Source organism: Amphiura filiformis, chromosome 5 (assembly GCF_039555335.1).
Source record: "Amphiura filiformis chromosome 5, Afil_fr2py, whole genome shotgun sequence".
Classification (NCBI taxonomy): domain Eukaryota; kingdom Metazoa; phylum Echinodermata; class Ophiuroidea; order Amphilepidida; family Amphiuridae; genus Amphiura; species Amphiura filiformis.
The window spans coordinates 30041666-30163561 of NC_092632.1; the positions used below are offsets into that span (position 1 = coordinate 30041666).

The following is a 121896-nucleotide window of genomic DNA, read 5'->3' on the forward strand; positions in this document are numbered from 1 at the left end:
ATATCATTGTCTAGCATGTAATTGATCTCATTTTTCAGATGTTCCATTTTCAATGGATTGACTCTGTAAGGATGCTGCTTAATTGGTTTAGTTTCACCAACATCTACATCATGAAATGCAGCATTTGTTCTACTTGGCGTATCAGGAAATATATTGTCAAATTTGTGAATCAAATTTGCAATTTGACTTTGTTGATCTTGAGAAAGATGACCTAACTTTGAGTCCAAATTAGTGAGCACATCAGAATTTTTCAATTTTACATTATACTCTTTGTGCTCCAGCTCTTTATCCTGGTCAAATGTGACATCAGAATTGTCATCTTTACTCTTGTCTACATTGGCGATTTTGTCTACATCGGCATGTTTGTCTACATTAGCATGTTTTACTGTACACACAGGTTTTGGAATGCCACTGTCACTTCTTTCAACATACTCTTTGAGCATATTTATGTGGCATAACTGCCTGCTCTTGCGTCTACCAGGAGTCTTGATAATATAATCCACTTCACCCACTTTTGACTCTACCTCACATGGGCCATGATATCTGGCTTGTAATGGGTGTCCTGGAATTGGAAACAATACTAGAACTTTGTCACCTGGTTTGAACACTCTTTCTCTGGCATGCTTATCATACCATTGTTTCATTTGGCCTGACCCTGTTTCAAGTGTTCCTTGGCGATATCAGTTGCTCTGTTAAGCCTATGCTTAAAATTGGAGACATAATCCAATAAATTGATATCTGATTTCTCATTGAGCCACTTTTCTTTCAACAACTTTAAGGGTCCGCGTACTGTGTGTCCAAACACTAACTCAAAAGGACTAAATCCTAAAGTTTCCTGAACAGCTTCCCTAGCAGCAAACAACAACAAGTGTACTCCCTCATCCCAGTCCCTCTGAAATTCCAAACAGTATGTCCTGATCATGTTTTTCAGTGTTTGGTGGAACCTTTCTAGTGCACCTTGTGATTCTGGATGGTAAGCACTTGAGGTATACTGTTCTATACCTAATTGATACATGACCTGCTGAAATACTCCAGAAGTAAAGTTTGATCCCTGGTCTGACTGTATGGACTTGGGGAGCCCCACAAATGTGAAGAACTTGGTTAAAGCTTTCACTATGGTCACTGCTTTAATATTTCTCAATGGTATGGCTTCAGGAAAGCATGTTGGCCTTTTACATAATTGTCAGAAGGTACTGATTACCTGACTTAGTCTTTGGTAAGGGGCCTACACAATCAATAATAACCCTACTAAATGGTTCATCAAAGGCTGGTATTGGCTTTAATGGAGCAGGAGGTATTTTCTGATTTGGCTTCCCTACTACTTGGCATATGTGACATGTTTTGCAATATTCAGAAACATCTTTTCTGAGAGTGGGCCACCAGAAATGTCTCAGAATTCTTTCATGAGTTTTCTTAACACCCAAATGCCCTGCCATGGGACTATCATGTGTTATGTTAATAACTTCAGTGTGGTAGACTTTTGGTACCACAATTTGGTGCACTACCTTCCACTCTTCATCGGCAGGTGCATCAGGGGCCGCCATTTTCTCATTAGCACATCATCTTGTTTGTAAAACAGACAGAATTTTGTTCTGCTTCTTCTAGGGTCAATGCCCTTTGATTGATCTCTTTGAGTTCTGGGTCATTTTGTTGCTCCAGAATTAGCTTGTCATGACTTAATGGGTCTCTTAATGTTTCCCCAATTGGTTCATGCTCAGAGGCTGTGTCATTTTGAGGGGTATTTTTATCCCCAGAAGAAGGAAGTTTATCTTCTTTCTCATTCACCTGTGACACAAATGTGTCTTCCAAATTGTAGCCTAAGTCATCAATTTGGTTGTCCTCAAGTGTTTCTACAGAGGCCTCTTACTCATTGCCCGTGTAACTGCACATGCAGGAAATATCTCCTTTTCCTCACTACTATCATCCTGCAAACAGGGCTTATCTGTAACTATTGGGTCAGGAAAAACCTTCCCCCTGCCAAATCATTTCCTAGCAACATGGACACTCCTTTGACTGGCAATTCGTGTCTAACTCCTATGGTTACAGGACCAGAAACCAAGTCAGATGTCAAGTTAATTTTGTGGAGAGGTACATTAAGTATTTCCATCCCAATACCCTGGATCAAAGCATTACCAGCTGAACTGTCCTCATTAAAGGGCAAAGTTCCTTCCAGAATCATAGACCGTGCACAACACGTATCTCGCACAATCTTAATGGGCTTTGGACTACCATTATCACCAAGTGATACTACTCCCTCTAACACAAATGGTTCAAATTCTTCACACACCTTGTCTGTCTCACCTCCCTTTTGTGGGAGTTCTTGGTTCTTGATTTGACTGACTTGTTTCTTTGACTCAAGTGACACTGCACATCCTACAGTATTACTAGCAGTTTGCTGCTGTTTTTGTGCATCTTGTTTGGCTTTTAAGCTCCGACACATGGTCACTGTATGTCCTGGTTTCTTACAGAAATTGCAAACTAATTGGGATTTAAATTCAGTCCCACCTGTTGGTCTGGTACCTGAACTCCATGGGGTCCCTCTACCACCAGCACTATGCTGTGAATTAGACCAGGATCTGTGATTAGACTGAGATCTCCCTTCTTGTGTACCACCCTGATTTGCTCTTGGTTGGTTATGGCTGAACCTGTTTGAATAACATCTGTTATGACTAAATCTACTCGCATTCAATTTGTGAGTTAAGCCATAGTCGTCCGCCATTATGTCGCCGCCTCATTTAGCGTCTTAATTTTGCTAGCGCTTTCATCCAAATGGGTTTTAATGTCAAGCGTGGACACATTTCTTGAACTCTTCTATAAGAACTAATTGCTTAAGTTGGCGAAATCATCTTTGACTTCTTTTGACCCAAGCCACCTGTCAAACATTTGTTCTTTTACTCTAGCAAATTCTACATGCGTTTGATCTGCTTGCTTTCTTGAATCTCTGAACTTTTGTCTGTATGCTTCAGGCACCAGTTCATAGGCCTTAAGGACTGCTTGTTTGACTTCTTCATAATTATTACATTTCTCTATTGGTAGAGCTGAGTAAGTTTCCCTGGCCTTCCCCACAAAACTACTTTGTACAGTAGGGTCCAATGCTCTGGAGGCCATTTCAAATTTGTAGCTACCTTTTCAAAATGTTGAAAATACTCGTCAACTTCTTTCTCTTTGAATTTAGGCACAAGCTTTACATACTTTGTAACATCAAAGCCTGACTTTGACTTTGAGGAGAAACTTGATGAGTATTTGTCACCTAAGCTTAGCCAACTTCTCTTGTTCAAACTCAATTTCTTTTTCTTTCAAATGTGCTTCCAGCGCCATCTTTTCATAAGCGCTTTGTCTTCCATTGCCATTTTCTGTTTCTCCATATCTAATCTTTCTTGCTTTTCTTTATTTTGCATATCTAGCTTTTGCATGTCCAACTGCAATTGCATTTTCATTTTTTCCATTTCCACCTGAACTTCTAGTTCTTTCAACTTTTTTCAATTTCAGTTTTGACCTCTTTTCTCTTGTCCAAAATGGATTCCTCAAAATACTCTTCATCAACCAAAACTTCAATCAAGGCATTTTTGATTTTTTGTTTTCTGTTGGCTTGCTTTACATCCAATTCATAGTATTTTGCAAATGCTAATAAATCAGGTTTCTTCAACTTATCAAACTTCTCCCAATCTATAGTTTCAAGAAACTCTTCTGCTTTGAACTCTGCCATACTGTACTTTCACTTTCAAGACTCAGTATATTAATGTTAACTTTTTTTTTTACAGTGTATTTCCCGGACGAGCCCCCAATTTTGTTACGAGTCGTACTTGACTCAAGGCCAAAATCACCTTTTACCCGAACTCACACGAATGCACAACACAAATACACTGTTTGTTTAAGCTAACAAAATCTAAGTCTTTAATTGAAAGCAAGTTTCGATTGGTACAATATAATGACTACAAATGCACATATACATTAATCAAATATAATCACTCTTTATCTATTTTGTACTTAGCCAGCATTCTTCTTCTTGGTGATCATAAAGTTCTTGTAATGTTCTGGACGACTGATGTAATATATCCCTATTCACTTGTCCTCGACAATCAGCGAAGTCCTTTGTACACTTGCATTGATAACTCCTTGCGTATAAAATCCTTACACGAAAATGGTGTTCTCCCAACACGTTTACAACTCCTTGCGCAATTCTCCTATACTAAACTCCTTGCGCCGTCCTCCTATGCTAAACTCCTTGCGCAGTTCTCCAAATTTAACTCCTTGCGCAGTTCTCCAAATTTAACTCCTTGCACTGCTTTCTCCAAACTTGGTGCTATTTCCACCTTTCACACAATATCTTCAGGAAGCAGGACTGCGATGCAGTTGTCCCCACTTATTTTGACAGTTGCGTTGAATCAAAATACCAGACTTCAGCAAGTCGACAGAAGAATATATTTCCTTTCTTGGAAGAAGTACGTTCTTTGACGTATTCTAGATCTTCTCCGACAACACCGGCAAATAGTAGTACTTTGACTACATAAAATATTTCTGGTTTGTAATTTCCTTTCTTTGAAGGAATTGGACTGTAAGCATAGCCCAGATCAACACTATCAACTGTGTCAATAACTGTGTTTACATTTCTTATATATCAAGCATGGGAAAAACCCCATTCTATTATGGGCCATTTACTACCTTCACATTATGCTCAATCTGGGAAATTCCAAAGTCTTAATTATAACATAAACCTTTCACATGACATCACTTCCTGAGGGGAAATCCCATTACATCACTTCCTGAGGGAATCCATATATGATGTCATCTCTTTACAATCTGAAGGGGGGTTTCCAAATATTCCAAATTAGATATGATTCAACTTGTTTTGCTCAATTTGAGAGGGGAATTCCCTAAAATGTCATCACTCATGTAACTTTGTAAACAAAGATAAATCATCAAATTAAATTACTCAGGGCACATCACAATATTTATATTTATAGTAAAAAATTATAATGAAACCATCACTAGATACAGTGCTCAACTATAAAATATAGGAAGCGAAATATATTATTATTATACAAATGAAATTACCACATCGCCAATACAAATTTGTTTACGTATGGATGGTTTGACCTCAGTTGCAATGTGTAAAATGACAAAGAATATGTCTTGAGTTTTGATGCTGGCAGCATAAGAGGAATTAACGCAACCCCAGCGTATCTTAAAGTTGCAGCCAATACAATCACGCGTCTTAAGTGCGTATCCATGTCTGGGCCTACTTATTGCTAAACATGCTAAAAAGCGACTTACTTATAGTTACACAGTAAATTCCTCTCTTGGCAGCATCAAAACTCAAGACATATTCTTTGTCATTTTACATTGCAAACAACGAGTGTGGATGGGTCAAACCATCCATCTGAAACAAATTTGTATTACTGATGTGGTAATTTCATTTGTATAATAATAATATATATTTATATTTATTTATGTATTTTTGTATTACGGTACACAATTCAGCCTTTGGCTGCCATGTATTCGTTTAATAAAACCTAAAACCATCTTCTTTTTTTTTATATTTTTTTTTCGACTAGTTAAAATCTGTTCTTTTTATTCTCGATCATTAACCTTTGGAACATTTCACATGCATGCTATTTGTCTCAATGCTTTCTCTTCAATCTCGGGCCAGTAATTTAAATCGTGAAACCGTAGCTTAGGCAATAGAACCAAATTAGTTTAATTTTTCGATCGAGCATTGATGCTTGGTCAATCCTTATTATTTATGAAATATCAATTAATTAGCTAATGTTAATTGTTATAACATTTTAATCTGTAAATAATGCATTGTTCAATACAATTTTACTATTAATTCTGATTAATTAGTTGATAATTCATTAATAACAAGCATCGATGAATTCGATCCAACAAATTTGGTCATAATGCCTTAATTTAGATGTTCTATGAGTTTCAAATTGAGTTTGAATAAAGTTTGCATATCAGCAGCGTGATTCTGTATGCCCCTGCTTAATTTGATTGAACATATTTTGGTTTCAACCATACACTAAATAGAATGTATGAATAGGATCTTAAATCTTGAGCCATTAAAATTAATTACACAAGTTGCGTAATTGAAAGTTATTATACTTAGTTCTCTGGGTTAATAGGATGAACAAATTTTAATCTTCCCCAGAGTAGCCAGTGCACATAAACATTGAAAAAAAAACAACCCAGTGCCTCCAGCCGGATTCGAACCAAGGACCTTCGTAATACTAGCATGTCGCTCTTCTCCAACGTGCCTCTTTAGCTCAGTTGGTTAGAGCATTGTTCTAGAATTACGAAGGTCGCAACAACAACTTTGGATGGAGTCTGAGGGAAAAAGAAAAGATGGAAACCAGAAGCGAGCCATGATGGAAGCGACTGAGCAAAAGTAAGGCAATGACTTTCCATCCTAGTGGAAAGGGGTCTAAGTTGCAAGTACTGAGAGCATGAACTTGTTATAACCTAATATAATCTTGCAGGCCCTCTTCTGGATCGTCCAATCATCAAGGATTGTTTAACAGTAAGAGAAGAATGCCAAATCACATCGGCATATTCAGGAGAGGGCGAACATAACAAGAATAAATGGTGATCAATTCAGTGGTGATGAAACCCAAACGTTTTAACTTACTAAGAATAAACAATCTATTGTTGGCATTTTGGCATATATGATTAACTTGAGTATCCCATTTAAGATCCGCCTGGATATAAATACCAAGAACTTTGGCATGTTGAACATACTTCAGAGAAGTGTTACCAAACTTTCATACGTATGTGACTTCAATATTCATTATATAGATCTTATGCCTTCCGCTAGGAATACGTGCCAACACCATTCAAACCTAATACCTATAGATTTCTATCTTCTGCTCTTCTCCAACGTGCCTTCTTTAGCTTAGTTGGTTAGAGCATCGTTCTAAAATTACAAAGGTCGCCGGTTCGAATCCCGCCGGATGCACTGTTTTTTGTTGGTTTTTTCCACCGTTTACATGTATGTGCACTGGCTATTCTGGGGAAAGATTAAAATTTGTTGTGTAATTGGGTGATCAGTTCAGAAAGTTGAATGCCACTTGAGAGATGAATTGCTACATTGAAAGTAACCTTTAACCCAATCATTCAATTCCGCGCGTAACATAATGACACTTATGTTAAATCAAACAAACAAGTTGCAAAATTGGCTGGGAATACTTGCAAATGATAAAGTATTTAAAATAAAATGGGCTTTTTTCTGGTGGTATAACTATTTACCTTGAGACTAAATGAAATGACAAAAACTACTGTAATATTTCTTATCAAATGCATTTTATTAAGACCTGTTTACATAATGCAGATCTTCATGATTCATGACTACAATAGATGAGAATGTCATTGAGTACATTATAACCTGAAGAGAGTATAGGAGAAATAATGTGTATCTGAGCAAAATATGCCTATCATAGCTAAATATACAGTGAAAAAGTGAGATTAACTGAAATAAAACACTTCTCTAGTACTTGAAAAGTCTCAGAATTTGTGTGAATTCAAAGTTTGAAGAGAATGGTCTAATTGTTAGCCTCAAGTGTGACTCAAGGTCAAATTACGGCAACTGACTTGGAGTGATGTTAGTTCATTGAGTTGACCCCATCAAATATGTGACCCCTCAGCACAACTGAGCCCTGAAGTCGCCAATCATCATTTTTGAGATATTCAACCAAAATATTCTGCTTGAAATTAGCTTTAAAATGATGTATATCATGTCTATAGTACTTGACATTTAAGTAGTGAAAAATCAATAAAACAGTCAATAAATCCTTTGTTTCCTATTGTTTGTTGTTAAGTTCGATGGAGCATATCTCAATAGTGGCACTGGCGACATCCGGGCTCAGTTGTGGAGGATGGTCACATATGTTCAGTGACTTGACTTGTCAAGAAGAAATAGACCTGAATTTTTTAATGACTGTTACAATCTCAATGGTGGTAGAGTGGAGGTCAAGGTTATTCAACTAGAGATAGAAACAGCACCCTGATAAAATCAGACCACTCTGTTTCTTCAAAGCAACTGACACAAAAGAGGGGAAGTGACCAATTTGTCTCTTACTTCCATGATTTAATAGTACAACTGGTAAAGTGAGAGAACGGGATATTCCACTTGAAATCCATAAACACCCTATTGAAGACATGACCTTAATCTTCCACACAGTGTGTGTAGATTTCAAATAGAGACAGCCATTCAGCAACTCCATCTCACTTTGTGTGGAAGATTAAGATCATGTCCACAGGAGTGTTTAGATTACAACTGGGATAGAAAAAAAGTTAATCAGATGACTATCAACTACTTTAATTATATGGACCTTTTTCTTTGTTTAAATAAATGAAAAGAAAATTACAAAAGAATAAATTGCAAAATAAACAAAACATTAAAACAATACATATGATTAAAAAAAAAAAAAAAAAAAGAATGAATTGCAAAATAAACCATGAAATCTTGATTAAATGAAAAATAAACTTGTCCGTTTATATGAAAAGAAACTTCAAAGTGGATTGCAAAATAAACATAATATTTCTGGATTACATATGAAAACAAAACTTAAATGAACTACAATGAAACAAAAACAACAGATATAGCATCAAAAGAGCTTTTCTTGATCGTAAATTGCCAGGGTTTTTGCACTGTTTTGTACTAAATCGTGTGATAAAACTGATTTCAAAAACTTGAAGCACTTGGCAGAGAAACTAATAGTGTTTGTAAACTTGTACACATATATAGAGAGAGATCAATATGGTTTCACTTACTTAATTTCACACTTTGTACTACGGTATAATATCAGAATATCAGTGGCATAGCCAGGGGGCTAGCTTCCCCATCTGAGAAAGTCTTGCCCTCCCCCTCTGTGGGATGTTGGGTGCCCTGATATTTAAGATTTTAGGCTTTTTTGTATCCTTGAAAACTGTCTTGCCCCATTTGCCTAACCTCCTCTGAAAAAGTCCTGGCTACACCATTGCAGTATATAATTCAAGAAAATCAAAAGGACTGATGATGGGTACGGTTTTACTCAACATAGACCCATGTTTTAGGATATACAGCTCTGTAACTAATCATTCAACTTATCAAAATCAGTAATATCACATCACACCTCTTTGTCAACTCCAAATGAATACAATATGCACCTATCAAACAATTACAACTTAATGGTACTCTAAATAATTATGATATATACTTTCTACAAATCAAACAAATAAAATAAATCATCTATTTGCAAATAAATACAGCACAGGGGTGGACTGGCTTATTGAATCGGCTGTGGGAAATTGAACTAAACCGGCTCAGTTTGTTCTTTTATGTGACTGGCTATTGCGGCCCAGGTGGGGGATCACAACACCAGCCAGTCCTATGACACAACAGAACAAGTACTATAGCAATAGCATGGCTGATGTGGATGTCAGGGGCTACCTCCATGTGCATCCAGATATCTTCCAACCTGGGTGCTGGGTATTTATACTGGGGACTGAGCAGCAAACAAAACTTGCATAAAACAGGCTGCTTTAGCAAGATTTTTTTTGGGGGGGGGGGGGGTGCCCAAAGACCCAAACCTGGACATGTGTCTAACCTCATATGTTAATAAGGTAACCATGCCCTTAACCCTCCTGCTGTACTGAATGTCCATTTTGTGCCTAATAACAAGACTCAAGTTGATATTATCCACATCAGTTGCAATTCGCTATCACTAACACACCATAACTTTGGCACATTGAAAAAGTACTTTCTCTATCAACAGTTTAAACAGATCACATAAAAATGCTGTATATCTGTGAATTAATGGCATAGCAAATACTGTTTTTTGTACATGTGAGATGGTGTTCTTTAAAGTGGTTTGCTCACAAAGTATAAATACAACATCTGCATGTAAATAATATACCAGACACTGTGTTTTTTTTTATGTGGGAGGCATTATATAAGTTTGCTCCCGAGTAAAACACATTAACTACTTCCATTTAACAGAAGCAAGTACTGTGTTTTATTAGAGAGGACATATGTGACACTTGGAATTCAATTGATGGTAGACTACACTATTTTACTTCCACATTATGTGGATTTGTTTTAGGAGTACTGGTGAAATAAGTATGTACATAATATAATGCTATTGTCTCTCATGTCAAAGGTCATTGGGTCATTATGCGCATAGATTGTTTGCCAATATAAAAATTTCTCATTGGTGTGCATGCTAGCCTATTACAGGCAACATAACTCAATTTTAAGTAACCATGGAAACATAGACCTGGTTTCCAGGTTTTGTAGATTGCGCATATAAAACCATATAGCATCATGACCCATCACACTGATTAAGGGCAAGTAACAAGGCTACAAAACTGACATATGGAAGCCTTTAAGCTTGGAAAAATCATGGATCAAAAATATTACCTTCATATACTTTAATGATCACACATCTTGGTCTTCAGCTCACTATTATGTGGCAGCAAAGATTTTTCATTTTTATCACTTTATAATAGACCAATATATATATATGGTTAATTCCTTTCTTTTCGGATTGAAAATTTTGTTTTCAGGGTATTTTGTATGCATCATTTTGTGATGATTGAGGGTGTGTCAAATTCAAAACCATTTTAGAAATGTAACTTCACTGAATGTTGGACCACTGCTGGCCCCAAATGAAAATTGTATGATCTTTATTCCAGGGTAGCCAGTCGTGTGACCCCACATAGGTCCCATTTTCAGCTAGTGCCCCATTCTGGGTCACAGACTTGTGGCACTGTAAAGGATTCTCTGGTGTACATACTCAAAGAGGCGTTATGCTGACATAGATCATACACACAAAGACATCAAATAATATGTGTATCGAGGCTGTGTCTATGCCTCAAGAAAGATATTGTCCTGTGATTTAAAACAATAGTCAGTGTTGATTTCTGCCTTGATGTTACAGCCTTTCATGTATGGGTCATTGATATCAAACTGTACAGGTGTTATCAAAATCTTACTGATTACAATGTATAAAAAACAAATAATAATTACCATTCATTTCTGCACATAACTGGACAATGCAATAGTTTTACATGCGCAACCATTTTTGTGCAATTTCCGTAATATGAGTAACATGTCGACAAACAAGTCACATGCACCAATAAGACAGTGTAATTGCTTCATATTAACCCAGATGACCTTTGACATGAGAGACAAGAATATTGCATTGTGGTTTATGTGCAAAAATGACTCACCGGTACTCCAAAGATACAGATTACAGATATCATTGTATAGGGTTTACAAACTCAATCAATCATTAACTAGCACCTTTTAAAAAGTATAAAACTTCTAAATGTACACCATGTAGATAAAATGTCACACATCTTGTAAAGATCAATTTTAACAAGCAATTGGTTGAAGTTTTCTCAAAACTATACATGTTAGCAATTATAGTAACTGAAGAGTGTAAATTGATCATAGAAGTGGATTATAATTTATCACAAGAGTGGAATTCATTAATTGATCACAGAAGCGGAATTCATTAATTGATCACAGAAGTGGAATTCATTAATTGTTCACAGAAGTGGAATTCAGTAATTGATCACAAGAGTGGAATTCAATAATTGATAACAAAAATTGAATTCATTAATTGATCACACAAGTGAAATTCATTAATTGATCACAAAAATTGAATTGATTAAGGGCTGGGGTATGAACGTTTGGACAGTATTTATTTTGGGACATTAGAGCACATCAGACATATCGAATTGCATTCTGAATATGAAGAATGTCATTCTGATATCAAATAATTTTGATTTTTTGAAATTCGCAATTTAATACACATTTTATGAAATCATTAAAATTGATATTTTGATATTTAACAGTACTTGAAGTAAACTTTATAAATCTGATGATTTATACTTAAAAGTGTATGTGGGTGGGATGAAAAGCCGACGATCAATTGAAAATTTTGATCTTTAAATTATTGAAGATATGGATTTTTCCCAAAACACCAAAAAATTAGGCCTTTTGGGAAAAAAATCCATATCTTCAATATGAAGGTCAAAATTTTCAATTGACTTTCCTCCCCTCAAGCTACATACACTTTAAGAATATATCATTAGATTTATATAATCGAGGACTGTTATATATCAAAAATATGAAAAATATCAAATATTTATAATTTGTCATAAAATTTGTATTATATTGTGATTTTCAAAAAATGAAAATTATTTGATATCAGAAAGACATGCTTCGTATTCAGAATGCAATTCGATAGGTCTGAGGTGCTCTCATCAAAAAAATACTGTCGAAGCATATAAACGCTCATTTAGATCCCTTAATCAATAACAAAAGTTATTAATTTATTGATCACAAAAAAGGAATTCATAAATTAATTGTGGAAGAGGAATTACTTTACTAATTAAGAAAAAAGAGGGATAGTTTACTGTCAAATTTCAATTTGTGTACATTTTCTGTTCACATATTTTTACTCTTCTCCCATCTTGACGATACATCATAATCTAATTTCACTCATCTGTTCTCTTCATTAAAACATTTATGCATATAATTATGATATTTATACTTTATACAAGATTACAGCAGCATATCACCTATATATACACTTTTACATACATGTAGAAAAAAACATAATGCACTTCTCACATATCATATACCACATAAATTTACAAGTCAATCGATTGCATATTTTATACATACTTGTTTAAACTGTGCCTCATTTTCATACAATGAAAAATGTGACTCCCAATACAAAGATCCACTTCTTTGCTGTACAAGTGGATAATATTTTTCTCTGGCATTCCAAATTTGGAAGTAATAAATTAAACATATTGTGCCCAACTTGGTAAAGTTGTGTATTTGAATGCAATTTGTGGAAACTGCACCTGTTGGCAGAATGCTATGATTAATTCTTGCATTCTTTGCTCCAAAATGGTGTCTCTGTATGCAAAAGGAAACAAACATTATAGACTATTCCTGTTCCATATACCCCTTATGGAAGACAGGATCTTAGTCTCCAACACAGGGGAGTGTAGATTTCAAATGGAGTCACCCATTCAGGTAAAACCATTTGAAATTTGCACTACCTGTGAGGGAAATTAAGGTCATGATTTCCATAGGGGTGTATGGATTTCAACTGGAAAAGCCCACTGTTACAACTTGTCTCAAGTCAGCTGAACTTGTCTCAAGTCAGCTGGACTTGTCTCAAGTCAGCTGAACTTGTCTCAAGTCAGCTGGACTTGTCTCAAGTCAGCTGGACTTGTCTCAAGTCAGCTTGACTTGTCTCAAGTCAGCTGGACTTGTCTCAAGTCAGCTTGACTTGTCTCAAGTCAACTTGACTTGTCTCAAGTCAGCTTGACTTGTCTCAAGTCAACTTGACTTGCACTTAATTCTCCAAATTCAAGAAAAATCCCAATGAACAGCCACTATTCTTCATGATAGGTATTAAAACACAACAGGTATATCAACCTTTTGTCAGCATTGTTTCATCTGCAGTGATTTAACATTGACATGTACCCCCTGGGAAGAGTACTATCTCAATAATCTTCTTTTTTTTTCTTCAATATGGCAATTTCCTTTTGAGGGCGGGTGAGTGCAGTGGTCTTCTCACTCGCTTCTCACCACTGTGGCCGGGTTCAATTCCCAGCGGTGCCACATGTGAGTTTAGTTGCCGACCCTTGCTCGTCCTCGCAGGTTTTTCTCCGGGTGCTCCGGTTTTCCTCCTGCTTCTAAAATCGGACCTCTTCCCATATCCCTGTCCCGTCATATCTGAAGGCATATAATTTAGTAGCCTCTGAGCACTATTGGGTTTAGCCTGGCTTCAGCCGAATGTTATAAATAAATAAATTTAAAAAAAGAAACATGCAGTCAGCTCAATCATTAGAGAACACACAGTAGGCTATCTATACTCTCTGTGTAAATGCCACAGTGAAATAATGTTGTAGAGCATTGCAACTGCATAATAAAACCACCTTCTTGCATGGACATAACAACCATTTTTGCCATTGATCTCGAAAAAGCACTCAATGTGACTTAACCCTTTTAGTACTAAGGTCTTCAATTACTCAAGAAGAGAAGATAAATACAACTATTTGGATTTTTTGAAATTAATTAAATACAAAACTACAATATTTAATAATAAATATTTGACAATCTTTTGGCATAACAATACTCAGTACAAATTATCACCACTTCACGGTTTTCTTTGGTACACTTTTTAAACAACTTTAAGATCAAGATAATTTTGACAAGGATTTGTGAGAATCTGTAAGGATATTCTGAAAGTTCTTAGACATACATGGGAGCCATATGAAATACTTGATAAATTTGTTCTTACATTTTCAAACAGTTTTCGTCCTTACTACCCAAGGGTTCAATGGGTTATTCCAGTTGAAATTTATACACCCACTACGGACGATATGACCTTAATCTCCTACACAAGGAGTGTGAATTTCAAATGGGGTTACCTGAATGGGTACGTCCTTTTGAAATCTACCCCCCAGTAATGGAGATTAAGGTCATGTCTTCCATAGGTGGTATATGGATTTCACATGGAATTGCTCAATTTGTCACATTTTTTAGTAATCAAAATTGATTCTCATCTGGCAGAGAATTAAAAGAGAATCAGCTGATTCTTTGGAACTTATTGTGTGAAAAATAAGCATGATTTTTACATAATTAGTTTTATTCTCACAATTCTCATCTGGAGAGAATCAATGAGGAATGTAGTGATTCATTTGTGTGCAAAATATATGATTTTTACAGAATCATTGTTGATTCTTACTTATCCATTTTAGACCAGAACTGCACCCAATTTGTAGCTGCTGCAAAGTTATGTTTGAATTTGTGAGATTAGCGATGTTGCATTCCCAGCGATTTGTTCTGAAAAGGGATTACATTATGATGCGTCATGGGAGCAAGTTGACACCCAAAACCTATGTAATACTATTATTACATGGGATCATACACCCATTGTTTGTTAAGTTTGGCAGTATTATAGTGTTACACACTAAAACAGCAATTTGCAGTTACACTAAAAACCCTTTTTTTTCTATACACCATACATGATTCTTCAATTGCCATTATCGTTTCATGTATCTCGCCATTAGCGTGTAAATTCAGTGGTGACTGGAAAAGGTACATCGACCCTGGCGGCTAACAAATAGACTGGCAAGAGCAAACACTGGTGGTGTATCGTATTGTGAATCACAAGAATTGATGCATCCGGTAAATATTTACGCACTAAACACTGTAGCATGAAGAATGGAAGAACTTCAGATCATCTCCATTTTAACAACATCCTATATTAACCGGTGGGCAGATTTTAGTTAGGCTTTATAAGCTATTACTGATAGAGAAATCCAAGTAACAGGAAGCCCTTATTGTACATAGGTTCCTGAAATTGTGTACACAAATCTTGTGTTGCTTCCTGAAATTACACTAGAGTATCCATTCCTGGGGTCTGTACAAAATGCATGGCAAGCAACTTGTCATGAAGTAACAATGACACGTTGGTTGCATAATTTAAAATCCATATTACTTATGATCAGGGTTCCCATACCTTGAAGCCTTTAAAATTCAAGGACTTTTCAAGGACTTTCAGGGGCCAAAAGCATGATTTTCAAGGACTTACCACAACACAAAAATCATGATGCGGCTCTCCCTGTGGCATATTAACAAAAGTGACAGCTTCTCTCCACTCCCCAACTTTTGTCAAAATTATACTTGAGGTAAAATTCCAATTTTCAAGGACTTTCAAGGACCGTGTGCAAATTTCCAGGACTTTCAAGTTCTTGAAAAGGTGTTTTCAAATTCAAGGACTTTCAAGGACTGTGGGAACCCTGTAAAATGCTTACCAAACACAGATCTCCCTTTGTGGAATAGAACTTACAATGGATTTCTAGACTTGCAATGCATCATAAAATCGAGTGAAATATACCCCTGGTATCTTTTTCTAAGGTAGTGTAACATAACCTATATACTAAATAGTGTTGGAATGCACTCCAAATTACTAAATTTGGGTGAAAATGTGATAAAAGCCTCAACCTGCAGTAGAAATTTCAAATGAATGAACAGAGTGCCATTTTAGATTTTAGAAACCACCATTCATGCATGAGTGACAGAAATGTGGGCATTCCACAAGCTGAATTCATACATTTGAAATTCTTACTGTAGCCCTTTTTCAGCCTGTTATACCAAAACAACATTTTTTACCTCAATGGCTGTATTTGATGAACAGCAAAGCCAAGCTGCTCAGCCCGTTTCTGCCACTATCCTTGATATTTACGTTTTTAACCTCAGACAAGAGTCTTGAAACATGATGGGGAAAAGTTAAAGAAATGCTTGCCTATTTTTGGTTTGGTGTGTTTTACGACAAAAATGATTATTTCAACTTCTTACAACTATGTGAGCTTTTTAAACAAGCAGAAATCAGGAATCAAGTGATTTAAAATATGCATCCTACTGACACATTGTTGTTACTTTACAGTTGGCAGTGAGTAAGCAAAATGAAATGAAACCTATTACATGTGGTGTTAATCTACAAACAAAAACGTCTATTATATGGTAACTACATCATCTGATAAATCATACAGACATGATTCAATACAGGCAGTGGATAAGCAAACTGAAAATGAAAATCATTGAAGCATCTACCCAATTTTTAAACAATAACCTACCCTTGATTAATGCAACTACTTTTTACATCAAATTTCAGTTTATAAAATGTAATTCTGAGAATTAGTCTTCCTGTACTTTCCACAGACTTTCCATTTTAGAATTCAATAATGTTTTCCAGAACTTTTTATACATGTCTTTTACACTAACTTTATACAAAGTTTGAATTCTGACTTTTTCTTTGGTAAAACATTTCCAAACCTTTACCACGACTTTTAACAATTAGCTCTGGAGTTTCCCGAATTTAAATTGAGCAAAATCAGAATTCCATGATTCTTTTTGCAGAGTCTGTGGGAACCACCATAATACAGTATTCTACCTTTACTGCATAACTTTGCATGATTAATCCTTACATGAGAAGTAATAAACCAAACCAAAAGAACGCAGCCCTTTTAGAAGAAAAAAAATGCATTGCAACTTAAACAATATTACAATAACTTTTGCATAAGTTCTTAAGATAGAGTTATAATCAGGAACTGAAAAATCAACATGCACAATAAAGTTTTCCTTAGTAGCATTATCATAATCAGCCAATCATGTGTGGCAGTTTAATTAATTCATCATTATTATATAATAGTTAGAGTTGTTATAATTTTTTACGTGATCAACTACCTTTTCAAAATTTTAAATTTTCATAAAAATAAAGGCACACTCTGCATTATATACAACATATGGGCAATTCTATCAGCATTAAACTATACAAGTACATTTAGACTATTCAAGTGCGTTTCTTAGAATGTACTGATTTAATTTTGTTAAACAAAATCAGGTATAATTACAGCTGTAATTAGTCAACACTTATCATTTAAGTACCAAAAAAGCTTACTTAAATTTTAGCATCATAATTAATACATAAAAAATATAGTATTTACAAAACTGTACAATGTACATACATATGACAAAAATCGAGGGCGCCACAAAAAGACGAGCTCTAACATTCGAAACATTACAAGATCAATAAATCTCATGAATTCCATGAATAAAATAAGTTTAAAAAAATCAGTTTAGATTCTGTGTTTTAATTCATGATGCATCAAAATTTATTTGAGCAAAATCAGAATCTATGCCGATTTTTTTTAAATATTCCTTTTGATATAGGTATAACAGAAAATCCATCTTCTTTTTCAGTCTTCATAGGTCATTACTTCTTCATAAATGAGCTATGAAGTCTTTGGACACATCAATGGTGAATAATGCAAATCCTGGCGATAGCTCCTTCTTCCTGCCCTAAGCAGTCACACTTGTATCTATTTGTGAGTGGGTGCGTGAATCAGCTGAGTCGATGTGCCACCTAGACTTGAACATGATAGGCCTGTAAACACCCGTCTTGAGTATGTTGGGAAGATTCTGCAAAGCCAAAAATGTTTAACCAAATAATTAGTCTTTGTTCATTTAAAAGCTTCACTGAAACTACATGATGTGTGAATCAATGAGATTTACAGTGCCCACCAGGGATTTGCAAACATATGTGTAGGGAACCTCATACCCTGGAAACAGCCAGGTCATGACATGCGATGATACGCAGCTTGCTCAGCAAATGAGGTACGATATTTCATGACATAATCAGCCAATCAGAATCCTCACTTCCATGCATACACTCATCTACAAACATTTTTTTAAAGCTTCCAAAAAAAGTGCCCAATACTGGATATTTGGGCGGATTGGCCCGAATTTAGAATGCAAATCAAGCCAAATGCAGGCAAACTTCCATCTGGGCGTGACATAAGCCCTACATATGTGTGGGGGCCAAAAACCATGAGGGAAAAAAAGCTGTGGTAAAACTGACAAAAACACACACACAATATCTAACTACATTACACTGACCATTATGCAACAAAGCAATTAAAGAAGGGAATAAAGAAAGAATTAAAGAAGAATTTAGTGCATTCTATGTTAGACTAGAAGAGTTAAGACTCAGCCATATTTGTGTGTTGCTCATGGAGAAGAACACTGTGCATCTCCAGATTATTTTGATAAGTACTTGACAAACCTTGACATAAAACATGTTTTTGTTTGGGATCTGTGGTGTAATATCGCAGCAAACATATGTTTAAATATAAACATATAAATACATGTCAGGTTATAGCGTTCAAAAACATTTTTGAAAATTTGTTAGCCAAGAAATATTTTACAATATAACATTTTGACAACATTTCTGAAATGTGGTTTTTTTTTTCAAATTAAATGTTTTCATGACTTTTTATACAACCCAACCTTATGTTATGAAAATGTTTTGACAAAACCAAAACACAATTATAACATGTTTATTACGTCTTCATGACCTTAATATTTTCATAACTAAAATTTAAATGGTATTAAACTGTTTTGACCAAAACATAATTATACCAACTTTATTACATTTGTGTTTGCTGGTAGGCATTGTGTTGATTACCCGTACTACACACATCCTTTGTAACACTCGTACTTCAAAATCTCAATAATTGTTCCCTTTTTGGACTTTGCAAAAGGTGAGATACACCGTTTTGGTTCAAATGTCTGACAATCCAATATGGTAAATGTCCCATGGCATTACACACACGGCTGTGAGTCTAGTCTCTTCTTGTCTAACCACTTAGACATGGCTTTCTATAATACTAACAATCTGGCATAATAGGAGCCAGAGATAAAGATTCTAGTTCGCGTCTGGCGTCACCTGTCAATCATACTCGGAAACGGTTTGTTTATGATCTGATGTGATAGTTGAAATTTCTGAATGCAGTAATACGTGTTTAGTTTTGCACATTCAAACATACGAGCTGTCTCAAAATTTAGGTCTTAAAAATAGAAAACTTTCTTTCCTGAAGTCTTTTTGCCTTGTAAAATATCCGATAGCATTTGCCATCCTTTTCTCCAATGAAGGCACAAGATGCTTTCCTTCAATCACGGGCTGTGGGGAGTTGATCGTCAGATGCTTACTAGTTTCTTAATCTCTTGACTTTTATTATAAACATGTACCATATCAGCATGCTATGATATCGCTGGACACTGCCAGAAGTGAATTGCACAGTCTCTCCCGAGGGTGTCACTTCTGTCTAGGTTATTTCCCGAGCATGAACATTTGAATTTGCCCTCGGCTGGCTGATTCAGAGATGTAGATGTCCCTCCTAACGTGGTGCAAGTCACAGCAGTCAAAACAAAGTTCTGCGGGTGCAAGGGTTAACAAACATGCGCATGCATAAATATCTATAGCAAGGTAAAGGTTTTATATAAGGAAGAATAGCTTTTAAAGGAGGCATTGCATCATTCCTAAAGGATTTACTTAAACAAAAGCACAAGCATTTAAGGGTGGTCTTAGCCCTGAAACTATGGACACTTTTGGGCCTCATAACTGCTAAATTGTTGGTCTAAAGTATATAAAAGTACATATTTTGAATGGCAAAGACTTGATAAATTCATCTGTGAGGTCAAATTTGGGCCAAAATTCTCATCTTTGGAGAAAATCTCCCCAAAAATGTTTTGGGTCAATGTAACAAAAAAATTCTTGGGCCAAAAAATGTTTTTTATTTATTTTTAAGAACTAGATAAAATTGTGACCAACTTCACCAAAAAATTTCTCGAAGTTGGTAAAGCTGAATTTACCAGTATGAAGACCATACTGGGACCATATAGGTTGCATTGGGAAGTTGGGACACACTAAAGCATTTTACAAGGTTGTTTATCTGCCAGAAACTGTTTTGACAACACTGCTACACCCGTGCTACACACACAAATATAAGCCAGAAACTGTCCCATTTTCAACAGAACCCAAAGCTGAAACACTAATAAACAAGCATGCAGACAAGACATATAGCAAGCAAAGCATAGTGGTTGAGTTACAACATACCACATCTGCACCAATCCATGGTGTTTCAGTCGGTGTAGACGTAAATCCACCTCCTTGCCTCTGAGAGCCGTACAAACATTGGGTAAGATTCCCTGCACCTGGTTCACCCATGGGTCCTTGGCTGCCGTTGTGGCCTTGTGGACCGGGCATCTTGCTGATCACATCCAGTTCACCGTATATCGTCCTGTTGAGGGCGTTAAGCTCAAACTTATATTCTTGTTCCACAAGTGTGAGTTGGGCTTCAATATCATTTATCTGAAAGAAACAGGTCCAGAAGTGTGCATATTACAAGAATATTTTGGATGTAATATTAAATTACAAGCCCATTTCGTATTGAACAATTACATTTGATATCCCTATGGAAGACATGACTTTGATATAAATATGAAATACATGACTTGAATCTCCCACACATGGGGTATAGATCTCAAATGGAGTAACCCAGTAAGGTAACCTCAAAGGAACTCTTCCTTGATTTGCACTACTCAAAATTACAACAATAACACATTGCATCACTGCATAATTTTTGAAGCCAATTATATTATATCCTTCCGGGTTTTTTTAACTTTAATTTTTTTTATCTGTGGGGCAAGCTTATTGATAAGAATAGACCATGTTTTCATCTGTCAAGGAGGTTTCACTATAGTCAAGATGAAGAATTTTATTGAGATTTATGATTTAGGCTATTAGGCTGGCGATGTTAGGCGTGATATTTTTGTGTGGTGCATAAAAAATAAAACAGCATAAAAAAGTGTTTCACAGTAATTACCTCGATATCTTGGTCTCCGTTCTTGTCTTTTATTAGTCTGATATCAGAAGTTTGTGTTTCCGATCGTGCAGTTAAGAGCTTCACCTGGGAGGAAAAATGAAAACAAAAATGTTATGATTAGCACGGCAATTTTTATTTTACATACAACTTGAAGAAATATTTTGTCATTGAGTGATTCTTTTATCACTGCTGTTTGCACTTGCAGACAATGATAATCACCACACCTCTCAAAAGTAACTGGATGGAGAAAGGCTCTACATCATGTATTTACAAAGCAAAGTGCACAACACAATAGAACCACCACGCTTCAGTAGCCAGGTAATCAGGGGGAAACAAGTTTCAGGGGGGATGAGATGGATGAGAATTGATATGCTAGTTTATCGCTACAAAAAGTTGACATGATCAGATTTTAAGAAAGTAAACAAAGTGGTTGCGTAGGTTTAGAAAATGGTTAAGAACTAGTCCAAGTTAAGTATTTGGTGTTAAACCATATAATTTTATTGCATATAAAATATATGCAGTTTGACACCAAATACTTAACTGAGATTATTTCCTTGATCAGATTTTAACATTTATTGGATTAGGTTTTGAATGGCAAACTCAGCTTCAAGCCAGAATGTGAATAGGGGTATTAAATTTAACGCTCAAGTTTACTTGAGTAAATGTACACCACACATAATCCTTAAAAGCAATCAATTTTGTTATGCTTGGTTAATTACTGCATAAAGGTTTGGGCCTCTATGTGATGTTATGCCACAACATTATAACTAAGTTTGCGAAATATACACAAAGGGTGTTATTTACATTTGGTTTCTTTTGCCAGGATATAAAGTAAATTATTAATATCCACATTAATTTAGTACACACTTTTCATGAAACATGCCAAATCAAAATAAAATTCATATTCAAACAAAATTACAAATTTGTCTGACTTTTGGTGAATTTAAAAGTTCTATTTTTCTTAATGTTTGACTGCAAGTTGTCCCTTACTAAAATTCACAATCAAATCAACTTAAACAATGACTTTATCATTTATACTAATGTACATATATTTTATACAAAAGTACTTGATGCATGTTACTGTACATGCAGTTTCTGTGACTTTTTAGCTAGCATAGTAATCTGGTAAGCAGCAAGCCAAGATCTACACAAGCATGTAAAAATGCAGTAACTGCCTTATTGCTTATGGGATGCATGTGTTCAGAGGAGAGTATCATCATGTATACATAATGTAACCAGGACTTCAAGTAAGCCCTTGCAAAAAATATGGGGATAATATAGGAACATTTTAATGAAAATATAGGGCAGCAGTTAAATACAGTGGGTAATAGAGACCAGTAACTAGAATTGTTAAGGGGGGAAAGTCCGAAAGATACAAAATTTTTGCATGCTGTGCGCATCATTTTGGACTGCTATGATGTCTATAAGTAACATACTAGGCAATAAAATAAAATAAATAGACTTGCAAAATGAAGAATCCTGCTAAAAAATTGAACTGCCATCATAGTGCATGGAATTTTTCAATTTCACATAAATTCACTTTAACAAACCCATGTTTATTGCTAAAATTTGTAAAAAATACAGGACATTTTGAAACAATATAGGAATATATAGGAAGAGTTCACAAATATAGAGCGCTTGAAGCCTAGCTGCATAGCAGATATTGCCTTTTTACTCGAACCAGGTGTTTTTATATCAGTTTGTTCAATATTCACTAAGATCATAAAAACAAGATAGCGGATACAGCCTTTTCAATGCAGGCAGATTTCTGTATCATATACTTCCAAAGTAATAGACAGTATCTGGAAGTATTCAACAAATCACACACTGTCTTCTTACTTGGGAGGGTACTGTAGTGACTTGCAAAGAAGTTTTGTCAAATACTGTTGAAATGTGACTCACAAATGGGTCAAATATATGCAAAATGTAGGTCCTGCATGCTTCACAATGAAATATAAGCCTTATCAAAACACTCATAAGTATACCAAGCAAAGCATTCACATGTCCCATAAATTGAACCATTATATTCCAGCGAGCATCTTTTGAAAAGTAAGGTTTGTGGGAATTCATTTACCCTATTTTCCAATGATCTGGTAGGTGCCAAATTGTAAGCTGCAATAATATACTTGAGCCAATTTATTTGCATTGGCAGTACAACATTGCTGAATTTCTTTCCATTTCATGTGTTTGACATATTTAATATTTAATTTTATAACTAAATAAGCACTTTTAAATTATATCACAACTTACTCATCAGGAAAGGGATGGAGGAAGGGAGTGGGAGGGGAGGGGAGGAGAGGGGTCCAGGGGAGGAGAGTGGAGAAGAGCTGCCCCATAACCATAATTCTGACCCTAAATACTAACACTAATGGTTTGGGATGGTGACAGTTTTATCTTTAAGTCTTGCTATACATGTATGCCTCAGCCCTTTACCTTGTTTACAAATCCTGTTTACAAATAATCTACAAAACAAGATAATACTCCACTGAGGTGTTATAACCCTCATAGAGCTGAATGACAAGCAGTCTATTTGAGCTATTCCATTTAAAATCCACACTACCTCTGTCGAAGATTTTGAAAACATCTTCCATAGGGGGAGTATGAATTTCAATTGGAATGAACATATTAGCAGTTCCATTTGAAACTTGCTCTCCCTCAGCAGAAGATTCAGATTGAATCTTTCTCAGATGGTGTATGACATTCAAATGGGAGTTGCCTAATGTGTTTGTTCCATTTGAAATTCATACTCACCCTGTGGAAGATATTTCTAAAATCTGATACAAATTTATTTAAATGTACAAATCTTTACTGTTACCGGTTAAAATAAACTGAAGAAGTCTTAAATTAGCATTGGAGATTTAGTTCCAGAGATATAAAAAATTTAGATGCAGCTGAAAATTTATTTAAACAAAAAGAACAGGATTTCCTTTGGCAAAATACCGACACCGGATTCATTTTGTTGGATCACATCGCATAATGTGTGATCTTGCCTAGCAGTTAAAATCACAGGTCAGTATATACCACAAATCCACCCTTCAAAAGGCACTAAGCTTACTTTTGACAAAGGAAATGCCACTTCTAAGCCAAAGCTACTACAGTTACAAGCACATCGTCTTACAGAAAGGTGTAATTTCTGCATTGGAATGACACAATTTTGTCCGTTTTCTTGTTAACCGATGGCTTACATGATGTCGCTACAAGTATTACTTCTAAGCCAATCTCTCTACAGTTACTCTATGGAATATTGTAATGATGTTACTTTAGATGTCTGCATAACATATATTGTTTTGGTTTACTTGTTTTCTACTTCAAATGCCAGTTAACTGTAAAAGTGGAAATTTCCGCCTGTGTAACTGTAAAAGTGGAGATTTCATGGCTGCAATGTGGGAGGGAATTTACTTTATTTTGATGAATTTTGAAGACCCATTTCATTTATTATTTTATTTATTTCTTTTCAATTGTATTTATTTTTCTTTTCTAGGTCATTTTTGCTTTATTTTTTTATTTTTTCTCAGAAATGCGTTTTCTGCTTTACCTCCAAATTCCGCGGAGAATTCTTGGCTTTACTCTAAGTTTCTTTACATTGACCTATAAACAAAAGGAATACATTTACACTTGGTAGCTGCTTGGAATGTTGAAAGCCTGAAAATAAAGATAGCGCAAAAGTTTCCACTTTTTCAGTAGTGTCATACAATTGTGTTGCAGCAGAGATGTTTTTAATTGTATACCACATTAAAGCTGAATTTACATTTTTATCGCATGTCAAAAAGAATGTATTTATAGCGATGCATGGCTTGTCACTTTTGCATTACTTGTGAGCGATCAAAATCGGATTGTTGTATGCCATTTCTTCTCAGAATCTGCCAAATGCAAAAATAAGCCATCAACACTAATTGTTTGAAATTAAAGAAATTAAAATGGACATATAATATATCTACCATTAGGCAAAAAAATTGTGGTGTTACCCTCGCGATTGGCCATTATTTTTTTTTCACTTAAAATTAATATTTCATTGAAAGACTAGTCTTTAATTGATTATCTAACAAGTATCCAGAAGTCAAAATTGACAAATGTCCCTAACGGAAGAAGCATTATTTCTGGGGATTTTTACAAACTGAAGGTAAAAAAAAATACCTGACCCAACCTTCCCATTTTCCTACTTGAGGGCAACACAACTTTTTTTGCCTTAGAGTGAAATTTCATCTGACAGGCAAATGAAAATTTGAGATAGTGGCAAATATAGATTTAATTTTTTATTCTTTCACATGGGTAACCTGAGTTCATAAAGGAGTAGTTTCAATGGACAATTTTACAATACTTAACCATGAAGAAAATCAATGTAAAGAGGTGCGATAGATTGACAGCCTCAATCTATCACATTATTCTAACAAAATGAAGATTTCAGCATCAGCAGACAGCTCAGATTTTCTCATATCATCCCGGTGACATTAATTTAAGCCTGAAATATGTGCCGTTTCCAAAATGTTATGAACAAAAAAGTGATAGCCTCATCCCCTACTGTGGTAACCACCCATGATACTGTTCTATGATCTGTTGTGAAACACGCTGTTGCTTTTAATATCAAAATCGCTAATGCAATTTATCACAAAACTTGGGAATCAGATTATTTTGGTACAATATTCTCAATGCAATGTGCGGTACAAAACATAATGTGAAATATGTGACCATGCCCTGTAAAAGTTGTCTGTTACTTAGTTATAGGAGTTAACAGCAGTGTAACAAATAACCTACTTTGTACATGTATGTACACTTTTTTTGTATTTCTATATCCAGCCTTCGTACATTGAATCTATTTTGTCAAAATAGCATCAATTAGATAAATTGTGATATTTGTGGACTCAAATTAATAAAATAGATTCAGCTTTAAGGGGCTATGCTCCTTATGTCCGCAAGCCCTCCCCCAATTCGTGGAAGAAATAAACACCTCTTGAAACTATGGAATGGAATTTCCATTGGAAAAAACAAACACTTGTGATAAAATATGCCCCTCTAGAATGATTAATATTAGCTTCTGTGCAGTCTATGATCTTTGTCATTTTATTTGTTTAAAGTGAGGAGTCTTCAAAATGTGTTAATAATTTCTAGAAAACTTATTTGCAACAAATGTCACTGAATTATTTACCACCTCGAGCACTACACTGCATGTTTAATATTCTTAACAGATACATCGTTTAATTACATACAAACCTCTTGATGTCTGCAAACACTTATTAATCTGTATAATATTTGATCACAGCAGCTGATAGGTGTATCCCATCATGCTTTGCAGTGCCATAATAGAATTGAATGTGGCATAGAAAGTTACACAAAATCCCTCACTTCAACATTCAATTACTAACGCTTAAATCAACCCTTAGACATTTGTTTAAAAATATCACCTCTTAAGTATATATTTTTATATATACTCTACAATGTATCCATAGCTCTCAATATCTAAATGACTATGGAATAAGCAGATAAACTGCAATGCATGATGGGATACTCCCTTCTGCTGCTGGTATCTCTGATGCAATTATAAGAAGCCATATTTACTGTTTTTACTCTGAAAGATTACAAGCCAGACTTCAAAATATCAGCACTTTTAATTTTAGTGTAATTTTTCAAAATAAAAATATCAGCGCTTTTCATTTCTGTGTGTATAAACAGTACTTTTAATTTCCACTTGTATTGCAGAGTTATTTTTACTACAACAACGGAGGCTGGAAGTGGTTAATTCCCCAGGGATATCATAAGAAGTCTCAAGACTGATGGATGAAAGTAAAGAGCACAGCACAGACTTAACTATCTTTTTTTCAGAATCACAGAAATATTGATAATTAAGGTGGTTGTGGAGGCATTATGAACGTGCTCTAAGCATGTTTTAAACAGATTAATTGAGTAGAGCAAAAGCACACTTATCAATATGCCTTTTGTTTGAAGCAGATCGGACATACGGTTTTCAAAATATATCAACTTATATTTTCTTTATATCTTATTGTTTTTATCAATAATCAATATAGTTAATGAGCTAAAATGACTGGAGAAGCTCATTAACATATAATTTTGCCAATATTTTGCTAAAATCCATGCATAAATGTTCAGGGTACTCTTATTTTGCATACTTTTGCCCTGAAACTTGGTCAACGTGTTTCTAATATGCTCTAATGTATTATATAATGAAGCCGCCCCCTAATTTGCATATTTGCATAATTAATTAGCATTTATGCAAATTAGCTCATTAATTATGCAAATGCAATGAAGACGAAAGATCTTATCGTCCATAGAGGGTATATGGATTTTAACTGGAACAGCACATTTCCTATAAATATATTACCTGGAAACCACTCCCAATCTGCTCTATGTGTTTGAAATCTCCCCACTGCAAGCTGTTTCCCATAAATGTTATGAAAAGATGAAATTGTGCTAATGTATGAATATCAAGTTGCACATCGGCTAGATTGGAAATGTCAAGTATTTCTGCAGGTGACCACACAACATATGAAATGTGCGATTCTAATCATATACATCGATCATGAATGTGTCTCATGGGTTTTACGAACAGCTAATACTAGGAGATGTGGCACTCATTTTTTTGGCCTAATGGTATACATGAATTCTGGTTAGAAAATTGTCCCAAATTTATGAATCTTGAGCCAAAATGTCCCAAAACATACAAAAGTTTTGGGAACAACTGTCAATTCTGTGACTACATTAAGAAAACATCCAAAATTACATGTTTTTGGCCCATTTTCTCTCAAAATGAATAAATATTAAAATTTTACTTTTATCGCCAGTTACAACTATCTAAAGGATTTAGCTATGCTTCATTTGTCAAAACTGGAAAATATTTTTTTTACTCCCAGATAATTAGTGCTGTATTTTTCTGGAATAGGGAGTAATGTGTGCATGAAGTCATACTTCAAATACTTCAATGACAGACAATCTATAATATGTCATAAAATTACCACTCTCTTCATTTTTAGTTGATTCTACATTTATAGTATATGTAACTTTACACAGACATACATGAAACTGTGCACTGCCTGAAAATGCATGAAATAATTTGTCTACAAACTTCTCATACATGCATTGAAAACTTACATCACAATCAACACACAGTGGCTTTTAATATCCACTTACGACTCTCTTGCGCGCACACACGCAACGTTGCGTCATGTCGGCTATCTATTCCACTTACCTGTGTATCAAGAGAAGTGGCATTACTCTCCAGGTTTGTGGTCTGAAATATAAAAAGAGAGACAAGAAAGAAATAGGAATTAAGTATGCTGTATTTCTGCTGCTGATTTCTTCATTTGGGATTCTGTGAGCGGTACACTGCCGTCAGGCAACGTGACTAAATTACATAATCTATATGTGTGTATTACTATAATAAACTGTGGTAGTTAGTATCTAAAGAAACAGCATGCAAGTTTGCCAACTGAAGCCCTGTGAATACTAATGATGACGTCAAAAAGCAAAATTACAACAGTTTACTTGTGCCCTCTTGACAAAGGAGTTGCAAGGAAAATGTGATATGTGTCTCAATGAATTTAGAAATATTAATAGTACTCGTAACCAAAGAGTGTTTTTGCTAGCTGTTTGTTTAAACATAAGGCATTCAATGTTAAAGCCTACAAACTTATACTCATAGGCAAATGATCTGCTCAAATGGAAGCCATGAAATGTTCTCAAAATTCTTGATTTTCATGATTGCAATGTACATTACTAAACTAAAATACTCTGTTGAAGAAGAAAGTGAATGCCTGAGGTGCTGTTGTTGTGACAAAATCCAAGATTTTGAATCAAATCAGGGTTGTGGAATCATGAAGAGTTATTTCCTTTCATTTGACCGTATTATTTGGGCTAAATATGCAAAGGGGATCATTCTGATATATTGAAAACTAATGATATTTTTATCACTTTGCGACAAGCAATTAAACTTACAAATCACAAAATCTTAACATCATAATTGCTTTAAAAACACTCAACATGCAAGCATCTGAACACTATCAAATAAATGGGCTCATCCAACATGTAAAACACATTTTCCCATTATACATCTTTTAGCACACATTTGTTTTAATGGGGCATTTCGTGATCAATGCATGTAGCCTCATTCCCCAATTTTCTCACAAAATGTCAGTTTTTATACAACCGGAAACTTCTTGCTACATAATGTCTGTGTGAAAACAAATTCTTGCAGATTCATTCGCTTAGCAAAAACAAAAATATCATTAAATTGTATTTATGTTAACAGAACAAAATTAAGCACAGTGGCCTTTTTAGTACACAAAATCAGGATTAACTGAAATTTTGGGAATACACTTTTTTCCTTGATATACCATAAAAAGAGGATTGTAAAATCACAATATATTCCTTTAAAGTATAGTACACCGCAAGCTGAGTAAAATGTGTTCATTAACACAGAATTAAACATTCCTGATTCAACAAGCACTGATGTATGGATTTAAACTTCATATCAAATTCAATTTCTGCAACGGAATTCAATCAACTAAGATCATTTCATATATATCACTTCACAATATTGATGATAATAAAAATGCCGCAAACACTTTAAAGAATTATGACGATGATGTTGGAAACCCTTTATATAGTACACTCTCCCTTGTGCGAGGCATTGATACTACACATGCATGTTCACGCAATGTAAAAAATTAGCACCCAGAGAGAATTTGCCTTAATCCTTACATTATAGCTATTCATGATTTGTTTTGAGCCGGTAATATCTGAACATTGCGTTTCTACCACGTTTCTGCCTATAGCAATTTAACAGAGGGAAGGAGAGGATGTGGACTGGAATAGCTGATTTGGTCTAATCAACAAAGCGTGGCCATGTGACATCCAATACAGTAACAAGATACGGGTTAATGATGCTCAAGTGTATCTCCTATCCTGATTGGTATCCACTCCATGAAGCATTAAATAGCTGCCTTATGTATGAGTGACTTCAAAGAACCAACATGCTTGGTCATAAATTGTGCCATCATAGGCTCCGGAAGATGTTAAATATTGGGGGCCCAATGGTGCCTGGCCCAAATTATGGGGGGGGGGGGGCAATGGTACTTTTCCATAGCCACCAAAATTATTGGGGGCCGGGCCCCCGGTTCCGAAGCCACTGTCATGATATAAATAGATGTACTACTAGGATTTGCAATCAAACAAGGTTCAACATACTTCAGGTCAATTTTTAGAAATGGCTGACAGGGTTCAAAACAAAAATAAGAAATGCAGGAAACTCTTTCAATTCCCAGGAAATGTTACAATTTGTAGCCAATCTAGTTATCTTACAGAGCAATGAACATTTTCCTCTCTTTCCCGAGCTAATGCCAAATGATGGATTGTTTCATATCTGATTCATGCCGGTGTCGATAGTATGAACCGGTATAAATTTCGTAAGGCAGCTATTTTCTATAGTCCTTGCTATACCTTTCAAGTTGATGCCACAACATGAAAGCTGTGTTATAGTACCAAAATGTGAAGTACATTAAACAACTCCTGACACTATGATGTCATACTGAAAAGGCACAGTTCTTTGACATATAATATACTTATATACTATTAATAGAATGCCTCTTGAATGCATTGGATACAAAAATCTCATCCCCGCACAACTTGAGGTCAACTTTTGAGCTATGAAGGTCATTGAACTATGCTACAGGAAATGATACCAATTAATGGCTAACAAGTCTTTGAATCTCATATGGGCTATTCAAATTGAAATCCAAACACCCCTTATGGAAGACATGACCTTTTAAAAAGAGCCACCCATTCAGGCAACCCCATTTAAAATTCACACTCCCTGATTGGGAGATTAAGGTTATGTCTCCTGTAAGGGGGTATGGATTTCAACTAGAATAGCCCAATCGGTACCTGAACACACTTACACACAGCTCATTTTCTTACGTATTTGTGCTATTAACATGGAATGCATTCCTGTTAATTGCAAGCCAAGATGACTTCTTTCTAAACTTAAATATGCAAGTCATGCGATATGATGGTTGTTTTGAGGGGAATATGCCACGGCTTAGTAGATTGATGCTTTGAAGTGGCTGTTGAATGTGATTTGACTGCTGCAAGCATATATACATCTCCCATATACACAAAACACACTAAAGCTGAGACAAAGTTATATTCGTCTCAGACTAAAGGAACCATACAATGTAAAATCTGTGAAGGGCAAGTACACACACACATACACCCATGTAAAGCATTCACTACTCAAGTTCCAAGCAATTTTCTCGACAAACTGCAGCTTATGTATACATGCAGAGGCTTAAAGAACATGATAAACGTTCACCATTATCTTTATCTTCCATATCTTGTGGCTTATGAGTCATAACTTGGTTGAATGCTAGCAAAAGAAACTAGAGAGTTGAGAATATTGCCTTCCAATATACACCTCAGAGCTGCCAACCTTCATAAACATTTTTCAGTATTCTCAAGCATTATTTTTTAGTATTTTGTGTCACTACTGAAAATCAGAACAATAATTGACAAGACTGGTACCCTCAGGCATTTTTATGTCTCCACCGGAGGCATTATAATTATTTCTGGTTGTCCGTCCGAGCTTGTGCGCATGATTTCTCTGAAACTGGCAAGGCATAATAGTAATATGACTTGGTGAAGGGGTAGCAAAATATTGAGAGAAATAATGCTGGCACACAAGAGGAATGTATGGTTCTAAAAAGGAGATCCCAAGGGGTTGATATAAGGGCAGTCTTCCACCAAACGTGCATGATTTTTCTCGGTTGGGGGAAAAACATTCAAAACTTTTCTTTTGATACATTATTGGCCTAACTCAAGAACTACAGGACCGATGGAAATATAATGCAATATTATTGACTTCCTTGACTCATTTCCTATAAGATGAAAAATTCCTCCTTCTATCCCACTCGCTTAATACCAAATCATAATCCAGGGATGAAATTCGTAGATTGTCATCCCTGCCAGAAATATGTGGTCCATGTACCTGGCCGCTTTTCTGATTTCCATTTTATCAAGTGCGTGTACAACTCAATTTTTGCCAGATATTCCAGATTACAATTGCAATTTCATCAACAAATTTGCGATCTCTAAATGTACATATCCTTTTTCACATCAGATGCCTTTTGAACAAAAATAATACTCAGTAGAGAGCGGATGGCTTAGATCCCGGTGGGGTCACTCCCTGGCAGGGGGGACACATAGGACCGTTACCACAAGTACAAAATACCCCCTTTTGCAGTCGATTTCAAGGACAAATCATGAAATTTTACCCCCTTTTTTACTCTAAAACAAGGACAAAATGGTACTCTGAAACACCCCTATTTTTTAGATTCCGAGGACACATTTGCTATTTTGACCTTTTTCAACATTTCAAGGACAAGGATTTTATGAATAGTTTTTTTCATCACAAAATTCAAGTACATGTAGTACCCCTCGCATATAAATTGGCTATTGCAAAATTTGGGGTGAGTACGAAGTAGGAAACCAAATTTATTCCTTATTTATCTGGCCAGCTATCCACGTGATCCGGAAAAAACAATAAGAACCCCCTTTTTTTCAATTTCGTGGACATTAATTTGTGCGATAAAACACCCCTATTTTCCAATTTCACAGACAATTTTGTCCGCGGACAAGCCCTAAAAATGACCCCTTTTTCCGCGATTTTGGTAACGATCGTGCGGTCAGTATTGCAAGTTGAGTGACCCCACCGGGGCTTAGATCATTTGAACATACGTGCTGTTTATGCAGCCAATAGCAATTTATAGACTGATTCATGCAATGCAGAGTTGTATCAGCTTCATTTTACAAGGAAAAAGGACATCACTGTTTGAAGTTTTAAGCACAGGGGATGAGGGGGACCATATAGCCCAAATGTTTTAACAGATTTACATTGATTTTAATAGGGTTAGATTTTGACCCCAAATACGCAGATTTCAGTGAATAATCTGAAAATCTCATCCCTGATAATCCACAACTTACCTGTGCTTTCAAGGTTGATATGTCACCAAAAATAGTGTTAATGTGTCTCTGATCAGTATGGACACTGCGTGTTAATTCCGCGATGCTGGTTTGTTGTCTATTTATATCTTCTTCTATCACCTCAATCTGTGGGAACAAAGCAACGCAAATAAATAAACACACAATAAAACAACCAAACAAATTAATCAATATTATGACAATTTTTTTGTCACAATTTTGGGCAGTATATTTTGACATATCTTTACAATGATTTCATGTCCATTTACCAGTGCTGTGTATGTTGTGAGGGTTTTATTTTTTGCGAATTTCGTGAATAGAGATTATATCGTAAATTTAACAATCATGAATATGAAATTTTGTCATGGATAACATTGGTAAGGCATGAATTTCATGAAAGTATCAATATGCACAAACAAAAGTCTTCTGTTTTGGAAAACGCAAAAATATTTGTACGCGAAAATAACCACTTGGTGTTTATTGAAAATATAAATATCACAGAATTATTGCATATTCTGCCTGACTGTCATTTGTCATTATTTTTATTATTGCACTATGTACATGAATGTAATTTTGCTCACATCATATCCATGCTTACGCACATATTCCACTGGAAATGCCAACAACCTCACTAGATGGCTATACAATGTTGTGATTTCAAAATATTCAAAGCCAAATCACTAAACAGAATTAATAAAAACCACAAATCGTATTCTTTACAAACATTATATGTTTGATTTCTCATATTAGCAAATATGACATTTTTGAGTTATAGGAATGAATACACTGGCGTGAATGTCAACAACCTCACTACTAAAGAAGCACACAATGATGGCATTTAAAAGGGCACTTTAAGCATCCAATGCAAACATTTATCTAACAATCTTCATTTGATAAAATGTTGAAATCATGAACATAAAAAAGTTTCCATATTATGAAAGACTTGATTAGAAAACACTTCATAATCTTGATAAATACACTTATTTTATCATAATATTCTGTTAAGTTTCTTTAGAAATTGACACTTTTCTCTCCTCCTTTGAAACGGCAAAACTAAAAATAAGACAAGCTTGAATCTTTTATAACTTTCAACATGTGTAAAATGTAATCAAAACATGTAGCCAAAAGTTGTCAGAAGACAAGGATTCAAAAGCCAGGCTTTCACAGTAGGCTAATCTATTTAATATCCACACACCCCATGTGGAAAATTTCACTGCCATCTTAATTCCACTTACAATTCCAACTGGAAATGTTTGCAAGTTTTATATGAAATTCCAGCTGAAAATTGTGGAAATTTATTAAAAGGCTGCGAAAATCTGCAAATTTAAGGGTAACTAAACTGCCATGCCTTTATACTTACGAAGCACTGCGACTTTTTCCAAGACACGGTAGACCATTTGATCCAACTAAACATCTCAAAAAAAGTAACTGACCCCCCTTAAATAATTACCATTATTCAAAAACGGATGATTGCATTACAAATCTGTAAAATTCGTTGGAAGCAGAATTTATTTCTGCACATTTTGACACCTCATTTGTAGCAATTGAATAAATATTGACGTCACAGCGTACATTTAAATCAATGTAGCCCAAGATCTGAAAGTTGCAGTAAATTCTATTGATTTTGCATTCAGTGTAATGGAAGGAAATCTGTGTAATGATATCTGAGTGTTTTTGTATTGTAAAAATTTGTATGTAAGTGCAACTTTCAAATCTGGATCTTGCTACATTAAATTGAATGGTGTTTTATTGTTTTCTGGGCTATCGTATCAAATGAGGTGTCAAAATACGTAGAAATAAATTCTGCTTCCAACGCATTTTTCAGATTTGCAATACAATAGCCCCTTTTTGAATAATGGCCATTGTTTAAGGGGGGTTAGTTACTTTTTTTGAGATGTTTATATATATATGATTAAGGCACCCTGTGGCAATCCTGTTCATAAGCCACCACTTAAAAACTATTACACTCAGCACAAAGGATCTACATAACAATCTCCAGGTGTGCTTTTTTTAAGAGCATATCTAATAGGGGGGGATTCAAGCAACTGAAGAAAGCGTTTCAGTGTTAATGGTGAAAATGTATAAGCTAGAAAAGGAAACTGCCTTACCGCCATTGCATTCTGCATTACTTTAGTGTTGAGTGATGCATTGAAGTTTTCGTCAGAACCTCCTAATATGTTTTGTAGCATATTCTGCAGCATACTGATCTGTAGCGGAAAATAAAAAAGATAATGAAAATTTGGTTAAAAGATGCAGCAGGATACATACAGTACACAATCCAGCTTGTTGTATAGAATATATTTACATTTTGTTGATATTATTCATGCCTTTTAAAGGTTGACATTATTCTAAAATTCCAATAGAATTGGGGTAAGAAAATGCCTGTAAAAAAAGAAAACACATTAAATAATTCTTTGAACAAGTTCATAGATCATAGATATTTCGGCATAGCTATAGAATACCCATCTCACCTCCCAACACACAGGGTTAGGGTTAGGTTCGGGTTAGGGTTAGGGTTAGGCACCCTGAGCGGGGTATTCTATAGTTATTCCGATAATTCTTATGATAATAAGAAACTGGTTAATAGCACTATCTATTATACTTTCATAATCCAAGGTACTGAAAAAACACTAGTATAAACAACTTCCATATTCTATCAATATATTGGTAAGTTGGTCTTACATTTTGGGTGTCAAAATTAAATGACTGTATGACTTTTAAGACTAGCACATATTTCATTAATCCTTAGGCCTACACTATATCCACGGTGCAAGCATGCATTCAACATGATGCAATAACACAATCACCTTTTAGTATATGCATGGTTTCATTGGCCTGGCCAGCGAAACATCTGTGGCTACCGGTCGCCGATCTACTGCTTGGCATGAGAGGGGTCTCAGGTTTGAATCCTGATCAAAACAAACAACTTCTTTTATTCCTTCCTTCTTTCTTTTCCATTTCCAAAAAAGCAAAGGGCGTTAGGGTTAAGCTACTAATGAAGATTTGCATTTTGCAGCCGTTGCGAGCATTGGAGAGGTAACTCTAAAATCAATCTTTCCCTGATATTTAAAACCCTTGCACTTAACTCAAACCTCCTTGCATAAACCTAACTTGTAATTTGTATTCAACAATTTGTTCACAATTCAACTGTTGATTCTGCATCTAGATAATTCTGACTTGTGTTATTTGAAGAAACAATTTCTACTCCCATCAATTCAAGCTCATCAATATTCTTTTGACATAATGATAAAATTATAAAAAATTGCTCTTTTTTGGCACAAATATGGCTAATTTTGTTCTTCGTCATATTGGCATGCCATTATGATTTTGAAATATCATATTTTAGAAGTATTATGAGAGAAAGTACTTATTTTATGCCACAAAATATTAGCTGATTCAACTCACACGTTCTACTTGAAGAACATGAGCAGCAACACCTACAAAATAATTTGGTTTGTTGCATGAGTGCCAAAACAAATATATATGCAGGATAAGTAATATTGCATTATTACAATGAACCAATTTCCTTTATAATAATGTCCAAGATTTCAAAACTTTTGGCATTTATTGAAAAGGGCAAATTCATGAACATTTTCATCCTCGCTTCTCCACCTAACCCTAACCGCCAGGTTAGCACATAGACTCTAGAAAGTAAAGAGTCTATGATAGCACAAAGCGACTACAAGCACAAGTATGCCATATGATTCGATTATGCAATCATTCAAACACACATAGGCCTATACACATCAAAACGCTGCGCGGGCAGTGTACATAATCATGGCTTACTATCTCTGGTCTTGTCCTCCACAATTTATGGGTCCATGATCCAAAACCAGACCCGAAAAAACAATTTTTCTCTTTGTTTTCTTTCTTCCTTCTTTTCTTCCCCTTTGCCAAAAAGGCCTCAAGGGCATTAGGGTTATTGCAATTATTTTTTGTGAAGGAAACCCACTAGTATGGATAATAAGTTTGTTTGAGTCAATCCAAATCATAATTTTCATAAATATGGAAGAGTATTTGAAGTACTGTTGACTGGCTGTCTATGTATTCAGTTCAATTATGCAGGCAGACGGGATTGTATAAACTAAATAGACCAAAAAAATAAGAAAAGCGTGCAATCTGTCTAAATAAAAAAAATTAATATAAAGATTGCTCAACTTGTATGAAATATTCATGTAAATATGAATACTAATATGAGTGAGTTGTGGCTCCACGTCTATGTAAATCATAGACGATACAGAGCTGCTTTGAGTAAACACATTATATCATCGTTGTCATAAACAGGTTTTCGCAGTTAACTCTGGCTTGCATTGAGAGTCATTATAATAATGATATCATTTTGAGTTAGATCACATTAAGTTATAAAAGCCTAAAAGGTGTTACTGTTATGAATCAAAAATATTCATGTTTGAAAAATGGGTTGATCCTTTATTTTGTGTAAGCTAATCCTACCCCTAATCCTGTAAAATTACATGAAGGAATAACCGAAAAATGGCTCCCTCTCAATGGATGGGAAAGTCCGGTGCAACACCTTGTAATGACAAGGATGTGGGGAAAGGACTCAAATCTACTTCAGCCACAAATTTGTTTGTAGATGATTACCATTAACACAAAACAGTCAATGAGTGTTTACACTGTCATCTCATGGGAAATTTGAGACAAGAGTTTTCATATTTTATTCGGCCAACACACATGAAAAACACAAATTAATTAGACTGGTTGTTTAAACGAGGTTCTACTCCCAAAGTGTGTGTGCGTACACCTTTCATACGCATGCGTAATTACCGCCTTCTGACACGTTTTTGCGAAAGTGCAACAACAAAAAACATTTTATGCATGCATTTGCAAGGAGAACCACGTTTTGGGAGCAAGATGGCGGATCTATGCAAAGGGTCTATAGTAGTAAAAGATACAATATGACAGGAAATTTTGAATTTAATCCAAACTAAATGATGCCCCAAGTGACATTTAATGCACAGCCGTATATAGCGACTCTACTGTACTGAATGTGACCGAAGTCAATAGCGAATTGGTCAAAACTGAATTACCACTTTTTTTAGCACAAATTGGCTCTATGATTCCAAGATGTATAATATGTGGTATAATACAAGAAAGTGAATGGACTAAAAAACAAACAAACAAACAAACCAACAACAACAACCCCAACAAGAAAACAACAACAAAACAAACAAGGCGGTTCTCGAACCACGAGTCTCGCCTGCTTTCGTGACCGCCTGCTTTTGCAATTACTTTTGGTAGAGGTAAATGAATTTGGCGGTTATCGGCTGGGCACAATTATCTGGCTGATGGTGACTGTACCCACCAAGTTTCATGCCCATGCAACAGTTTTACTAATTTGACTTCAGATTACCCTGGTGGACTCGAAATGACCTTCCCAAAATTTGGCTTTAAATGTTGACTGTACCCACCAAGTGTCATGCCCATATGACAGTATTTACTCAGATGACCCCTGGTGACCCAGAAATGACCTTCCAAAAATTTGGCTTTAAATGCTGACTGTACCCACCAAGTTTCATGCCCATATGACAGTTTTTACTAATTTGACCTCAGATGACCCCTGGTGACCTCAAAATGACCTTCCAAAAATTTGGCTTTAAATGTTGACTGCACCCACCAAATTTCATGCCCATATGACAGTTTTACTAATTTGACCTCAGATGACCCCTGGTGACCCCGAAATGACCTTCCAAAAATTTGGCTTTAAATGTTGACTGTACCCACCAAGTTTCATGCCCATCCGACAGTTTTACTAATTTGACCTCAGATGACCCCTGGTGACCTCGAAATGACCTTCCAAAAATTTGGCTTTAAATGTTGACTGTACCCACCAAGTTTCATGCCCATACGACAGTTTTACTAATTTGACCTCAGATGACCCCTGGTGACCTTGAAATGACCTTCCACAAATTTGGCTTTAAATGTTGACTGCACCCACCAAGTTTCATGCCCATACGACAGTTTTTACTAATTTGACCTCAGATGACCCCTAGATGACCTCAGTGACCTTGACCCACTAACCAATACAAACCGGTTCTGTCTCGGGTCAAGATGCACCCACCCACCAAGTTTGAGGAACGTGCAACCCCTAGTCTCCAAGAAAATAGGCGGAAGGCAAACTTTAACCAAAACTTTAACCAAATTTGTCACATCCACACACACACACACACGCCCCTACACACATACGGAAAAGTGATTATATAGTCTCCTGCCTTATCAGGCGAGACAATAAAAAACAACAATGTATTCCAGAAACCAAAACACTGGAAAAGGACTCGATGCATTCTATTTGGGAGCTTTTAATGCAACTTCATAATTATTTAATGCACGCAACTAAAGGTCACTCACTGCTTGTATGGTCACTTCAGATACGTCCAACATGTCGAGGGTTTGAGTATTACAATCAGGCAAACAAGCGTGACCAGGTTTTTTTTTGCGAGTTTGCGATGTCCCAATTTCTAAAGTCCTAATGGCCTCATCAGTACGTTGTGTGGTTTACTTTATCACACAATTAAGCTAACACGATGTTGACTGACCATGTTTAATGCCCATCAAAAGTCAATGTTGTCAAGTCTTATAAGACTACTGAACGTGGTTTGAATATACTTTGCAGATTAGAGCCCGGCTTTGTATCCTTACTCATGGGGAAAAAAGTTGAGCTTTTTACTACTGTTGGAAATTTATAGGTTTACTGCAGGTTGTCTATAGTATCATTTTTTATTCTAAAAAACAAAAGTGCAAAATGACTTGAAATATGTACAAAAACATGACAAAGGAAGTTTCTCGGTTATGACAAAGGAACATTATATCAATACTCATAAACAAATTGAGAAAAGCAACAAACATAGAGCGAAATACACTTGAAAGGTTAAATTCTAAGCAAGTATTGCAAGTTGAAATTCTATAGTTTAATAATGCATTAACACTGACGATGCAATGGTCTCAAATTTCATTACTACCGAGCCACATCCTTGATTTTTCACAATTTTTTCTGATATGTGGCATGTCTTACTGATAAGATGCAATATTTGAAATCACAGTGCATGCATGTAAAACCTTTTGCAGACTATAGTATTTAATAGGATTGGGAATAAAACAAGAAGCTGCTGCCAATATTCTTTTCATTGGTTTCTATATATTAAAAGAGCGTCACATGACTCTTGCATGTTTTGAAAAATATTAGGTTCAAAACAGTCGACATCAGTCATGTGTTGTTATCATCCATATATTTGCTTTCATATGTTGTCATATGAGTAGAACAAAGCCTTGTCTGCCAAGATATTCACATTGCTGCTTGGCGTACTCTTACTTCAGGGCTCGGTCACCTACCTTTTTGTGGGACCTGATAGCACATCAGATCAGACACAACAAATTGCATTCTGAATAGGAGGAATGTCCTTCTGATATCAAATAATTTGGATGATGAATGATCAAAAATTAACATTTTTGACATTTAACAGTCCTTGAAGTATAAATGTTTATAAATCTAATGCTAAATTATTTTTAAGCAGTTACATACACTTTAAAAAGTGTATGTAACTGCTTAAAAATAATTTTTTGTCATGATACCTGAAAAACATAAAAACATTATTCACATATTTAACCAATTGAACACATATTTTGCTCTATGTCTAGAGCACTGTGACAAAGCAATAATTTATACCTCTTCTTGCATGTGTTTGATTTGGTCATCTTGTTCTCGTAATCGCTGTAGTACTTCCGCTGGCATCAATTGCGTGAGGTTGTAATGAGGGGTTTGGTGTCGATGGCTTTGGCTGTGATAACTCACTGGTACCACCCGTGGCTGCATTGAAGAAAAAATAATAACAACAACATCGTTAAGATGCATTATACATGATAATGATGAATAAAATTTACACAAGATAATATTCTGACGCCTTTTCAAATGTGTGTGCGTAACCTTTTCTTTGAATAAGTTTTTGAAGTAGTTTTGATGTTTAAATTCCAGACAAATTTCATTATTAGCTGCATATAATGGCAAGGGATAATATTGACAATAATGCATTAGTGACATCTTCAAGATCCCTTGCTCAAAGTTTCCTGGAGAGAGTGCAGTGAGGTGGTTAGGGTACTAATGGCTGGGGCACAGGGTCCCCAGTTCAACCCACTGGTAGTGGACTTGCTGGATTATTGGCATGGGAAAGTTTGTATCAATTTAGCAGCATACTTGACAACAGCAGTAGATTGATTTCAAACTTCCACTCTCCCCATGGTGAATTTACATTTGGGTAAATAACTGAACCATGAGTTTGTTGCGTCCTTCTGAGAGGACATTTAACCATTAGCCCATGAACAGAGAGCCATTATACATGACTGATTTGAAGCGTTCAGATGCAAAAAGTGGTATATCCACTTTGCCTGGTTTGAGATGTCAGCATAAACTTGTCAAACATAAAAAAATAAGAAGAAACATTTTTTATCATGGTTTCAAAACTAAGTAGGGTATGAATTAAAAGCTAGCATTATAGGGCAGATATTGGTGACCTTGATGCAAAACGTTTGAAAATGGCGTATATTGCCTTTTGCATCTGAACACGTGTAGCTTGCCATTACCAGTTTCAAACTGTTTCAATCCACCGTGGTACTGTTTTTAAAATTCACAAATCACAAGTACAGCACTATATTGAGCCAAGGTGATTTTACAAATCAATGTAGTTTAATAGCATCCTTACCAGGTGTGGTAATTTTTCCCATAAATATGAGCACCCCAGCTATAACCATCAGAAACACCACTAAAATAACAAGGAAGGTAGTACATGGAGACTTGAGACACTTAATGGAGCAGCTACTGCACTGTTTCACTGGGCTACCATGATGCTGCGGAGGTTTGGAAGACCCTTTGGTACTGATTACTTTACTAGGACCTTGGTAACCGTCGTATACTGGATTCAGCTTCTTCCGACTACTGGGACCTTGGTAACCATCGTATACGGGGTTCATCTTCTTCCTGAAATTAGAATAAAAAATGAAGAAAAGAAAACTGTTAATGATTGAGTATAAACAATATGGCAGAGTGTTGAAGGTTTTGACTCTGGTGTAGAATGTCCTGGGTTTTAGATACGGCTGATTGAATTGTGAGATGCAGTGGGTGACAAAGATCTCACAGCCAGTTCCAATCAGTACAACCCCTGGGTGGTTGTATAGCATGTCTTGGGCATCATACATGTAGGATACAAATATGTTGCACAGCTTCAGCTTTTCGTGTCCAAATAGTTTTGAATTGTCGACTAATTACAACAATTTAGAGGTCAAAATTTGAATAACATTCATGCTCAAAATGCACAAATCAACATGCATATCTTGATAGACTGAGGAATGAATCTGACTGCTAGCAAATGTGGCAATGCAACAGAGGATCTTGAGACAGGGAAAATACAACATTACAGGTCTTCCTACAGATAAATTTACCCATAACAAACTATTTCAGCAAACATTTGTATGGATGTCAAATAATCAGTTTACCAAACTTCATGCATTATAGTCTTACTTAATGTATCTTGAGGACACATAGTCATCATTTATAGTCGACTATCACCAAGTCGTATTCTAAAGTTGGGACTACCACTAATGGTTGTGACTACGACTAATGGCGACTTAGTCATGCAACCCTAATGACCTCAACATCCTATTATTAACGGGGGCACTTCCATGACAGATATGCATCATGTGCCTCGGGATAGACCCCTTTTTCAAACCGGCTTGTACCCAATGACCCCTTTTTTGTGTTATGGTCCTACCTATTACCCAATGACCCCCTTTAAAAAAATTCATGTACTCAATGACCCCCTTTTTCTATTTCCTGCTATACCCAATGACCCCCCTTTTAATTCCCAAATTTAGGTGGTATTTGTGATTTCCAAGGTGGCCAAGTTGTTTTTACGCAGTTTGGCACTTATTTATGTGTACTTAATGATACTCTTTTGGCAATCCTGTACTCAATGACCCCCATTTTACTTTTTGTTACCCCAATGACCATCCTTTTTTTCAAAGTTTCATACCCATAAAATTCAATATTATCTCATAATGACGAGATGTATCTCAAACAAATATTTGACATACATTTTCTATTGGTTTACACCTTCCAATAATATGCACTTCTCACTTGTAGAATCTCAGCTATGTGATATATGATATACAACTTTCATTTTGACAAATTCTTTCCTAACATTCCCCAAGGTAGCATTCTACCTAACATTGTGAAAATGGATAACTTGGTGATAGTCCAAAACTTGTTTTTGTATGTTACAAGACACCATCACCCATCAGTAACTTTTGTAGTATCTTCACTCCAGGGAACAAGTGCCTCTTTTTCAATTTAGATTTGCACTTTCAAAAAAATTAAATATCACAATAAAATGATGTCATTTTCAAAAACAAGCAAAGCAGACAACACTTCTTTCAGTAATCAATTTGGCCTGTTATGATGGAAAATCCGCAGAATTAATGTCTCTACGTAAGATGAAACAAAAAAGAGGCCGATGTCCTGTGTTCCTTTTCAGGGGTTCAGAGATATACTGTTTAGGTGATGTTGGACTGGTCAACCTATTTTTACAAGCCGACGACAAAGTCAGCTTGTTCTGTCTTACGCCAATTCTTTCTTCTGGCAACCAATTAACTGCATCTAGTTCACACTGTGTCCAAACACTTTTTATAATTTGAATATACATGTATGTGAATGCTTATTTTGATACATTATATCCAAAGTATATCATAGGGCACTTATAACTTTTTAATTTCTTAACAGATTTTTTGGCTTGATCTTTTAATGGTCCTTGACCAGATCGACAGCCTCACCCCCTTCCTATTTCTTCTTATTAAACAGAAAAGGTAAAATAAAGTTTGATACAGCATACTTTCGCTTTCTTGACCATGATGCAATGCACATTTTGATAAGATGTTTAATTATTTAATTGTTTCAGGTCATTTTTCAGGTTCAACTGGCAATTTAAAATGTTTCTCTTCTTCTCTGGCAGAACTATTGATGGTGACACTTACCAATTTAATTTACTTGTTTGAAGGGTAACTGTATTTGGGATTTGACTTGCTTTTTAAGTTGGTAACTTTGCTTTTGAATGCCATGGGTGTCAAACCTGGTGGAGACAGGGAGATGTGTGATGTGTCCCTCCCCTTCCCCACTTTTGGCAAAATGACCATTTTTTTGTTCTTTTCAACCACTTTCAATTCAGACTGAATGCCCCCAGAGACATATTGCAGGGGTGTGAGAAGCCACAGACAAAAAACGAGGAAAATCACTAAAAACAGCGTAAAATCAGGGTAAAAATGCCAAATATGGGCTGAAAATAAAAGAAAAACATGTAAATTTTGGCAACAAAAAAAGAGGAAATCAGCTCACAGAGGAACTCTCACATCCCTGATATTGACACCAATGTACTGATGTAACTGCAATTCTTTTTTCTTCCATTACATATTTACAGATCCTTATTTTTTCCATGTGACTGAAACAAATTCACTAGGTTTGAGGCAAAATTGGGAGGTTTTTTAAGTTGTTTTGGTCAAATTGGAGGTGGGATTTCAAATGGGATAGGTCAGTACTAAGTATGCCAAATGGCTTTTAGTTTTGTGGGTTATTATATTGGTATCACAAAGTCCATTCAACAATGGTCAGTGGTCAATACCCGGGGGTCAATAGCATATTTGTGGTCTATATTATTTCCTTTAAAATATTGATGATGATTTGGGTTCAAATAGCACAGACCCCACACATACATGTACATAGATGCAAGTACAAAGCCTGCAAATAATACCATTTATAAAAATCAATTTATCAAATAGTGCTCTACTATGTGCATTCTCAAAATACTTTGAATTCACAAAACAAATGAGTTGTAGTAGTACTGTATAATTTGTAAACTACAATATCATTTGCTTCCCCCCCCCCCCCCATGGACCTTTTCCAAAATTTTTGACTTTCATGACCAAGAAAGCACAAAGACCCTAATTTTTTTCACTCGCTACACTCATGAATGGGCACATTTTGGCCGAAAAAGCATAAAACACTTGCTTTTTTCCATCGGCAATGCTCGCAAAATGGACCTTTTGGCCTTTGGCAATATTTTTTTTGGGGGGGAGGGCTGCACTCTGCATTAGCTAATATATAATCTATTCTCTTATCCTTTTTTTCTACAAAAGAATCTTTCTCTAACCACATGATCTGTTTTGTACATGCTTTATTGTGAAATTTTCCAAGTAAACCACATATTAAATGGACATTGAAATCATTAAACATATTTGATCAAAGCAATGATCTTTGCTCTTTTCAAAATTTGGATTTTAAAGTATCCTTTAGCAAGACAATGAGCCACTGTGACAGGGTAAACATTCATTATCTATTAACAGGTAGTTTTCAAGTAAATAACAACAATAAAATGCTGTTGACTTAAGATGAGAAAGTCAATAATGTTCTTGACCATGTTGACACATAACAGTACAGTTCAGTAACCTTTGGTCTGGGTTTTCCTTATAAATTATTAAAATTTACATACATTTTGAATTCCTTTAGAACTACCATGTTTTGGGTTAAACTAGAATATGAGATTTGCATAATTAGGATTCAAATTCAGACTTGTAAGATTTGAGGTGATTTCTTCCCTTCACTGCTCTATAAAATCTGAAATGCAGGAAATGGTTGTAATGCAATACTCACAATGTTCAATTTTGCACTTGAAATATTGCAATTCGCAAACTGTGATGCCCCTCGAATAGCGCAAGCAACAAGCAAAACTATTGTTGGGCTATCTGACAGGTATCAGACCAGGGTATCAGAGAATAATATACAATATTATATATTGTGAGTTTGTTGCCTTATTTTATATTATATATTAAATTTTATTTCTAGACTTACAAATGTATTCTGGCTATGAATGGGGATTTACTATGTTCCTTCCTATGTCCTTGATTTTATAGCATATTCAATGAATTTTATCTATGTTGTGCCTTATTTCTAACAACTTCCCCTGCCATGGCAACTTCCCATCAAAAACCTTCAATACAATTGTTCTCATCATAGAGAGTGAAGGAGCATTGACCAAAAGAATACCTAAATTGAAAAATGTTGGTCCTTTTTTTTTATGATGGTTGCTGTGAGCAAAATGTAGTTTATAGGTGTGTTTGTTGGGGGGGGGGGGGTGGTGTCAAAAAAGTCAGATTTTGCTATATGCGGCTTCCTAGAGTCTGTTTTGAAGATACCATTATTAACCATTTTCAACATTTTTTGAGGTTCTTTCTTTTAAAAATTGCTAACATTACAATATTTAAAAGGGCACACAAATTACTGTGATCTTTCAAGAATCTGGACAAGGCGACGTTTGCTTCGGATCTTTGTCAAGCTACGCAGTGTGTTCTTGCTACTAATGACCCTACTTTGTAGGCAGAATTGTACAACAAGAGTGTTCGCGAGGTATTAGATAAACATTGCCCAGAGAAGACGCGATCACAAAAACTGATCTGAAACCCTAAATGGTATTCTGAGGATGTTAGGGTTGCGCGGGAGCGTAGAAAGCTCGAACATAAATGGAGAAAGACACGTTCGGTTGAAGATCGCGAGAACTATCTTGCACAAAATGAAAATGTGAATCAATTAGTTCTGAAAAGCAAGACTGAGTATTTCAATGAAACTTTGGCTAATTCCAATGCCAAATCCATGTACAGTACTCTAAACTCACTTCTTAATACTTCTGTTCAGAAACTACCTGCGTGTAGTACACATACTGCTCTTAGTGAGCAATTTTCAGATTATTTCTGTGACAAGGTCTCTAATATTAGGTCTGAACTTGATAAGCAAACTTCCATCATTAATGTCAAAGATAACTGTACTGCTAATGTTAGTGCCAATGTTTGTGATGACACACAAGTTCATGTTCCAACACTTGATATGTTTACTGATGTTAGTGAGGAGGAGGTCAAAAGGGTTATCTCAAAACTTCCAAACAAAACATCTCCTCTGGACCCGATCCCCACATGGTTGTTAAAACAGTGTATTGATATTTTGTTACCGATTATTATGTCTATTATCAACAATTCATTCAGAGTTGGGTCTTTTCCATCTGTTCTCCGTGAGGCTGTTATCTTCCGTTGCTCAAGAAACCCACTCTCAACCCGGACTTACTTAAAACTACCGCCCTGTATCAAACCTTCCCACCCTTGGTAAGATATTAGAGTATCCAGCTGTGTCAAGGTTTAATAAACATCTTCATGAAAACAATCTTACTGAAACCTTTCAGAGTGCTTACAAATCATCTCATAGCACGGAGACAGCCCTCCTTAGAGTAAAAGATGATATGCTTAATGAGTTGGATAAAGGTAATGCAATCATGTTGGTTCTTTTAGACCTCTCCTCTGCATTTGATACAATTGACCATAATATCCTTGTCCAACGAATGCAGAGGGAGTTTGGTATTACAGGGTTTGCTCAAGATTGGCTTGAAAGCTACCTTAAAGATCGTTGTAGCAAAGTATGTGTCCTTGGTGAGTATTCTAATAAATGTCCAATGCAATATGGTGTTCCACAGGGTCGGTTGCAGGTCCACCGATTTTCACGGCATATGCTCAGCCAGTTTCTGAAATCATCAGGCTCCATCAGGTTGCGTTTCATATCTACGCTGATGATACTCAGCTTTATGTTAGTTTTAATCCCAAGTCACAGGAGGAAATAGCGGCTGCACAACTTAGGCTCACTAAATGCATCGCTGAGTTACGATCGTGGATGCTTGAAAACAAGTTAAAGCTGAACGACTCAAAAAACCGAGCTTTTCTTGATTTCTTCTCCAAGATGTGCAGCTGCTATATCCCACGTTGACTTGAAAATCGGTGGATCTGTAATCACACCCTCTGCCTCAATTAAAAACTTAGGTGTTATTTTTGATCGTAGTCTTACCATGGATGAGCAAGTCAGCGCCCTGTGTCGTAGTATTAATTTCCACCTGCGTAATCTTACAAGAATACGCCGTTATATTGACCAAACCACTTGTGCACATGCAGTAAGATCTTTGATCCTTTCTCGGCTGGACTATGGCAACTCTCTGTTAGGTGGCCTTTCAAACCGTGGCATGCAACGTCTCCAAAAGCTTCAAAATCGCGCGGCGCATCTCATTTTCCGAGTTAACAAGCGCACTAGTGCTGCGCCTCTGTTGCGAGAGTTGCATTGGTTGCCTGTCCAGCAGAGAATCGATTTCAAGATCTTGGTGCATGTGTACAATTGTCTTCACGGTTCATCGCCAATATATTTGCAGGACCTTCTTCACAAGTACAGTTGTAACCGTGGTGGGCTTAGGTCCATGCAAGATGTCACCCGTCTTGCAATCCCCAAAACTAAAAGATCTTATGGGGATAAATCTTTTTCTGTTCAAGGACCTAGGTTATGGAACAATTTGCCTTCCAATTTGCGCGAGGCTCCTAATGTGCAATCCTTTAAGAAACTTTTAAAAACCTCTCTGTTTCCAAAATATAAGGTCTTTTTATGTATTTTCATAGACCTGTTTGCAGGTATTCACTCCCATGTGTTGTTTTTAAACATTGCTATTTGATAATAATATGTATTTTATAATGATATATGTCCCTATTTGGGTTCAAGTGTATTTTTAATTATTTTAATTGTGGTTCAGATTGCTGCGCATATCTGTTTTATTCAAATTTTTGATGTAATTAGGAGTATATTTTACCATGCTGTGATATATTGTTGTTCTTAATGCCATACTGTGTATTTTTGATGTATTTTTATTTTCTTTGTACAGCGCATTGATCCATGGGAAATGCGCTTTATAAGTTCTTTGAAATAATAATAAATAATGTATGTAAACAGCTGATAATGAAAGTCCACTACAATTTGGGATAAAAAATAGCATGAAAATAACAATTAAAATATGACAAAAATTCTACCCAGCCAAATCTATACAGCTTTTTCATTGATGAACAAGTACAAATTGTATATAAATAGAAAAGTCTGTCCAATCCCACCATTGTATGCCAAATTTGGCAAGGTAAATAAATACTATACTGGTGGGCCATTGACCATTTATTTATCAGGTTCATTGTTGCGCATATAATAAGCTGAGTGACCTTCGTTAAAGAAAACCCAAAAGCAATACAGGAAAAGTGGCCTCGGAACTTTGAGATAAGGAAAAGTTTTTGCCATACGGCAATTTCAAGGCCTATCACACGGTTCATGTAGGTTTGTTTATATCTCTGAATGTTATACTACTATGTGACATCATACCATGTGCGGATCATAACAAACATCGCTGCCCTCCCTAATTAATACAGCAGTATCTGTAAATCGATATTAAAAATGAATTTTGATAAAATGAATTTTGAAATTTGTCCCAAGTTTTTTCAAAATGTTTCTCAATTTAGACTCCTTTTTGGAAAATGTTTGTATTTCGGCACTGGACCAAAATAATACTAGCCCAGGTCTCACTGAATGACCTCCATTTTTAGTGGCTTCTCTCCCAATCACCTCTATTTTCTATTTTTAGAGGCTTCTCCGCTCTCGCCCAATAACCCCTTTTTGTCTAACCTCTCACCGAAAGGCCCATAGTTCTGAATTTGTGTCCACACACCCCCACACTTTGAAAGTTTTTTGCACTTTGTGAAACACGGAAACCAAAGATGTAATATGGCAAATCATTCTGAGAAGTTACCTCCCCCAGTGGGTACACATAATTCTTGCAGTCCCTTATGCAAGATGAATAAATAAGTTGCAAGGAGATCTAATATCACAGGAAAAGTGCTAAGGCCAAGTATATGAAGTGTTTCACAAATTCTTATCTTGAAATAATACTTCTGGTCAAAGTACTCTTATTGTATTGTTGAAGAACTCTTAACACACATTTTGTATCTCGGCCATTATTTTATGGTGATGCATGGTATGACATGCACCATTTCCTTAAGGTGACCGATATTTCCGATAAGATTACAAATATTGGTAACAATATCACTTTACCCATCCAAGTGTTATAATAGGGACCTACATATTTGCATGCACGTCTTATCATGTAGCTTTAGAAAATTGTGACGCAGTGCAATAACAAATTGATAAAATTACAACTGATAAAAACTCCCTTTAAAAGGGAAGGCCAGCGTCAATGCAGAAGAGGTCTTGTAAATAGTTTGGGTCACCGTGAAAGGCATTTTTAGGATCACGCTTACATCCATGTTACATGACAGTTCACCAAACCATCAATGGTGAGAACATGCACACTGAAACAGCAAAACACATTAACTCCTATAACTCCTGTCAACTCTTTAATTCATTACTCCAAATTGTTCTGTATTTTTGTCTTTACTGCTTTTTACCCATGCTTATTATAAAAATCAAGAAATACACTGCAGTTGTTAGTTAATTCGCTATGTTAACTCAACTTACATGCACATTTTATTTTAAAATAATTTTATATTATTTCGCAATGTATAGTTTACTATAGTAGATAGTGGCAAGCACATGATAAAGGACTGATCATTCACTACAATCTTCACTTTTAAACTGTATTTTTTGAATGTGTTGATTGTTAGTCCGAAACTCCTGCAAAGCTATGGACATGGCATCTTACCTACTCCATTCTGTAGTCTGCATTGTGTGTTTTCTCAGTCTTCAATCATTTGTTGAATGTAATTTTAAAAAAAAAAAAAAAAAGATAGAAATTGGCCTCACTTTAGTTATGTGTCATTTTACAGTATTTATCATTTATAAAGTAAGACAATAATTTATTTATTTTCTATAAGTGCATGTCAAAATATGGGATATATTGTTCAATATTATAGCTAGCCCCTAAAAACTTTATTTTCAATCGGATTTTTCCGTTAAAAAGCCAAAACTGATGTTAAAGATAGCAATAATATCATCAATAACATTTTGAGTCAATTTTATCCATAAAACGATACAGGATAGGATAGATAATTACTTTGACTTCAATGTGGTCCATTATAAATGAAGATTTTGATTCCACAACATTATTAGATCTGTTATCAACATATCAATTATGCACTCACAGGCAACCAAACATCATGCTATGCTCAGTATAGTCCACTGATATGACCTCGTGATCATTCCCCGCTTTGACCATGTCATTTTTTTGATATGCTGATTGCTGAACAAGTTTATGTTTATATGTGTAGGCCTAACCTATGATAACTTTTTAAGTCATAATTAATTCAAACACAACTTTGGCAATACTCAATCGTTTTCGTTCGTTGAAACGGCAAAACATACTTTCTTTTCCTTGCAAAGCGAATTAGCAGACATCAAAAACATTTCCACCACGAGAAGTAAAAAAATAATTCATACCAATAGAAGAAGGCTATAATCTTAGCTAATCTTTAGTGTACACAAACCCCATCTCAGAATTAGGTACCAGCGCCCTATGCGCTGGCGAAAATGTGAATGACTTGGTCCTACTTATACCATCAGGTAAGGTGGCATTACAATGTGAAACTGAAATATTGCTGTGAGCTAACATTTGCTCAGCTCTCATGATTCAATAAACAGGTGAAGATTTTAATTTGATACATGATGAAAGTTTACGCAATATAAAGGTACAAACCAAAAGTTTGATGTTGTGCCCTCGTTAAAAGTTAACCCCCTCTCCCACCTCCCTGAAATGTAACTTGTGTGAAATGATTAAAATTCCCCAGAAAATACCAACCAATAAGCAATATTTCATATTTTTGACCCCTTCCCCCTTAATGAAAGGAGTGACTTTTGTTGATAGGATGCCATCACACTTTTGGTTTGTTCTCTAAATAAAAGTATCTGTCAGTTTAATAAAGACCAAGGAATCCATTTTTTAGGAAAAACAATAGATGATAACAAGAATATTTAGATATTGTTAACTTTCTTACACCTTTTAAATTGCTACAGATAGAAAATAATAACCTGTTTCTATTCCTAGACATAAGTAAAGAACTTTTGAATAAAATGTGCCTATTTTGTTTATTATCTATCCCATGATGCATCATTATCTATCCCACAGTGCATCACAAACTAATAAATGTTATCAGACCACCTGGCCTTGTGCCCTAGAGTACCAAGATGGTAACGTGTAATCAATATTAAAGAAATACAAAACATACAGAAAAATATCACATATGTTTCTTAGTTGGATAGATGCTCCAATAAGATCTGTTCAAAAACTCTAGCCAAGCTGGGGTGTTTTTTACCACTGACCGAAATCTGGAGCAATGTTCGACAATTTATACGAATGATTGTTCCGTTCTCAACACCATGTGATATATTTGGCAATATTAGTTGATGAGACGAACAGGAAATACTGCCAGCTGTACCAGGGAAAAAAGAGCATGATACCAAACTGCTTCCTGCTCCTGTAGACTGCATAACACACAAGACTCCGCCTAACATCCGATGATATTAATAATAAAACGCCAACATATCCTTGGCGGTTTATATTTTTGCTGTAGTTCATAAATAAAAAATATAGTCTCTCTGCCAAGACAGGAAATCAAATGCCGCTGTATTTATGTGCTTTTTAAAAATTAAATAATCATAAACTATGCATTAAACATCCTCGCTAGATGTTGAAGTGTATAACATCCCCATTGGAAATCAACCATATGGCTGAAAGTGAAAAATTCAGAATTTTATTTTTAAAACTGAAACCGAAAGACCTGATCCTGACAAATGAGTAAACAAAAACAAAGAAAAAAGTGCAGTGATTTATGGTGCGCTACATACAGGTATAAGCCACATTTAGCCTCAGCATACTTTGCAGGAATCACTGACCATTGTGGCTCAATACACAGCAACAATCAGGGAGCTGACAATTATACCCGGCCATGCCACAATAAGTTTCTAATTACCATCACAGCCATGATCAGCTCCCCGAGTTTTGTTAAGCTAACTGTGACAATAAGCCATTAGTGCCTAAAACGCGGATTTAGCGTTTCTCTACCGGAAGTCAATTTGTGCCAAAATTCCTTCCCACAATGCAATATGCGTATTGCATAACAAAGAATATTGATTAACCTCCGAACTGTATCTATTGTTATGCAAAACGCTTATTGCATTGTGGGAAGGAATTTTGGCACAAATTGACTTCCGGTAGAGAACCCCTAAATCCGCGTATTGTCCAAGTTATTGGGACAATGTACAAATTGCAAACAAATTTGCATCAGCAATTTCAAGTAGGCCTACATGTATGAGTAATGCTTAATGTTTCAAAGTTTTTGATATCACAAATACCTTTATAATTATGTGGTTGCTGATGACAGCTGATTGAATGGTAACTCTTTAATACAGGAAAGCCAGCTAAAACATGGCACTCTTGTGCCACCTAGCTGCCAGTATATACTCCTATTGTTTATTGGTTGTCTTGCATCCCTGGACATTACATCTTTATCTTCAAAGAAACAAGGAAACAGGTCTCCCTGAAAGGGTCTAAAAGACTCTTGTGTCTACTCCACTTATGTAGTTGAAGATGTCTAAAGGACTAGAGAGATGAAAAATACATTGCACTGACCACATACAAACACCACTCACCAACACCTTGCCCCTACTTACATCAACAATCCTCTTGTAACATAAAGATAAACTCACTTAAAGGTAAAGATAGAAAACACAGGATAATCAATGCAGTGTTTTAAATCAGGGAATTTGTCTAAAAAGGATTGAAACTTACAAAGCAAAAATTGCACAAACATTACAAAGGGTTAAGTATTCAAACAAACCACTTGTTTACCACTCATGGACATGACTGTGGCTTGGATGTAGCATACTTGAGAATCACATTACAATAGTCAAGGAAACTGACTTTTGGATTCAATTGTTGCCCAAGTACAAAAAGCATTCTAACCACAGGAAGCTGGAAATCTCTACTTGTATCTTACTCAATTTTTTTTTGCTGAACCATGAAATGGTATCAGCCTATAAGTGTGTATGTTACTAACTAACCATTTGGTCTGAAATGGACATATCTCTAAATGCCACGAAGGTATGACCCCATGAGTGGTGTCATATGAAAGAGGAAAACATAAAGAATATAATAAAAATATTTCCAAACGTCAGAGGTCATCCAGGGGTCACAGGGGTCAAAAAAGGTCATTTTAACCAAAAATGCTCCGATTGAGCTTAAATTTAAATGCAATGATCCTTATGACATTCTAAACATGTTGCAAATATTGTAAAATTCATTTAAGGTCATTAAGGCGTCATAAAGGGGTCAAAGGTCAAGTTCTTCAAAATGCTCCAATTGAGCTGAAATTTATATGCAATGATCCTTATGACATGCTAAACATTTTAAAAACATTTTACGAATCATTTAAGGTCATTGAGGGGTCATAAAGGGTCAAAGGTCAAGTTTTACAAAATGCTCTGATTGAGCTGAAATTTAAACGCAATGATTCTTATGACATTCTAAACATGTTGCAAATATTTTAAAAATTCATTTAAGGTCATTAAGGGGCAATAAAGGGGTCAAAGGTCAAGTTTTCAAAATGCTTCAATTGTAGGTATAGGCCTACCACAATATACTGCCGAAGCCACATGGTTCAGCTATGGTGCGGTTATCGCTCTAGTTTAATGGAGTAGACTTTTTAGGGAAAGTTTAACATGAAATGTAAACTTAGAAGCTATTTTGTTGAAGGCATTGCAAACCATTCCTGGGATTGGAATATCAGTAACTAAAAAAGGTGGGGGAAAGTATTTAATGTGCACATTGACATTTGCAACCTAGGCATGTCCAGATGTGTTGATGTGTAGTTTATAATATAATTAATAACACTAATTTGCACAATGTTTAGCAACCACCCACTGCAGCAAATGTAGTTCATTGACCCTGTTTCCGGGCCAGTGCAATTCAAACTTCCACAACTTAAGAGTTCCCTTATATGCTGCAAGCACTTTCTGGGAACCTACTTGTTCAATGCGATTGTCACCTCGACACAAACTATATTCTCACAAACCTAATCCTGAAGAAAACATTTTGTATCACGTATCAAGGAAGTCGTCTACCTAGGAAAGAATAGGAGTGTTTGCGCAACATGACCCTCTTCCTAATGTTCACACAATTTCAGTGGATAACATTCAGTCTTTGGTTCTTGTCCCCGCTGGAGTTGGTACATATTTTTTTGTCATTTTCAAGTTTAACTTTTATACAAATGTTAGTGCTGAATTTTTTTTTAAACCTCATTAACCAAAATTTTGGTAAATTGGCATGTTTTTGATCAACTGAAAGTCTTGCTATATGTTCAGAGGCTTCAGGGGGATAGATGGTTTATATTGACAAAGGGGCATCGCCAGTGACCCAAGTTTTCCCATGAAAAGCATTTTTTCCTTAAAAATAGGCCATATGTACACTGAACCTGCAAAACATGAACTCATAGGGAATCAAATCAGCTTTAAAGTAAAATTGGTTCATCTATTTGTTTTTATTTGTATTTTGTGTTTTTATATTAATCTGCAAAATCAAAATCATTAATTTTTATATTTTATTGCCTAATTTCTGAAAACAGGGGGCCTGAGTATCAAAATTGGTAACATAATCTCAAAATAAACTGAATTTGCACAATTTAGCTGTCAATAGAGGGGGGCCAGACCCTGTCGGTTTACCCCTATCAGCCCCCCTCTGGATCCACCTCTGGTATCAAATCTTCCATAGTATTAGTGCCAGTGATAGTACTTGTATGGACACAAAACGATCCAAAGATCTTCTAGTACAGTAGAAACTCATTATAACGAAGTTGTCAGGGACAGAGAAATTAGTTCTTTATATCTAAATTTTGTTATATCAGGGTTGTAAAAACAATAAATAACAAAGAGTTTTGGATCTCCGATCTTGGTTCTGGAAAAATACTTCTTTATAACAGGGTTTTTCTTGTATCAGATTTCGTTATAATGAGGTTTTACTGTGAACTAACTGTACATGTTCACGTAACCGTCTTCAACTCATTTACATAATTTTGGATACCAGGATCGTATTCCGATTTGTTGAACCTTCTAATTAGCATACTTTTGAATACCTCCATATTTGGTATTAGTACTTATTTACCTAATTAATTATTAATACCCCCTACGTTGTTTACATAGTGACGTCATTTAGCTGGTCACTTTGTCAGTAGGAAAACATTTCTGCCGATGACCCATGTTAATATTGGCTGAATGAGCTGTATTTTCGCTGGAAAGGGACTGGTTCTTGCCCACCATTTAAAATTTCTCTTAGACGACTTGACCTTTTGAGGTCATGGTAGACTTACTTACCAGTCGTTTTTGTTATCCTAACTATAGTTCACACATTCAAAAGTGAATTCTTGCAGCACATTTTTTTTTGGTTTATTGATATTCATGTTTCAGCCATGATGGTTACATTTATGTTTACGGTCATGCATCAGTATACACATCACCAGTTCCAGCTTTTATATAATTTCCCTGTGAGGATCACATTTCTTCATCCTAGCCTAATAAATATGCCACCAGAAGTAGGCCAGGCACAAGTATTGAAATCCTTCTTGCTTGGTCCTGATCAAAAATACCATCATCAGCTACCTACCTACATTTCAATTCATTTTGACAAACATCCAAAGAGCTGTCTTTTGCCTGATATTTCCTTTATGTTAAAGCAATAGCTATGTTTCGCTTCTTTTCAAAGGCAATTGCATACTAATCGCAGTGATCAAACTCAATGGTGCTGCATTTGCAGATGACTGGGCATTTTTTTGCAAATTTTACTTTTAAGTAATTGAAATCCCAGAAACTTAATTTAATTACTGTAACTTCCACTGAACCTGATTTTTATTGTTTTAGATTAATTCACTCTTGTACATTGAAGATCAAGAAAAAATAATTGAAATATAATTGATCTGTCTGGTTGGCCATGATTGATCATGGCAGTTCATGCGACATCGACAAGCAACATCACTTGGGAAGTATTTTGTCAAGTTGCAACCTGCAGAACTGGCAACCTGTGAAGTCTTGAACTAAATAGCAATTGGAAGTAAGTATTAAAAGGCCATACAGACTGCCTGTCCAAGATTTAAATATATTTGGGGAAATCGTTTTTCAGTACAAATTTCAGGAATATTTTTGAGAAAAAAAGCGCAAAATATTTACATTTTGGCGATTTTTAGGTTCAGACCGACCATACTTGAAAGTCCATCTGCCCGTAGAACAGGGGGCGCCTATTTTATATTAATCTAAATTCAATTCAATTCAATTCAAAGGAGCCAATTCCCATTGTAAAGTTTGTAACAAGTATTACAAGTCCTTCTTGACCTGAATTCCCACCTCAAAACTTTTAAAGATCAACCCACAATTGTAATTTTGTACTCAAATATTTGGGTGAATACAAAGACAAACACAAGTTTTAGGTCAATAAGCCTACTTGACCCTCCATCAACTAAATGTGGGTTAGCAATGTATGAAACGATTTATTTTATTAATGCCTTTGAGAAATTGGTTGATTTTCTGTAGTTGCAAATAATCATTAACAAGAAATGCCTTTAAAAAAGACAATGCAGTGATTGAAGGGAAAGGGCTGGATTGCACATTTATTGGGAATAACTTTAAAAAGCGGCGTTACAAACTGCACTTTAAAAAGGAACAAGGAAGGAGATAAAGTTTGTATAATGCTTGTTGTGATTTGTTGGTTGCACTTATATATAGGGGAGACTGGGGCATATTAGCCCTATTTTTTCAATCTCACTTAGAGGGCAATTTTCATGTTAGAAGGCTATAGTTTTTACACTTTAAAGCCGTATGCTGTAGCTAAATACTACCACATTTGTAAGAACATTCAACATTCAGCAAAGGCAGAAGGAAAATTAAGAATCACGGTGCAAGGGCACACTTAGAAACACGGGGTGAGCGGACAAGCAACAAATTGGATGCACTCCTCCTGGCATCCAGTTCTTGTCCTCCCTACAATACTTGGTATTGATGGGCTCTCATATTCTAGTAAAATTAATTACAGTCTAGTTTAAGGCAATATTTCAACACAAACCCACGATAGAGTGCCATATATACCAACAAGTATTCGTTATAATACATTTTTATCTTCTAACAAATGTTTGTTGAAGGAAAATCAAATTATATTTGATGTTGATTGTCTGATGGAAACAATTACTATCAATTTTACATCATCAAACTCGTTAAAACTTAACATTGACTGGATAGCATTGGAATGTACCAATTGTATCAAATATTCTATGTTGAATAAAAAGTATATAGCAGCCGTCCCAAATGCCCTCTTGCTATATCAAGATGGTGTTTGCGACAAATATAGGAGTAGAACATTTCTGAATGTAAAAGTATTACATATGGGATTACATAAGAAAACAAGATGGGGAATAATAGAAATATATAAGTTTTAACTTATATAAATATATAAGTTAAAACTCCTCGGGAAACCAACTGTACAGCCCTAATAATCTAGAAATAGCACTCAGATCTATAATACCCTATGTCAAACTTGTCAATTGCTGTTTTGCAAATTTCAAACAAACTCTACAATGTAGCCTACTTCAACATGTTCAAGGATATATCGTGCCTGGTGCCTTCATAGTGCCACCATAGACCTTAGAAAAGAGGTCTATGGTGCCACTTTAATATCCTAGCTGTATTGGTTCCATGGCCACGGTTATGATAGATACTACTACTGCTAGAACAAAATTATACTATTACTAGTGAATCTGATTGTACACTTTTTTTAAAGAAACATATGAAATCAAAAGTTCAAATAATGTATTGTAAAACTGAAGGATTTCTGGAGCTTTTGCAAACACAACAAGTTTGGTAAATCTCATTTACTTCAGAACATAGACATACCGGTATACTTTTTTAATCAACTTCTTAATCCAGCCTGAAGTCATGTAACATTTATTATGTCGGAAATTTCTTAGCTTGGCTATATTATCAAGGTGTCACAATGTTCTCATAACTTTCAAAATTCAATTTCAATTTTTAATTAAAGATTGAAATGATTTTGCAAATTAATCTCGAAATGTTGTATTGGAAATTAAAGATCAATCATTAATAATGTGTCTCTCTATTTTACTCCGATATTTCTATGTGTTGTGAACGGGGTTGTGAATGTCTTGTCTCCAGATCCACTTGTAAAATTTTAGTGCGGTATGCAATACTATACTATGCATACTACCTGTGTATAGTCATGCCCAAAAGGTGAATTTGTGGTCAGCTATACAAAAAATAGATAATCCAATTTTTGATCATTGAAATAATTTCCACCAAATAAGGTCAATGCCATTCTATATGATCATCCATGCACACTGAATCAGAATTTTTAATTATACAATTTAAATAAAATAGGACCGTTCAATGTGATCATGCAGATCAGGTTGAAAAGCAGAAACACATTTCTGTCAGAGGAAAGAATATCCCACAAAGAGGAGGCAAAAGTGTGTCCTTCATCATGACACTGTGTGTTTTGTTAATAATTTTATTTTTTAGTTATTGATTTATTTACATTTCTGGCCAAAATTGATGTTAATATATTAGTAGCAAATTTCCAGGTATCGCTCACTATTTAGACTAAATGACAGCAACAGAAGACATAGAGCCCCACATTCTCAAATCTGAAGTGGATCTGGCCATCAAACGCCTCAAGGGAAATAAAGCAGCAGGAGAAGATGGTATATCAGCGGAAGAAATCAAGGCAGCAGGAGAAGCTGGATGTAATGCTCTTCTAAAACTCTGTAACAAGATATGGGAGTCTGAAGTAATTCCTGAGGACTGGGGAAGGCAATCATTGTCCCCATATTTAAGAAAAAGGATAAAATGGACTGTGGAAATTACAGAGGTATCAGCCTCCTGAGCTTGGCAGGGAAAGTATTTTGCTCGATCATCCAATCTAGAATCCAGAAGAAAACTGAAGAGATCCTCTCAGAATCTCAGGCAGGATTTAGGGCAGGCAGGAGTACAGTGGACCAATTGTTTTCCCTACGTCAACTGGCTGAAAAATGCACGGAGATAGGGAAACCACTATACTGCTGCTACATCGACTATCAAAAAGCTTTTGATACTGTTTGGCAAGAAGGTCTTTGGAAGGCTATGGACCACCTAGGCTACTCTGGAAAAATGGTTAGACTTCTCCAAGCCTTATATAACACCTCTAAAAGTGCAGTAAGAGTGAATGAAGAGCTGACAAACTGGTTCACCACTCAAACAGGAGTCAGGCAGGGATGTATTCTCTCCCCCCAGCTGTTTAACATCTTGCTGGAACTGGTCCTACGCCTAGCTATTGAAGATGTCAGCATTGGAATTACAATTCAAGGACAGCTCATCAACAACCTGAGATTTGCCGATGATATTGTTTTACTGGCCGACTCTGAAATTAACCTCCAAACTCTAGTCGACAAAGTACACAATGAAAGCATGAAGTTTGGTCTGACCATAAACATCGCTAAAACCGAAGTCCAGGTGATTGGTAGAGAAACAGCAAAAGCTACCATATCCATTGGAAATTCCATCCTTGAGCAGGTGGAATCATTCATCTATCTAGGTGGAGTGATCACTGAAAAGGCAAGCAGCGAGAAGGACATCAAAAGGAGAATTGGCTTGGCCATGGGCATCATGCAAAAACTCAACCCCATCTGGAAATCCAAAGAAATATCCACCATAACAAAATTGGAATTGTACAAAGTACTGGTGCTTTCTATAGCAACCTATGCCTCTGAAGCCTGGACAATCAAAAAACGTGATGAGCAGCAACTTCTGGTATTTGAAATGGCTTGTCTCAGAAAAATCCTGGGTGTTACTAGAAGGGACAGGATTAGGAACACCTCAATCAGAGACACCCTTGATTACCAGTGCACTGTAATGAACAAGATTCGTGCAAAACAGCTGTCCTACTATGGCCATGTGAAAAGAATGCCTCCATCCAGATATCCAAAAATCGTATTAGAAGGAAGAATCCCAGGGAAACGACCTAAAGGAAGACCCCCAATGCGCTGGATGGACAACATCAAAGCAAACTGCAGTGCAGTGGGAATCCAATCCATAGTAGAAGCCGGTCGGATGGCAAACAACAGAGCTGAGGGGCGAAGCATAGTGGCTAGGCAGCTATCTCCAGGACCTACCTGTGTCATGGGATGAAAGCTTTAAAAGTAAGTGAAGTGAAGTAATGACAGCATGTGTATGAAATTCAAACTTTATTTAGGTGATCAATGTCATACAAAACACACTGTTAAAAGTTAAAATAAGTTACCATATAAAAGCACGCTCAAAGTGTTCAATTTACATAATATTATATAAATCTTGAATATATAGAAACATTTGAAACCTTCCCTGTTTATATACCTCTCTAGTACAGGTTAATTCCCCTTTCTTCTGCTTTCCTGTAATTATTTAAATTGTAATATGTGTGTACGTGCAATTCTGAATGCATTAGATACATTTGTACTTCTCTATGATAAGCACTCATATGTTATAATTTGTCATGGAGTGAATATTCAATGACTTACAAGTGGTATTAAAAGTCACCAGCAAAACACTCAACATTTATTCAGAGCCACTCATGAAATCTATGTATAATCCCTATATTTTGTTAACATTTTCAATTATTTTAGCAAATGCACTTGACATGCAGTTTCCAGTGAAATGATGAGATACCATGTTTACAAAGAGTCAGTCATATTATTTTCATATACAATCTTGATAGGACAGGTACGTTTTATTAATGTAGTAGTAGACTACTGTCTGTTCAATTAGCTTAGATTCTTGAATTTTAAAGATATTTGAAAAAATAAAAAATGTTGGTCAAAGTCATCAAAGAAAAGTGTTAGCACAGCCTTAGACCCAATGTGATTTATACTTTTCAAATTCTAATGTTCAATTTAAAACCTCATTTCTTTTCAATTTTGGTCTTTTCCGCGATATTTTTATAAAAAGCCGTAGAACGTCGGGTACCATAAACTTTTTTGAATCAATCCATTTAGAGCAATGGGGACGAATGTCATAATGCGCTGAGATAGTATTTATTCAACCATCCGCATCAGGAAGTATTGTCCAGCAAAATAGCTATAGTTGCCAGTATGCCTAATTTGTGTTGAAACCCTACTGTTGAAATATTGCGTTATTATTTATGAACTAAGGTTTTCTAAAATAGGCCCAGCTTATATAAATACATTCCTTGCGTATTTATTTATTTATTTATTCATTTATTTGTGCGAATGGGTCTGAGAAGGCGTAGGCCTATAGACCTATTATTATTATAAAACTACACATTTATTTTCAATTTGTTATTTCGTTTTGTTTGTTGAATACAAACTATGCGAAGGACATTTGGAAACAAAAGAACTTTTGTACAAGAAAATATTATTTAAAATTATTTTTAAGTTCTTGTAAAGTTCTTGAATCTGACAATTATTTTTAAGTTCTTGTAAAGTTCTTGTATCTGAAAATGTCAAGCGAATGCTGATATTCTTGGGAAGGAATGATGGTATTAAATAAAACTCAATTTACATTGTAAACCAGTTGAAATAAGAACGAAATCCATAATTTTATTGTCATTGTTTAGGAAAAATAATGCTCAGAATAATGTTATGCATTCGTGTAACAAAACCGTGGACCATCATCACCTATAGAACCTATCCAATAACCGGAACGGTATAACAATTGAAATGGCAGGGCAGATTGGTGGACAGATTGTTGTGCTAAATTGGATAGGGTCTATGCCCTAAGTTGAGAATGGACCGTCCCACTCGATTTGTAAAAAGGTCGCAAACCCTTTTGGTGGACCCAAGTAACTGCCTAAAATGAGGCAAAATTGAAAAGAAATGGGGTTTTAAATTGAACTTTGGAATTTGAAAAGTATAAATCACGTTAGGTCTAAGGCTGTGCTAACACTTTTCTTTGATGACTTTGACCACAATTTTCTATTTTTTCAAATATCTTAAAAATTCAAGAATCTAAGCTAATTGAACAGACAGTAGTACAGCAATATCAAGTTTCTTTTTAATTCATTTTGTTTCAAGTCATATTGTATACTTTTGTCCAGGACTTTTGTATCATTATAATTTGCAATTGCATATCGTGCTGTAGTCATTTTTGGAAATAGCGCTGACAAACACTGTTTTAAATAATGAACTGATGTCAGTGTCGGGTGCCAATTTACAGAATTTGTTTGATATTTAGCAAGATTTCAACAAAAGTGGCCACTTGAAGGTTAAATTTGGTAAAATACACATGTTTTGTTTAGTTTGAGTGGTGGGCTCTAGCATTAAAATGAACCTTCAGGGGTGGGCTCCATAGCTACAAGTACAACCAATGGTACAACCCTAATAATATCCAAAACAATCTGCTGCTGCTGTTTTTGTATTTTACGCTTTTTGTTCATGTTTTGCTGCATAAATTGCAAGTAAAATGTTGAATGTGGGAAAGCTATAACAAATGATGCAATATTATCAGGAAGTTCACAACAACAAAAAAGATTTTGATACTTGCCATACACTTTCCTAAAAGTGTCACCTGACAATTATTTTCCTCATTTCAGTGGATATCATAATATTACACTTAAAAAGTTCTTTCTGCAAAAGCCCTGGAAAAAGTAGAGTTAGCAAAATCTTTTTGGTGATTTTTAATGTCATTAGCAAAAACGATTGAAAAGGTCTGTCGGTCTGTAGAATAGGGGTTTTTTTAGATGGCATGAAAATGTCTTCATAAAAAAAGTTTGGAAAATGAAGCCTGGTCTGGTTGCTCCTTTAACCACAGACTGCCATTAGTGTGATATTATCGAAAGCTATATGTAGACGCATTTCACCACTCAGAAAGAAGACACTGTGCCGATATACTTATTTTTATTGGCATGAAAGTCAAACATTGAACCATCATGCTTTTTTATCTATCGATCCATCCAACATCAAAGCAATTTGAATATTCGGGGAAAAACACCAACTTCACCCTGCTCAAGAACAGTACTGAATTCTGTATCAACTTTCTGCTCTTCGTCCTACGCCAGCAAATTGAATTATCAACTGATTGACATATTGAGTCTCCTGCCTACAACTTGATATTCTACAGGCTTAGAGCCAGCACTAACAAATTGGATTTCATCTTCAAATGCAATTGACACGATGTTTTATATTAATTATTCAGTTAAATGGCATGCCATCATCCCTTTACCACCTGCCGCCTGGTATGATAGTCATGCACTCTTTTGGCTCAACACACGAGCTACGCTTCGTGACGACGCTATATTGACATGGAAATTCAACAGGATTGTGTCAATATCTGCAGGCACACAACCACTTCTCCATCCCACCTCTAGTTCTTATTTTCCCGTGCTTTTCACAAAATTGTGAGTTAATATAAGCAAGTCCTGAAATATGATATACATGTACAAGCCAAGGAAAAAGAACCAGATTTGCCTTGCCACCAGCTGTTAGCTAGAAAAAGAAATAGCACACACATTTAAAGAGCATTTCCACTTCTCTTGAAGTAAAAACTTTGCAATGGGTTGAGATTGAAGACAGATTGGGCCATTCAAGTTGAAATCCATACACCCCCAATAGGAAGCCATCAGCTTAATCTCCCACAGACGGTGTGTGAATTTCAAATGGGGTTTTACCTGAATGGATGACTCCATTTGAAATCTACACCCCTGTTTGGGAGATCAAGATCATTTCTTCCATAGTAGGGTGTATGAATTTCAACTGGAATAGCCCATTGCAGGAGATGAACCATGTCTGTAACAAGTATGTATGACACAATTATTAAGTCAGAAACACAAATGCACAGGGTATAAAATGGCCTGAAGCAACTTTTAGTCAAACTACATAATTTGATCAAATAAGACGACTTCGCTGATTGTGTAGTGTGTGCCTGACAGAAATGAAAACACTAGGGATAAAATGGGACAAATGTCATAAGCTTGTATCAGAAGCATTATTTGATAGCCACTTTGCTTAATTACCAAATAACATTGATTTTGATGAAAAGATTACTGAAATCAGTTTTAAACTTATGTTAAAATACAGTGGTGTAGCCAGAACCTTTTCAGAGGGGGAGGTAAAAGGGGCAAGGCAACTTTGAACATGTTGGGGGGGGGGGAAATTTGACAAAAATTGGCTAAAAGTACAAAAAATTGCCTACAAATTGTAAATATCAAGGCAGCCAGCATCTCACAGGGTGGGCAAGGGGGAGGGAGCAAGACTTCTCAAGGGGGAAGTATCCCCCGTGCACTCTGTCTGTGCCTCTGTCTGTGAGTCTGCCTGTCCGCCTATTTTCTCGGAGTATAGGGGTCGCATGTGCATCAAACTTAGTGGCTAGGTGTGACTTGGTACGAGCCAGACCAAGTTTGCATTTGTTAGTGGATTACTACCCCGGGGACCCATCCTGGGGTCTTCTCTCTTACTCCCCATAGGTTGCCATGGCCACTCTTTCTTATTAACACCGCCTATTTTCTCAGAGACTAGGGGTCGAAAAACAATCCTCAAACTTGATGGGTGGGTGCATCTTGACCCCAGACAGAACAAATTTGTATTGGTTAGTGGGTCAAGGTCACCCGAGGTCATCCAAGGGTCATCTGAGGTCAAATTAGCAAAAACTGTTGTATGGGCATGCAACTTGGTGGGTACACTCAACATTTAGAGCCAAATTTTTGGAAGGTCATTTCAGGTTCATCTGGGGTCACCCAGGAGTCATCTGAGGTAAAATTACTAAAAACTGACGTATGTACATGAAACTTGGTGAGTACAGTCAACATTTAGAATCAAATTTTTGGAAGGTCATTTCAGGTTCATCTGGGGTCACCCAGAAGTCATCTGAGGTCAAATTACTAAAAACTGGCATGAAACTTGGCGGGTGCAGTCAACATTTAGAGCCCAATTTTTGGAAGGTCATTTTGGGGTCACCAGGGGTCATCTGAGGTCTAATTAGTAAAAACTGTCAGATGGGCATGAAACTTGGTGGGTGGAGTCACCATCAGCCAGGTAATCGCTTGGAATCGCCCCAGCTGAGAACTGCCAAATACAGGTAACCGTCTAGAAAATATAAATTTAGAGTAACCAATATGATGTAAACAGTATCTGACATCCTACAACATAGCCAGTGATCTCTTGGCCTCTGAATCCAACAATACTTATTGGATTATTGAGTATTACGAACACTGCTGTGCAAACTGGAGTCAATCCAAATCATTCGTTGAGAAACCATGTACATGAACTTTCATGCGACCTATATGGCCCATCAAATCAACAAGATGCTGCCAACCAAAGTTGAAAATTTGAATCCTATCCCCCACAAATCCTGTTTTCTGATTTAAAATTTAAGAAAAGAAGTAGGATTATCTAAACTACCATCTGTCCATTCAGAACCGTAAATGGCTCTTTAATTCCAACCTTTTGGAGTATGACCACATGATGATAATGATCTACATGCATTGCAAATGATATATTCATCTGTTTTCGGTTTAAAGCATAAATGATCCACAACATAATTTCCCCTCCAGAATTTCTCCCTCCCACCACTTTCCTTGAAAAAAATTCAAAACTTTGGTCATCATGAAATGAAATATTGTAGATATGGCTTGTTAAGCCTACATCCTAGCCAGTGTTCGGAATTTTGGTTGTCCGTTCGCCCGGGACAACCAAAACATGCACCGGACAACCAAAAATCATGCTCTAGTTGTCCGGCGGACAACCAAAGACCTACAGCCAACAAGCACTATTTTCAGCATAGTTTGCTCAAACCTGACACAACTGCTGAATTAAATATTTAAGAGTAATTGTTCATAAATTGACTACACTCACTCCACTGTATTGGTCACATGTAGTTGTTTCAGATTGTGGCAGCTTATGGACAACCAAAAACTTTGCTGGACAACCAGAAATTACAACCTGGTTGTCCGTGGGACAACCCCTTTTATTTTCTTAATTCGAACACTGATCCTAGCAATTTTATTTTATTCTGAGTAGTAGTAAGAGTATGAGCGGCGTGAGCCGCGAATATTCTTACAAACTAGTAGCACCCACCAAAATGCTCTTATAAGTAGGAGGTGTGCTCTTATAACCAACTGTCCTGGTCTCAAACTTGTCATCAACTCCAATTTGTTTATCTATAAACCTGTCACCAATTCCAATTCCTTTACCTTTGACAAGAGTTGATCTATATGTAGGGACAAGGCAGATAATTGGGGAAATTATTTCATGGGTCTGAAGGAGCAAGGTAGATGGTCATTGTATGTGTCTGGATTTAATAGACTGGTTTAGACAGTTTGTTAATGTGTGACAGCCTTGATTCCTTCCTATACATTTTTGCCTGCTTTCTTACCTTCTTCCTTTTTCCTTTCTTCATTATTACAATCGCAAATTTCCAATTTGCGAGTGTTCTGTTTTTGGTCAGTTCTTCTTTCTTTCTTGCTTTCTTCTGTCAAACTTTTAACGAGCCATTGTAGCCATATGCTTTAGGCCAATGTAACCATATTTGGTCAAAAGGACCATTGGGTAGGGGCACAAATGTTACATGACCAACTCGAGGTCAAAGGTCATCCAAAGGTCATTATGGCCAAAATGTGATTTTCACTAAAAATGCTTCTTCTTCCACAAATTACATAATACAATGACGTCACTTGCATACCTGCATCGCCTTTAGCCAGTGTCTAAAAGTTGTACAAAGAATTGGGGTCAAAGGTCATTAAGTGGGTAAAATCTTACAATTGCATTATCTCGACATCCATAAGGGGTATGGTGCTCAAACTCGTTAACAACAAATCTCATGACCAGGGGAACATTTTATTTTCTTTCTTGCTGTTATACTTTCATTCCTTCTTCTTATGCATTTCTTTCTTTCTTTCCTTTCATCCTTCCTTTATGTTTTCATTTTTTTTCATTTGTTACTTCTTTTTTTCTTCCTTTCATTTTTTCTTTCTTTCTTTCCTTCCTCCTTTTTTTTTTTCTTTCTTTCTTTCTTTCTTTCTTTCTTTCTTTCTTTCTTTCTTTCTTTCTTTCTTTCTTTCTTTCTTTCTTTCTTTCTTTCTTTCTTTCTTTCTTTCTTTCTTTCTTTCTTTCTTTCTTTCTTTCTTTCTTTCTTTCTTTCTTTCTTTCTTTCTTTCTTTCTTTCTTTCTTTCTTTCTTTCTTTCTTTCTTTCTTTCTTTCTTTCTTTAGGCCTTCATATTGATGATATTTCAAACATAAGTCGAATATGGTACATGTCTGTTGTCACTAATGTACTACTAATTGAAAGGTGGTCTCTTAGCAAGAATGATCTGGTTAGTTTTATATGTGAGGTGAAGGTCACAGTAGTTGTATTTGCAAATCCAAAATAAGAGTATTGGTTTTACACCCACCTAGATGTTTACAACATCAATCTGTCTCAAAAATCTGTTATCGGTCAAGTATGTCACATATCTGTTATCACTTACTACTATTTAATTGAAAGTGATCTCCTATAGAAAGTTCTCTTCCACAAAGACAATGCACAGTTCATATTGCATTGTACAATTTTAATATGGGAAATTATAGCACTGCTGTAAAAGGGTATGGTGTGCTACTAGTACCTTTGCAGTACCTACACCATGAGGTATGCGCCAGTTGTAGCCGGCGACCCGGGCCACAAGGGAATGAATGGTAGCTGACGTTGGTACTTGATAGTAGCAACTTGATGGTAGTAAAATATAAGTATATTATGTTTAGCATTTTGCTCATTTTAATTAATCTGCAGTATCCCTTAAAGTTGGGCTCTGCCTCTGTCTTCGCATAGACTCTAGATGCTCTGCCTCTCTCAACACGGCGTTCAGCACTCCCCAGCTAAAATTCTAGCTATGCCACTGAATAAAAACATTTAGTACACATTAAAAAAACATGCAATATACTTAAAATCAAAGTTCCAAAATTGACATCAAACTTTCTCATGTACAGTGTCAATTACGGTGCCCCAGACAGTCAATTGTTGTCATGCAAAATCATGAAGTTCAAATACAGGACACATCATGTATAGTTTGTTTACTTAGTAGGCAAATATTAAACCAGCAAAGGCTACACGATTCGGAAACACAGGAACGAACATGGACAAATACACTATTCTTGCATCGTTCTAATTCATATCCACTCCACATATTATGGACAGGAATCAAACTGTAACACTACAGTCACACTGAAAACTAGACAGAGTTAACAAAGTGAAGTAGCGGAACAGTCAAGATTATTGGCGACTCTCACGTTTGCTTTTAAGCGACACTTTGCGATTAATGTACACATTAGTGCCCATTTCGCAAATTAAATGGAATTTTCTTCCCATGAATACTATCAGTGACGCATATATCCACATATTTTATATGTCTGCATAATCACTGGTAGAGAACATTATTTTTTTATGCATACAACATTGAATACTAATTAATAGCATGCTTATATGACACGGACTACTAATTAATGGCATGTTTACTGACAATTATCTTTCAAGCAGAATTTTTTGGGAAGATAAATAATATTAAATTATAACGACACTCTAAATGTCATGTTTACTGATCATTTCATTAGCACCCATGCAGAAGAATTCTGTTGCTAGATCCAATTACTTGAAGTTCATGTTTAATGTTGTCGTTTCTAATTTCAGCACCACAACTTTATTCCTTTTCTTCAAATTTGGTATTTTTAGTATGACATTTAATTAATAAATGGGGTATAAAGTACAGTGTGCCTAATGCAATTAGGACTTTATAGAAAGCATACCATGTTCTGGCTATGATGGGCACATTGTTGAGAACAAAATGTTGGGACCAGGCAGGGCTCAAACAATACAGGGGGATATGTTGATAAAGAATAATTACATATTTTTGGTGCAAGCTTTCCTAAATATATATTATAATAATAATTTCAAATTTTAATACCAAAGCCATTCAGAATGCTTTATTTCATGCTTACAACAACAAACACTAAATGGGCAGTGGTATAACCAAGGGGGCATTGGATGATAAACGGTTTTTAGCCTTTTTTAGCAGTACTTTAGCGACATTTTCACATATTTTTATGGGATTTGAGAGCACATCAGACATATCGAATTGCATTTTGAATATGAGGAATGTCCTTCATAAATCAAATAATTTTTGTTTTTTTTGAAATTCGCAATATTTTTTTAATTTAACAGTCCGTGAAGTAAATTGTATAAATTTAATGATATGCACTTAAGTGTATGTAGCTGGGATGTAAAGCTGTCCATCATATGAAAATTCTGACCTTTCGTATTAAGTCTTTTTGGAAAAAAAATGTATATCTTCAATATGAAAGGTCAAAATTTTCAATTGATTGTCGACTTTCCATTCCAGCTACATATACTTTAAGAACATATTATTAGATTTATTAAGTTAATTTCAGGGACTGTTAAATATCGAAAAATTTTAATTTAAAAATATCGAATTTTCATAATTTGCCATAAAATTTGTATTTCAAAAAATCAAAATTATTTGATTAGCTCCTACAAAAATACTGTGCAAATGTTACCCCTAACACCAGTAAAAACCACAAAATACCACGATGAAAAATTCATAACATGCATGCATCCCAGGGTCTCATGGCGACGCTATCACCCGAAGTGTGATATGCTCACGGAATTGCTGGCGGGCAGCAATAACCCGAGCAGCTACCGGTCCGCGATCGTTAAGCTTGGCATGCGAGCAGGCCCGTCACGCAGGATTTCATTTGGGGGTGCTGATTTTGAAAAAGTGGACCTTTTTCCAAGGGGGGCAATTTTGTGTAAAGTGGACCAAATTTTGACCTTTTTTGTCTAAAAAAGCGTAAAAAAACCCATTTTTTGGCTCGCTACGCTCGCAAATTCTGAAATTTTGGGACTTTTTGTACACTTTTCCAGATTTGGGGGTGCTCCGCACCCCCTCGTGCACGGGCCTGCATGCGAGGGGTCAAAGGTTGAATCCGGGGGTGCCAAGTCAAAATTCTTCTTCTCCTTGAAAATTCGGATCTTCTCTGACTTCCGATACCAAAAGCATGGGTCAGTGTTAGGGTTAATAGCCCATTTTGACAATCTTGTCAAAGTTTGCCCCCCCCCCCCTTGAAAGGTCCTGGCCATGCCACTGCTAGTAGTGGGTTGTTCTGGTTTCACCTGAATATTTTGTTTGTTTCCCCTCCCCAACTGATCAACACTTACCCCCATTGAAAAATGAGATAATATACACCACAAGAACATGATCGATCAGACAATAATTTGTCGAGCTAATCTAATAATCAACATAATGATAGTTTTGAGGAGAAATAGGGTTTTTCAACATAATAAAAAACCACTATAAGTTGATTTGGAATGCTCTACTCACCCACTGCTATTCCCCAGAGAGCCACTCTCTGCCTCTTTCAAGTATCTCATGAAAATGAACGCATGACGGAAGTCAGAGAACATTTACCACTCTAACCAAATTTGAAGGTGCTGATTACAGGCATTAAATCACAGCTCACATCATCGCCATCATCCCAGGTGATCAACTAACGGCAAAAGTCAAGTGATCACAAAATCCCTAGCACGATCGCTTTCTTTTGGCTTGGTGAAAATTGAAGTCACCGGTGTCTTGATTTGAGCTACACAGTGAATGCAGATTTTCAAGTTTTATAGGATTTTCCACACATTTGCATTTAGAAAGTTCATACGAAGATTTGTTTCCCAATCTGCATATTTACCAAATACAGGCGAACACAAGTCTGTAGATCACAAGTAACATGTAGGCTATAGAGGCCAAGAAAATAAAATATTATCAACGATGTCCTTCACAAATAGTCTGTGGTAAGAGCAGGCATGTCGTAGAATGTGTGTGTTTTTTAGTCCAAATTTTACCTTTTACAATCTCTGCGAAAATGAATTTTTTCGCCTGAATTTAGCTTTTAATTAATGAACCAAATTATTGACATTTCGCGTTGACATCATAAGAACAGTATCTCATCAACCACTTTTCATTATGGAAATAACCAAGCTGCATACTCGTACAACGACTATCACCACCTGACGAAGCCATGATAGATTGCAAATACTCATTAGTAGGGCTCGCTCGATCCAAGAAAAAATATTCTGATCTATACATTGATGCATCTTGGCATGCTATTAAAATCTACACAAAAACAAGAAGCATTGTTGTGTCGATTAAACCTCCCAAAGATGGCTCCGATCCATTTCTTCAACATTCATTACAAAACAGCACCAAGCATTCTTTTATAAATTTTAACCAAAAGGCAAATGTCGATTAATCTCCTCCCAGAGTTTTTTAACTATAACACTGACTGGAGGGTCTCATTTACATGTTTCCTGACTTTCCGATGCTTAGTATACAAGTCTGCAAGCCAGAGGCCACAAAGAGATGAAAACAAATTATATATATATTTTCATCATACATCTTTTATAATAGCATATAGATGATACTGAAAATGGCATTTCGAGGTAGGGTAGATTGGCTGGCTCTGGATGTGCGATTTCCATTTTAACCTATCTGCTTATTCTGCATCTTTTCCTTATAGATGATATGACATCCATTTCACAAATTTGACTTAGGAGCAAGATTCCTTCAAATTTCAGGGAAAATGTCATACTGTAAATCCTGTTAATCCATTTGTGAAATTGATATTATCACAACATATGTTTTAAAGACTTTTCTTTTGGTCAGAGAGGGAATGGATAATTTTGCAATAAAGCAAATTCTGCTCATTTACTTTTCTTGAAAGTATGCTTCTGTTCCGAAATATGATTTCTAATGTACAGTGATGTCCTTCCTTCCCCCTCGCCAAAAAACAACTAGGGCGTAAGGGTTAATAACATTATACTTAAATTTTTTTGCATCATGTCACTTTCAAAATTGATTTCTAAATGTTATTGAACTTGAAAAGTCCCAACATTAAAAAATTTTCTGTAAAACATTTTGTGTTTGCTTGGTAAGCATACAACATAGCTATTAGATGCAGTAAACTTAAATAAGCAAGGAATGCATAAAATCTTACGATTATTCCTTCAGGTGCTTGTGTTTTATCCACAAGATATCAAGGGATACATTAGACACATTATGAGCGTGGGCATGGGGGATTGCATCAACGCTGCAAAAGATAAGATGAAATGATACAAGGCACTTAGCTAGACTGCTATGAGCTCTGGATGCATGGGTGGCCATGTGAATCCAGTCTTGATTAACATGATTGCAGTGTAGCCATGTTATGATACATAGACCGAGCATTAACCCTAAATCTACAAAATCCTATAGCACAGTAAAATACTACAGCACAAAGTCCCAAGCATCCCACATGATGTGATTGTACAATAATCCGAGCAGATATATAATATACCTGTAGCTTGCTATCCCTGGTTGTGTGTTCCACATTTCTGAGGGGTCAGCAGCAAGGGGAAAAAATAAAACTTTTCTCTTCATCTTCTTTCTCTCTTCCATTCTTCTTCCCCTTGCCACAAAAGCAGATGCCTGTTTGTAATATGTACCCCACAACTCTGATAAACCGTATTCAAAACACAAGCCTGACTAAAAAACCAAATCATTGTCTACTATCGTATTCCGTGGTGAACTTGTATAGAGTCACACGTGATAACAGCTGCGTGGCAAGCTGCGCCCTGCGAGTAGTGTCCGACGCAAGAACACGCAGATCATTTGTACCCACAAGATGGCGAAAGGCTGACGGCCTCTATTGTAGGCTATGTGGCAAAATAATATACAAAAATGAAACTGCCTGCCCGACCCTGACTTTTCAGCAAAGGGCAATATGCAAACCTTTTTTAGGCCTACCGGTAATATAGTTCTAATTTTACTTCCACAATTAACTTTACTCAAGATGAGTCAGGATTTTGTTTTAATAAAAGGATGAAATTGTACCCAATGATTGGACCAATCTGCCGGTGATATATTTTTGATACATACATGTATTGGGCTACTTTGTGTCATACTTTATTGTGGTGCTATTGCACGTAATATACATATATATATACTCTGCGCACAAAAAGTATCCAAACACTTAGGAAATTAAAAGCAATATCTAACAGACACTAAACCTAATTTACCAAATAAAGTAATCAATAGATGGATAATTTTGTCCTGCATATTTTGATACCTCATTCAACATTATACGACTTTATTTTCCCAAGTTATACCAATTTGAATAAAAATAGAAATATTTCAAAAATGATAAAATTTACTTTTCTCTCAAAACACACTAATTATGAGCACGGTGAGTGTTGCTGTCAGGCTATAATGAACCTGTATAAGCAGGTATCACCCTGAAGGAGGCAATAGCCCAAATTTATCACTTTTGAAATGCTCTCTTGTTTCATTCAATTTGGTATAACTTGGGGGAAATAAAGTAGCATTGTGCCAAATGAGGTATCAAAATATCCAGCAAATGATTACTTTATGGTACTTTAAGTGTCTTCAAGACAAGGCCAAAAAAAAAAGTTGTTTGCTTGCCCTCGTCCGACCGACCGTCTCGGCAGAACTTTTTTTGAAAAAAGGTTTTTTTTTGCGATTTTCCCAAAAATGGCATGTATTTTTCGTCTGAAAAACCGATGATTTAAAAGAAACGTTGTAAAATACCATATCCTGCATGTTTACGTGTCCGGCTGTACCTGACTGTCGGGTTCCGCAATTTCGTATACCACCTCAGCGTCTAAGCTCTAATACAATTTGCTATCCACCTGCACATTTCGGACGGCGCATCTAGGGATGAGTTTATTTACAGGCAAAATATAACCGTGCATATCGTGCAAGAATGGATACAATATAGCAGATGTTAAAATATGGTAAAAGTAGATAAAATTTGAAAACAGTTGTAGGAGAATTGTACACTTCATTAAACGTAGGCCTACATGTAGAAGAGCTACAATTGTTTAAGGTGCAAGTGGCGAGCACAGATGCTGGACCATGGCGTGATGTTGCTGCTACGGAAATGCTTGAACCATTAATTGCATTCGGCGATTCGGTATTCGCCATGTCTGTTTCTGGGTATTCAGATACTTTGTGTATGCATATGGTCATTTTCACGGTAAAGGGTGTAACTTTTGATTTTTAGGGTCAAAATTTCAAACCACTTAAATATGTTTCTGTTTACTGTAATCATGCATAGAAGCAACTTAAATTCCAGTAAAATAGTGTTTCAAGGCTTAAACCTTTTGATTTCTGATAAACAAGAGCACCAATGGCGCTGTGGCTCTGCGCTTATTGGGTGGGTAAGATTTTGTTTTGTATGTGGAATGTTCAATAGGTGAATTGATTTGAGTGTTTGCATCTGTTAATTTGAATTTGACCTCAGATGACCCAAAATGACCTTCCAAAAGGTTAATTTGAATTTGACCTCAGATGACCCCTGGTGACCCAAAATGACCTTCCAAAAAGTGGACTCAAAATGTTGACTGTACCTACCAAGTTTCATGTCCATAGGACAGTTTGACTAATTTGACCTCAAGAGACTCTGGTGACCCAGATATGACCTTTCAAAATTAGGGCTGAAAATGTTGGCTGTATCCACTTATTTGCAAGCTTATATGACAGTTGTTACTAATTTGACCTCAGATGACCCTTGTTGACTTCAAAATGACCTTGCAAAATTTAGCTCTAAAATTTTGACTGTATCCACTAAGTTTCATGCCCATACGACTGTTCTGATTAATTTGACCTCAAGACCCTTGGTGACCCAGATATGACCTTAAAATTTTGGCTATAAATGTTGGATTTAGAGCTAAATTTTGCAAGGTCATTTTGAAGTCAACAAGGGTCATCTGAGGTCAAATTAGTAACAACTGTCATATAAGCTTGAAATGTCTTATTTTGAGTTAAGCAGGATGGTACAGGTAATAAAGATGCAGACAGTGATCAAGTTAAGTTTGTTGTATTTTATTTGAACATTTAAAAGTATATAGGTATAAAATAAGTTAGGCACAGACTATAAGCTACTGAAGAAGTACAATTTCGCTAGTGATTTTATGGAGCTAATTTTGCAGGGGGCGTTAATGTGCGGAGGTTAATATTCACGACATTGTTACATTTAATTGCGAGCATGTATTGTGGATTACCTTGGTTTGCAAAAGTAAATACTTTTGAAAATGGTGGTAATTGGGAATTAGTGAAATTAAGTACTAGCGAAATTATATAGCTTGACAGTACATTTGAAGTACTGTTCCAATTCGCTGTTGTAGTGCATGTTAGAATATGATTGTTGCCAGGTCACCTGGATCACACCTTCCTTGTTACGAACAACCGATCAAAATGATCAAAACACAAGGTCTATGGCATATCAAATTTGGGAACAGGTGTTTGAGGCCAACTTGAACCAGCAAGTAATGGTAATAACATTTTGGTTAAAATCTAAGAAAAAATGTATTTTACATAAGCTCAGAAAATTATGACATGAAAGCTGGAATACATGTGAAATCCCATTCCAAAGTAAGTCAACAGATATAAGTTAAATTTTATACCATGTTTTGCTATGTTTGTAATTGCAATTTTGAAAATTTTTAACATCAAGGGTCATTTGCAATGGAAATTTCCCAACCTTAAACATATTTTTTAAGTTTTAATTGGGTTACTAAAATAATTTAAATGTCTAACTTCATGTACAAATACTACTTGATGAAAGGAACCTCCCAGCCAAGTTTCACAGAAATTGGAGTTATTTTTTAGAATTGGCAATTCAAGCGATTTGTGTTTCGGAGGCTTCAGTTAACAACACAGGTGATCATAAAAGTAAAATATTTGGCTAACTACTACAAGTTGACATGAAAAAATAGGTAAAAAATATCACAATTACCAATTTTCATGCTTTGCTTCTAAGTATTGAATTTCAGTTGTGACAAAAATTAAATTATCACAGCAAGTCATTTTTTTTTTGTTTCGAGGCTTCATGTTTACAATGGTTAAACATGGCAGAAGTAGTTTTTTTGAAAACAACACTGTTGGGATCATCAAAGCTGTTATTTTCTTGTGTGTATTGAATCAATGATTCTATGCGGCAGATATTGCAGATTTATAACATGATAATTTTTTCACCCATTTGTTAAGTATGGTGTTATTTGCATGTGAAGCCTCCAAACGGGCTTTCTTGGATATCAGTATATTTTTCAAGCATTAACCATAATATCAATTTTTTTTAAATTTATGACATTCTGCACATATCATGCAACAATTACAATGCAGATATCAATATGGAACATACCAATTTAGATATGCATAGATGATAATTAAGTTTACTGTTGTTTGGAGGCTTCATTTGTTTGGAGGCTTCAATTGTTAACGGAAAGTTTGTATTGGGTCCCATTTTCAAGCGGTGATATATATCTCCATGATTTAAAAACAAGTGACTTGAGGATTTACTTTGCTACATTTTGATAAATAGATTGGATGAGCTCTTTTATTTATATTTGCCCAAGCTTGCTGAACAGTTTGTTTCGGAGGCTTCAAAAAAGTTAACGGAAAATCGGCTCTTTGAAGTCAAGATGTTATAAAAATTTTAAAAGCTTGCAAATCAACTAATTTTTGTTACCCATTTCAAGTTAAGATATCAACTGTTATGAATCAAGAAGAAGTGAAGAAATAACCAAGAATTATGAACCAAAGCTATACCCACAAAGTTTGTTAACAATTGTTAACGGAAAATGAAGCCTCGAAGCGACAAATATCGAAGTCCGGTTCTCAAAAATACAGGGCTGTTCACAATTAAATCTAATGTGGCAGTGTTTACTGAACATATGACCGTACTTTCAGGATAAGAAAAATTATCCATGAACTAACTGAAGAAAACACAGGGTTTTACAAAAATGTTACTGTTTTTTACAGTTTTTCAAAATGGCAATATTAGGTACATTTAAGCCTGCTAAAACTGAACGCAGTAACTCCCGAAGATGATTATGCTACCCAAGGTAGCTGCTAACTAGATGACTTATGTGGCCAAAAATCATGGAATTCTGTGGCTTTATTAGAAAACTACGGATCAAAATGTTAAAAATCCAAAGTTACACCCTTTACCGTGAAAATGACCATATAGGGTAAGGACATTGGGAAAACTGAATTACAAATACTGTTGTCCTCTTTTGTACAAGAAACACTCTGAATGTTTCTTTTTGATGATACATTCTGTATTTTTAACCATTAATACCAAAATTGAGTAAGGTCATATATGGAATTCAGGAACACAAAATAAGGAAATATATCAATAAAAATGCTTGCATACATTTTTGGCTCTTGGATTTCTTCTGAGTCCTAATGCATAGTTCCAAACAGGAACTCAATCACAAAAGAAAATCTATGACATTAAAAGAAAAAAAATCTATTCATGACATTTTTGAGAATGGATTGCAGGGTAACATGGACTGGCCGTCGGAACATTCAGAGGTTTCATTTTTCATGTAAGCAGGTCAGAATCGGAGGGTAATATTGAACTGAGGGGGAGTAACTTTCCAGATATTGAGTGACATTATAGTTTTCTGGGAATGTAACATCACTTTTTCTCATCATAATCAATGAATGCCCAGCCGGCCAACAACCTATATTGCTTCAACCACACGTATACCTTCTTGGGAAACATTTTTTGTAAGGCAGAAATAGTATAAAGAAATTCACAACATTATAAGGGATCAAATTATGGCATTGTATGCCGAGTAGGGTCGCTAAACCAGGCTTCTATCAGACATGACGGAAGGAAAGAAAACATCGAAAGTTTGTGAAACTCCATTATTGTGGTAAACTTTCACAATGGCAGAAGAAGTGAAACTTGCGCAATGTGATTTCAAATGTGTCCACTTCCAATATTGTTTGTGGGGTGGGAAATCAACACTTTACTTTAAATGATACTGTAATTTAATTAAGCCGAGTACTGTTTTTTAAATATTGTAATCAGTTTTTAAACATTTTGATGTTGCAATTTTATGTAAAACAGTATTTATAAAGACTTCTATAGATAAATTTTTAACAATGTCAAGGTGGTTGGTCTGACAGTTGAGCCAATAATGTTTTCTACCTCATATCATAGGCCTTCACACACAAGGCCCATCACCCAAACATGTAAATTTTGGTAGCAAATTTGGTATCAAATTGGAGCTAACAAGATTCTGCACACAAACTTATCATTCAAATTGTCATAATAAGATCAGGTTTTGGTGTAGTACATGCAGAGTTACATAAGTACAGACATTTTTCAGGTTTTGGTGTAGTATACGGTTATATAAGTGCAGACATTTTTCTTTATTTGAGGTGTTTATTTGCACATGATTGTGTCTCCAACATATCAATCTAGGCATGCAGTAATCAAATTGTATCTTCTTGCGATCAAACTGGATTTAATGTGTCTGTATGTGATTACATTGTCATCCTCAGGTACGATAACCGAAAGCTGACAGGAAAAGCGGTAACTGTCATTCCTGAAATGATTTTTTGTTCCCTGGGATTATGGGATATGAAATTTTCACTTGTTTTTGTCACTGACTGTTTGTATTCTCTACATGCAACAGCTCACACAAGATCTACAAGTTTAGAGTTTAGGACCAGGTTCAAGGCCCTACCTGCAATAGCTGCCCCATATACATTTGGATAATTTCTGCATCCTATATTGCACACATCTAAAAGCATGACACCTACCAGCTATTGCAGATTAGGCTGCCTTGCTTTAAACCCCATGTCTATTTTCTCTCCTATGTATGCTAAAAATACGTAACAAGGGTTTAGGGAAAGAATGGGAAAGAATCGCTGGCTGGGCTAGCGAACCCATGGCATGAGGTCGGTGATCTTGTGCGTGGAACACAAAGGTCACTTAAAATTAATCATGAAGCTCCAGTGGCTGAGTGGTTAAGGCACAGGTCTCGTAAACCTGAGGTCCTGGGTTCGATTCCCAGACGGGATCACTTTTTCTACTTATCTCCTTTATTATTTGTGACTGCGAACCTGGTGAAAAAAAGTTTGTTTATTTATATAATTCCAGTCGATCATGCCACTGTTTTTCCATGTTATAAATAATTACGGACCAGAGTCAGCTTTTGACAGTCCTATTTTGCTCGAACTACAGTTTGTAAAATTTTTAACTTGGACCCAGACGGAGTAAACATTAATACTTCGGCTTTAATGACAGAAAAGGGAATAACCCAGATAAACCACTTTCTAATCCTGTAAAAAGTTACTTTTCCACATGCTATCTACAATTCTCCCCTGCTAAACTCCGCAAATCTGTAAAAACATTGTTCTTTAGTTTTGTTCCTGCCTAAATCATTTGTCCTTTGGTAATCATATTCCACCAATCTTCAGTGGGTGAAGCAATCCAAATCCAATACATGTAAGGGTGAAGGACTACAAAATGTAGCTACTCTTTAAGCATCCAATTAATAATTAATACCTAAATTTGTTACATAACTCAAAATCATTCTCAATCATTTTCATGAAATTTTAAGTTTTCCAATTACTATCGTAAATGAGATCTTATAAATTCCAAGTTTCATGAAATATTCACCTCAGACACGATTTATCCGCAGTGTGGATCACACATAATCTACACCAAATCTCTCTTTAAACCTCATTTTGAAGATAAGTATCACGTCTATGAATTCATTACCCATAAGCATGACAAGCGCAAAATGAGAAACAAAGCAAATACGCTATGTGAGAATTAATTGAAAAGAGGTATCAATATTTTATTTGCATGAAATCTTGTCTTCATCTTTAAAACACCTAGTTCATGAATACATTAACTTTGCTACACATTTAATTTACATTATTTCACATGAGAATATTTGCCACAGATATACTCTTAACCTGTCACGTTACCCACGTAAATTGTTTTTTGTGATACCAATCATTTCCTGTACATGGTATTAATAATTATCAAAGGTATAATGAACTTTATGAATGATTATAATGTAGGGTGTTTTTTTATTCTCGTAAATGTCACAGGCAGCCGATTTAGGTGCAATGCTATGACAATTTGGCAACTTCCAAAATACCCCAGTGGTTGATTTGGGTCAGGTGGTGGTCGCTGTGCATTCTCTAAATTCAGTAAATTTTCATCGTCAACCGTGTAATTGAATGGGATTATTTTGAAATTTTAAAACGCTTGAAATATCACAAACAAATAGGCCTATGTTAATAAATAATATAAATACAAGCTAAAACCGTTGGGGTTCGATAATGAACCCCACAAAACTAACCAAGTATATGGAAAATGCCGGGCGGGCGAGCGGTTTCACAAGTTGCCGGCTCTATCATGCCACTCGCCGCCTGATCTGGGTGTGATATGACAATATTGGTATCACTATTTGGCAGTTTTGCCAGAAATTGAACACAAATATTGAAATTCATTTTTTCTTGAAATAAGTATTACATATTTTTTTTAATGCACTGACTGTTAAGATGTTTTCTTGATGCAAGATATTTTAAATCGTTAGGTTACCTAGACATAGACCTTCAACTGCAGCTTATGAAACGTTTCAATTTCCTGCTCGATTTTCAAGCGCAAATTTACAAAAACAAGTGTAACGCAGCATAAAACTTACTTTTACTTTATCAATGCAGGTGAATCATTTCACTTCTGATATATTTGCATTTTATACCCGTGAGGGACAATATACATACCAGTTACCTCGGGCAACTACTCACAAGAGCAAACTATGTTTTCATGCTTGGAATAGAATTCCACAATGTAATTATTCTCAAGATGCGGCATGGAAATCTTGTTAAAAACACGAAATAGCTGAGGTCTTGGCTGGCAATACCGTAAAGGTCTGATTGCTGATCTCGCATTTCAAGAAAGTAATTCTGCTTAAAGGATTTTGATGACTTACCGGGCAAAATTGAATGGCAAGTGAACAAACACATCGGCATATTATAGCCCTATGCCCCTATCATGAGTGCAAAACATTTATTATGTACCTGCATACAGATCTGCCCACCGGGGTATAGTCTAATTATCATACTTTTGCAGAATGGCAAAATATGGCAATTTTCAAATTTTATGGAATACTACTCCAGTTGAAGTATTCTATTTAAAGAAAGTAATTGGGAGATTCAACCTTTGACCTCTGTTCTGAATATATAGGGAGGAGTGAGTGGTGACACGGTGGAGGTTGTCAGTCAGAATTAAAGATTGTGAAAAATGCAATACCAAAAAGTGTTTTTCTCCAATTTAAATTTCATATAAATTGGCAGGCACTGAATGGCATCAGTTAATTTCAACTGAAGTTTGCAGACTATAAGTTACATCACAAGAGGCACCACAATGAATAGTGCAAGGAAACTAAATGCCATTAGATCCATTTACCCAGCACTTTTTTTCAAAGTAGTCTGAAACTCTATTTATAAATTTATAACACTGCATCAGTATACATACATGTATCCTCCCATCTTCCCCACTTCATCTTAAAGATGATCAATACATCACTTAGTATCTTATAACTTTTGGATGCATAATTTGGCAAAGAGGAGAAATCAATTGATATCAAGGAACTACGACTTGTAGATGTTCACCTCCTTCTCACATCCACAGGTATTGTATCACACTCACTTCACACAAAGTAGAGACAGCTACCAATTTGAATATATTCCAATTGAAACACATCTATTCAGCTTTCCCATTAATTGAAGTGATTCGGATAGAGTACGCTGTAATTGTGCTAAAAATTGAAAAAACGATGCAACTTGTCCAAAGTATGTCGAACATTGTAGTATGAGATACATTCTACATAGCATTCTGTTGAAGACATATCTAATTTGTGCGTAACAGAAAAATTACATTATTCGATTACTAGGCACATATGTATAGGCATCGTAAGGGGTAATGTGCAATTTGCATTAAGGGCTGGGGTATGAGCGTTTGGACAGTATTTATTTTGGGACATTAGGCGCATCAGACATATCGAATTGCATTCTGAATCTGAAGAATGTCCTTCTGATATCAAATAATTTAGATTTTTGAAATTGCAATTTAATACACATTTTATGGCAAATCATTAAAAATTGATATTTTTGATATTTAACAGTACTTGAAGTAAACTTTATAAATCTGATGATTTATACTTAAAGTGTATGTAGGTGGGATGAAAACCGACGATCAATTGAAAATTTTGACCTTTCAGTATTGAAGATATGGATTTTTTTACCCAAAACACCAAAAAAAAATAGGTCTTTTTGAGAAAAAATCCATATCTTCAATATGAAAGGTCAAAATTTCAATTGACCGTCGGCTTTTCCTCCTGCTACATACTTTAAGAATATATCATTAGATTTATATAATTTACCGAGGACTGTTATATATCAAAATTTGAAAAATATCAATTTTTATAATTTGTCATAAAATTTGTATTGTATTGTGATTTTCAAAAAATGAAAATTATTTGATATCAGAAAGACATGCTTCAGTATTCAGAATGCAATTCGATAGGTCTGAGGTGCTCTCATGTCCCACAAAAATACTGTTAAAACGCATAATAAACGCTCATTTTAGATCCCTTAAAAGTAGATTTTGATTTTTTCCCCAAATATTGTTAATTTTCACTATCAGATGTTCGGGCCGAACAATGAAGTTGACAAAATTGCAATTTCATTCCAGCACCTATATTGTCCACTGTGTGTATCAGTGCCAGTGCATTGGCGAATCAAATCAGGAGCCCAATTTTATTATAAAAACTCAGGTCTTTAAGATTATCAGTGGGTATTACAACTGTGACAAAAGTAAAAATTCAAGAAAAATTGAGGGTGTCACACATTATTGCTTTAAATTGGTAATTTTTTATTCAGGAAAATATAAATTTAATACCCATATCTATAAACAAATTTTACCACTATTGCAACCCAAACTGGTGTGGGGCACTAATTATGTCGAATACGGTCCTCCAGTCCAAGCCCAGTGAGTTGACTTCATGCTATGATATCGCAAGTGATACAATCCATTTTACCGACATCTATTTAGAATCCGATTTATATGCCAAGACAAAAACAGGGCATGCCTTGAATTTGCAATTAAGTTGTGAATCTACTTCCTAATTATCTGAGGGAATTCTCTTGCTTAAAAGTTATTGAACCCCGCATTTCTCAAGTAAATGGCTCCTACATGTCTGTATCAGTTTGCTAGTGTTTGTAACAAACTTAGTGAATCTATCGTTACATGAATGCCACTTAGTGCCACTCAAAAAGCCTGAAACTTGTAAAAAAGCCTGAAATAGCACATAACTTTGGGGTAAAAAACACAAAGTTCTAAAACGTTCTTAACATAAATACGCAAGTGGGTAAAATTTGGACATTATACAAAAAGTTGCATTTGAAAACAGTGGTGGCAATATTTGTCCACTATCCAATTTTTGTTGCAATTTTGTGCAAAATTTGTTCATTTAGCCCCCTGAAATTCACTTTGTCCTGGCACCACCACTGTTTGAAACCACACCCCTGGTGAGGAATATTTTGGAACCGGCAAATTCAACAGTTTTAGCCATTCCAAATCTAACAATTTTCATTCAAAAACGAAGACAAAGGCGTGAAAGATTTTGAAATTCCAATCAAAATAGGGTCCTAATTGTGTAAAATCCAACTGGATCTTCACATAAAATCCTAAATTCCAGCTGGTTTGACCAGTTTTAAAACTGGAATTAGGTAAAGTTTGTTCGGCTTATGATATTTGGCAAAAATTATTTGATTTTCTTACTGTGAATATCAATAAAATCAGCAAAATTGCAATTGCTAATACGCGGAAATGAAATTTACGCTATGAAATTTGATGCAATTAAGGGTAAAAATCCCTGTTTAGGGTGTGAAAACAGGCGCGTGTTACCTGTTTAGGGTATTGTTCATGTTTCAGCCAAGGGTTAAATCCTTGTTTAGGGTGCTTTTCAGAAGTTGTTTATCGAGGATGGTGTACAGGCCACAATGGGAGTGACACCCCTGGGAAATAAACCACCTTGTTTTAACAAAAGCAACAACAACAACACCTAAATACTAACAAAACAACATGAAATGCATCAACAAAAGTATTTTTGCTTCAGGCAGAACAAAAAGGATTACTTTCTTCAATCATTTTCACAATGTACTAGAGAAGACCTGCACTGTCCTATTTATTGATGCCTAAACTGTCCTAGTTTAATGAAAAACACAGAGAAAAACAACAACAAGGATTTGTCTGTATCCTAGAGATTTAGTGCTGCATAATTATGACATATCATTTGTCTTTTCCTTGTAAACAGAAAACATCACAAAAAGAAAGGAAGCAGCATATCCTACAAATCCTGGGAGGAGTGGACTGGGGGACACATGTCCCTTCCACTTTTTGTCAAAATTAGCCACTTTTTGCTCTTTTATGCCACTTTTTGACAATTCAGGTCAATTAAAATATATGAATGTGTGGAGAATATTGTCAGCTGCAGCATGGTATCTTGCTTGTGTAAAAAGAATCATACTGATTGCAATATCTTATGAGCTGACACAATTCATGTATCAATGTTTTGACCACTCAAACAAGAGGGTACTATATGTTTGTGAGGTGTTCACAGTGAAAGACAAATGAACTGGCACAATTACACAGTATATTTTTTTAAGATGTTTATTTGTAAGACAACACTTTGCCATAAATAAGTTTGAACTCAGTCCAGTACTTGATGACCAGTACGTGATGAGATCTCTAATAATAGTAACTCAGTCCTCGATAAAATGACACTTTCAACAGAGAGAAACATGCAATAAAAAACATCGCAGACAACGTGTTGTTAATATTGCTCCTCAAGAGATAAAACATGTAGTAAGTAGTAATCTTCTTGTCAACGCATTTGCATGTGCGGCCATCAGCGACTGGCCCACGCCATTTGGTCATTCGACATTATGCAATTAGCCTGGCAGTGCTGACGACATACCCAAGATTAATTCCATTGTCTGCTGATCCACGTGACATTTCGACCAATGACTAACCACATTCAGGCAACAACATACTCTCGATCATGCTAGTTACCATTTCGTTTGTCTGTCTGCCTCTAGGTTTGTCCGTCTTCATTATCAATGGCATACATTCAACACACACACAACTATTCACTAGGATTGCAAACAACCTCATCTGCAAGAACTAAGTTCTTTAACCCCAATACATTTGCATACTCACAGAATGACCTTTAAAAGTGGTGGGTACAAAAACCTCATTCCCAACAACATGAGGTCATTTGTTACTTCTCACTGTTGAATGGATACTTTTGAACTACGCCACTAGGAATACAACCATTTTGTCTCAACAACAGCTCATAGCGCAAGCAATAAGCTAATGTTATCTTTACCATGATCATGTGTGTAAGCCCCAAGGAACAAATGGTTTCCGAATTCAATATCTTGGACATAGATTTCAAATAATTGCAATCAGCTCTCCCTCACCTTGAGTCGCCACAAACTCCAAAGCCTTGCCTGTTGCGAGGATTACATTCAATCTCCAGTTTGCATCTCGTGTTGCACGGAGCTTCAACCTACCATGGGAATAGACTACTCTGAATTAAGAGTATTTAGTGACGAAATAAGCACTATTGTTGCATTTATCAAAGTTCACAGCATCATTTTTAATTCACAAACAGCGAGTACGATCACTTTGAGCCATTAAGCCAACATTATCCACCAAGATATTTCTTCTCATCAAATATAATATAGTTTTTTTGCAAATTTCTAAAAGAAGATATCTTACACTTCCCAGTTCCCACAATGCATTTCTTCCATGTACTGATGTGCTATTCAGTGCAACATGGATCTAAAGTTGCAAGATCTAGATGAGCTCTGTTAATTGAGTATTCATGTCACTATCGAACCATGTTGCATTGAATCAAAGCAGTGGGCTGATGGTGTGCAGGTTTAGGGGTGCGATTCCAATACAAACAAAAAGGTCAACTTTTTTCAGCAAAGACATTGAAATCTGCCATTTTTTAAAGGATAAAGGAAAAAGCACAAAAGGCCTACTTTTGAATCCGCCACACACATCCCCCCTCCCCCTGAATAAACCCTGGCTATGGGCCTGCACCGGGGCCTGCACTGAATAGCAAATCAGTACAGGGATGAAATGCATTATGGGAAGTATATATATTCTCAGCATCATCCTCCTTACTCAAAATGGCTTAACATAAGTCTCCCTTGTCTTCTTTGAAATTCACCAAACATGTGAAACACAAACATCACATTTGAAAAAATCAATCAATCAAATACAACAAACTGTCAAGTCAATACAAAAAATTGCTCATTTTCTTCGAACAGAGAGAAAATGAATCTTAAGAATAGTTTTCATGTTGCTTTGAAATGTGATGTCATCAACCAATAATAGAAGAGACATGACAAATACCTTGTGGTGCAAAAAGCATAATTAAGTTTTAGTTCATTTTGAACAGGTTCCAATCCCAGCTGCCTGGGAGCTATGATATTAGAGGGCAGATATGTAAGGTCGAGTTGTAAAAGCCCCCTTCTTTCATTATGATTGCTGTTACATTTCTCCACCTTACTCAGTCTTACATCTGTATCCAGATGTTGATCCTCGAAATTTTGAAATAAAGCAACAAATTACTTGCTACATGTAAATGTTTAATCTAAATTAAAAATACAATTTATTTTTGTATCAAAAATTCACAATCAAAGAATGTTAAACAGTAAATAAAAATTCCCTTTAAAAGGGAAAGCCAGCCTCAATGTAGAAGAGGTCTTGTAATTAGTTTTGGTCAATGTGAAAGGCATTTTTAGGATCACGCTTACATCTACATGACAGTCCACCAAACCATCAACGATGAGAACATGCACACTGAAACAGCAGAAAACATTAATTCCTAATCTCATGTCAACTCTTTTAATTCATTACATGTACTCCAAATTGTTCTGGTCTGTTTGTTTTGTTGTTGTTGTTGTTGTTGTTGTCGTTGGGTTTTTGTCTTTTCAGCTTTTTACCCACGATATCTCAATTTCCAATTTTGTAATACCAGAACTTACGAACTCAATATCTTCGCTTAGGAATGTCCGAGTTCACTGCTTTCGATATATACACTGCCGGTTTGAGTTAACTTACATGTACATTTTATTTTAAAATAACTTAATTAATTCGCAATGTATAGTTTAAGCCTACTATATTATAATAGATAGTGGCCAGCACATTTATAAAGGACTGGTTACTCACTACAATCTTCACTCTTAAACTGTGTTTTTCTGAATGTGCTGATCATGTTGATTGCTAGTCGGAAACTCCCATGAAGCTATGGACATGGCATCTTACATACTCCATTCTATAACAGTCTGCCTAGTGCCTTGTGTGTTTTCTCTTCAATCATTTTGTTGAATGTAATTTTATGAATCAAATAGTTATGTGTCATTTTATTTATAATAAAGAAGTTATTAAATTAATAAAGTAAGACAATTTATTTATCTATAAGTGCATGTCAAATGGGGTACATTGTTCAATACTATATGCATAAATTATGCCCATATTATAGCTAGGCCCTAAAAACTTTATTTTGCATCGGATTTTTCCCGTTGAAAAGACAAAACTGATGTTTATGATAGCAACCATTTCATCAATAACATTTTGAGTCATTTTTATCCATAAAACGACACAGGATATGATAGATAACTACTTTCACATCAATATGGTCCATATGATCACAGATTGTTGAGAATCTGTGATATGATCCGGGATATGATGAAGATTTTGATTCTATAGATCTGTTATCAACATGATATCACGCTGTTCAGTGGTCAAGGAGTAAGGACCCCGGTCAAGGACACTGATATGACATCATAGGTGATGTCAGATTTTCTTCTGCTGACCATATGATGCTATATATATTAACTATTATTGTTACATTTAGGCCTTTAAACTTTTAAAGTCATAATTAATTAGTTCAAACATAACTTTGGTTATACTCACGTTTTCGTTCGTTGAAACGGCAAAACATACTTACTTTTCCTAACAAATCGAATTAAAAAAAAAAAAAAAAAATTTAACCACAAAAAGTTTTTTTAAAAAATCATTCCAATACCACTAAAATATAATCTCTTGAGTAAACTGACCCCAAACCTGAAACAGGTACCAGCCCCGAATGGGCTGGCGAAAAACACAAAGAGAGACAACCTCTTTGCAAAAACTCTGATTTGAAAACAACACTAAACACTGAACAGACAGATAAATCTAATCTTCTCCACTAAAGTTGGCAGAATCAGATTTGATGCTTGGGAAATTTCATTAACAACACAATTTAAATGCTCGGATAGGTAAGTTAGCTGCAATTTAGTTCGGTTTTAAAGTAAATAACTTAAGTGTTGGATGAGTATTATACACTACACTCAGTAAGTGACACATTATACATACTATATTGATATGAAGCGATTCAACTATTCATTGAAGTTGTCATGAAACATGCTATCTAGCTGAGAGATTAAAGTACTTGAAAATATTAAGTTGATTGATGGAGACATAAATAAATTTCGGTATTTATATATGCAACATCACACAACAATGGGGGTTAATTGTTATACTTTCTCATGTTTTTCCAAAGCCCATGTTTTGAGGTGAACAGGTCTCACATAAATCGTATCAAATTAGTTGTCTATAACATTTTGTTGAGATAATGATGTAATCTGAAAGTGGCAAAAAGTGAATTTTGTGTCTCCCCTAATTTGCATACAATTACAGACACATGATCTGCTCTCGTCATGGTCATATAGCGATAACCATCAACACTGGTGGATTATATCTGGGTATATAGGACACAAATTTTCTGAGCCACATCTCCTGTGTGGTGAATGTCAAGTGTTGCAATCAAGGATTATATTTGCTAACTTTTAGGTAATAGTTTCAACATGTCTTTAAAGACAGATAGACCATCAAAAACTTACCAGCTAATTTATAACCAACTACATAATGTCACAAAAAAACTAACTACCGCATCCAACCTATCCAACTTTTGGGGTAGAATACTTTGCTTGCACATTAAGCATGAACACGTATTGGAGTGCAACACGCCAGCTTGAATTGTAGCAAAATTATCTTGACACAGAGTTGGCAGTAACTGTGATCATGGTGACATTTGCTACATGCCTGCATGCGTACCTGCCTATGTCGGGTGGTGTCCTCGAACTGAATTGACCCTCCATATCTTCCTGTCTTCCATCGCTGTCACAAAGTCGGGAGATTCAAGTCCGGTGTCTTGTCTTACGATGTCGACATATGTTAGCGCAGGAATTCCTGGTTTTTCTATTCCTTTTCTTTACAATCCAGTGCACCAGTATTATCAGGTTCAGTCTTGTCAGTGACCAGCGAACCATGTCCTCTTTATTGGTATTATGGGCATTGGGCTATTCCAGTTTAAATCCATACACCCCCTATGGAAGACATGGCCCTAATCTCCCATATAGGGAGTGTAGATTTCAAATGAAATCAGGTACCCCCATTTAAAATTCACTCTCCATATGTGGAAGATTAAGGTCATGTCTTTCATAGGGGGTATGGATTACTACTGGAATTGCCTATTATTTCTCAAATAAAGTACAATATTGTACTGGTATTGGCAAAAATAAATGTCCTGTTTGAATATATGTAAAACATGACTTGATTAAGAGATCAGGGTGCTTATTACTCACCATTCCAAAAAAATACAGCACTAATGTTTTGGGATTAAAAAATATTATCAACTTCTGCAAAGTGATACATAGCAAAATCCTAATCCTTTAGTTAGTTCTAGCAGGTAATAAAAGTCCAATTTTAATGTTTGGCTAATTTTTGGAAATAATGGCCAAAACCATGCCTTTTTAGGGTGTTTTTGTGACAATCAAGCCCAAAGACTTGTACTAAGACTTATTTCAGATTATGCACTCTAATTTTTGGAAAACACAATTTCTAGTACCTTTTAGAACCATTTATCAACATTAACAAAAATATTAAAATTATGAGCAAATTCATAGCCTATACTCAAGATCTTGAATACTTACTTGTACCAGGTCCTTGAATTTTGTGAATGAAATTGTTAAGAAATCGTGCAAAATGGCATGTTTTTGGCCCATTTCCCCTCAAATTGCAAAAATATTAAAATTTGACTTTATTGCCAGTTAGAACTAGCTGAAGGATTAAGATTGAGCCATGTTTCATTTGACAAAACAGGATATTTTTTTATCAAAAAAAATAAGTACTGTATATTTCTGGAATGGGGAGTAGAATTCAACCAAATAAAAGTGCATTGCATTTCCCGTATATTCCTCGATCTTCCTTTTCCACAATTCAAAACTTACACATCAAATTTTGAAGTTTAAATGACAAAAGAAGTCCAATAGAATAATGTAACTGGGCTTCTTTTTTGCTATTTCAAGAAGGGATAGTACAATGTAACTTGTTGTAAAATGTTATGTCTTTAAAATAAGAAATAAGCCTAAATAATTAAAAGAAAATAAATAAATCAATTAAAATTTATACTAAAAGGATGGGCAAATTTTCTTTAATGCCAATTTATATTGATCAGCTCCTTGTCAAAACCATTATGTATCACGATTAACAAATCCATCCCTTGTGGATTGCCTATACTTTTACATTAACCCTGTTAACTGATAATGACACATATATCTCTGGACCAATAGTTGTGAAAGCCTGAAGCAAATCTAACAAGTTTCTAAAACATGTTAAAGGAGCATATTATGACAAGTTGTAATTACTGTAGCAATCCAAAATCAAATTTCATTTTTCTTCAATGAGTATTCTTTCTAATTCCAGATAAAGGAGGCTGAAAACTCCATTGAATTTGGATATAAGTCACTAATTTCCCATTGATACCTTTCTTTTAATTTTATTGTATCTCAAACTCAACAAACAACAAACAAATGAAATTCAATAAGCAAAAATGTTCTTGGTCTATGGATGCAGATCTATTAATTGCAAGAAATCTAACCTTACATCATTTTACAAAAATTAAAAAGAAATTTAAAATATCTACATTCTACAAAATATAAATGACTAGATTTTTAAAAAGCATTTCACAAGAATACTTGTATGCCAAAAATCTCACTAAACTGACATGTCGAGATTGTCGGCCAGACAAGTTCACTGCTGTATGAAAACATCCAGAAGATGATTTAAGCACTTCCCAACATTCCACTATGTTACTTGCGGTTAGCATAGCTGTGTGAGTGAACATGACACCACCACTCGCCCACTGCATATAGACGTACTGCACATGCATGGTTTAATTTGAATTTGTACAGTTATATTTACATAAAAAACACTGTGAAGATGCTGGTCGATTTCACATTTTATGTTATCTACAGAAGGTGTGAATTATCTTTTAAACACACATCACTTTTGTTCTGAAATGGACCTAGTAATAATGACACACACACAATTCTAAAACAACATCTTTTGCACAGAGTTCAATGGGAATTGAAAAGTAAAGTGGCAGTTGAAACTCTAGTGATAACACTTTTGCAGTGCATGATGGGGCTTCCTTAAATCATCCTCTGGAAGACATCTTTCTTTCCTCACATACGGATGTCAGAAAAGTCAATACTAAATATTCTCTATTTTCAAGCAGAATAGACTCCACACCTATTAAAACAAACATCAGACTAATCACCCATGCATTAAATAAAGTCTCTGATGTCGTATCATTTATACCGAAGCCAGTCTCATCAATTTACTAATAAGGAGGCTTTATTTAGGGCTTGGTAAATGATGCATAGTGCATTTATTGCCACATCTTCCTGTGTCACTGGATATAAAGCTATAACGATGATGATGAAATTAACAATATTCCCAGGCTCCAAGTATTTAACAATAACTTGATTACATTTAGAGAAGGTATGTTTCTGTGTTGTCGGTTTGTTTTAATTCTCAAAAAAATCTCGGGAAAATGTGATAACTTCTCATTATTTTTTTGTAGCAAAATTTCCATTGGGTCAAAAATATTGTTATCCAATCATTAGTATATTTTAAATCTCTTCTTTTTTTAAAATTAAATTTTGTAATGTTTGAGTTATATACTTTTCAAAATCGCAGTTGCCTATCACCACCCAAACCAAAATCAAGCACCTTACATGAATTGAAGAAGCGTTAAAAGAACCCTTGATATCAACCTATAATTTGTTCAACCTATAGTTTGTTCGACTTACAATTGGCGAAAATTATTCGCTAAATTTGTTACTGTACGCGTCACTAAAGTCCCAACTTACACTCGCATAAATTCACATTAAGCATGTACCAGTCAACTACCCCAACTTGCGTAAGTGCTGCACCCAATTGCATGCATGCCATTCTATAACAATACACAATGTTTATTAGTCTCATTTTTGCCAATTTGAAGCCAAACAAACCGTACCTGGTGCCTTGTTCTTGTAGCTAGGAAGAGATGCCACAAATTGCCTTATATTAAGCCTCATCTACCAGACCATGGATATATATGCTATCTATTTTCTTCTTTCATGGCCAGACACTTTAAAGTTTATGAAAACACTCCATAGTGTGACCCAAGTTATTTTCTTTGCAATTTGTGCTTCCTAGGAAAGATTAATGTGTTTTTAGCAAGGCTGGGTATGTGCAAAGATGACAAAATTTGCATTAATTTCTGCTGGCAGTATTCCTGTAGTAAAAGTAATACTTGGATGACAATGAAAGGATGTTTATCATGTCACATATCAAAAGGAGGTTCTTGATGACAGTATTGCCCAGAATTATTGACAAGTATTTTAAACAAGAGCAGCGATGGTGCATTAGCCTCGCCTGCATCGTGGCATACACTCTTAGAAAAAAATGGTTCTAAGTAGAATCTAAAATGGTTCTTGAGAGCTCTGTCCTGTATGTGGAACCTTAAATGGGAGAGGAGAAAGAACCATTTCTGACCTGAAACGTGTTCTGGAAAGGTTAGAAAGAACCATTTCTGACCTGAAACAGGTTCTGGAAAGGTTAGAAAGAACCATTTCTGACCTGAAACAGGTTCTGGAAAGGTTAGAAAGAACCATTTCTGACCTGAAACAGGTTCTGGAAAGGTTAGAAAGAACCATTTCTGACCTGAAACAGGTTCTGGAAAGGTTAGAAAGAACCATTTCTGACCTGAAACAGGTTCTGGAAAGGTTAGAAAGAACCATTTCTGACCTGAAACAGGTTCTGGAAAGGTCAGAAAGAACCATTTTTGGTTCTTAGAATTTTCAAGAACTCTTTTCTCTTCTACATACAGGACAGCCAAGAACCCTTTTTTCAATAAAGAGTGTTAAGCCAGATGGGCAAGGGGGAAGCTTCCTCCCTGTGAGAAGTCTTTCACCCTGTGAGAAGTCTTGCCCCCTTTTGAAAGCCACAGAACATGCTGAAAGCTATTTGAAGAGAATGATTTCACTGATGTGACATGCTTCAGAAAAAAACAATTATCAGTGAAATCATGTTTTGTCACCTAGTTACGTTTGGGGACCCCTGTTCCGAAAATCTAGTTACGCCACTGCTAAACAAGTAAGCATGAACTGTTTTTTCCACAAAACCTATATTTGGGTGTTGTTGGTACACAATTTTCCAAGTTCTGCTCTCCTATAAGCCGCTGACTCTAGGCACAGATCCTGGAAGGCCTTATGGACTTGTGGTTCTTGGTATTAAAATCAAATAATGCAGCAACGCAAAACTACACTAGAAGGGATGTGTTGAAACAAATTACCATAATTCATATAAGTTTGTGATATTTAAAACAAAATAACATATTTCCTTTAGACTTACTTCAACTTTTTGAAAATACTCCTCATTTAGGGAACAAACCAAAAGATCGATGACGTCCTATAAACGTAACTAGTTTCGTTTCTCAGCCGACCCTCCCTCCCTGCCAGAAACGTAATAATGAAATGTTGAAAATTTTGACATAATAGTAATAATGACACATTCTTCAGACCGATTTTTTCGCAGACGTAATCGAGTATTTTTACCCCCTCCCCCTTCGTTTATAGGACGTCATCGATCTTTTGGTTTGTTCCCTTATATACAGTATACATTTTTGACCTTTTATGAAATAATGATTGAAATTCTAGCTCAAGTTGAAATATCTAACTGCAGACAAAATGGAAGGTAACAAAATATGCTGTCACATTTTACTGGCTACACAGCAACGTGTTTGCAGGATATACCCCAGACGTCGTGTAATGAAGATGAAACCCCTGCTCAAACCCGTGATATAAAGATTCCATTACTTAGCACATCAAAGGAGACCTCTTTGACCAATCCATTTGGAAGATATATAAAACAAGTTTCTTTTTTCATTTGCTCCCTTATCTAGTTCAATTTGTTTTGCCACTTCAGATACAAATATTCCAATTCATATTGTCACTCTTCAAGTGTAATTTCTTTGTTAACTTTAAGTAAATTTTTCTTTTTTCACACTACCAAGTATCAGGGTGCATTATGATACAATACAATCCTTAATTTTAAGAAGGTGATTATTCACATTACTTCTGATAATTTTATACTTTATACATTAATGAACTCATTGTATCTATATGAAGAAAAACGTCATGTAAGAACTTTTTTGAACATCTCTAAAGACATATAGGCCTATAGTCCAATGTCTTTCCCTTGCGACAGACAATGCGTTTTCGGTTGTCCGCAGTAAGTAGAATTCAACTTTCTGTTGTTAGCCTAGATTTTCCACTCATGTGATTAACTTTATTTAGATTTTTATTTTACTCCTCAACATCTTCTGCAACAGAAGATGCTGTGGAAATCTAGGTCTGTGGTGGAAGACACCAGCAGAAAATTTGCCCAGCTATGTCTGTCCAAGGCTTATATTAAGCAGGTGCCAGGCATTTTTACCCATGGTTGCCAATCCTGATGTGTCCAATATTTTACACTACAAATGTCCTGACCGTAACTTAATAGGCTTGTGTCAGTCAAGACGTTGGACTATAAGTGGCTTTAAGGTGGCCCTATTAGCTACTGCAAAAATTTAGATTTTCTTTCAATTTAAATATATGTTAAAGCTCTTGACTTTTAGATTACAAAACTGAAAATTTGGTTTCAATCGGACATTTGGTTATCCAGATATGGCCTGTCAAAATGGTGCAAAACCAACAAATTGGCAACAACATTCTTTTTATTTTCTATATTTTTGACAAGTCCAGTTGCCAGGTAATTTTCTAATTATATATGCATGAATTATGCAAAATAAAGTTTTCAGATACATTTAAAAGAGCTATGGTACTGAGGCATGGTACATGGGTAGTACATAAGGGTGTGAGTGAGTCCCGGGAATTCGAGTCCCGCCCGAGAATCCTATTACCCAGGCAGGAAATTCCCTGCCCGGTACCCAAATTTAATTTAAAAAAAAAAAAATTTAAGTTGTTTATTTTTCGGTTTTGTAGTGTCCCTGGACCTATCTTAAACCTAAATGCTAGGATCATTCATAGTTGACCTAAAAAAAATTGAATTTTGCATGATGTATTGTTTTTAATAAGAAAATTGATATTTTGTATTCATGTCATACTCTATCAATGATATCAAAATGCATTCAAATTCAATGCATTTTGATATCATTAATAGAGTATGACATGAATACAAAATATCAATTTTCTTATTAAAAACACAAAACATTGTGCAATATTCAATTTTTTTTAGGTCAACCATGAATGATCCTAGCATTTAGTTCTAAGTCCAGGGACACTACAAAACCGGGAAAAAATTACTTTAAAAAGTTGATTAGGGCCCTAATTAATAATGCAAATGGAAATTTGCCAAACGCATCCGTAGGTTTGTTGCATGTCATGTGTACTATCCAATACCCACCAAGTTTCAGTACCTTACCTCTTCTAATTGTATCTGAAAACTTTACTTTGCATAATTCATGCATTGCATATATAATTAGAAAATTACCTTGCATGCCAAAAATAAAGAAAAGAAAAAGAAAATGGTTGCCAATTTGTTGGTTTCGCACCATTTTGACAGGCCACACCTCGAGAACCGAATGTCCGATTAAAATACAATTTTCAGTTTTGTAGTCAGGAAAGCATGAACATATTTAAATTAGAAAAAAATCAATATCCAATAGTGCTACCTTAAATGAAACTTTTTGCTTAGTTTTTTTTTAAATTTTATCTAGTAATCTATTTAGAATGAGATATTTTTTCATTTGCCCATTATTATACTTTCATTAATTCATCAATGATTACCATATTGATTTACTTTATTTCTTTATTTTTATTTGTACTTATTTTGCCTACAATATCAGGTGCTTTTTAATCATACTTTTCAAACACTTTCCCTTTCAATGTTTATTAAATGATCATACATGAAAAAACCTGACATGTTTGAAAAATGCCTGTAAAAAGTGTGTGTGAAATTAAGCTAAAAAGGCCAAAAATGGGCTGAAATTAAAAGAAAGTGTGGAAATATGGAGAACAAAAAAGCCTGAATTCAGGTTTAAACCTGAAAATTCTCATGCCTGTTATTATACATGCTATTCTTCAGAGACAAAAAAGGCTACAGTAGATCTGGTTTGCACCAAACCAACTGGCCTCCAGTGGCTAGGGGGTGTTTTGGTCACATTTGGTATGCATTGTATCAGGTTGTGGCAGACATGAAACATGACAATGTGGCTTACAGCATACTACCGATGTTGCTCCACACTTAAGGGAAAGGTCATCTCTAGAAAATGCCTTATGAAAACCTATATCATTTGCGAGGTCCAATATAATCCAATTTACTTATGTATATTGAATATATATATCATCTTCTGCTGCTAACGTTTCCTGCCTCTTACCTATTTTTCTCATGTATAAACAAGTTAAATTGGAATCGGACTCCTCTCTTCAATTTTTTATCAAATTCAAACGTTTTCCCTCCTACTATGTTTTAAAGGAATACCCTACAACGTTATATTATTTGTTAAATATTTCATTGCTGATAATGATTATTTTTCACAATATTATTTTTAATGCTTAAAATGTGGTTCTTATAACCTTCTATTCATTTCTTTATATGTGTTTGTGGGTGGGGTGGGTGTCTATGGTGTTTGTAAACACTGACAAACAAGAACACACACACATGAAAAGTCACCCCTGCACAGGAACCGTTAATGTCAACATTTCCTAGATGTAAATGCCATTAAAAACCATAAATAGCTAATGAAAAACCACATCCACCGCAAGGCAAATAAAATCTCAAACTTGTGTCCATGGTTGGATGATAAAAACTCTTTCTTTCTGCTAATTAATTATGCAATCTATACAATTGAGTGACCAATCAAACTACAGTTTCTATACCTCAATCCTCTTCAGTTGTAGAACTGATTCTTACCATGTCCAGGGGCGTAGCAAGCGGGTGGACAAGGTGGATGAAGTCCATGGGTTCGAGGGTTCAGGGGCCCGAGAGTAGCGAAAATGAAGTTTGTTAGGAATAAGGCTGATAAAGGAGATGTTAAAAGGACCCAGCACTGCTCCTTCAAAGTCCATGGGCCATTGAGGCTCTTGCTACACTCCTGACCACTTTAAATCATAGCCTTTTGTAGCCAATCAGCCGGGTTATATTATTATGAAGAAAACAACAAAATCGACCCGACATCTACCCTAGTGTTCCTCCTGAAAAGATACCTTAAAAGGAAATGTATAAATAATCTTGAAGTGTTCGAGTAGCTATTTGATCTCACTTGTGGCTTTGGCTGTAAAGAGGCATCAATATCGGGATAACTAGTCAATACTGGCCCTACCAGGTAACGCTGCCGTAGCTGTAAATAACCTATCATACCAGATACTGCATTATACAAATGTATGGTTTTGAGTGAGTCTACTCACAAAGTATATCATGCAGTATATGTACAAGTAAATATAGTGGCAGATACAGTCTTCTTATCTGGCTAGGAAGATATTTTGAATCAAACTGCTTCCAAACCAAAATGCAGTAACTACACATAATAAAATAGCATGTATACACCATTTTTACTTGGGGAGGGAGCAGGAATTGTGCCGCCTACACAAGACGGCCAAATAGCATGCCAAAATACAAGTCAATTTTGTCATTCATAAAGCTTATTAGTCTGAGAGAAACTGTGCTAGAATTGACACACAATGTAGGCTCACAGTTCAAACCAATATCAATCACAAACATGCAACTATTAGAAGATACAGGGCACAGACAATATTATCTTTTCACTCAAAATACACTCATCGCAGGTATTTTGCTTTTTATCAGTGGGATTTATGACAAGCGAAAACAAATAGTGATCATTCAGAGAGGCTTGACTCCCAACAAATGGATCTATATTGTATAAAATAAAGCATGATATATTTGGTCGATCAGCATGACGTCATTGGCAATAGATCACTCCATTACAATGGTTGCTTTTGGCTGTTCCACCTTGTGCCCCTGACATGAAGGGAGAGCTTACTGTTGCACTCAGTGGAGGAAATCACAAAACATGCCATAAAATAGCTATATGTTTGAGAAATAATTCCGTAAGTTCACTTTTTATCAGGGGAATCAACTTCCAATATTTCCAAAAGAACAGGTAAATTAGTGCTTGGAAATGGACTGCAAAGGCCCTGTACAAACCAATATGGATTTCCAGAAAGTGTCCCCTTTGGGTGAGAGGTGAGAAGTGGGCAACTTGTGACAAATGGAACAACCTGACTGAGTGAATTAAATAATATAAAGCATACACACACACTCCTTGTTAACGTAACTTGCCTCCTAGTTGACAGAAAGTGTGGGCACTGAGCAGCCAATCAATGGCACTGTATAATTACAAACAGTGCACTTTCAGTATGCATTATGTTAATAAATATGAAATGAAAAATTCATGTTAAAGGACTAGTGTTTTTTTTTCTTTTAGCTTGATTTAAAACTTGAAAACAGTGTGAAAGGGCCCCTTCCATCTGTCCAAGATGGGCTACTTTGCTGACTTATCTGTCCAATCAATGCACTGAAATGTTGTCACACTCATAATATTAAGTTCAAGCAGCAGTCTAACATTCAAGCATTATTTGCAATTTCATATTATCGTTGATTCTGAAGCAATGTTACATCTCAGTAAATGGTAACTATTCAAGTAATGATCGCATAAACTTTAGCAAAGATCCTGGAATTTCATTCTAGGATCTTGTGGCTTAAAACACACTTTCTTGGGGAATATCCATCTGATGACACACAACCATGATTACCCTGGTTGCAAGCAACTACTCAGCAATCTTGTATAATTTACCTGTGAAGGGGCACCAAGGAACTCAGGCTTGATGACCGTGGTGCCAATAATTTAGGATAGGAGCACTAACAAATGAAGTGCCCTCGAGATTTTACTCAAATTTTGACTTCCAAATACTAGTCGTCACTAGTCGCTACTGAATGTTGCAGGGTAGTCACCTACTAATAAAGCTGAAGTCATGCAACTGTAATTAGCTACTAACATGTGTACATCCATATCAATACAGAGAACATTCCTTAGCCATGTGACTTGGGGATGATTTGAAGTGGCCTCCACTTGAGATGAGTCTGGTTATTTATTCCTAGAGCTCTGTTATGTGAAATGAGACACATGTATTATAGCAGCCAACAAGTGCATCGTTTTGATAAACGGGTCACTTTCTGGACGGTTTACTTTTAGACTGACTCAGCCTGTCCAGATGACTCTACGTTTTTTTTGGCTGAATTTTATACACTGCTGAAAAGCAGACATTAAACATTTATAATACAAACCTTGGTCTCTTTTCTGTCGATCCTGTTGATCCCGTAAGAGGAACTTGCGATGAAGATTTAGGGAAGAGCATTGCTTGATCCACCTCAGTATGTGACATGTGTCCATTTTGTCCGTACGGACTATGACCGTTCTCTTCCAGCCTCTCTGGGACCTCCGCTTGCTGTGTTGGCAGTTCTTCGTATGTGTGACGATAATGTGAACGTGGTCTTGGAGGCCTCGGGGCTGACACTCCTTGGGAAGGCTGACTTTGTGCTTGACCAAAGGTGGTCATTGCTTGCTGGTTTTCACCAGGTTTCTGTTGTCCCGGCATGGGACCATATGTGTCTATTGAGTGGTTAGGGGATGTACCTGATGGGAAGAACAGAAAAAGAACAAAAACAAAATTTATGGATTATCATGTTGATATTTTATACTACTTAACATCACTATTGATTCCAATCAATCAGAGAAGCACATGTAGCCTATACACTTTAATGGTTCTCTACATTCAGGTATGGAAAATTTAGCACTTTCGGAAGTTGGAAGAAAAAGCTTTTTTACTCATTGAAAAACATGTCAAGTCACAGAAATATAAACATCCATTTTTCAAGTATGGAATGAACCTTGACCAATACCTGAAATGGAAAAATTATGTGACTTTCCTGCGTACTTTTGTAAAGTGCTTATTGCTTCAGCTTCAGAGTTTATTCTTGTTACCTGCCAATAATCATACAATTCATGTCAATATCTCATCTTATTTCTCATATGTCCCCCCAGACTGAGTGGGTTACCCAACATAGTAGAATTAATATTTAAAATCTGTATGCGCATTCAAGTGGTCTTACGGGCATACTTCAGCATCGAGTACCAAATATCCCTCTCTGGTTTTTATTCACTTTCTTTTTCATCTCTATCTATAGCACTATTGCTGCAATTTTTTATGTGTGTTAAAAACTCTGAAGGCTTTTCCCAATGTTGCGTGTTATTTTTGTCAAAGCCAGCGACTGTACGAGTATAACCAGAGCGTAGCAGAGTGGCGAAGTCAGGTAAAATTAAACATACCCTGGGACTTATGAATGCATAATACAGCATTGAATGTTTTCAATAAAAGTGATCAACTTGACCTCAAACATCCTTTAACCATAGACCAGGCCTAGAAAGGAATAGTCTATGCTTTAACCCTAGAGCTACGAAGGGGGGAGGGGTTGTACCCCCCCCCCCCCACCTAAGATGTGTATCCGTCATAAAAAAATGTTGTGTTTATGCCCAACAACCTAAGCTAATATATCCATCCTTTGTGCTCATTTTAGTGATAAAATTCTTACCCTAGCACCTTACCTGCTTATCCGGGGGTAGGACCAGCCATCAAAAATGACCAGGGGTGGTGAGGCTCACCATTGGTTTATACAGTATTAAAATCCATGATTTTCATTTCGCTCTTGTATAATTATTCCAAGAGCTACCGACTTTTTACTTCTAAAATGGTAATTTCATTTTACATCTTGGAGAAAATTTGGTGAAAATCGCCTGTACGTAGCCGATAATCAATTTTGCCAATACTTTTGTACATAGCCAGAATTTCCCAAATTTGCATGGGTGCGCTCACATTATGTGGGGAATGTTTGTACTTATATCACTGGATAGAATACATTTGTACCAAATAGCAAGCATCACTCTTACACTACTTATTTTGTTTATTCTTCAAAACTAAATCATTTTTATTTCTACAGTACCGGTACACCATTAATAACTCACTCCAAGTTCAACATGCTGTGCTATCAAATGACATCATCATCACATTTGCTGAAATCCCCAATGTTTTTGCCTATTTATCGCCTTCCTCTCCAATAATTAAATTTCAAGTTCAAGTACACACGAGCTACGTGCTGGAGCAGTAGCTAGCTTCCTCCCCATTTGTTATCCAACAAACCGCGAGTCTGCGTCCGTCCGGTCCGTCCACTCATATATTTTCTTGTATGACGTACCCAGACGCAATCAAGCTGTGACTCGGCACGTAAATTTCAAATTCAAACAGAAGGGCCTTCCTGAATTTTCTTGACAAACATTTCATTACTTAGCTGAGATTACCGTTCCCAGAAGTAACAAAGAAGGATGGCCAAAGGTCTTTTAAGCTAGATGCATCAAGTTAAAAGGTCAAGTGACCATGTGATCAATTGTTTGATGATTTCTTTTATTTCATGGAATTGATATACCCCCCAAAAAAAAAAAACCAATCTGGAAAACAGTCCACTTGTTTCTGTTTTAAACATTCAAAATTACTTTATTGAAGGAAAAATTCACAAACGGTCTTTATTTGAAAATAAAACAACATTGAAATCAGATCTTTTGAAGGAAAATTCACAAAAGGTCTACTTTTTAGTTCCTTGTAGCCCCCTCCCATCCCCACCCCCAATAAATCCTGGCGACAGACCTGATTGTAAAGTTTATATTTTACCAGAAATAATGATACTGGGGGGTTGGCCTATGGCCTATACTCAGACAAATGACCATATGTATAGGAATGTGCCGCAAACATGGATGGTATGTTCAGCCATTTGGTGCATCAATGACCCCTATTTCTAAGCCAATTTTGATATGAATTTTGGTGGAAGTTTGGACCCGGGAGCACTAACATGTAAAGGTGGTCAAGGGTCCCTTTTTAATGCTCTCTGGCAGTTCTATAAGACCATGGATGGATGGTATGTTCAGCCATTTGGTGCATCAATGACCCCTATTTCTAAGCCAATTTTGATATGAATTTTGGTGGAAGTTTGGACCCGGGGGCACTAACATGTAAAGGTGGTCAAGGGTCCCTTTTTAATGCTCTCTGGCAGGTCTGTAAGACCCACATTTGGATCTGCTCCAGTTCTTTGAGCCTCAAACTCTGACAATTGTAAAGACCTGATTAAAACGGCAACGCATGCAAGACTTCTCATAATGTACATTACTACATACATGTACAATGAGTGCGATCCTTATTGCTTTTATATTTTTGAATCCAAGCTTTGATTTCACAAGTCTGTCATCCTCTCCTACTTTAGAGTGCCCATCCAAACAGCCACTGAAATGCTCTTATTTCACAAACATAATTGCTAGCACAAAATTTGTGCATGGGCTTTGTCAAGTTTGCTTCTAACTAATTCATCTTTTGAAATAAGATAAACAAGAGCATACATTGTTTCTAATAACAATCAAGATTACATTCACATAATAAATCTCTCAACTTTAAATTCCCGATTGTTTCTAACGTCTTTTAAATGAGGATTTATATTGCGGATAGATATTGCTTATCACAGCGGTAACAATGCTATAGCTAATGTATCATCCTATACTTCAATGAAACACTTTCAAAGTGACATTATTGTTAACCTGCTATATTTTACCATCCAATATTGCATATTGATCTGTCTTTACTTGCTTCAGTACTGTATCATATGCAAAGTCATGTTGTGTCACCTGGCCTGGTATTCTCATGATTTTTGTATGCAATACATACTTCCTATGCATTAAGGATCGATTTTGTAAATTATACTAGAAAATCATCATGATGCAAGCCACAAAAGGTGACATCGGTGATAAGGCCCATTAGTGGGGTCAGGTGCAAGGCAAAATCCACTCCCCCACCCCCAAAAAAATATAAAAAGTGAAATTAAGTTTGCAGAAATTTAAATTTAACTTCTGATACTTGGGGTGTGCCTACACATGTGCAGAATTATTTTGTTTGTCACATTGCCATGCTCATAAAATTTAAGTAAAATATTATCAATTATAAAATTAATTGTTTTGAACTTCTGCTATTTAGGATTCTAGCATATTTTATGGATTCTATACTTACATTTAAAAGCATATTTTTTCAAATATTATGTCTATTTAACTGTAAAATGTACATCATATCCTCACAAGGATGATCTATTTTAATATTGGTTATGTCGTCATATGTAAACCTGATAATACACAGTGCCTTAAAAATCCATACAATCTGAGCTGTAAATAACGAAGCTGATCTTGTTTGAGGATGACGCCAAGTATTCCTTAGAGCATCTTTTCATAGTTCAAACCAAATATATATACGCCGACACTGTCAAATAATTCAATGATGTAAACCTGCTGCATGCCTGCCATTATTAAGCAACTTACCTTTTGTTTAAGTGCTTGGCAATGCGCGCTTTTCTTCACCATCAGCGAAAAATCTGCTGTGAGTTCAATGTTAACTTGTTTTGCCGCAAAAGGAAAACATTGAATATGGCTTTTTTATAAATGTCACTTGTAGTTCTAAGCCATTTTATTTGTACAAGGTTATGTAGTGTACCAAAGACACTCTCGCTTTTCTTTCAACTTCTTTCCTTTAGTCGCAGCAAAGAGGAATACAACACTGAATATTAGCTGGGTGCGAAGGTGCAAAGTGTTACGGTAATGTGTAACATGTTTACAGAGATTAATACCTTACGAGAAGTTCATTATCCACTGACACCCCCAAAAAGCAAGATAATACCTATTTGCATATATGCTTCATCTTCACGTAAGAGCGCAAGTAATTATTTTTGCCAAAGGCCCTTCTTGAGTATCGCATTTTACACTTAACATCTCCATTAGGTAACAACGCACCTCAAGGGCTCAGAGAGGGGTTCTGGCGTCGAGTCCTCATCAGATGCTTTAATTACGATCACGGAGGACAGATAACACTCGCGGTTATTACTGTCTCGAAATAATTTCTTGGTTTTCATTGCCTGTGATCACATCTAGCATCAGAAACAGGAAAAGCAGAGGACTGTTATCATTCTTATTTTTGTCTGTAAAGGACATCTTTTAAAGGGGCATGGTCAGATTTTTCATTTGTACCTCACATCGAGGTATGTACCATTATAATCTGATTACCAAGTTTTGAGGTAAATTGCACCACTGCAGCGGTTTTGATATGACTTAATTTTTTGGCTAAAAGTCAAATTGGCCTTACATGTAGGTGCTGTTTCCTTCAATCTGGTTTTGTTTCCTTTAAAATCTGTTACTAAATTACATTTGCATAGGTACATGTATACAAAGTAAAAACATTTGCCCTATCTACATGTTTTTCAGCCAATTGGTTTGTTCAAGTATTTTACTTAAAAATTGAAATGTTCATCAATTGCTCAATAAATGCTCATATTTATTATTTTCCAGAACTGATTACCATTTATCCTCATCCAACATTAGCTCTGAGTATAGAGCCTCTGCCACTGCCCAATAGCACAAGTATTATTTATATGAGGTCTGACTACTACCATACCATGTACAAGTAATCAGATTTCTGACTGTGGAGGCGCGTTATCGATGTCCGCGCTACGCGCCTCTACTGTTTGGACATCACGATCCGAGGGAACTGACCAAGTTCTAATCCAACATCAGATCATGTTGTCTGTTTTACACTCACAATTTGAACAAAATAATGAACATTATTTTTACTTCTACACATGAATGCAAATGTAAGCAAGCAGATAAAGTATGGTATCTCTCAAAGATTATTCTCAATTAAAATTCAAATGATCGTCAAAATACAACTTGCCCTCATTGACAATCTTCTCACACAGACTTGACCCAGAGATAAATTTCACACACCATCAACAAGTAAACTCAACTGTGGCCTCGGTCCTTATTCGTCGTGTTCAGACGAGCATGGAATTCTAGACGATTGGCGTGCTCAAGAATTGCGATTCCTGAGTCAATCCCGCATGTGTGTCCACACGACTCAATGCCTGATAACGTCAGCTCTGGAATTACAACCAGAAAAACTGCGACCCATCTACAGTCAGTCCACTCTGAAGTACAAAGTACCGACGCGGACACACACATTGTGCCGACTTTGAAGGCACACATACCTGCTTCAGAGGCGCAGCACTGCGCACTGTTTACGCGCGAGTTGTCACTTTGTACTTCAGAGTGGACAAACTGTAGTGGCGCATCAAATTGTAATGGAATGTACCGTATTCGTCCGAGTATAGTCCCATGCTCGAGTATAATCCCACCCCCCATTTTTCGAAAAATTTCAGAAATTGTAAAAATTTTTTTTTTTTTAAGTTTATTTTTTTTTCGGTTTTGGAGTGTCCCTGGACCTAGACCTAGATGCTAGGATCATTCATGGTTGACCTAAAAAAAAAAAAAAAAAAAAAAAATCCCACCCCCCAATTGTGAAAAATTTTCACATACAAAACGGGTGGGACTATACTCGGACCAATACGGTAATTAAACCAATGTCATATGTATCATAGGTTAGGCTTGCCACTTCATGTATCATTCACACCATGGAAGTACTAGCAATCTAGCATGCTTGAACCACTCTAGGATCACTTGGGGAAATCATGAAACCCCAAGTTTTTGTGTGAAAACCGTGTTGCTTTTTAAGTAAAAAGTCCTCCGTGTGGACATGCCTCAATTATTAATTAACCAACCTGTTGGTCAACAGGGAATTACAGTACAAATGGGAGAAAATATGATAGGTCCAATATCTGTGCTTCAGTCAAAATTTGGTCAAGTAATGACCTATATTTTCCACTTCTTTGGAGAACACCAGTAGCTGTCACATGGGATTGGAAGTTAACAGGCTTTAAACAATATCTACATTTATTTGCTATATGGCTTGTGGTCAGTTTGATTTTAAAGCAATTAAATGTAAAATTTGCTTCTAGGAAAAATTAATTAAGAAAACAAATTTTGCATACAGAATATCTTTTTTTCATCTCAAAATTATACTATGAATTATCTAAAGAATTTACAAAGAGGCAATAAATAAGAAATAACAACATAAGCAAATGTAACTTGACAATCTTTTAACATTTCAAATAATACATATTACTGTAAAAAATATCAGAGTTTAAATTGCAACTGCCCGAGATAAATGATATATGCAAAGATACCTAGAGCATACTAGCCTATTTCACTCAGGCCACCATCCTTCAATTAAAGGGGTCATCAGATGCTGATATGGACCCTGGGCTACGGACAGTGCAATATTAGAAAAATAATAGAAGTCTAATGCATGAAGGTGTACACCTAATCTAAGGATGACCAAAACAAGTCAATAGTCCCAAAGAGAAAATCTTGCTAAGTATTGATTCAGGTAGTTAGTGAAAAGAAACCAAACCGTATATTGCCTTGAGGCGCAGCACTTAAGAGACGCATTCATTATAAGATCGCACACACCGCACAGCTGCTTTTTCAGTAAGGCCCAAGTTGGTTTTATTTTTATATAAGTGCCACAATAGGGGGGAAAATCTGAATTATATTATTGACCAGACATTAAAAATACTTCCACTTGATGTTATTTTTACATTTCATGACAATTGATCAATTGGATGATCGGAAGCAGATTTGCTGCTTTTCCTGGACTCCCTGTCAGGATCTCAGGAAATGAAATGTTGATTTCATTTCATCTGCTAGCTCGTCTTGAACTTGAAGGAAATGTCTAGTGAGAACCATAACAAATATGATACACAAGTAATTCTGATTGCCAAATCGTGATGACAGATTTGTAAAGATCAGTAAGATCACATAAATGTATTCAGCACCGGAGGAAAATGTAAGAAAGTTTAAAAATTCTGAGTTTTTTTTCAAAGCTGGATAAAGTTGTACATTTTAATTACTGTTGCTTCTATTGAACAGCCAGGGACATATTGAATTAATATGCATTATTAGCTGTTCAATAGAAGCAACAGTAATTAAAATGTACAACTTTATCCATCTTTGAAAAATATCTCAAGAATTTTTAACTTGTAAGTGACAGTATTTCTTAGGTTCCAACCTTCGATAACAAGTAATTTAAGGTCTATAACTTCTTTTAAAAAAATCGAAAATTAAAAAAAAAAATTCTTGCTTTTTTTCTGGGAGAATTCATGATTTTTGGGTTGTTTTTTTAAATCGTGGTGCATTTTTTGGCTTCCAATATTGTGTTTTATCCGGTGTTAATGATACATATTGCTAAAACTACTGTCATGGTGTCATCTGCATATCTGCAAGAACAGCTCAACTGCAGAAGCATCATCACTGTCATCATCCTGTTGTCATCGTCACTATCATCATCATCATCATCAGTGGTCATTATTTATTGCTGCCATTGCTGTGATCATCATCATCATCGTTCAACGAAAACATCCATCATCATTTTAAATTATCATCAAAATCATCATTTCTTATCATATATTGCCATTGTTGCTGTGATCCTTAAAACATCATCATTATCATCATTCACCAGTGTTGTCATCGCCTAGATCATCATCATCGTCGTTGTTGCTCCGTTGCTGCAATTCTCGTTGATGTTGTCATCATCATCCCTGTAATCATTGCCATGGCAGTGATCAATCATCATTGGTCATCATCATCATCAATGTCATCACCCTGAACAGTGATCATCATCATCATCATCATCAACATCTTTGTCATGATCATCATTTTTCTTCCTCTATCTTTAGGCCAAGTAAAATAAAAAACATGTTTCACGTCCGGGTTTTTGAAAAAAAGGAGGAGGAGGGGCCTTTTTATATTTAGAGCTGTTTTAGCATGTTCAGCGTGCACAATAATGCCTGGAAAAAGGAGGAGGCTTTTTTTATTTGTTGTTCTGAGAGGTAGGCCCCCTCTAATGATCTCAAAACCTCCCCAAATTGTTTCTTGTATATTAGGAAGGCTATAGAAAGCATCTCAACTTCCTAGACATAATTTTTAAAAAGTTATAACTGAATTTCAAAAAGTAAAAATATAATTGAAGAAACCTCCAAAAAGGAAGCGGGAGGGGACGTGAAACATGTTTATTTTTTTATTTGGCCTTATCATCAGCAACAGCATTATATATGCACCAGTTTCATCATCATAACATTTTGAGTGACCATTATCTCTCCAAAGACCTTCACAAAATGCATATTATCTGCCAACCAAAAATCAAAATATATTCAGCCTCAAGTTTCTTTTGTTATAGGTCTACAAGAGTAATAATAATGAAGTCACCTACCTAGGAAATGTGGTATAGACTCATAATATACACCGCCTGATGATGATCGCTTCATTTTGATTTCGTCTCCTTTCATGACCGCAGTCTACTCACAAATAAACTAACTTGTATTAAAACACAACACTTCACACCCAAATACAGGAAACAATTGTGAGTAATACCGAGCCAAAAACAAAAGCACGTTAACAAGATACACTCAGATACCAATCTGTGCCTGCTATGGAAAATTTTCTATCATTTGGAAACCAAAAACTGTTATAGACGTTGCACTATAACAGCCTTCCGGTTCACCCTATCATTGGTAGTTGTTATCAACTAAACGACTACCTGTACTTCCTCATGAAGTGTGGACACAGGTTTAACATGGTCCCCTAATTAAATGTATACGTGTATATAGGTAGGAAGATGTTCAAAGTTCCCATTACAAATGTCTGATCACCATGTTTGTTTACCATGTGTTTATTATCTGCAGTGATTTCAACCACAACACCTCACCTCGCCCTGAGCTCAATGTTCATGATAACCTGCTACTTTTTAAGCAAACATTTGTTTTGATATTATCTGTTTATGATCTGCATTGTTTTTATAAAGTATTAGTGAGATAAAAATCTGAAAACCAGGCAAATTTATGGTCTATCATTTGTAATAATGACCTTCTTTCTTTATTTTGACATCCAAGCAGGAATACAACTGTTTGGTTTTAATTTTAGGACAGTTTCAGATCTCGGATTGTTTGTGCCGTCTTTTAGCTGCTACTAATTTCCTGTAATTCTTTCAAACTTGAATAATGTGATTGTTTCACCCAGACCCTAGTTTCAGATTCCCATGATGGAATGAGATTTTCATATTAAGAGAAGTATTAAATTCTGCCAGAGGACATTCATGAAAAGTTTGGCAGATTTTCCCTTTTTCATTTTTCAAATACAAATTTCACTCAAACATGCTGAAAACCACATATTTAGAGGGACATTCAGTAATGTTTACTCTTATATCTTCCTATTTCCCACAGATTGCAGTTGGATTGTTGTTGTTGGTTTAACTTTTATTTATTTTATTTATTTTTTGCTGTTGGATTGTTGTTGCTGGTTTAATTTTAATTTTATTTTTCGCTACTGGATTGTTTTTGTTATTTTTAATTAATCAATCAATCAATCAATCAATCAATCAATTAATTAATTACTCATTCGTTCATTCATTCATTCATTCATTCATTCATTAATTCGTTTATTTATTTATTTATTGGCAGGGTTTGGAGCCCTTCAGTAGGCAGCAACATTTTTGGAATACAAATTTCAGTTTTAAAATGTAAACCTTGATCATTCATAGCTTTAATCTGCAAATTGAAAGACCACTCATTTAAAAAACTTTTCTTTTCAGAAATTTTGTTTTGGAATCACACCCTGAAAAACAGCAGCTTATTGCTAAAGAGTTAAACACCAACTTGATTTTAGCAGAAAATTGCCATTCTTTCTCACATAATCACATCTTAGTGTATTTTTCATGCAGGTTTCAAATGATCACATGTGACATTCCCTATCTTAAATTCTACACAACTGGCATATTAAATAGCGAAAAATCTGCGTCAACTGCCATCCACATCCCGGGATCCACATGCTGCGTCTATTGCAGTTCACATGCGATTCAAAAGGGTTAATACTCCATTGTTAAAGGTGAACTTGTAGGGAAACACCACCTGGTAAACTCCAATGTTTTTTCAGGCACTGCAAGGAGCTGCATCAACTGCATTGTGCAATTTCTTCTGTGTTGGTATGTGTGATCACAGACCCGGGAAGATATGGTGTGATGGCAATATACAATCAAATTTAGTGACCGAGACTTCCAATCAATTAGTAATTGAGAAAAGTAAATTTTTTAAATTAATAAGACAAATTTTCCATTATAAGGCCTATAAAATAACCTTTAAACCGATATAAATCTTACAAAATCTTACAAGGAAAATCACTGCGCATGTATGTACGTGATGCTATTGCACAAGTGACTCCCCCGTGGCATGAGGTCGGTGATCGTGTGCGTGGCACCGGAGGGGTCCCAGGGTTAATTCCCGGGGTTGCCAAGTGAAATCTTCCTGCATGTGCTACACACAAAAAATTACTAGCATTCCAAGTACTTGTCAATGTAAAATTATGAAACATGAATTTCATCCATGGTGTTGTCTTTTTAAAGACATTTCTTGTTTGTTCCTTCTCTGCCTTCTCTGTTCCTTGTTAGGGTTAAAAAAATAGTGTCTAAAAGTGTTCTTTATTGCAAAAAATGGCAAAATGCCAGTCATGCATACCAGAACATATTTTAGGTATAAATCAGCCATCCATCATGCAGGCCAGTGTGTACGCCTGCATACAAAAATGTGGTAAAGAAGTGTCCTCTTTTAGTTTTACATAATACTGTAAGTGGTAATTTTTGAGAGGGTTTTATTTTTGCAGATTTAACACCTCGTGAATATATGTAATAATGTATTGCAAGTATAGGGCAAGACTAATCGCGAAAATAACAATTGCAAAAATGTCTCTGCTCCAAATCGCGAAAGTAACTGTGCACAAAATTACCACAAGCAAGTTTACCCTTTTTGTGGAAATGCATGCAGTGATCTGACACCACCTATTTCTACAAGTACTTGTAGTTGTACAACATTGTTATTTTATTGTTAACAGAGCTCTTTTTGCTCTAATTTTGATGGGCTAATTCTCAACTACATGCAATATTAAATTTCTATATATGTTTTGATATAGTCAGTAAAATTTGTAAATACTTTGCCCGTTATGAATTACTCTATCAAAATATTTTGTGAAATGACCTGTAACTGGCATTAATTTTCAAACATTAAAAATTGCCATTATTATCATTTACCAATTGTCATAATTCGCTCGCATACAATAAATCATCCTTGGTCTATAGTTAAGTGCTTTGTTATGTAAATGAATTGTCAAACACTTGACTGCACATAACATTACTCATTGATGTCTTTTAAAAGGAAAATCTACAAAAAATGTCAAGTATTAGTTCAGATGAAAACCAAAATCCTGACTTGTTGGCAATTATTGTTTCTTTGGAATTTATTCATTTCCTGAAAGGATATACCGGTATATGGTTTTGCATTATTTTCCATATTCTGCATTTTTGCTTTCTATTCTGAACATGCTGATTTATACTGATCATGCTGATGTGGCCGCCCTGCTTGCGGCTACCCAACAAACACACAACCTTATAAATAAAAATAAACCAAAATGTTTTAATAACATTTAATGCCATAGGTCATGAAAACATTTTTAAAATGTAATATGAAATATGTAATATAATGTTGTCAACATGCTATCACAAGGCACATCATTTGGAAATTTTACCCGGGGCTCATAATCATTGCAAAGCCCCTAATCTAATAACATTAAGTTACATGTAGAATGTTTTGCAATAAGTTTTTTAAAATGTTTTCTGTATTTTAAAAACATCTTCTACAGGTTTTTCATTGCATAACCCAACATCTGAGGCAGAGATCACATACTAATGTACAAATAAATACATTTCTGCCCCTTACAGGAGGGCACTCGAATGTATGAAAGTGATGTACCTTTGCCTACCCAAGTACGACAGACACTAGGGGTCTATCAGTGGTGATTTTTGTCAAAAGAAGGGGGTCATTCAGTGGCGGTTCGTCAAAGAAAATAGTGATTGTAATCATTGTCTTGGGTGTCATTAGCACTGAAAAATAACTTCCTAGGCAATTGTGCAAATGCAGATTTGGTGTAAATTTCTAAAAAAAGGGGGATTATTGGGTGTAAGCTAATGAAAAAAGGGATAATTGGTGGCAGATTTGCTGTAAAAAGAAAAGGGGCACTATTGATAGGCACATTGACACATATCTAAATGCAAGTGCCCCCCCCCCACACACCTTCTGGGCCCTTACCACCCCCAACAATGACCCTTGAAACCTAAATCTTATCAAATGACATGAGGGGCATTGGTCTCATATAGGATCTATGTGAATTGGTGAACCAAGTTGAAAAGTAAAAACTATTCCATAAATTATAGGCCTATATGTTATAAAAATCTCTTCATTTTTTAAGCATCCATTGTGGAAATTTCCACTTGGCATTTGGCCACCAACTTAAATGAATCATAAAATATTAACACTAAAAAATATTAACTACCTTCACGGCGGTAAAATTGGACCAATCGTACCATATCCTCATTCATACACTGGAGTCAAGCTTTGGTGCATTATTTCTATACCTGTAGTAATTTTCAATTGTCTGATTCAAACAACAAACAAACCTGGAGGCTACAAAAACAACAATAACACCCAGGTATCCTTAAAATTATTTTATGTCGCGATATGTGGGTGTGCGTGTGCTAAATACATGTACTATACATGTGTACTAGACAACTTCAATAAAAAAGTGTCTTTAACTTGCAGTCAAAATGCAAGTTGCTTGTTTTATTTTACATGTTGTATCACTTTCACCAATTCAGTTATTTGCTAAACCATGAAATGTAACCGGTAACGGCTCCAGATAGTTATGGGCTGTGCAATAATTATGAGCCCGAGGGGAGTATAACTTCTGAACGGCTCGCCAAAAATCGCTTGCCCCCACCCCTTTGCGCATGTAAAATTTTTGGGATCCCAATTTACAAACCTTAAATGGTGTAGATACATGTTAGGAGTGCAGCGAGCAGGAAAATTTGCATAATTAAGCTGTTTCCGTACTGTTTTCCTAAGCCTTCCTCAGGCGCCCCATGAATGAGTGCCAAAATCACTTGCCCCCCCTCTCGGCTTACCAAAAATTGCTTCCCCCCTCCCCCCATCAAATTTCTTGATTTCACTTGAAGTTGAAGTATTTCCAAAAAGAGGAATAGAATTTTTCTCCTCCTCTATAAACACACACAGTGCACAAATACTGTGGAATATATCTGAAATCATGATTTTAATATAATAGGATTTTTTTTAAATATATCCCTATTCCAGCAACATTCATTATCCATTTCCTAAAGTCACTTCCTGAAAATTTACATTGGGATTCCTGCATGATTTTTTTCTTTCAAGCTAATTCCAATGATGTCAAAGATCACTAAGCAGAGAGGTATAGAATTGAGGAACTATCAACACATGTACACCTATTTACCTTCAGGATCAAGATTCAAGGTCAACAAGGATCATCCTGGCAGATTCCTTCACAGCTTCTCAAAGACTTTCACTTTGTAGTTAGTATGCATGTGTGTAGGTAGGTATGTAGGGTATGTAATGTATGTATGTATGAGAGACTCCTCCCTTATGTACCATTCTTATCCTGATGAATGAGGAGAGGACTATATGCCCATCAGCTGGGGGAGGGCTGGGGCTGGTGATGTGATCAAACAAGATGAGTTGGAATCGTAAGTCTAATTCTGAATGAGTTTTCAGCAAAGTCTGCTCAGAGCAAAATAAAGGTCTGAAAATGGCTCATGTAATGAAATTGAAAACTGAATTTTGATTTTGATTGACATAAGACTTATTTAGCTTGTTGATGGCATCCAGGGATGAAACCCCCAGAAAATTCTGGGTTTAAACATTTTCTTTTGGCCGCATTACCCCAGGGACAAGGGTACATGAACTCCCTTGGCAGGGGGCCCTCTGCACCCAATAGATGAGTTTCAACAAAAACTATACCCAACAAAAATGTGGGAAAGTACCACCCAGGTATGTTGCAACAAATAATTATCTATACACATATTTGGCAATATCTTTCAGTGACCCCCCCAATATTCACCAGTATGATGCAATTGAATAGAAGATAGGGTATTATTATTATGTACATTTGATTTGATTTCAATTTATAGATGTAAATTGCCTTAGGAAGATTTCATCAGGGGGGGACTGAAAATTAAAAAATATTTGTTGGGCCACACTGGGGGTGCCCGAGGGGGTCAGAAAATTTTGCAAAATATAGGTCACAAACAGGGGCGGACTGGTGGTTTTAGGCGGCCGTGGCAAATTTATTAAGACCGGCCCTATTACTCAAATAGAGCGCAGCGAGCGAGTGAGCGTAGCGACTCGCGCATGGGGTCCAGGGGCCCGCGTAAGGGCCCCTGGTAGGGTCCAGGGGCAAAGCCCCTGGTGGGGGTCCAGGGGGCGAAGCCCCCGGACAACTAAGGGTTTGAGCTATTCTAGGGGGTCAGGAAGCCCGGATTTGACAACGATTTCTGAAGCTAAATTCCATTTGCACAGACTTGAAATACTCTTTATCCAACCATTGTCACTCACTTGCAATAATCAAGATCAAAGCAACAGTTATTCAATTTCAACAGTTATATAATTTATGTTTTGACTCATTTGCACACATATAGAATTAGGCCTACATCTTTGCAGAACTGTGTTATCATATCGTGAGTATATATTCAATCATTAAAAGACAAATGCTAAAAATTGTTTAGGCCTACTGAGTAAAGGTTAATAGCAACTTTTTAAACTATTGCGATTTGGTAGTTCACAGCAGCTAGCTTAATGGTAGTGAGCTTTGACAAAATTGCATTGATCATTTCATAGCGAAGCGTGATAAAAACTCCACAGTGGCGTAGATTTGTTTTTTTTTTTGGGGTTGGAAAAATATTCTTGAAATAGCACCTTTTGGCGACATAAGTTTATTGTACAAATGCTCGCGAAGCGCACAGACATTTTGGCATATTGAAGCTAAACTGGTGATGATGCAGTTGAATAAATTCGCGCGAAGCGCGAAAAAATTGACACTTTTTAGGCTAAAATGGCCAAATATGAGATTGATTTGGTCAGAAACTCACATAGGCCTACAGGTGTCATCATGGGGTGCTTGTATGGACCATCCCTTTTAAAATATTAGGGGGGGGGGTTATCCCCCATCCCCCGGGATCTACGCCTATGTGTTGAAACATCAAAAGGGAAAGAAATTGGTTTGAGTATTGAACTGAGTAATGTGGCTGTAAGTACTATTATGTAATGTAATCCCTGCATTACAAGGAGCACCCCAGCCCAGAGGTTTTCGAATGATGTTGACAGCTGATGGTGGTCCAAAGGCCGGGAGGGGGGCACTCACTAAAAATGAGTGAAGCGATGTGCGTGCAATGCGGCCACAACCCACATTAACCCCCATTTTTCAAAGCTTTTCAACTCCCTCTTACTCAATTACCACTTTTTTATTTTTTATTTTACTGAATTACTGAACTCCTCACTCAATGACCCCTATTTGTTCTTTTCCTGTCACAATAAGACCTCCCTTTGTAAACAATTTTTGACAAAGTTATCTTTTTTTTTTATTATAAGATTCGGCCGAAGCCAGGCTAATCCCAATAGTGCTCAGAGGCTACTAAATTTAAGGGACGCCATCCGGGTATGATGACTTTTGAAAAACAATTATCAAAAATTTGTCAACTTCTATATTTTGACCCAAGTTTTGTCCCAGTCTCACTGAAAGAACCCCTACTGAGTCCCCCTTACTCAATTTGTTTATATGGCGTCGAAGCTCTCACCAAAAGACCCCTATAGCATGTATAGTTTCAAACTGGTGTCCCATGTCCACACATCCCCGTCACTTCGAAAGTCAAGTGCCTGTAGGCCTATCAGCCCCTATTTCTACAGGCCTTAGGCCCTATCACTTTGCAGACAAAACTACACACTGTGTAGGCCCTTATATTACTCATCAATTTCAATGATCCCCCTCCGTTCTTCTCTTTTCCTTTCTTTCTCCTATGTTAGTGTCTGCCTAATACCAAATGCCCATACCGGCCCCAGCCTCATTCCGCAGCCGCAATGAAATACCAATATTCCATTGACAGCCAGTCCAATATTTTGCTGTTGGCTTAAAAATTTTACTGTATCGCATCTAGAGTATTGGCCTTTTGCTGTGTTTACGGTCTAGAGAATTGATTCAAAAGGCCATTTGTAGGTGATGTCGCGACGGACGGTGTACTAGTGGCCGGCCTATAATAGTTTAGTGTTAGGGCCTATACCTTAAGCCCTAGGGCCTATTTCTTGGGCCTTACGCATTCGGCTCTCGGACCTATGCCTCAGGCCCTAGGGCCTATCGTCTTAAGATACTCCTTCCCCATTCTCTCCCCTTTTCTTCTATTTTCCCTTTCTTTCTCCTCTTTTTCCTTTTCTCTCTCTCTTTTTTCTCCCCTTTTCCTTTCTTTTCATTTTTCTTTCTTTTCTCTTCTTTTTGAGCAACCTGCCCTGAGCGGCCCAGAACCAGCGGCCCATGTGGCGATCGCCATTAACGCCACAGTGGCCAGTCCGCCCCTGGTCACAAACACCCATTTTCCCTCTAATATTTTATCACGATTTCTTAACTTTACCTTGGATTATCGGGCGGGGGCCGAAAGGTATTCCAGCCCATACCAAAATAATTGAGGGCCCTGGTTCCTAAGCCTATGCTGTATGTAAAAACAAGAATACATGAATGCAACTTCATCAATTGAATGTCGAGTCTGGGTTTCAAGTGGGGCTCCAAAACCATGCTGACTCCTACCATGCTGCCTGCAAACTTCACCTTTAAAATAATGATGCACACAATTATTGTTGTTTCCCTTGTCCCTACAGTAGATAAATATTCCGCCAAAAGTTTAAGGAGTAATTTCGGAATATGGGCACCACTCTTAAATTATAATAACCCTAACCCTAAAATCTTACCCAAATGCTAGTTACCCTAAATTTGAGAGTGGTGCTCCGTATTCTGCAAGTTTAAATCGCCACTTACCATTTACACATGGTGCAACTATCGTTGGTACTTCCTGTTTCCCCGCACTTCCATTACTACATGTATGTATGGCATCGGGCGGGTTCTGTGGTAATCTGGTAAAACTTATTGTATCCTTCATTTCGATCACCTCCGGTGAATTAGGTTCTAGATAGAAGGATCCGTTTCCTCCGCCTCCTTGAGGCAATTTATGATCTGGGTTATTTTCAACTATTCCTACGGTAGACATATTCTATTTGCTAGCCCTTCTCCTTGAGAAGGGGGTACTTGAAGTTGGTGGGGGTTATGTCAATGTGTGCATGTGTGCAACCTGTAAAACAATCAAAAGAAAAATTTATATTGGATACAATTTTAAAACAACAGAATTCCTTTACAAGGTACCTCGTATGTCCACTGTAGTACCCTACCTGTATGTAAATTCCATGTGAAAGGGGTGCAGGGTTCATTTTTTTCATGTTATTTTCTATCTAACATTGAGGTCTAAAAACAATCTTTCCAAATATTGCTCATTTGCTCCAGCAGTTTTGATATGAGAAACAAATGTATGATAATAGTAATACATATCTGGTACATGTATTAATTATATTTCCACATTATTCACCACATTTTGTTCATACCATCTGAAAGAAACTTATCTCAGGTGTTATATTTTTTTTTTTTTTAACATAAAAAAACAAGCTTTCTTTTGATACCAAAATCTGTTTTGATTAAAACAAATGGGGGGATGATGTAATGAGGCTGTTTGGGTCACACCCCTTTAAAGAACTAAGCATAGGCCTAAACATGCAAAATAAATGGAATAAAGAGTAATACATGTAGTAGGGTACCGTATTCGAACCAAAAGATCACCTGGATTGTCAAGGGATTTTGTATAAATATAGTGCACATTATTTTTTTTAATAAAAAAATTTTGGAGAGCATGAATATTCCTTTGCCAATGGGTCTATGTTTCTAGGAAAAAAATCCTTACATGGGTCTCCCTTTTAGATTTTCCATGCTATATGTGAAAAACATGCAGGAAAACATGTTGTTTTTACTATTTTCAAGCTCAAATCCTTATGGTCCTATATTTCCTGAAAGTGAAAATCCATAGATATGGGTCCCTATATTCAGTAAAATTACCCTTGGAAATGGGTATGGGTTCGGAAGCTCAAGCTGCACATCCCCGTCGAAAAATAATCCAAATTCCACCCCCCCCTCCACGGGCCAGAGCCCCTTGAATAATTTGATGTGCCCAAAACAGAGTCCCACCCCTGCCACCATATACTTTCCTCTTTTTTCCTGTACATGCAGGGTAGTGGATAGAGCATACTTTTGCTGCTCACTGCTGTTTTAACAATATGACAGGTAATAATTCCTTTCCTTATTTGGGGGGGGGGGGGTAATTAACACATGTTCTGCTGGCATGTCTGGATAGATAGGTAGACAGTGATACAGTAGATGGATAGATTTTTTTGGAAAATTTTGCCTTAACTAAGCCAGCATTTTTGAAATTTCCTAAACTTGAGCTCTCGAGTACCCCCCCCCCCCCCCCCTCCATTCCTGATGTGGATCATACACGGTTTGAATCAGTGGTTATGATCTTGACCATGATTGTGTACATTCATTCGAGCCGTGTACCTGAATGACCTGTTGCCCCTTGATCAGCCAACAGGATCACTAATATTAAATTCCACAATCCTACTGTCATGACTGTACTCAGCCAGGCTCAGTTAAACTATCAAACTATCAAAACTGTTTAATATTTTAGTAAGGAATACGATGAAAATCAAGCCATAAAACATCCCGATAAACATAAACAAGTGTTTCGATCATACATGTATTTCAATGCGACGTGTCAAACACACTGGGCACGGCTCGGTCCTCATGCCGTACGATACAACGATACGGTAGAGATAACACGCTGTAGTAGTAGTACGGAATTCCAACAGAAAGGCGTGACATTGACAGTCGTAGAGTGTCCCAAAAACTTCCCGTTATTTTACAAGATACCATTAAACATCTCTAAAGATAAGTCGTAACAAGTTTAGGAAATATTCGACATCAACACCACACAAATAATTTACGATCTACTTACACTTGCCGTTGATAAAATTCCATCCAAAACGTCAGTAATTCCAGTGAACACGATTAAGTCGCTTCGGTCGCTGATCGCTATTTCACTGATGTTTGTTATGATTTTGGAAGTCGTGAATAGTAATTCACGTGGGGAGAGTCAATCGCATCGACTGATTTGCATAACAAATCATGACGTCATCGGAGCTCCCGCCACATGGCCTTTCATTCGCTGAAAAAATTTCCCGCCATTGAACTTGAGGCGTCGCGTTGCGTCTTACAAGAATGATGAAGGAGTTCGGTGAATTGATCTTGAAGAAAAGAAACTTTAAAAAGGTTGTTGCAAAGTTGGTGAATAAATCTTTTGTTAATAAAGTTTTGTTACGGATGGTACCGTAACGAAGGGGGGCTCGACATTGGAAGTGACAGGGATGTGCGGACAGCAGTCCGAAACTAGGACTCGATCACGGAGCCTAGACACCGAAGAAGGGGTCTTTCAGTGAGAAGGGAGGGGGTCTATCTGACCAAAAAGGGGGCATTCAGTGAGACTGAGACACAAAATTTGGGTCAAGACATTAAAGTTGATAGAATGATAGCAAATTTTCCGGAAATTTTCAAAATTCATCAACATTTGAAAAAAACCGAAAAATAATAAAAATGGGGTCATTCTGTGAGAGATTAGGCCCCTATCAGACATTTTCCCCATTTGTGAAAAACGGGGTCATTTGGTGACAGGAAAACAAAAAAGGGGTCATTGGGTGATAGGGGGTTCAGTAAAACAAAACAGGGGGTTACGGGCCTATTGGCGAGGGAGTTGAAAATGGGAGTCAATGTGGCTGCACCCCCCCGTCACCAATTTTTAGTAATCCGAGGAGTAGGACCTTTTTTTCTAAGTTACCAGACTATGATCACTATCTCACATGGCACAAGAAAGACGAATCGCGAAAGTCCAGTGACCGCGCCGCCCAAAAAGGCGGTTAGTAGGGCCTAGATTTTTGTGGTTAATCTTTCTTGAGCGATCAGAGTAGGCCTATAGTTGGTATAAACTAAGAAGAAAAAATCAGGTCCTACTCATCGGACTAATTTTGGTGAGTGCCCCCCCCCCCCCCTAGTCTCAGAATGAACCTTGCATGGGGTTGGGAACACTGGGGTGAGGTTCCGGCTTTAGGGCATAGGCCTACATGGACATTTTAAAGGCCAAGGCAACTGTGATTTGCATAAAAAAGGGGGGGGCGCGAATTTGGAAAGGAACAAAAGGAAGAAACAAATACTGGAATTACATTTTGACAGGTGTCCGGGTGTGCCGCTGGAACTCTGAAACTCCTACTCATGTTTTATTTTTTTACCTAAAAACGGCTGATTTGACAGTTTTTAACCG

At 36.0% G+C, this 121896-nt stretch overlaps 1 protein-coding gene across 1 annotated transcript; it reads right to left on the reverse strand.

The window, feature by feature from the left end:
* Positions 1-16792: 16792 nt before the first annotated feature.
* Positions 16793-120665, reverse strand: LOC140152125 (uncharacterized). The gene is made up of 13 exons (XM_072174421.1): positions 120541-120665; positions 118464-118773; positions 100796-101144; positions 41934-42208; positions 41370-41383; positions 40904-41044; positions 35331-35429; positions 33226-33351; positions 28439-28480; positions 21241-21324; positions 20472-20726; positions 19604-19789; positions 16793-17995 (listed from the first exon to the last, which is right to left on the reverse strand). The coding sequence occupies exons 2-12, from the start codon at positions 118690-118692 to the stop codon at positions 19616-19618; spliced, it is 1788 nt and encodes a 595-aa protein (XP_072030522.1). The 5' UTR covers positions 118693-118773; positions 120541-120665; the 3' UTR covers positions 16793-17995; positions 19604-19615.
* Between the last annotated feature and the right edge of the window lie 1231 nt (positions 120666-121896).

What these genes read in the sequence shown, in the direction of transcription:
- LOC140152125 (XM_072174421.1), bottom strand. Translation starts at nt 118,692, where the DNA reads ATGTCTACCGTAGGAATAGTTGAAAATAACCCAGATCATAAATTGCCT. An exon ending in AGTTGCACCATGTGTAAATG is followed by an intron (nt 101,145 to 118,463) that starts GTAAGTGGCGAT and finishes TCTTCCCATCAG; the next exon opens with GTACATCCCCTAACCACTCA. An exon ending in ACGGAGACCAAGATATCGAG is followed by an intron (nt 20,727 to 21,240) that starts GTAATTACTGTG and finishes TGTTTCTTTCAG; the next exon opens with ATAAATGATATTGAAGCCCA.